Consider the following 115151-nt stretch of genomic DNA (forward strand, 5'->3'; position numbering starts at 1 on the left):
AAAAAATAACATTTATTAATATCACCACTGGTATCAAAGTCCTTAAGTATTGGGAATTATCAAGCTCAGCATGATGGTTCAAGTTGAGTTAAATTCCATTTTTTCATGTAAAAGCTCGGGTTTTATCATTGGCAGCAGATACCGTCAGTTGTTTTCCTTTAAGTGACAAGCTTGCTTTGTTCATTTTTGAGAAAATATCTGCCAGTTACCCAAGACTAAGTAACTGGGCTGTCAGTTCTTTCAAGTAAATATTTTTTCCATGAAAAAAATGGCTGGTTCAGTTTGCATCAAGGGCTTTTCTTTAAAACAAACCCTAAAAAAAATAAATAAATAAATAAATAAATAAAACAAGTCCTGAACTTCAGTACAACAGAGCTGTACCCTACCTCAATTCCATCACATGGAATCTTAAAAAGATATGTACTCAGGATCAAGATTTACTGACATTACTAATTATTGCTGAGTCACTGATGATATTCCTGTGTTCTTTTTAACATGTAGGGCAGTGGAGATTATGATTGATAGTTGATGCCATGAATTTGATTCATACTAAGGGCTTCCCTGGTGGCTCACACAGTAAAGAATCCACCTGCAATGCGGGGGACCTGGGTTTGATTCCTGGGTTGGGAAGATCCCCTGGAGGATGGCATGGCAACTCACTCCAGTATTCTTGCCTGGAGAATCCCCATGGACAAGAAGAGCCTGGTGGGCTACAGTCCACAGGGTCACAAAGAGTCAGACACGACTGAGTGACTAAGCATAGCACACAGCACACCAGGTATCAACAGCTGAACCTAATGTTCTTTTTTCTGCCATCAGTGCAAATGTCAACACGGTGAGATGGGCAATTTCACAAACGGTTTTGATCTCATCTCCCTTCTAAAAGCATCTCAGGGACACTGAGGGGTTTGTGGGCCACACTTTAGGAACCATTGATCTAAGAGAATTGCTGAGGTTTCATGTCATCCATCAACCATTCATCCATCATTTGTTAAGGGCCTGTTCTGACCAAGTATCATACAAAAATGATGAATGACCTCTCCCCCAACAGCACAGTTGAGGGCAAAACACAAACCCATAAAATAATCATAGTCTAGCAGAGGACGTGCACCAGGAGAAAGCCCCAGGGAAGTCATGAAAGACCTTATAGAAACCTTGGCTTAGGGACAGAGCTCAACAGGCTCTGTGAAGAGATCACACCCTTCAACTTTAATTCAGAATTTTTTGATTAGCTCTTGAATTCACAAAGTGGCAACAGACTCTCGCAGTAAATACTTCAATTAAATTTCCTAAATTCTTACTACATTATGTGACCCCAAGAAAGGGATAAAGAAGAAAGGGGCAATGACCAGCCTTTATGAAGATTCTATAGCAGCAATCAAACCCAGAACAACGCAACTGCCTGATTTAGTCAGACTGGTTCCTTTTGTGAGCAGAAGCATAGAAACAGAAGAGCCTCCCTTAGAGGACAGGAGGTTGGGTGAGCACCTTTCAAGGTTTGCCTGTTTTCTCTCTACTCTGATGGTTAGACCATGGGGTAGCTTTTGTTGGTTAAAATTACGACATAATTAAAAAATATGTAGTAAAGTAGCAGTTACTGGGGAGTGGGTGTAGTTGTTTAAGAAACTGATAGAATTAAAGAGCTCAGTCACGTCCAACTCTTTACAGCCCCATGGACTATAGCCTACCAGCTCCTCTGTCCATGGAATTTTCCAGGAAAGAATACTGGAGTGGGTTGCCGTTTCCTACTCCAGGGGATCTTCCTGACCTGAGGACTGAACCCTCCACTCTTGCATCCCCTGCACTGGCAGATGGATTCCTTACCACCAGCACTACCTGGAAACCTGAATTAAAGAGCATTCTTCCTAAAGTCAGAATGGGAGATGAGTTCAGATGAGATTGGTTGTGTTGAGTGTGGTATGACCGTAGATGAGAGGTGAGTTCAGAGGCAGGAAGATGGGGTTTTTATTTTTCTTTCCAAATTGGTATCAAGTAGCAATGTCAACAAATCACTGAGAAATATAGCAATATCTAGCCTCTGTCTTGTCCTGTTTGGGTCAGTGGCTCCTCCTGACCCTCTGTTACACGAGCCCAGCATATGTATTATTAGATTCTTCCTTCTCCCCCATACTTCTTATTCAACTAGTTTACAGAGTCTTAAAAGTTCTTCCTTAACCTTTCTCTGTCTTGAGCCTTCCCATCCCCTTTTGCTACCGCCTTAATTCAAGGCATCATCTCCTTTCAAGAATTCTAAGGCCCCTTCTCATGCCATTGGAGTCATCTTTGTAACACTCAAAACTGAGAACGCAGCCCTGCTTAAAATGGCATGATGCCTCCTAAGCTTGAGAGAAAAGGAGCAAACTCCTTAGCTTGAATAGTTAATCTGGCCCCTGCCTAAATGTTCAGCTTTGAGATACAGTGCCTGCACAAAAACTTTTCTGAACAAGTTTTTCCTCCTTAAGAGTTCCTCTGCTCGTGTGCTTCTGTCAGAAAGGCCATTCCTTCTGTCTACATAGTGAATCTTACTTAACACAACTTAAGTATTCTCGCCAAATTAGAACAGACTGCTGTCTCTTGCCACAACCTGGAGTATAGTTCCATTACAGGAGTTACAGCAAATATCCAACATTCTATTTACAAGTCTCTCTCCCCCTACTGGGCTTCCTTTGTAGCTCGAGCTTCCCTGGTGGCTCAGACAGTAAAATCGTCTGCTTGCAATGCTGGAGACCCGGCTTCAAGCCCTGGGTTGGTGAGATCCCCTGGAGAAGGAAAGGGCAACTCAGTCCAGTACTCTTGCCTGGAAAATTCCATGGATGGAGGAACCTCATAGGCTACAGTCCATGGGGTCACAAAGAATTGGACATGACTTCGCTTTCACTTTTGCTCCCCGTACTAGACGATAAGAGCCTTGGGATAGAAATCATTTCTGAATTATTTGCCCTGCTTCAGCAAATCAAACATCAATTAGGTGTCCCTTTTCCTCCCACTGCTCCCCCACCCCAGAGTTCCTACTGAGCCCTGAAGTACATGTCTCCCTCATGAAAGACACAAGTGACTGGAAAAATTAAGGTCTCTGGACCAAAGCATGGCAGTCCAGATGTACAAGGAACAGAGATGTAATCATAATGAAGACTAGAAGAGTGGCTCTGAGGTGGGGCGCTGGAACAAGGCCCCTGAACTCCTGCTGCTGAGGCCGCCAAGCATCCTGGATCCTGCCCATTTCTTTCAAGACCTGTGATCAGTTCTTCTTGGTTCCACTAATTCATTATACTCTCATTTTCTAGATTAAAAAGCACTTCAGCACTACTATTCTCATCTTTCTAACACACAATATTCCTTGCACTGATTCATGAACTTATAAGACAGTAAGCTCATACTAGGTAGACTCCCACCTTAAATTTCAAAATGAGAAATATTTCATTTTTCTATATATTCACTAGGTATTTAGGTTGTTGTTGTTGTGGTTTTCAGTTACAAGGAAAAATCTAAAATCCTAGCTGCAACAAAGAAGCAAACGAACAACCTGTTCTGAATAACTCGCAACAGTTTCCCACTGGATAAACGAATACGCATCTGGTCGCTCAGCAATCAAATCAGTGTTACAGGGCCATCAGCCACTCTCCTTTTAAAAGCTCTGATTTTTTAAACAATTGGATCTTGTACAAAAGCATTTTCTAGGGAGAGGATTGCTCTGCAGGCTTGAGAAACAGCATTTGGATGCTATGGGATCTTAATACATTAAATCAGAGAATCTGGAGAGAAAAAAACAGGTGTTATTAAATCATTTACTTGTACCTGCGAACTTCTTCCCAAATATTTAATAATAATACCTTACAATTTTATGTGTCAATTTATCTCAGTAAAGCTGAAATTTAAAAATGGAAAGAAATAATTGCCTAAAATCATGAAAACATTCTCCTTTATTCTCTTCTAAATGCTTTATAGATTTAGCTTTCACTTTTAGGCCTAAGATCCAACTCAAATTATTATCTGTGTAGGGTGTGAAGGAGGGATCGTTATCCTTTTTTCCATATGGACCATAATCCATTTAAATTTTACTTTCAGCAGAGTAAATTTTATAATTCTCTTATATAAAATTTTTATTCCTGCTGCTGTGGGTGCTCTTGCGTCCGACTCTTTGGGGCCCCATGGAGTGTAGCCCGCCAGCCTTCTCTGTCCGTGGGATTTTCTTGGCAAGAATGCTGAAGCAGGTTGCTATTTTCTCCTCCAGGTTATCTTTCCCACCCAAGGACCAAACCAGCACTTCTGGCATCTTCTGAATTGGCAGGTGGATTCTTTACCATTGAGTCACCTGGGAAGCCCTTTTATTCCCAAGAACACTTTAAAATACAGTTTTAAATCTTAATCTAAATAACACTCAGTTGATAAATTTCGCAATATAAAGGTATTTGGCTTTAAGATTAATACTTTAAAAATATTATTGAGGACCAGATAAACAGTAAAAATAATCTAGGCAAATGAATTTTATTTTAAACTTAAATGTAGTTCATTTATAAATTCAACTTTTTTTGTGAAAGCTAAGCATGGTCATTTTAGAACATTTATAATGTAAACAATACTTTTTACCATAGTTTTTAAGAGTTATTCTTTGCTACAATTGTTATAATTATGAAATTGCACCTTTTGCTTTTGGCAAACAACCATAGAAAGTGAAGTTTTAGGTGTTATTTGACCAATAGCACCATATTCAGTTGTACTAAAATTTAAAGTAGAATATGATCATTTTCTTTAAGTATTGCACGTGTACAATGTTTCACGTTATATCTCTTACTTTTGTCTATCTACAATGGGTATAATCACACGTAAGTCTAATAAACAGGGACTATCTGTTGAGCACTTGCTATGAGACGAGCGCTGAGCTACATGCTTCCATTTCAAGAATCTCCCTTAATCTTCACAACAACCTTACAAGAGAATCCTCATCCTCCACCCTGGCCCCCGCCCCCATTTTATACAGGAAGGAGTCAAGACTCAATGAGGTTAAATATTTCCTCAAACCCATGGCTAGTAAGGGACAGAGGTGGGGCTGTAAGGGAAGTCTATCTGAATTCAAAACCCAAGCTCTTTTCTCTGCACAGCACTATTTTATTCTCTGGGGGAAATGGTTGATAAAAGACAAATTACATATCTTAGGGCATTCACTGGTAAAGTACTTTTTAATAAATCAAAGAAGCAACACATTTTTCTGAATACCTTGCTCAGGACTATGCCAGATACTGTAAAGACAATTGAGAATGTTCTCTCACCATGAAGGACTCCATAGTCTAGCTAAGGAGACACAACTACAATGGATGACACAATTAGTGAACACTATCGGTTAAAAGTAATCGTTAAAAAAATCTGGAGATTACTGATGATGTAAGCGTTTTTGAAACAAAGCACTGTGCTGAGGACACTGAATTAACTTGCAGAGTGGGACTATAGTAGGAAGGGTATTGAAAGAGTAAAATTCAATGAAGTTGAATTTAAGAAGCCCCTAGAGACTTTTGATTTGGCATAAAGAAAGAGGTGTTTTTAAAGTTTTTTTTTTTTTCAGCAGAATTATCCAGCGTTTCTTTGAGTAATGTGAGGAATGAAGTCATGAGGAAATAATTTTTAAAATTCTAGTAGTAGAACAAGGGCCTGGAACAAGGTGGTGTGGGTGAAAATCTTGAAAAACAAATAATAGATTACCAGGATTAAAATTCTGCTCTCCAATAGTATTTTGCTCACTCTAGATAAGATACTGTGATCAAAACAAAGAATACAAAACAACACATTAATATATGGCTGTCAGGATGCTCTGAGCAATAAGGAAATTCTAGATACATCCTAATTTAATCCTCATTGCTTTCAGTAAATAGACTTGATCTTGTTATAAGAAAACTGCTCAACCCTGTGAAAGTTAAAAACGTTTTTAAAGCCCTCTTTCTCTTCTGTAGTCTCTGAAATAATTAGTTCTCCAGGGAAAAGAAAAGAGGATGGCATATTTTTATGGAATCTCTGTAATGCTAGCACCAACATGTAATTTAGTATCTGTATGACACGTGGATTTTTTCAATTATTTTCAATACACCAAAATATTTTTATTAATGGTTTTAAAGATTCATTTTCCTAAATCATTATTATATGAGGCCCAGTGAAATCTCTTCTTTCCAAATCTCGTAGGTAGGTACAGTATTATAAGGACAGAAGCCTAACAGAGTAAGCCTCAATAAGTATTTTTTGATTGGATGAACTGGAACATAAATCAATCATCATAATTAATTCAGATCAGACAAAGAAGGATTGAAAAAGCAAAACATGAAATAATTTAGCAGAATTTTCATCTTAGAGATTAATTTTGATTCCAATGGCTTGTTTAAATTCATGGTTTTGTGGTTCCAAGATGTCATAGAAAACTCGTTTTTTGTCAAAATGATCTCTAATAAAAAGTAAATCTTCAGTGGAATAGCTATCATTTTTTCCAGTCCAAATGGTCAGGCTGTACCTGCATCAAAACAAAACAGAATTATATAGTTAATAGAGAAAGATAAGAAACAGTGATGAAGAATTCCAACAAGCCTAAACACAGTCACTCTCACTTGTCTCTAACCCAAATTCACATAGAAGAAAAATTAATTAGCACTGGTGGAACTGTATTTTCCTGTTTCATTCCTTCATCAACATCAAAGGGACTAGACAGAATAAAATTCACATCACTATTGCCTAAATTAGGTAACCCTCATATGACTTTAGAAACCCAGAATGGTTAGCTCTGTAAATAGGCCCAATTTTGGACAAAAGAACAGAGGAGACTGTGTTGTTGATCAAGGAATCCGTTCCCTACACAAAACCACAGCTCTAACCTGGTTTCTTCAGTAGCCAGGCCAGAGTCAAAAGCATGACTGGAAGGGACAGTGAAGAGATACAATTGTCACTGACATTCCCAACATTCATGTCCACTTCTAAGTGGCCCTGCTATCCCTTCTGGGGGTTTCTGTAAGAGATATAAGAATGCCAAAGAGAATAAACCTAGATCTATTTCTGGAGTCAAAAAACAATAATAATATATGCAGATTGATTATGGATGTAAGAATATGCTCAGAAGTTCAAATGCTTCTTAAATCATATATTTTCATTTCTTCCGGTGACATTACTATTACACTGTTCTTATTAGAATTTAGAGAAATGCAAATCTCTTTAAGTATTTTCATATTTATTTTCCTCATAAGCATGTCAGAATCCAGGAGAAAATCTCCAAAGCAGCTGTTCTACTAAAGATGGGAAAACTGTCTAACCAATATATATATTCTTGTTATTATACTGACACATTACTCTCCTTAAGGATGATAACACCATTCTGGAAATGTAACAAAGGAAAGTACTTTGGACTTCGCTCCATAAGAGTATTATGTGACAAACCCAGAAGAATTTTAAACTACAGTGGGGAACACAGGAAAAAAATAAGAATTACTCTAAAAACATATTTTTGCTAAAATGGCATTTTTATTACTTTATTCAAGCACCATGGAGACAAACCTTATAAAAAGACAGATATGAATTTAGGTTAAAAGAAGAGCTTTCCAGTGTTGTTTTGCCTCTTTTAAACCTCCCACTATGGTATACAAACTAAAACAGGAAAAATAAAATTGCCTAAGGGTATTTTAAATTGCATTCATTCAAATCACCTCTCAGGTTTCATTTTTAAAGCTCTTTCCACTGTGAAATAACACATATAGGAAAAGATGCATAAAACATAAATGTAAATTTTGACAAATTATTATAAAATGAACTCCAGTGTAACACAACACAAACCAAGAAAAGAACCTTGCCAGCACCTTAGGAGACACCTGTATATCAGAGCCCCATCACAGCCTCGCCTCTCCCCCGGAGTTCTCACAGCCTAGACTTTTCAGTTGCCATCTTCATGCTTTATTTACCACCTGTATATCCATCCTAAACAATACAGCTTAATTTTTGCCTGTTAATAAATTTTATATAAGTGGAATCATATGGGATGTAATATTTTTGGTACTGCTTCTTTTGCTGAATATTTTTTGTGAAATGTATTCAAGTTGAAACGTGTAGCCACAGTTTATTCATTTTCTTTGGAAAATAGCAGTATCCACTAGAATTGAAAATATGAACACCCTATGACCTAGAAATTCTATTTCTAGAAGTTCCTTCCTGATATAGTCTTTAGGCACATTTGCACCAGGATGTATGTGTGTGCTCACATTTATATATATGTACATATATATATATATATGAATGTTCACAACACCAATTTTTGCAATAGACAAAACCATGAAATAATCCAAATATTCAATAATAGACGAACTCTGATGTGCACACAATAGAATACAGAATTCATTATAAATTGATTAGAGCCCTTTTGATATACAAAAATATTCCCCAACTCTGCCTAACCTGTTCATATTCTTCATGGTGTTTTTTGATGGAAAGAATTTCCAAGTTTTAATGTGTTCAAATTACTTAAACATATCCTTTATGGCTAATGATTTTTGTGTCTTGCTTAAGAATTCTTTCCTATCCTTAACAGTCCTGGAAGCACTGACACTCTAGGAGCAATGATTATACTAAAATCCCAGATTTTGCTTTCTAAATACCACCTGCTACTATAATCAAGAAGGGATCCTTGAAGAAGTGACTGATTTGGGAATTGGGACAAGTACATGATTAGCTTGCCAAGAATGCAAGACCTGAGATCTAGTATGAGGAAATATTGAACTGATTGAGACTGAGGATATTTTTCATAATAAAAGGCCTATAGTCTTTAAGACTGTTACGTGTATGAGAGGAAAGGAAAAATTGAGGAAGGATTTTGAAAGAGACTGATGCAAACTAAATGCAATGCATGTTCTTAGAGAGTTTCATAGACCACAAGGAAATAAGGATTGTTGGAATGACTGATAAATTTGAATGGGATCTGGAGACTATAGGGGCAGTTTTGCCTGAATGCTGATTTCCTGGTTGGGAGGCTACATAGTAGAAATACAGAAGTGCATTCTTGTGTGGGTAAGTCTACACTGGAGGACTTCAGGATATGAGACATCATAACAGAAAAAAGAAACAGAAAAAAAGAAAAGGAGATGGGGGAGAGAGAAGGATAGAGGAAGAAAGAATGGATAAACAATTTGGGAACATGGGTAAAGGAGATGTTGCAACTTTTCTGCAGGTTTAAAATTATTTTTATGACAGTAAGTCACCCTTAAAACAGTCGATGAAAAATAAAATAAAAATTATATTTATATTCCTTGGTAGCTCAGACGGTGAAGAATCTGCCTGCAATGCCGGAAACCCAGGTTCGATCCCTGGGTTGGGACGATGCCCTGGAGAAGGGAATGGCAACCCTCTCCAGTATTCTTGCCTGGAGAATTTCATGGACAGAGGAGCCGGGTGGGCTACTATCCATGGGGTCACAAAGAGTCAGACACGACTGAGCCTCTAACACTCAGCATCAGGTTGGTTTCAACGTTGAGTTTATTCAAACTCATGTACAGGCTATTTGAATGTTATTTTTAACATCCTAGGAAATGTAAAAAGAAAGGTCCTTAGTTTTTTCCTAATGAAATGTCCATGATATTGATACCCAAAACTGACAAAGAAAAAACTACAGACCAATCTCACTTTAAAATGCTGAAATTCTAACTAAAATATTAGCAATAAAATTCAGCAGACTTTAAAAGAATGATAAATCTCAATCAAGAGAGTTTATTCTGTAAATGTGTGGAAGATTCAATATATAAAATGCTAATATAATTTATTTTATTAATATATAATGTGAGAAAATAGGGTTATTTTCATAAAAACTGAAAAAAGCATTTAGGTAAAACTCTACCCACAGGAATATGGATATTTCTCTAATATTTGGGTATATGCTTCCCTTATTCTCTAAAATATAGTGAATTATCAAACTGGGTCTTTTTCTGGATGATTTGTGATAAGTACTTGTTTGTTAGAATTGTTTACAACGATGTAACATATGTGTTGAGGACAGTTTTACCAGAATCTTTTCATTTCTATGTATTCAAATGTATCAAACTTTTCTTTTATTGCTTCTGGGTTTTGTGCCTTACCAAGAAGGGTCTTCTCCATTCTGAAACTATATATACAAAAAAAAAATCATCAATTGTGTTTTCTTTATGCATTTATTGTTTGGTGTTCAAGTCTTTAATTCATCTGGAATTTATTTTGGAGGAAGATTAAGGAAGGTCATTTACTTTGTTTTTCCTACAATGTTGCCTGTCCCAATACAAGTTATTGAACTTTTACACCAATGATCTGAAATACCAGCCTTTTCCTATCCTAAGTTCCATGATAGAGCTGAGTTTATTTCTGGGCTTTCCCTGCTGTCCTATTGACTAGCCTATTAAAAAACATAGTATCAAAACTGTTTTACTATCTGTAGCTTTATAATATTTAATACATGGTCCAACATATTTTTTTGACATGATAAAAAAACAAAATTTGGGGAATTCCTTGGCAGTCCAGGACTTGGTACTTTCACTGCCAAGGGTACAGATTCAATCTCTGGCTAGGGAGCTAAGATCTCACAAGCTGCACAGCCAAAAAAAAATTAATTTTTAAAATAACAAAATTTTTAATGGAAAAGACTTAGAATTACGACAGAATTCAAAGGGAAATTATTGTATCCACTTATAACTTTTTGTGAATGTATAGCATATTGAAAAAAATGACAAACATTTACTGGGTACCTATTACATGCAAAAGGTTTCGTGCGGAACGGAGGTGAAAGACCTGATATTAAGATTCATCAAGGAGCTTCATTCTAGTGAGGAGGTCGGAGCACTGCCAGATCAGCGTCCACCTTCTGTCTCTTTCTCTCACACACTGTCTGTATGACCAGTTTTCATCTTTCACACACACTCTCATCTTTCACACACACTCACATGTACACACTACACTGTCAGATTTACACATACCTGTTTGATTGCTTCAACAGCCAGAGTAACTGAGAACAAGACTGCCTGACTAATGCTGCTCTGACAGGAAATGTTACAGGCTGATTTAGTTCGTTACATATATATTCCATCTCTTTCACCATTGTCCAACTGTAACCTGAAGTGAAAAGAAAGAAATGTAACTTTTCTCACCAGAATCCTAAAAAGTCAATTAAGTAAAAATTAAATTATATATGAATATGTAACTTCATAGGTAATTCACTAAAATTTCCATTTGGATTCAGAGAAAGTCCATGGACTGTAACCTATAAGGCTCCTCCGACCATGGGATTTTCCATGCAAGAATACTGGAGTGGGTTGCCATTTCCTTCTCCAGGGGATCTTCCCGACCCAGGGATCAAACCCAGGTCTCCTGCATTGCAGGCAGACACTTTACCATCTGAGCCACCAGGGAAGGATAAAAATTAAATTATATATGAATATGTAAATTCATAGGTAATTCACTAAAATTTCCATTCGGATTCAGAGAAAGTAGTATAACACTTAATGCAGGAAAATATTTTGAGTGGGATGCAGATAAAAAAATTACATCTAAAGTCATGTCACAAGTGAACGAGAGCAAATCAAGCAAAAAAATTGAAACCTTAGAAAAGAATTGATTAATCTATCAAGTACAAAAAAGGAAATGTTGGCACTATATATATATATATAATTTAAAATTCTAAGGCTCTGCATCATTAATATACTCTATAAACTTAGATTTTCCACTTGTGTTAAGCTTTCTTTTCCAGGAAAAAGATGGTTGCTAGGTACTTACGAGCTATTTAAGTAATAATTAACTTCAATTTTTTTTTAAATGTGGGGACTAGTCCAAATTACTTACACATTTTTTTCTAAAATAGAAATAGTATTTGAATTGGCTTTTATATGTGTGTTTTGTGTTTTAAATCAAGTTTAGACATTGTGGAAAATATATCTGCCTATTTATAAACAGCTTCAGAAAAAAAAATGTATATTTTAAAAATAACCCCTAAACTCTATCAAAAGTAGGTTGAAAAAGTATTGGTCTGTAAAGGAACAATTTACTAAAAGCCTATAGTAGCTAAATTCCTCATGAAAGAAGGGAAAGGTCTGCTTTCCTTTAAAATCTGGAAAATTGTACCTTTTTAATTAGAAAAAGGGGCTGCTAACATACGCTATTACTTACATTACTACAAACATAAACTCTCTTTCCTAAAATTTGTAGCATAAGAAGTAAGGGAAGATAAAGCACACGGTGGTAATGACTGTCTGCCAGCAGGGGAAAAGTAGCCTGGAAACATTCAACACCAACATGACTTAAAGACCCAGACATGGTTTAATTCAGTTCAAGCCTGAGATTAAAGTCAGAGTTAGACTAAACTGTGACTAAAAAGAGATCAGAAGCAGGATGGAAGCTATTAAATCATTTCTAGTTTACCTTCTTCAAACACTTTGAATTATAGGCTATATCCTTTACTGACACTAATACAATGATTAGAAAATTAAAATAGAACAAATTTAAAGTATACCGTTTTTCTCTCGATTATATCAATTGCTGGTCCAGGGGTTATAACCTAAATGTCACTACGCAACCAGATAGCAGTTACTCTAATCTCATGTTAGATTTTAAAACTTTACATCTAAAGACAGTAATAGCAAATAAGTAAATTTTAAAATGCTATAAACATAAAATAAAGGCTAACATTTCCATAAACTCTAAATATCTTCTTGGTTAATTATTTTTACCATGTGTTCAGGTGTCCCAGAGCATCTGATTTTACTGGATCCCTGACTTAGATCCCTAATTAGTGATTTTACTGGACAATCACTCAATAGGGATGTATGAAGAAAAAGATGAATCCAAATAGTGTAATAAATTTCATCCAGGAAAAATAAGCCGAATATCAGGTCCATCTAAAAGAGTACATGAAGAGAAAGAAGAAATTTCCCAGAGAGGAAAGTCTCGTGGCCTCCCACACGCTCTGTCTAGCCTGAGGGCATGAGGGCACCAAGCTTCTTTCCTAGCAGTCTACATTTCGAGGACCTTCTAAGATCAAGGGAACAGAATCCGTGCTCTTCAGCCACACACCCCCTACTTCTGGCCTTGCTGTTGCTACTGCTGCTAAGTCACTTCAGTCGTGTCCAACTCTGTGCGACCCCATAGATGGCAGCCCACATCACTTAAAAAGATTTTATTACCACTTCTTTATCTTTCATCCAACAGAGAGAGTTTGCTTCAAAGGAAAAGGAAAAAAAGAGTATAGAATGCTCTACAAGTACAAAGAGACCAACTCAGAATTTGCAGAATGTCAAGAGGCAGCTTTGGTTATTCTAGACCTTGCAAATAAATATTTTCTGTGGGAGCCTGGTGACCAAAATGTCGCCAGTGAACGAGATCTATCTGAAATAGCAGAAGGAAGAGTCATACACACATCTTTAGGGCCAGATCTTTCTCTCCATTAGGCTCTTGGGTTTATAGAACGTGGTTTTGGTTTTGTATTAAAGGTATTATTTTTATATCTGAATGTATAAAAGGAACACATATTTTAAATTATCACCTTCATTGACTTTCTCAGGATGCCATCCTGTTGTCCAACCCAAGGAAAACGTCACATCTGGAGAGAAGGATGTCACAGTGTCTATAAAAGGTTTTGCATCCACTACTCTGCTGTTTCCATTTGGACCAGGAAGAACATCAGCATTAATCCACACTGGACGCTTCAGATGCCTCTTGACATTTTCCAAGAGCATCATGGATGGTTCTACAGCTGCCAAACTAAAAACAATTTGTTGTCAATGAGATACATTCCTAAAGTAAAAGTAAAAAGTTCTTTTAGACTAGTGGCTTTAACATTCTCAAATTCATAATAAGAGTATAATATCATAATGCTTGAATTAAATAAAATCAAAGATTTAGATATCACCAGAGGGGAAAGTTAACATGTGTCGTATCTTAAAATACTGATTTATACTTATTATTCAAGAAAGTACTTAAAAGGTTCTATAAATGTATGAATAATGCCATTACCTGTAGATAGAAGTTTCAAAACCCTGTATTATGATCACTCTGTATAAAAACAATTTAAGAAAAGACACAAACATTCACTCATCAAAGAATGTATAAACAGGATTTAAAATTAAACATACTCACAACCTGCAAATTCCAGTTTATGAAAATACACAAAGTGCACTCAGACACCATGTCTCTAGCACTGGCTAATGACCTTGGGAAAAAGAGCCTCTTTCCCTTTATGTATTCTTGTGAGAGTCTGGATGCACAAACACATTTCTAAAAACAACTGCAAAATGTAAAATTAAAACATTTCCTTAAAGCTTTTATAAACTTCATTTTTCTCCTCTACTGTAAACATCTTTTCTGAAAACTTGAGACAACTATATTTTAGTTACTTTTAAACTAAAAAGCAACTTCACTCCTTTTACTTCCTGACGTCTTCTTGGACGAATACATTTTGAAATAATAAGGCTTTGAGCAGCCAATATAATTTTTACTTTTAAAAAATACAAACTTTATTGGAAAACTACACTACCTGCAATCTTGAATCCCTTCTGAATCTTTGAGGCCTATGCATATTTCTCAGAAAATTAGCTCTTAAGGAACACAATTGTCACGTGAGTGTATGTTCCTCGGTTCTTTGTCTGGTCACAACCAAGATTTGGAGCGACGGACATTAAAGCCCTCGGTGCGTCGCAGCCCTCGGGTCTTGGACAAATCATGTTATAGCTCTTAGGCAAATCAGTGTTACAGCTCTATTTTATTTAGAAGATAGCAGGAGAACCCATCCTCAAAGAGTGAGAGCATGCCAACCCAAAGACTTGAAGAGAAGAGAGTGGAGGAGCGCGCAGGGGAGAGAGAGGGAGAGGGAGAAAGAGTGCACACACGCAGGAGAGAAAGAGAGAGAGAAAGCGCTTTGGCTCCTCCTTTTATATGTTTTTTTCCTCCACCTGGGCCTGCCCTATGCAAATTGGGCTTAGCCAGGAGTGCTGTTTGTTCTACCTGAAGTCTTCACTCTGGTCCTCGGACCTTCCTTTGACCTTCCTTTGTTCTATTTTCTCGGGCTTTTCCCTTCCTTGTCTTTTAGCCACCGCCATTTTGGACTCCTTTTCCCTATTCTATCTACCTAACACAATGATTGGGGGGACTAAGAATCTGGGAGGTGGATATTGGGAGGGAGAACATGCACCACCCCTTGTCAGTCTTCAACTTTTCCTCTTAATGGACTGAAGTCCTTCTGCCTGTGCTTCCACCTCTCTTCCCTCACTCCTTTTGGGCTTCCTACTTTATGAGCAGAAACTGATAATGTCATCATTGTTGTTCGTTGTGTTCAGTCACCAGTCACGTCTGACTCTTTGAAACCCCATGGACTGCAGCACAGCAGGCTTCCCTATCCCTCACCATCTCCCGGAGTTTGCCCAAGTTCATGTCGATTGCATCAGTGATGTCATCCAACCATCTCATCCTCTGTTGCCCTCTTTTCCTGCCTTTTCAGTCTTTCCCAGCGTCAGGGTCTTTTCCAATGAGCCAGCTGTTCACATCAGATGACCAGAGTATTGGAGCTTCAGCATCAGTTCTTCCAAAGAGTATTCAGGGTTGATTTCCTTTAAAATTGACTGGCTTGATCTCCTTGCTTTCCAAGGGATTCTTAAAAGTCTTCTCCAGCACCACAGTTCGAAAGCATCAATTCTTCGGTGTTCTGCCTTCTTTATAGTTCAGCTCTCAGATCTGTACATGACTACCAGAAAGATCATAGCCTTGACTATATGGACCTTTGTCAGCAAAGTGATGTCTTTGCTTTTTTTTTTGGTCTTTGCTTTTTAACACACTGTTTAGGTTTGTCATAGCTTTCCTGCCAAGAAGCAATCATCTTCTAATTTCATGGCTGTAGTTATCATTAGCAGTGATTTTAGAGCCCGAGAAGAAAAAATCTGTCACTGCTTCCACCTTTTCCCTTCCATTTGCCATGAAGTGAAAGGACCAGATGCCAGGATCTTTGTTTTTTTAATATTTAGTTTTAAGTTGGCTTTTTCACTGTCCTCCTTCACCCTCATCAGGAGACTCTTTTAAGAATTCCTCTTCACTCTCTGCCATTAGAGTGGTATCATCAGCATATCTGAGGTTGTTGATATTTCTCCCAGCAATCTTGATTCCAGCTTGTAACTCATCCAGCCTGGCATTTTGCATGATGTGCTCTGTGTATAAGTTAAACAAACAGGGAGACAATAAACAGCCTTTTCGTACTCTTTTCTCAATCCCGAACCACTCAGTTGTTCCATACAGGGTTCTAACTTCTGCTTCTTGACCCAAATATGGGTTTCCCAGGAGACAAGTAAGATGGTCTGGTATTCCCATCTCTCTAAGAGTTTTTCACAGTTTGTTATGATACACACAGTCAAAGACTTTAGAGATGGATATTTTTCTGGAATCCCCTTGCTTTCTCTGTGATCCAGCGAATGTTTGCAATTTGATCTCTGGTTCCTCTGTCTTTTCTAAACCCAGTTTGGACATCGGAAGCTCTCAGTTCACGTAATGCTGAAGCCTAGCTTGGAGGACTTTGAGCATAACCTTACTAGCATGGGAGATGAGTGCAACTGTCTGGTGGTTTGAACATTCTTTAGTACTACCCTTCTTTGAAATTGGGATGAGGACTGACCTTTTCCAGCCACTGCTGGGTTTTCCAAATTTGCTGACATACTGAGTGCAGCACTTTCATAGCATCATCTTTTAGGATTTTAAATAGCTCTGCAAGGATTCCATCATCTCCACTGACTTTATTGGTAGCAGCACTTTCTAAGGCCCACTTGATTTTATACTCCACAGTGTTCGGCTCTGAGTGAGAGATTACACCATCGTCATTAGCTGGGTCATTAAACTCTTTTTTTGTACAGTTCTATGTATTCTTTCCATCTCTTCTTGATCTCTTCTGCTTCTATAGGGTCATATTTATTAATGAGCAAGGATACTGTTCACTAAAACCAGAGGAAATCAGCCTCTCTTGAACTCTGCTCCCATGTAATAAGCTGCTTTTTTTCTCATTCTTATACCCCTGAAATGCAGGCCCTAGATTATAGTGGGTTAAAAAACTCTAATGCAGGACCTAACAGATTCTAATATAGATGCTGTCATTTCTCTGTCTCAAATGCTTTCTGCCTTGAATGGTATCAATGCTGTGTTAAAAACCACAATTCTGAGATCTGGCCAACTGTACTACCTACAAAATTCCCTCATTTTTAGTACCTTGTACCTATTACAAGGTACTTAAGCAACTTGTACTATTACTCCGAAGCTTGCTTACCTATTACCTGTACCTATTACAAGGTACTTAAGCAACTTATACCTATTACTCCAAAGCTTGCTTGTCTGAAAGTCCCACAGCAGCAGCTAAGTGCCGGTGGGGTTCTGCTCTTCAGAAGTGGAGCAGAAGGAAACCTTAAACTAATCCACACATGTCTTACAGCTGACCTCCTCTCCTTTTCTAGAAATGATTCTGCTTTCTTAAGAAATCTGGTGTCTGTGCAGTTGGGTTAATCACTAACTTCCCGTTTATATTCAACAGGAAGCTTCTTAGCCTTTCTCAATTCAGTAAACTGACATTAGACTGTTTAATGATGGCTCGCCATCTGATAATATATAGTCTCAGCATATTCTCCCCCAAACTGATATTGCAACAGCATATATTAGGTGTCTACCATGTGCAAAGCACTGCACAGTCAAACATAAAGAGCTAAGACACAGAACATAATGATAAGATTTTAATATACTTTTAAATATTTTTATTTTAATATTTAACTATTTAATATTTTAATTATTAACTATTAATGAAATAGTATAACTATTAATATTTAACTATTTAATATTTTAATATTCTTTTACAAGTAAATGTTTTAATTATCACTAATGCAAAAGACTATAGTACCGCCACTTTCCCTTTCCAATACGAAAAACAAAACCTATATTAAGAAAAAAATTTCTGGAACTTTACAAAATAATTACAAAATTCTTCTGGAAGAGTAAATGTGGTTGCTGCCAAGTCGCTTCAGTCATGTCCAACTCTGTGTGACCCCATGGACTGCAGCCTACCAGGCTTCTCTGTCCATGGGATTCTCCAGGCAAGAACACTGGAGTGGGTTGCCATTTCCTTCTCCAATGCATGAAAGTGGAAAGTGAAAGTGAAGTCGCTCAGTCATGTCCGACCCTCAGCGACTCCATGGACTGCAGCTCACCAGGCTCCTCCATCCATGGGATTTTCCAGGCAACAGTACTGGAGTGGGGTGCCATTGCCTTCTCCGTAAATGTGGAGGAAACGCCATATTTGGGTAGGAAAAAAAAAAGACTGAGGATAAACTTTTGCCCAACAGCAAAATACAATGTTTACTACAAAGAATAATATACTATATTCCTAGCCTGGAAGACTCAATGTGTAAATATTTTAAAATAACAATTCTCTCCCAATTAATCTATATATTCCTTTGTTCCTATATCTGGAGGATGAGAATAGGAAGAACCTACGTCTCAGGATTGTTATAAAGATTAAACGAATTAACACTGAATGCTCTTAGACCACGGAGGAGGAAATGGCAACCACTCCAGTGTTCTCACCTGGAAAAATCCCATGGACAGAGGAGCCTGGCAGACGACAGTCCCTAGGGTCACAACGAATCAGACAGAACTGAGCGACTGAGCACCCTCTTACTCTTAGAACTGTGTCTGACACACAGTATGTGTTTACGTAATTGTTAGTTAAATTCATTCCCCTTCAAGTATGTATGATCAGAAAACATGCAAAATCTTTCTCTAGTGGCACAGCCTTTTACTGGTGACTGTTAGCATTTAGGAATGAATGAGCTGATCTGACTGGTGAGGAGTCAAAGTATATATTACATACAGAACAAGTCTACGGGCAATGGTAAACATTAAAAAAAAGGAAACTGAGCATGTGAGAAGACAAGGAGATCTAAAGTTTTGTTCGCCAAGCATTAAGGATTAAATACTTTATTTCATGGTCCCTGGTGGCTCAGTCGGCAAAGAATACACTTGTAATGTAGGAGACCACCTGCAATGCAGGAGATGCTGGTTCAATCCCTGGGTTGGGAAGATCCCCTAGAGAAGGAAATGGCAACCCACTCCAGTATTCTTGCCTGGGAAATTCCATGGGCAGAGGAGCCTGGTGGGCTATAGTTCATGGGGTTGCGAAGAGTCAGACACAGCTGAGTGACTAAACCAGCATCACAGAGAACACTGGACTGGCTCTAGAAAACCTGGAATCTGGTCCTAGCTCAGCTCTCAAGTTTAGCTGTTGTTACGTAACCTTTTCAGGACTAAGTTCCTTTGTCAATAAAGTGGAGTTGGACTATTCACCATTCTAAAAGCTTTAAGATTTTACAATAGCTTTCACTCACAGTATAAAGAGGTTTACTAGTATATTTAGCCCCACAACAAATGAAAAGGCAAGGAGATCTAAAGTTTTGCTCACCGAGTATTAATGATTAAATACTTATTAGGTTTTTTAAAACCCTATGAATAAGATTTCCAATCCTTATTCATTTCTTGAGATGATTCAATTTTAAAATACTGTTCAAAGATAAAGTAATTTTACCACACATCCTAGATTCTCATAGCAGTTGCCTTCATGGGTCTCATGAAGAGCTTTTACGGTGTCACAATAAATCCCTGGCTCTACCTATAATTTTTACACTGCCAAAATACCACAAAAGTAAAACTTTCCATGATGGTCACAGAGAAGGAAATGATACTTAATCTTGCTCTCTTCATTATCAGTGTTTCTAAAACATTATTTTTAAGAAACTCTTCAGTAATTAAAGAATTCTAAATAATTTCCCAAATATAATAACACAAATCAAGTAGGAAATGCATTAACTAACCCAACTACTGCCAACTCTCTCTCAGACTACTTCTTAATGAAAGTAGCATCTTAAATGTATTGTTCTATGGACTTGTGGACTTGTATTGCTCTATGACTTCCCTGGTGGCTCAGACAGTAAAGCGTCTGCCTATAAAGCAGGAGACCTGGGATCAATCCCTGGGTCAGGACGCTCCTCTGGAGAAGGAAATGGCAACCCACTCCAGTACTCTTGGCTGGAAAATCCCATGGACGGAGGAACCTGGTGAGCTACAGTCCATGGGGTCGAAAAGAGTCGGACACGACTGAGTGACTTCACTTTCTTTCTAATGGATTTGTGGACATAGTGGGGGAAGGAGAGGGTGAGACAAATTGAGAGAGTAACACTGAAATATATACACTGCTATGTGCAAAACAGATAGTAATGGGAAGCTGCTATGTAACACAGGGAGCTCAGCTCGGTGGCCTGTGATGACCTAGAAGAGTGGGACGGTGGGGGACAGGAAAGTTCAAGAGAACTTATATATATATACACATACACATACAGCTTATTCATTTCATTGTACAGCGGAAACTAACACAACATTGTAAAGGAATTATCCTCCAATTAAAATTTTTAAAAGTTATTGGGAGTTATTCACATAGAAAAAAAAATTTACCATTCTATTATTACAATGGTCAGTTATGATAAATTCCTTTATAAAAATTAACTTAAGTTTAGCCTCAAAACGTTCCCAAGAAACAATATTAGCAGACAACTCTGTGGATCTTTGGTCCATTCCTGAAAAATAAAATTTGCAATTCTATTTTCAATTTAGATAAAGTATAAAGTTACTTAGGTACAGATATATGAAGTTACTGATTTTTTTCCCTTATTGTTATTCTATAACAACCAGGAGACTGAACATGTTTGTACAAATACCTCTTAAAATCCAGCTTTATGCCTTTATTGGTTTTAATAACTTCAGCCAGCCATTCCTGTAAAGTATTATCACTGTTTATTTCTGGAGGATGGGCCATGATTGGCTGGCCATGTTCTGATCCATCACTTGGAAGAATGACATCGGCCTCTATCATATGAGCAGTACCTGTCCACATAAAAGAATCTATGTTAGTGTTAATAGAGACTACAGCAGATGGCACGTCCAGTATCCTTTGGAGGAAGATAAAAAGGAGGAAAGAAAATAATATTTACTGAGAAATAACTAAGTGCCAGGTACTATGTCAGGCCTTGCACGTTGCCCTTGTTTGTTAGTCATGAGCAAACAGGTGGTTAGGAGTTAAATATCTTTGCCTAGGTCACACTCAAACTGTTGTCCTAATGAATTTCTTCCCAGTACACAGCAAAGTGAGGTGTGTACTCACCTTCATAAGTGAGTTCATAAGTATTTGTTGAAGCTTCTGAGAACACAAATAGTACTTTTATCTTCTCATTCCTGAAATTAGAAACTATAGGTGTTTATTGTTTATGTTTGAAACTCTATGCTATAGATTCAATTCTTTGACCCAAAGCTTAGCTACTATGTAGAAGCGCACATCCCCGGAATGGGTAAGAAGCTTCACTAGTCACTGAGGGTGACTGAGCGTGACTGAGCGTGACTGAGCAGGCTTTAGTGGACTACCTTCAAAGATGTCTGACAACAATCCTGCTATCTTCTCATCTCTTTTTCCTCCCCTTGCGTCTGGGTTGGTTTTGTGACTTGCTTTGACCAACAAAAGACAGTTGAAGCAAAACTGTCAGTTCTAGGCTTAGCTCTTAAAAGGTCTGGCAGCTTCTGCTTCTGTCCTCTGGAAAGCCAGTTACCACATAAAGAAGTTCAGGTAAGAATTCTGAAGACTCAGAAACCACATAGAGAGAGAGAAGTCACACAGAAAAAAACTAAGGCTTCATGCCTGACAGACAGCATTAGGTCTCTGACACGGGAGTGAGGCCATTGCAAAATTTCCAGGCCTAGCTGAGCAACTAGCCAAGTGCAGCAACATGTCCTCATCCTATTCCACATGGAAGAGAAGAACCACTATCTGACCCACAAAATCAGCAAAGATAATAAATCCCTGTTATTTGAAGCCACTAAGTTTGGGAGGTAATTTATTACACAGTATTAGAAAACAAGCAGAAATAGTTATCTGGAAGCGGGGCACTGGCATAAGAAAAACCTGAAATGTGTGACACGGGCTTTGGAATCCAGTAGATTCTAGAAAGGCACTGTTAACAGAGGTTGGAAGAGCAGTGAGAAAATTATTTTTACATCATGGTGAAACTTCTGGCAACACTGGCATGTGTAGCAACTGGTGGAAGATAGATAGGATACCTAATGGATTTGTGGATTTAGCTAAGGAGGTTTCCAGGCAGAATGTTGAAAGCGTTAATTGGCTTCTTTTAGTTCCTATGATAAAAGATGGGAAGAAAGAGCTGAGTTAAATAATTAGCTGTTTAGATTTTAAGCAACATAAAGAGGAAATATTTCCAGATCAGAACTCGTGTGAGTTAGAAAATAAAACCACTCTCTCCATCTGGCGAAAGATTCTCAAAGGAAGAGAAAGCCTCAGTCCAAAAGTCAAGTCCAGGATGCTGCTAGTAAACTATAGCCTCAGGATCAAGGCCAAATCAAGGATACAACTACAGGACACTTTATTAAGACCTGAGAAATATGGAGCCTTGGGTACCAATACAGCTAGATAAAAGAATTTATAGAATCTTAAAGGTGTTATCCCATAGCACCCTAACTAGCAAACCAAAGCAGACAGAGACCTGCCTCAAAGAGATTTGGCAGTAAGGCTTTTGACTAAAGGGATGGTTTATAACTTGATATATAAAAATCCCAGTACATTTTTAATAGAGCTGTTATAGACTTGGACCTGAAAAAAGAGAGAGAGTTAAAATGAAAAGAGGTCTGTTGTTGCTGTTGCTTTTGCTAAGCCATGTCCGACTCTTTGAAACCCCATCAACTGCAGCATGCCAACCTCCTCTGTCCTCCACTATCTCCTGCAGTTTGCTCAAATTCATGTTCATTGAGTCAGTGATGCTATCTAACCATCTCATCCTCTGCCACTCCCTTCTTTGGCCTTCAACCTTTCCCAGCATAAGAGTCTTTTCTAATGAGTCAGCTCTTCACATCAGGTGGCCAAAGTATTGGAGCTTCAGCTTCAGCATCAGTCCTTCCAATGAATATTCAGGACTGATTTCCTTTAAGATTGACTGGTTTGATCTCCTTGCAGTCCAAGGGACTCTCAAGAGTCTTCTCCAACACCACAATTTGAAAGAATCAATTCTTTAGCACTCAGTCTTCTTTATGGTGCAACTCTCACATCCATACATGACTACTGGAAAAACCATAGCTTTGACTAGATGGACTTTTGTCAGCAAAGTGATGTCTCTGCTTTTTAATACACTGTCTAGGCTTGGCACAGCTTTCCTTTCAAGAAGTAAGCATCTTTTAATTTCATCACTGTGATCACCATCTGCAGTGATTTTGGATTCCAAGAAAATAAAATCTGTCACTGCTTCCACTTTTCCCTCTTCTATTTACCATGAAGTGATGGGACTGGTTGCCATGATTTTAGTTTTTCAAATGTTGAGTTTTAAACCAGCTTTTTCACTCTCCTCTTTTACCCTCATCAACAGGTTTTCTCATTCCTCTTTGTTTTCTGCAATTAGAGTCGTATGAGTTGCATATCTGAGGTTGTTGTTATTTCTGCTGGCAATCTTGATTCCAACTTGTGATTTATCCAGCCTGGCATTTCACATGATGTACTCTGCATAGAAGTTAAATAAGCAGGGTGACAATATACAGCCTTGACATACTCCTTTCCCAACGTGGAACCAGTCCATTGTTCCATGACAGGTTCTAACTGTTGCTTCTTGACCCGCATACAGGTTTCTCAGGAGGCAGGTAAGGTGGTCTGGTATTCCCATCTCTTTAAGAATTTTCCAAAGTTTGTTGTGATCTACACCATCAAAGGCTTTAATGTAGTCAATGAAGCAGAAGTAGATGTTTTTTCTGGAAATCCTTTGCTTTCTCTATGATCCAAGGAATGTTGGCAATCTGATCTCTGGTTCCTCTGCCTTTTCTAAATCCAGCTGGTACACCTGGAAGTTCTCAGTTTATATACTGCTTAAGCCCAGCTTGAAGGATTTTTAAAAGAAGTCTATGAACTCTCCAATTTCTACAGGCAGGAAATAGGCTGAAAAAGCTACTCAGCTGCACATACAGGTGATTTTCCAATAAGTGCATGAAGAGATGCTCAACATCATTAATCTTCAGGGAAATGCAAATCTAAACTACAATGAGATACCAACTCACAAATGCTAGGATGACTATAATGAAAAAGACAGACAATAACTAATGCTGACAAGGACATGGGGAAATTGGAAACATCATTCACTTTGCTGGTGAGAATATAAGAACCCACTCAGCTGCTTCAGAAAAGCTTGGCAGTTTCTCAAAAAAAGTTAAACAGAGCTATATCTAAGATGAAATAGGTCAAGCTTCTGTCTAATTTTATAAGTCACACAAACATGATTTCTCAGTAAAGTGGTATTTAGTATAACATATGTAGGCATTCCATCTTGTCTATCAGTGCAGTTGTAAAGGAACACATAGGCTTTCAAATTCCTTAAAAGTAATAGTCAGTTTCTCCATTTATTAACTCCATTCATTTCCCATGAGTAGAAAAAAAAATCACTAAATGGCAGTGGCAAGAGTCTCAGGCTCCATATAAATTATGTTCCTGATGGTTTCTTTTAAGAATAAGAATGGAAGCCATGTAGTAAGGGCAACAGATCATGGTGGCTTGGACTAGGGTGAAGACAACAGAGATAGAGAGATGTGGACTAATTCAAAATGTATTTGGGAATAGAATTATAATGTCCAATAGAGTAGATACAACAACAACAACAAAAAAGACAAAGAATAGATGACTCCCAGATTTCTGGCTTAAGAATATATGCAGATTATGGTGCCACTTACTGAGAGAGGAATGATCATAGGAAATACAGGTTAGCAGACACAATTAAGAATGTGATGGACATTCAGTTCAGTTCAGTCACTCAGTTGGGTCTGACTCTTTGCGACCCCATGGACTGCCGCACACCAGATCTCCCTGTCCATCACCAACTCCCTGAGCTTATTCAAACTCATGTCCATCAGGTCAGTGATACCATCCAACCATCGATCCTCTGTCGTTCCCTTCTCCTCCTGCCTTCAATCTTTCCCAGTATCAGCATCTTTTCTAGTGAGTTATCCGCATCAGGTGGCCAAAGTACTGGAGCTTCAGCTTCAGCATCAGTCCTTCCAATGAATATTCAGGACAGATTTCCTTTAGGATTGACTGGTTTGATCTCCTTGCAGTCCAAGGGACTCTCAAGAGTCTTCTCCAACACCACAGTTCAAAAGCATCAATTCTATGGTGCTCAGTTCTCTTTACAGTCCAACTCTCATATCCATACATGACTACTGGAAAAACCAAAGCTTTGACTAGACAGACCTCTGTTGGCAAAGTAATGTCTCTGCTTTTTAATATGCTGTCTAGGTTGGTCATAACTTTTCTTTCAAGGAGCAACCGTCTTTTAATTTCATGGCTGCAATCACCATCTGCTCTGATTTTGGAGCCCTAAAACATAAAGTCTCTCACTGTTTCCCTTGTTTCCCCATCTATTTGCCATGAAGTGATTGGACCTGATGCCATGATCTTAGTTTTCTGAATGTTGAGTTTTAAGCCAACTTCTTCACCCTTCTCTTTCACTTTCATCAAGAGGCTCTTTAGTTTTTCTTCACTTTCTGTCATAAGGGTGGCGTCATCTGTATATCTGAGGTTGTTGATATTTCTCCCGGCAATCTTGATTCCATTTTGTGCTTCATCCAGCCTGGCATTTCTTGTGATGTACTCTGCATATAAGTTAAGTAAGCAGGGTGACAATATACAGCCTTGACATACTCCTTTCCTGACTTGGAACCAGTCTGTTGTTCCATGTCCAGTTCTAACTGTTGCTTCTTGACCTGCAAACAGATTTCTCAGGAGGCAGGTCAGGTGGTCTGGTATTCCCATCTCTTTCAGAATTTTCCACAGTTTGTTGTGATCCACACAGTCAAAGGCTTTGGCATAATCAATAAAGCAGATGTTTTTTTGGAACTCTCTTGATTTTTTGATGATCCAACAAATGTTGGCTATCTGATCTCTAGTTCCTCTGCCTTTTCTAAATCCAGCTTGAACATCTGGAAGTTCACGGTTCACATCCTGTTGAAGCTTGGCTTGGAGAATTTTGAGCATTACTTTACTAGCATGTGAGATGAGTGCAATTGTACAGTAGTTTGAGCATTCTTTAGGATTGTCTTTCTTTGGGATTGGAATGAAAACTGACCTTTTCCAGTCGTGTGGCCACTGCCAAGTTTTCCAAATTTGCTGGCATATGGAGTGTAGCACTTTCACAGCATCATCCTTTAGGATTTGAAATAGCTCAACTGGAATTCCATCACCTCCACTAGCTTTGTTCTTAGTGATGCTTCCTAAGGCCCATTTGACTTCGCATTCCAGGATGTCTGGCTCTAGGTCAGTGATCACACCATCGTGATTATCTAAGTCATGAAGCTCTTTTTTGTACAGTTCTTCTGTGTATTCTTGCCACCTCTTCTTATATATCTTCTGCTTCTGTTAGGTCCATACCATATCTGTCCTTTATTGTGCCCATCTTTGCATGAAATGTTCCTTTGGTATCTCTAATTTTCTAGTCTCTAGTGTTTCTCATTCTATTGTTTTCCTCTATTTCTTTGCATTGATCACTGAGGAAGGCTTTCTTATCTCTCCTTGCTATTCTTTGGAACTCTGCATTCAGATGCTTATATCTTTCCTTTTCTCCTTTGCCTTTCGCTGCTCTTCTTTTCACAGCTATTTGTAAGGCCTCCTCAGACAACCATTTGGCCTTTTTGCACTTCTTTTTCTTGGGAATGGTCTTGATCCCTGCCTCCTGTACGATGTCGTGAACCTCCGTCCATAGTTCTTCAGGCTATCTATCAGATCTAATCCCTTGAATCTATTTGTCACTTCTACTGTATAATCATAAGGGATTTGATTTAGGTCATACCTGAATGGTCTCATGGTTTTCCCTACTTTCTTCAATTTAAGTCTGAATTTGGCAATAAGGAGTTCATGATCTGAGCCACAGTCAGCTCCTGGTCTTGTTTCTGCTGACTGTATAGAGCTTTTCCATCTTTGGCTGCAAAGAATATCATCAATCTGATTTCAGTGTTGACCATCTGGTGATGTCCATGTGTAAAGTCGTCTCTTGTGTTGTTGGAAGAGGGTGTTTGCTATGACCAGTGCATTCTCTTGGCAAAACTCTTAGTCTTTGCCCTGCTTCATTCTGTACTCCAAGGCCAAATTTGCCTGTTACTCCAGTTATCTCTTGAATTCACACTTTTGCATTCCAGTCCCCTTTAATGAAAAGGACATCTTATTTGGGTTTTAGTTCTAAAAGGTAGTGTAGGTCTTCATAGAACTGTTCAACTTCAGCTTTTTCAGCATTACTGGTTGGGGCACAGACTTGGATTATTGTGATATTGAATGGTTTACCTTGGAAACAAACAGAGATCACCCTGTCATTTTTGAAACTGCATCCAACCACTGCATTTCAGACTCTTTTGTCAACTGTGAGGGCTACTCCATTTTTTCTAAGGAATTCTTGCCCACAGTAGTAGATATAATGGTCATTTGAGTTAAATTCACACATTCCGGTCCATTTTAGTTCACTGATTCCTAAATTGTTGATGTTCACTCTTGCAATCTCCTGTCTGACCACTTCTGCCTTGATTCATGGACCTAACATTCCACGTTCCTATGCAATATTGTTCCTTACATCAGACTTTGCTTCCATAACCAGTCACATCCACAACTGGGTGTTGTTTTTAAATGCTTTGACTCCATCTCTTCATTCATTCTGGAACTATTTCTCCACTGTTCTCCAGTAGCATATTGGGCACGTACCAACATGGGGAGTTCATCTTTCACTGTCCTATCTTTTTGCCTTTTCATACTGTTCATGGGGTTCTCAAGGCAAGAACTGAAGTGGTTTGCCATTCCCTTCACCAGTGGACCACGTTTTGTCAGAACTCTCCACCATGACCCATCTGTCTTGGGTGGCCGACAGGGCATGGCTCACAGTTTTATTGAGTTTAGACAAGGCTGTTGTCCATGTGATCAGTTTGATTAGTTTTCTGTGATTGTGGTATCCATTCTGTCTGCCCTCTGATGGATGAGAATAAGAGACTTATGGAAGTTTCCTGATGGAGACTGACTGAGCGGGAAACTGGGTCTTGTTCTAATGAGTGGGGCCACACTCAGTAAATCTTTAATCCAATTTTCTGTTGATGCACAGTTCAGTTCAGTTCAGTCACTCAGTCGTGTCCGACTCTTTGCGACCCCATGAATCGCAGCGCGCCAGGCCTCCCTGTCCATCACCAACTCCCAGAGTTCACCTAGACTCACGTCCATCCAGTCAGTGATGCCATCCAGCCATCTCACCCTCTGTCGTCCCCGTCTCCTCCTGCCCCCAATCCCTCCCAGCATCAGAGTCTTTTCCAATGAGTCAACTCTTCGCATGAGGTGGCCAAAGTATTGGAGTTTCAGCTTTAGCATCATTCCTTCCAAAGAAATCCCAGGGCTGATCTCCTTCAGAATGGACTGATTGGATCTTCTTGAAGTCCAAGGGACTCTCAAGAGTCTTCTCCAACACCACAGTTCAAAAGCATCAATTCTTCAGCACTCAGCCTTCTTCACAGTCCAACTCTCACATGCATACATGACCACAGGAAAAACCATAGCTTTGACTAGACGGACCTTTGTTGGCAAAGTAATGTCTCTGCTTTTGAATATGCTATCTAGGTTGGTCATAACTTTCCTTCCAAGGAGTAAGCGTGAAGAAAAGAGCAAATAAAAAGTTGTATAGACTAGTGCTCAGAAGAGAGGGAAGCCTGGCCTGGAGACATGTATGTGAGATGCCCAGCCTCTCTCGCTATTCTCCCACCAATTGCTGTTGGGTAGAAGGCTTTTGAAGGTCAGGGTATGCCTCTGCTTTGGGAGACTGCCTGGTCACCATGTTTCTCATCTCAGGGAGAGTCACAGGAAGAAGTCTGCACATCAAGATTAACACTCCAACCACAGGAGCCCCAACTTTTGACAAGAGCCATACAGTAGAAAACAGCTTTGGGTTTTTTGTGATTTTCTACACAAGAAAATCCCAAACTGACGCTACTTACACTAAAACAAAACTCAAAGAAATATGTTTATAGAAATGAAGTTAAAATTATCTATCTTGCTTATACTGTTTACATCACTAATGCAGCAATTTACTATATTTTTATTAATACATTTAGTTGATGACTATAGTCACACTTTTCCTAAATGTTACAAAGGTTTTTTAAAAATACTACATTTTTTATTCTCAAAGAGATTTAATAATTTCTATTTTTAACCAGCATTTCTTTTAATATACATTTTAAAAATCTACATGCAGAAATGTTATAACAAAAAATAACATCATAGGTAATAACTTTTGTAAACAATTTTGCCTATTCCGAGATCAGCTGTGCTGACGATGCAACTCTTACGTCCACAAATGGCACTCCTACATTGTTCCTCCTGTACTTTGCTTTAAATCACAGACATTGTTGAAAATCCAATATCACATATTAATGAAAACAGAAACAGCTTCATTAATAACAGTTGTACTAAATTTAAATATTCTGGAAGAAATGAGATTAAGCAGTGTAATACATGTCTCCAAGAACCTGTTTTTTTCCCTTTGTGTTTGAAAGAAATTGCTAGATTAGCCAGGACTGAAAAAAGGGACTTGATAAAAAGTACACCCCAGATTATAAAACTTGGGGTTCTGGTTGACTAGGAGAAAGTAAAGAGGATATTATCTGAAAACTAAGTAACCTATGAAAAATTCCCAGATCAACAGCAGACTGCAGCAATTGGAAATGACTTCCATTGATTATTTTTAAAACAAGGCTAGAAGTAGTCATATTTAATTAAATTATTTCTAGGTCTGAGACTTCTACATTTACTATTACAAACCATAAAATTTAAAGATTGCTTCCAAATTTTTACCTGTTACATAGAAATCCAATTTATTTTCTGCTTTGATTTTTATATTGTCAAAAGGTTGAGATTGTCTATATCAACCTATGAATAACAATCATTTAGCTGTAGAATCTTTTTGATTTTCTAAATATAAAACTATATTGTCTGCAAATAATAGATACATTTCTTCCTATTCTTTTATTTTTAAAAATTGATATATAATTCACAAGCTATAAAATTACTCTTTTAAAGCATACCATTTACTGGTTTTCAGAATATTCAGAAGGTTGTGTAATGATCATGCGTGTGTGTGTGCTCAGTCACTTCGGTCATGTCTGACTCTTTGCAACGTTATGGACTGTAGTATGCCAGGCTCCTCTTTCCATGGGATTCTCCAGGCAAGAACACTGGAGTGCGTTGCCATGCCCTCCTCCAAGGATCTTCCAGATTCAGGGATTGAGTCCGTTTCTCTAACATCTCCTGCACTGGCAGTGCCGTTCTTTACCACTAGTTCAGTTCAGTCGCTCAGTCGTGTCCGATTCTTTGCGACCCCATGAATCGCAGCACGCCAGGCCTCCCTGTCCATCACCAACTCCCAGAGTTCACCCAGACTCACGTCCATCGAGTCAGTGATGCCATCCAGCCATCTCATCCTGTCTTCCCCTTCTCCTCCTGCCCCCAACCCCTCCCAGCATCAGAGTCTTTTCCAATGAGTCAACTCTTTGCATGAGGTGGCCAAAGTACTGGAGTTTCAGCTTTAGCATCAGTCTTTGCAATGAACATCCAGGACTGATCTCCTTCAGGATGGACTGGTTGGACCTCCTTGCAGTCCAAGGGACTCTCAGGAGTCTTCTCCAACACCACAGTTCAAAAGCGTCAATTCTTTGGCGCTCAGCTTTCTTCACAGTCCAACTCTCACATCTATACATGACCACTGGAAAAACCATAGCCTTGACTAGACAGACCTTTGTTGGCAAAGTAATATCTCTGCTTTTGAATATGCTATCTAGGTTGGTCATAACTTTCCTTCCCAGGAGTAAGCGTCTTTTAATTTCATGGCTGAAATCACCATCTGCAGTGATTTTGGAGCCCCCCAAAAATAAAGTCTGACACTGTTTCCACTGTTTCCCTATCTATTTCCCATGAAGTGATGGGACCGGATGCCATGATCTTCGTTTTCTGAATGTTGAGCTTTAAGCCAACTTTTTCACTCTCCTTTTTCACTTTCATCAAGAGGCTTTTTAGCTCCTCTTCACTTTCTGCCATAAGGGTGGTGTCATCTGCATATCTGAGGTTATTGATATTTCTCCTGGCAATCTTGATTCCAGCTTGTGCTTCTTCCAGCCCAGCGTTTCTCATGACGTACTCTGCGTATAAGTTAAATAAGCAGGGTGACAATATACAACCTTGATGTACTCCTTTTCCTATTTGGAACCAGTCTGTTGTTCCATGTCCAGTTCTAACCGTTGCTTCCTGACCTGCATACAAGTTTCTCAAGAGGCAGGTCAGGTGGTCTGGTATTCCCATCTCTTAAAGAATTTTCCACAGTTTATTGTGATCCATACAGTTAAAGGCTTTGGCATAGTCAATAAAGCAGAAATAGATGTTTTTCTGGAACTCTCTTGCTTTATCGATGATCCAGCAGATATTGGCAATTTGATCTCTGGTTCCTCTGCCTTTTCTAAGACCACTAGAGCCATCTGGAAAGCCCTGTGCAACCATCATCACCATCTAATTCCAGAAAATTTTATCATTCCAAAATGAAACCTGTACCCAATAGCATTTACTCCCCAGCCCCTATTCATTTCAGCTTCAGGAAGCCATTAATCAATGTTTTCCTTAAGCATTGCTTCTGCTAAAATTTATTTATTAAAAAACCAGTGTTAGGTATTATGTGCTAGACACTGTTTTAATTATAAGGCATTAAATATTAGTAGACAAATTTCTTCCCTTTGAAAAGCAACTGAAAATAATAGCTTTTTAATAAAAGAAACTATTCAGATACATTATCCAGATACACAATTGAGTTGGATGTGTAAATTGTGTAAATTTATAAATTTTTACAATAAAATATGAGATTACAAGGAAATCTTTCTGTTGGAACAGGGCACTTCAAGCTATGCCCCATACCTCTGATGATACACCTTCATTCTCTTGCACTGCTGTAGCCAAAATGGGGTACTTCACAGGAAAAGGCTAACTCAACTGCTATAGTGTTCATCTATATAAGATTACAGATGGAGTTAGCAAACCCAAAGGCTTGGTTTCTAGCCCAGGCATAAATACTGCCCAAGGCATTATAAATTAGCATTCAATGGCTTCATTCATCCATTCAACAAATATTTTTGAGCCTCTCCTGAGTAAGCTGTGAAAGACACAGAAATACGTACAACATACAATCTTGATCTTAAACATTTTACTTAAATCACTACTATATATAAGCAAATGTAATAATACATGAGAACTTTAAATAAGGCATAGTAAAGGTAAATCATTTCTGGAAAATGAGAAAATTCTTCCATTAGGAAAATTTGTTCATTTTGTAAATAAAATGAGATCTTTTATAAGAATGTTTATGTTAGCCAAGAATTTACACTTGAATCACCTAAGACTCTGGTACCTGAAAATATGACCAGATTAAAAAAAAAAAAATTGAATTCATCTAAGTACAAGGAATACTGACTTACTTCTCAGTGCCTCGTTCACTTGCACCTTGTGGTTAGCTGCATGGTACCAGACGATTTGGGCGCCATCTTCTGTTGTGATCTGGTTATTTCTCAGAAAATATTCCAGTATATTTTCACTCCAAGATCCTAAAATGACAGCATTCATATTAAAAATAATTTTATAGGGTATTTTTAAATAAAAAGGGCACAGCATACGTTGATGGAGAAAAACAAAGCAATAAAACTGAGAAAAGATTAAAAAAAATTAAGAACCAGTATCAAGATGGGCTTCCCAGGTGGCGCTAGTGGTCAAGAATCTGCTTGCCAATGCAAGAGACGCAAGAGATGAGGGTTCAATCCCTGGGTAGGGAAGATCCCCTAGAGGAGGGCATGGCCATCCACTCCAGTATTCTTGCCTGGAGAATCCTATGGACAGTAAAGCCTGGTGGCTACAGTCTGTAGGGTCACAAAGAGTCGGACATGACTGAAGTGACTCAGCACACATTAAGATGTGACAAGTATAAAGAGATATATATATATATCAGATCAGATCAGTCGCTCAGTCGTGTCCGACTCTTTGCAACCCCATGAATCGCAGCACGCCAGGCCTCCCTGTCCATCACCAACTCCCAGAGTTCACCCAGACTCACGTCCATCGAGTCAGTGATGCCATCCAGCCATCTCATCCTCTGTCGTCCCCTTCTCCTCCTGCCCCCAATCCCTCCCAGCATCAGAGTCTTTTCCAATGAGTCAACTCTTCGCATGAGGTGGCCAAAGTCCTGGAGTTTCAGCTTTAGCATCATTCCTTCCAAAGAAATCCCAGGGCTGATCTCCTTCAGAATGGACTGGTTGGATCTCCTTGCAGTCCAAGGGACTCTCAAGAGTCTTCTCCAACACCACGGTTCAAAAGCATCAATTGTTCGGCGCTCAGCCTTCTTCACAGTCCAACTCTCACATCCATACATGACCACTGGAAAAACCATAGCCTTGATAGATGAACCTTTGTTGGCAAAGTAATGTCTCTGCTTTTGAATATGCTATCTAGGTTAAATATGCTATAAATGTGGAATAGGAAATGGCAACCCACTCCAGTATTCTTGCTTGTAGGATCCCATGGACAGAGGAGCCTGGCGGGCTAGAGTCCATGGGCTCACAAAGAGTCGGACACGACTGAGTATACATGCACGCATGCTATATATGATGTAAGTAATAATTGGTAAACATTTAGGATAGTCTGAGCCTGAGACATGTAAAGAAAAATGCAGGAATAAAAAAAAACTGTTAAGAAGCAGATATTTTAAAGCAGGAATTTTCACATGGTATCTTCTCCAATTCTAGCCCCATAATTAAGTAAAATGTATGTAAAGCCAAAGCTATATTTAAAACATCAAAATTTTGTAGAACTTAAACTCTCCACCTGAGGCTCCATTCTATATTTATAATAACCATTAGAATTTTAAACTATACATTAAGTATGCGTGCATGCTAAATCACGTCCGTTGTGTCTGACTCTTTTCGACCCTATGGACTGTAGTCCATTAGGCTCCTCTGTCCATGAGATTCTCCAGGCAAGAATACTGGAGTGGGTTGCCATGCTCTCCTCCAGGAGATCTTTCCCACCCAAGGATCAAACCCACTGTCTCTTACGTCTCCTGCATTGACAGGTAGGTTCTTTACCACTAGCGCCACCTGGGAAGCCCAACATTTAAGCATGCTGCTGCTGCTGTTGCCAAGTCGCTGCAGTCGTGTCCGACTCTGTGCGACCCCATAGACGGCCGCCCATCAGGCTCCCCTGTCCCAAATTATGAGTGTCAGCAACACTTATGAGTGACTAAGTAAATTCTGAGTTAGTATTTTTAGATTTCTCTAGCATGTACAAATATACATAATTCCTGTATCTTTCGACTACTTTTTGGCAGACCAGATTTTTTTTTAATTAGGCATTAAAATGTGTGAGTTAATTTAGTTAAGACTAAAATACTTGAATCAGTTCTACTCCATATAATGCCATATCCCACTGAAAGTGAAAAGTGTTAATCACTCAGTCGTGTCTGACTCTTTGCAACCCCTTGGACTGTAGGCCACTAGGCTCTTCTGTCCGTGGGATTCTCCAGGCAAGAATACTGGAGTGGGTTGCCATTTCCTTCTCCAAGGGACGTTCCCAACCCAGGGATAGAACCCTGGTCTCCTGCATTGCAGGCAGATTGTTTACTGTCTGAGCCACCGGGGAAGCCCCCATAACAAGGAGAAAAGGCTGAAAAACAGTAAGAGTTATCTATAACCTTACCTCCCCAATTTTTGTTCATTGTTTTGAACATTTAAGTACCTACCAAGTAACTACAGATTCCCTATGCATGACTGTGTGTCTTACATTAATTATTAATTCTATATAACAACAGTTTAAAAACTTAATGATGGCCATTATAAACTGCTGACAAGACATTGAAAGAAAATAAAATTTGATAAGAGAATGGAGGGGTGTATATAAAAATAACTTCTAAGTAATATTCATGGAACTTAGTGACCACTCTGTGTATTGGGTTACAGAATAAAGAAAGGGGAGAGTTAATTGTGGTATCCACTATCCCTCAAGCAGTCTCTTACAGAAACACACATGTCCCTTTATAGCATATGCAATAGTCACAGACCTTTCAGACTCAGATGAAAGAAAATATATGGTCATCATTTTAAAAATGTTTAACTTATAGATCTTAAAAAGGCACAGTAATTATTGGCTAAAACAGAAATGTCCAACAATGGGAAGTAATTAAATCACAGTTTATCCTCATGATAAAATATATAATTGATGTGGCTGTTAAAAATGAAGTTTTTGAGATATGTGACTTCTCTGGCAGTCCAGTGGTTAAGCCTCTGCACTTCCAACGCAGAGGACATGGGTTTGATCTTTGGTTGGGGAACTAAAGATCCCACTAAAGATGTTGTGTGGTGTAGAAAACAAACAAACAAAGAAACAAAAATAAAAAAAAATTCACTCCTATGTTCATAGCAGCACTAGTCACAATTGCCAGATTATGGAAATAATCTAAATGTCCATGGACAGATGAATGGACAAAGAAAATGTGGCACATATATACAATGGAATACTACTCAGCCATAAAAAGAACAAAATGCCATTTGCAGCAACATGGATGCAACCAGAATGTTACTTAAGAGTTATTTTTATATGCCTGCGTGTCATAATGAAGACCTAGTGCAGACCCCCCTCCCCCAAAAAAAGTCAACTGTTTTCCTATTTACACAGCAATGAGTAAGTGGAAGTTGAAAACACAATAGAATTTACATTAAACCACAAAACCAAAACACTTTGGTATAAAGCTAACAAAATATGTAAAGATCTACATGAGGATAACTGATGAATGAAATCAAAGAAGAATTAAATAAATGGATTGATATTCCATGTTTATGGATAGGAAGACTCACTACTGTCAAGATGTCAGTTCTTCCCAACTTAATCTATAGATTCAAGCAATTCCAATCAAAATCCCACCAAATTATTTTGTGGCTATTAACTAACTGGTCCGAAAGTGTATGTGGAGGGCAAAAACTCAGAATTGTCAATATAATATTGAAGGAGAACAAAGTGATAACTCTATCCAACATCAAGGCTTACTATAAAGCTATAGCAATTAAGACAGTGTTGTTTTGGTGAAAGAATAAATAAATAGGTCAAAGGACCAAAACAGAGAGGCCCCCCATATAGACCCTCATAAATAGAGGTAACTGATCTTCGATGAAGGCACATAGGCAATACAATGGGGAAAAGACAGCCTTTTCAACAAATTTTTTCTTTTTGCAAAAAAAAAAAAAAAAAAACTAGACACAGAACTCATACCTTCACAAAAATTAACTCAATACAGATCATAGATCTAAGTGTAAAATTCAAAACTATAAAACTCTTACAAGATAACATAGAAGAAAATATAGATGACCTTCAGTACAGCAAAGACTTTTTAGATATAGCACTAAAGGCACCATCTATGAAAGAAATAATGGATAAGCTGGACTTCATTAACATGAGAAACTTGTGCTCTGCAAAAGATAACATCAAGAGAATGAAAAGACAAGCCACAGACTGGGAGAAATCATTTGCAAAAAACATATATGATAAAAGACTATTAACCTAAATATATAAAGAACTCTTAAAACTCAACAATAAGAAAACAACCCCATTAAAAAAAAAAAAAAAAAGGCCAAAGACCTTAACAGACATTTTAACAAAGAAGATAGATGGCAACCATATAAAAAGGTGCTCCACATCACTTTTCATCAAACACAAATTAAAACAACAGGGTATAACTACACACTTATTAAAATGGCCAAAATCCAGAACACTAGTATATCAAATGCTGGTGAGGATATGGAGTAACAGGAATCTTCACTCATTGTGTGGGAATGCAAAACGGTATGGTGCTGCTGCTAAGTCGCTTCAGTCGTGTCCGACTCTGTGCGACCCCACAGACGGCAGTCCACCAGGCTCCGCCGTCCCTGGGATTCTCCAGGCAAGAATACTGGAATGGGTTGCCGTTTCCTCCTCCAATGCATGAAAGTGAAAAGTGAAAGTGAAGTTGCTCAGTCGTGTCCGACTCTTTGCGACCCCATGGACTGCAGCCTACCAGGCTCCTCTGTCCACGAGATTTTCCAGGCAAGAGCACCAGAGTGGGGTGCCATTGTCTTCTCCGGCAAAACGGTATAGCCACTTTAAAATAAAGCTTGCTGGTTTCTTACTAAGCTAAGTATATTCCAATCATACAATCCAGAAATCACCCCCTTGATACCTACCCAAAGGAGTTGAAAACTTATATCCATACAATAACCTGCACACTAATGTTTTTAGTAGTTTTATTTACAGCACACTTAGGTTTATAGCAGTTTTATTTACAACTGCTGAAACTTGGAAGCAACCAAGATCTCTCTCAGAATATGAACGGATAAACTGTGGTTCACTCACACAACAGAATTATTACTGTTGGCTCTCAAGCTATAAAAGACATGGGGAAAGCTTAAACACACATTACTAAGTGAAAAAAAGCCAATGTGGAGAGCCGATGTACTCTGATTCCAACCACATGACATTCTGGAAAAGACAAAAAAAAAATCTATGGATACAACAGAAAGATCACTGATTTTCAGGGGTTGGGGGGAAGAAGATAAGTAGGTAAAGCACAAAGGATTTTTAGGACAGTGAAACTATTTTGTATGATACTCTACCATGGACCATGTCATTCATTATATATTTGTCTAAACTCACAGATCTGCATCACCAAGAGTGAACAATGTAAATTATGAACTTTGAGTGATTGTGATACATCAAGGCAGGCTCAGAGTTATAACAAAAGTACCACTCTGAAGAGGAAGGCTGATAATGGGAAGCTATGTATTTGTCCCTAGAGTAGGAAATGGCAAACCACTCCGGTATTTTTGCCTGCAAGATCCCAGGTCACGGGTTCGCAGAGTCCAACACGACTGAGCACGCATGCCTATGTCAGGTAGGGCTGAATGGAGAACCTCCAGGTCTGTCACTTAGTATTCCTAAGAAACTAAAACTGCTCTTTTGAAAAAAAGAAATCCTTTACAAAAAGACACAATATTCTTGCCATTCTTGAACACCCCAAAAGCTTTTCGCTTAACGCTCACACTGAGAACCAAGACTCTAGGCCAGCTGATTACGGGCACACGTGGAGAACGCGAACCACGAAGATCCAAACTAGGAAGGAGTGCCACCAGAGGAGACTCTCAAAGGGCCCCCAACTACGGCACCGGGCCGGAGAAAATGTCCACTCACTGCAAGCTAACAGTGTGGAGCACGGTCTCAGACTCCGAACCTGGGGAACCCCGCTTACCAGGGCCCCCGGCGGTCGCTGTCATGGTGACAGTGAGCCTCAGTCTGCGCAGGCGCCGAGGGTGGGCACCGCTGATGACCCGTCACCTGCGGCGAGAAAACCCGACTCGACAGACTAAGAGGAGTGGCCTGAGAGACGGAGGCGGAAGAGGCCGAGGAGCAATGCGCACGCGCAGAGGCTGCAGCTCGAGTTTCGCGGGTGCGCCGTCTTGCTGGCTGTAGTTCGCGTCCAATTGTCGCGCGACTTGCTCTTCTGCAAAGTAGTCACAGTAGTTCTAGAACGTCTCGTCAGGGAAGACGGAGGCTGGGTTGAGACGCTAAGTTGCTGCACTGGGGTACGAATTTCCAAAGTTCGATATATTTTTTCTTTTTAATTTGATAACATCCTAAAAAATGACATGAAATCATAGCTTCATAAAAATGAGTGTTTCTGCATGAGGAGGCTGAAATGCTAAGTCAAAATTTTTGTTTCCCTCTTCTCACTGACGGTTTTCATTAGGAACACTATGAGTCTCCCACCCAGCGCCTTTTTTGCCCTCCTTAACTCCTTTCCACAACCAAACTGGGATTGGAAAAAGCGCCAGTGGAATCAGACTGATGAGAATTAGCAACGTATCGCTGCCATATTCTAGTACTGTAACTAATTCTACTCTGTCAATTGTAAAATTAGGATAACAAATAGCACACGTTATACAAAGGACACAGGCAGTCCTTCTCGCCCAACTCTTCAGATTTTAACATACGTTAAGTCCAGACGAGTTGTAATTATCTCACTGGGTCTTCAATTAGGCTGGATTTTCTCAAGATAAAAAGATTTCTTGAGTTTCAGGAAACACTAAACTTCAACGACTTCACTTAAAGAAAAATCTTTCTGGAGACATAATTGATTGGCTTGTATTTGATCTGCATTTCCTAATGATAGAAAATGTTACACATTTAAAGGGTACAATTTACAATTCACTGTAGTCATAGCATTCTGCAGCCAGCACCACAATTTTAGAACGTTTTCATCATCCAAAGCAATCATTCCCCATTTTTTCCTAACTTTGAGTTCAGTTCAGTTGCTCAGTCGTGTCTGACTCTTTTCGACCCAATGAATCGCAGCACGCCAGGCCTCCCTGTCCATCACCAACTCCTGGAGTTCACTCAAACTCACGTCCATTGACTTGGTGATGCGATCCAGCCATCTCATCCTCTGTCTTCCCCTTCTCCTCCTGCCCCCAACCCCTCCAGCATCAGGGTCTTTTCCAATGAATCAACTCTTCGCATGAGGTGACCAAAGTATTGGAGTTTCAGCTTAAGCATCAGTCCTTCCAATGAACACCCTGGACTGATCTTTAGGATGGACTGGTTGGACCTCCTTGCAGTCCAAGGGACTCTCAAGAGTCTTCTCCAACACCACAGTTCAAAAGCATCAATTCTTCGGCACTCAGCTTTCTTCACAGTCCAACTCTCACATCCATACATGACCACTGGAAAAACCATAGCCTTGACTAGACGGACCTTTGTTAGCAAAGTAATGTCTCTGCTTCTCAATATGCTATCTAGGTTGGTTATAACTTTCCTTCCAAGGAGTAAGCGTCTTTTAATTTCATGGCTGCAATCACCATCTGCAGTGATTTTGGACCCCCCAAAAATAAAGTCTGACACTGTTTCCACTGTTTCCCCATCTATTTCCCATGAAGTGATGGGACCGGATGCCATGATCTTCGTTTTCTGAATGTTGAGCTTTAAGCCAACCTTTTCACTCTCCTCTTGCACTTTCATCAAGAGGGTTTTTAGTTCCTCTTCACTCTCTGCCATAAGGGTGGTGTCATCTGCATATCTGAGGTTATTGATATTTCTCCTGGCAATCTTGATTCCAGCTTGTGCTTCTTCCAGCCCAGCGTTTCTCATGATGTACTCTGCATATAAGTTAAATAAGCAGGGTGACAATATACAGCCTTGACGTACTCCTTTTCCTATTTGGAACCCACTAATCCACTTTCTGGCTCTATGCATTTGCCCATTCTGGACATTTCATTTAAATAAGCTCATACAGTATTTTGTGACTGGCTTCTTTCACTTAGCAGGTTTTCAAGGTTCATCACTATGGTAGCATGTATCAGTACTTTTTATTGTTTTTTGTGGCCAAATAAATTTTCATTGTTAGCATATTCCACATTTATTTGTCCATTCATGAATTAATGGATGGGCCATTGCGTTGTTTCCATTTTTTGACTACTAGCGAATTTTGACTGCTATAGACACTCTTGTACAAAATTCTGGGTGGAAGTATAATATGTGGATGTATTTCTCTTGGGTATATACATAGGAGTGGAATTGCTGGTTCATATGGTAACTCTCACTTCCACTGTATAATCATATGGGATTTGATTTAGGTCATACCTGAATGGTCTAGTGGTTTTCCCTACTTTCTTCAATTTAAGTCTGAATTTGGCAATAAGGAGTTCATGATCTGAGCCACAGTCAGCTCCTGGTCTTGTTTTTGCTGACTGTATAGAGCTTTTCCATCTTTGGCTGCAAAGAATATAATCAATCTGATTTCAGTGTTGACCATCTGGTGATGTCCATGTATTGTCTTCTCTTGTGTTGTTGGAAGAGAGTGTTTGCTATGACCAGTGCATTTTCTTGGCAAAACTCTATTAGTCTTTGCCCTGCTTCATTCCGTATTCCAAGGCCAAATTTGCCTGTTACTCCAGGTGTTTCTTCACTTCCTACTTTTGCATTCCAGTCCCTTATAATGAAAAGGACATCTTTTTTGGGTGTTAGTTCCAAAAGGTCTGGTAGGTCTTCATAGAACCGTTCAACTTCAGCTTCTTCAGCATTACTGGTTGGGGCATAGACTTGGATTACTGTGATATTGAATGGTTTGCCTTGGAAATGAACAGAGATCATTCTGTCATTTTTGAGATTGCATCCAAGTACCGCATTTCAGACTCTTTTGTTGACCATGATGGCTACTCCATTTCTTCTGAGGGATTCCTGCCCTCAGTAGTAGATAATAATGGTCATCTGAGTTAAATTCACCCATTCCAGTCCATTTCGGTTCGCTGATTCCTAGAATGTCGACATTCACTCTTGCCATCTCCTGTTTGACCATTTCCAATTTGCCTTGATTCATGGACCTGACATTCCAGGTTCCTATGCAATATTGCTCTTTACAGCATCAGACCTTGCTTCTATCACCAGTCACATCCACAACTGGGTATTGTTTTTGCTTTGGCTCCATCCCTTCATTCTTTCTGGAGTTATTTCTCCACTGATCTCCAGTAGCATATTGGGCACCTACTGACCTGGGGAGTTTCTCTTTAAGTATCCTATCATTTTGCCTTTTCATACTCTTCATGGGGTTCTCAAGGCAAGAATACTGAAGTGGTTTGCCATTCCCTTCTCCAGTGGACCACATTCTGTCAGATCTCTCCACCATGACCCACCCATCTTGGGTTGCTCACGGGCATGGCTTAGTTTCATTGAGTTAGACAAGGCTATGGTCCTAGTGTGATTAGATTGACTAGTTTTCTGTGAGTACGGTTTCAGTGTGTCTGCTCTCTGATGCCCTCTTGCAACACCTACCGTCTTACTTGGGTTTCTCTTACCTTGGGCGTGGGGTATCTCTTCACAGCTGCTCCAGCAAAGCGCAGCCAATGCTCCTTACCTTGGACTTCAGGTATGACCTAAATCAAATCCCTTATGATTATACAGTGTAAGTTAGAAATAGATTTAAGGGACTAGATCTGATAGATAGAGTGCCTGATGAGCTATGGAATGAGGTTCATGACATTGTACAGGAGACAGGGATCAAGACCATCCCCATGGAAAAGAAATACAAAAAAGCAAAATGGCTGTCTGGGGAGGCCTTACAAATAGCTGTGAAAAGAAGAGAAGCGAAAAGCAAAGGAGAAAAGGAAAGATATAAGCATCTGAATGCAGAGTTCCAAAGAATAGCAAGAAGAGATAAGAAAGCCTTCTTCAGCAATCAATGCAAAGAAATAGAGGAAAACAACAGAATGGGAACGACTAGAGATCTCTTCAAGAAAATCAGAGATATCAAAGGAATATTTCATGCAAAGATGGGCTCAATAAAGGCCAAAAATGGTATGGACCTAACAGAAGCAGAAGATATTAAGAAGAGGTGGCAAGAATACACAGAAGAACTGTACAAAAAAGATCTTCATGACCCAGATAATCACGATGGTGTGATCACTGACATCCTGGAATATGAAGTCAAGTGGGCCTTAGAAAGCATCACTACGAACAAAGCTAGTGGAGGTGATAGAATTCCAGTTGAGCTATTCCAAATCCTGAAAGATGATGCTGTGAAAGTACTGCACTCAATATGCCAGCAAATTTGCAAAACTCAGCAGTGGCCACAGGACTGGAAAAGGTCAGTTTTCATTCCAATCCCAAAGAAAGGCAATGCCAAAGAATGCTCAAACTACCACACAATTGCACACATCTCACATGCTAGTAAAGTAATGCTTAAAATTCTCCAAGCCAGGCTTCAGCAATATGTGAACCGTGAACTTCCAGATGTTCAAGCTGATTTTAGAAAAGGCAGAGGAACCAGAGATCAAATTGCCAACATCCGCTGGAGCTGGATCATGGAAAAAGCAAGAGAGTTCCAGAAAAACATCTATTTCTGCTTTATTGACTATGCCAAAGCCTTTGACTGTGTGGATCACAATAAACTGTGGAAAATTCTGAAAGAGATGGGAATACCAGACCACCTGACCTGCCTCTTGAGAAATTTGTATGCAGGTCAGGAAGCAACAGTTAGAACTGGACATGGAACAACAGACTGGTTCCAAATAGGAAAAGGAGTACGTCAAGGCTGTATATTGTCACCCTGTTTATTCAACTTCTATGCAGAGTACATCATGAGAAACGCTGGACTGGAAGAAACACAAGCTGGAATCAAGATTGCCAGGAGAAATATCAATAACCTCAGATATGCAGATGACACCACCCTTATGGCAGAAAGTGAAGAGGAAACTCAAAAGCCTCTTGATGAAAGTGAAAGAGGAGAGTGAAAAAGTTGACTTAAAGCTCAACATTCAGAAAACGAAGATCATGGCATCCAGTCCCATCACTTCACGGGAAATAGATGGGGAAACAGTGGAAACAGTGTCAAACTTTATTTTTCTGGGCCCCAAAATCACTGCAGATGGTGATTTCAGCCATGAAATTAAAAGATGCTTACTCCTTGGAAGGAGAGTTATGACCAATCTAGATAGCATATTCAAAAGCAGAGACATTACTTTGCCAACAAAGGTTCATCTAGTCAAGGCTATGGTTTTTCCAGTGGTCATGTATGGATGTGAGAGTTGGACTGTGAAGAAGGCTGAGCGCTGAAAAATTGATGCTTTTGAACTGTGGTGTTGGACAAGACTCTTGAGAGTCCCTTGGACTGCAAGGAGATCCAACCAGTCCATTCTGAAGGAGATCAGCCCTGGAATTTCTTTGGAAGGAATGATGCTAAAGCTGAAACTCCATTACTTTGGCCACCTCATTGGAAGAGTTGACTCATTGGAAAAGACTGATGCTGGGAGGGATTGGGGGCAAGAGGAGAAGGGGACGACAGAGGATGAGATGGCTGGATGGCATCACTGACTCGATGGACGTGAGTCTGAGTGAACTCCTGGAGTTCACTCAGGAGTGATGGACAGGGGGGCCTGGTGTGCTGCGATTCATGGGGTCGCAAAGAGTTGGACACGACTGAGCGACTGATCTGATCTGATGGTAACTCTTATGTTTATCTTTTTGAGGAATTGCCAGTTTTGCAAAGCAGCTACATAAGACATTTTACATTCCCACCAGCAATGTATGAGGGTTCCAGTTTATCCACATCCTTGCCAATACTTAGAATAATTTTAATTATAGTCATCGAAATGAATATGAAGTAACATCTCATTGTGATCTTTGTGTATTGCTAGTGACTAATAATGCTGAACTATTTTTAAGTGCTTATTGGCTTTTTATATATCGTCTATGCATTGGAGAAGGAAATGGCAACCCACTCCAGTGTTCTTGCCTGGAGAATCCCAGGGAGCTGGTGGGCTGCCATCTATGGGGTTGCAGAGAGTCGGACACGACTGAAGCGACTTAGCAGCAGTAGCAGCAGCATGAAGTGTCTATTCAAATTATTCGCACATTTAAAAAATTAGGTTATTTGTGGAGATTTTGTTGAATTGTAAAAATTCTTTGCAAGGATTTACAAATACTTTCATTTTACAGGCTTTTATATAATTTATTTTTGGCTGTGCTGGGTCTTTGCTGCACGTGGGCTTTCTCTAGTTGCGAAGAGTGGGGGCTACTGTAGTTGTGGTGTGCAGGCTTCTCACTGCAGTGGCCTCTCTTATTGTGGAGCATAGGCTCTAGGCGCGCTGGCTTCAGTTGTAGCTCAAGGGCTCTAGAGCTCAAGCTCAGCAGTTGTGGTACACAGGCTTGCTTACTCCACAGCACATGGAATCTTCTCAACCCAGGGATGAAACCTGTGTCCCCTGTGTTGGCAGGCCGGTTCTCATCCACTGTACCAGCAGCGAAGTCCCGCAGGTTGTCTTTTCACTTTCTAGATACCAGTTGCAGTACAAAAGTTTTTATGGCCTGTTGATCACCATATTGGGGCAATATTTTTATAGATTTTTATAGTAACTGGGTCAAATTTACTCTTCACTGTCCACTTCTTAGAACTATATAGTGGAATATGTAAAGAATCTGCCTGCAATGCTGGAGACCTAGGTTTGACCCCTGGGTTGGGAAGATCCCCTGGAGGAGGGCATGGCAACCCACTCCAGTATTCTTACCTGGAGAATCCCCATGGACAGAGGAGCCTAGTGGGCTACAGTCCATGGCGTCACAAAAAGTCGGACATGACTAAGCACAGCACAGCAAGTGGACTAAGTGGCATGAGATAATGATGTCCTAGATTATCTTGAAAATACTCCAGCAAAGAAATCAAAAGGTAAATGAAGCAAAAGTGGAAAATCTTGATTAACTTTTGAATCTGAGGATTGTTATAGGAAGAGTACATGAAATTTCATATTATTAAGATTTTCTCTACTTTTAAGTGTTTGGAAAATTTTATAGTAAATATGTGATTACTTTTTGTTTTGTTTTTTTAGACCATGAACTTTATTTTTTTTTATTTTAAACTTTACAATATTGTATTGGTTTCGCCAAATATCGAAATGAATCCGCCACAGGTATACATGTGTTCCCCATCCTGAACCCTCCTCCCTCCTCCCTCCCCATACCATCCCTCTGGGTCGTCCCAGTGCACCAGCCCCAAGCATCCAGTATTGTGCATCGAACCTGGACTGGCAACTCGTTCCATATATGATATTATACGTTATTTCAATGCCATTCTCCCAAATCATCCCACCCTCTCCCTCTCCCACAGAGTCCAAAAGACTGTTCTATACATCAGTGTCTCTTTTGCTGTCTCGTATACAGGGTTATTGTTACCATCTTTCTAAATTCCACATATATGCGTTAGTATACTGTATTGGTGTTTTTCTTTCTGGCTTACTTCACTCTGTATAATAGGCTCCAGTTTCATCCACCTCATTAGAACTGATTCAAATGTATTCTTTTTAATGGCTGAGTAATACTCCATTGTGTATATGTACCACAGCTTTCTTATCCATCCATCTGCTGATGGACATCTAGGTTGCTTCCATGTCCTGGCTATTATAAACAGTGCTGTGATGAACATTGGGGTACACGTGTCTCTTTCAATTCTGGTTTCCTCAGTGTGTATGCCCAGCAGTGGGGTTGCTGGATCATAAGGCTGTTCTATTTTCAGTTTTTTAAGGAATCTCCAGACTGTTCTCCATAGTGGCTGTACTAGCTTGCATTCCCACCAACAGTGTAAGAGGGTTCCCTTTTCTCCACACCCTCTCCAGCATTTATTGCTTGTAGACTTTTGGATCGCAGCCATTCTGACTGGCATGAAATGGTACCTCATAGTGGTTTTGATTTGCATTTCTCTGATAATGAGTGATGTTGAGCATCTTTTCATGTGTTTGTTAGCCATCTGTATGTCTTCTTTGGAGAAATGTCTATTTAGTTCTTTGGCCCATTTTTTGATTGGGTCATTTATTTTTCTGGAATTGAGCTGTAGGAGTTGCTTGTATATTTTTGAGATTAGTTGTTTGTCGGTTGCTTCATTTGCTATTATTTTCTCCCATTCTGAAGGCTGTCTTTTCACCTTGCTTATAGTTTCCTTTGTTGTGCAGAAGCTTTTAAGTTTAATTAGGTCCCATTTGTTTATTTTTGCTTTTATTTCCAATATTCTGGGAGGTGGGTCATAGAGGATCCTGTTGTGATGTATGTCGGAGAGTGTTTTGCCTACGTTCTCCTCTAAGAGTTTCATAGTTTCTGGTCTTACGTTTAGATCTTTAATCCATTTTGAGTTTATTTTTGTGTATGGTGTTAGAAAGTGCTCTAGTTTCATTTACAAGTGGTTGACCAGTTTTACCAGCACCACTTGTTAAAGAGATTGTCTTTAATCCATTGTATATTCTTGCCTCCTTTGTCAAAGATAAGGTGTCCATATGTGCATGGATTTATCTCTGGGCTTTCTATTTTGTTCCATTGATCTATATTTCTGTCTTTGTGCCAGTACCATACTGTCTTGATGACTGTGGCTTTGTAGTAGAGCCTGAAGTCAGGTAGGTTGATTCCTCCAGTTCCATTCTTCTTTCTCAAGATAGCTTTGGCTATTCGAGGTTTTTTGGATTTCCATACAAATTGTGAAATTATTTGTTCTAGCTCCGTGAATAATACTGTTGGTAGCTTGATAGGGATTGCACTGAATCTATAAATTGCTTTGGGTAGTATACTCATTTTCACTATATTGATTCTTCCAATCCAAGAACATGGTATATTTCTCCATCTATTAGTGTCCTCTTTGATTTCTTTCACCAGTGTTTTATAGTTTTCTATATATAGGTCTTTAGTTTCTTTAGGTAGATATATTAAGTATTTTTTTCTTTCCATTGCAATGGTGAATGGAATTGTTTCCTTAATTTCTCTGTTTTCTCATTATTAGTGTATAGGAATGCAAGGGATTTCTGTGTGTTGATTTTATATCCTGCATACTTTTTGTTTTTTTCCCACAAAGGAAGGGTTTCATGTGTTAAGGGTACATGATACATTGAAGAAAGATGATGTACAGGGCTTTATGAAGATTAGACTGTGAAAAATGGGCACTGACCTGATAGTTTGGAGCTGCTTTTGATGACATATTTAAATATTTAAATAGCAATAAATGGTATAAAGATAAGTTCTAATTAACCCAATTTGGGTAGAGGTGGTGAGATTTATATGTATTCCTCCTCCAGGTGTGGAATGAGATGAGTTGTCTGTGGAAGTATGACCTGTGATTCTGATTAATTTCTCCTGATTTTTTTTTCAAGTTTCAAATATTTTATTTTCTTATTCGTACAGTATGAAGTTTCCTAAAGATCCCACAACATGATGTTTCGTGCAGAAGAAAAACTAAGCATTCAACATAAACCATCCCGTACCCACCCACCCACACACACTACAAAAAAAAGAAAAAACCCTCATTCTCCAGTAAGGAAATAATGTTTACACTATTTTTTCTGTAACACCAGCCAAGATATGCACAAGCAAGAGAAAGAGAAAGCATTTGCTAAAATATCTGTAACAAATAGTTATGTACAGAAAATTCACAAAAGACGTGCTGCCCTCTTGAAGCAGGGCACATGGCAGTTGACATCAAAACTGATCAAACCACTGGCTGGGATTATGAGCCACCTACTGATTTACACTCCAGACTATACAGCCTTCCAATTGGCTGTATTCCATTCTGCCATTAAACCTATTTACTAATTTTTATATATTCTTGCAACATTTGTATTTCCCAAATTAGCTCCATCACTTTTTAGTTTCCCATTGTCTACAGGTACTTGACACTTTGTTTCTTTAAACACAGAAAGCATAAATTTAATATCTAAGATGATACGAATTTACCTGTTTCTACTAATTGCTGCTTCTGGAATCTGGTTCCCTCATGTGCCTTTTCAGTTGTGTGTGTGTGTGTGTATGTGTGTGTGTTTACTGTGTGCTAATAGATACTATATTTGAAAATTAATTTGAGACCTACAATTACTTTCTATGGAGAGACTTTACAGTTCTGTTCCACCTAGCACCTGAAGGAGGCATCACCAGTGGGCGACCACCTTAAAGCAAGTTGAATGCTTAAGAATCTTTGGGTGATGTAGGCAATTCTAAACTTGGCTGTAGTTTTACATAATTTATATTTCTGGTTCATCTTCATCCAAAGGCCAAAACCCTTCGAGGGAATCTCAGATTACTGTAGGGAAGTTCTTCTGTTAGGTTCACAATTCCTGTTAGATTCATCATCTTGTGTGGGTCTTGAACTTTGATATCTTTCCCCCTTACCCCATTAGGCTATCATATTAGGGCCCTATGCTCACTTCTGTTTTTTGACTGGATGTTCCATACTGTCTTAAAATCTCTTTTTAAGATTAAGAGATTTTAAGATTCTTAAAACCTTAAGAGGTTTTAAGATTCTTTTTGTATTTTAATCATCTTTGGTTGTTTTTAGCAAAGATATAGATAGATAGTGAAGTCACTCAGTCATGTCCGACTCTTTGTCACCCCATGGACAGTAGCCAACCAGGCTCCTCTGTCCATGGGATTTTCCAGGCAAGAATACTGGAGTGGGTTGCCATTTCCTTCTCCAGGGGATATTCCCGACCCAGGGATCGATCCCAGGTCTCCCACATTGTAGGCAGATGCTTTACCATCTGAGCCACCAGGGAAGTCAGGCATACTCTAAATATCCTGACAAGCAATTTGGAGAAAGAGAAAGTTTCCCACAGTTCCATCTTTGTTCCTACATGGCCACACCTACTCTTTCTCGTGGTATTCTCTGCACTTAGCACATACTCCTTGTGGCATGCAATCCGTAAATGATAAGAATTATGCTTAATTTTGTCAGAGCAATTTTTTTTTTAGAAATTTTTATTTAGAGCTGCTGTAAGATATCAGTATTTTGTTTCAGTTACCTAATATTAGTTGCTTTATGTAATTAACCAATAGAAAAAGTAGCAGCTTAAAACAACAGACATTTTGGACTCAGTGGGAGAAGGAAAGGGTGGGATGATTTGACAGAATAGTACTCAAACATATAATTACCATACGTAAAACAGATAACCAGTGTTGAGTTTGATGCATAAAGCAGGGCACCCAAAGCCGGTGCTCTGTGACAACCTAGGGGGATAGGGTGGGGAGGGAGGGGGGAGGTGGGGCTCAGGATGGAAGGACACATGTATACCTATGGCTGATTCATACTGATGTATAGCAAAAACCATCACAATATTGTAAAATAATTGTCCTCCAATTAAAATAAAAACACAACAAACAACAGACATTTATATCTGAGATTCAGAAATCTAAGAACTGCTTAGTTGGGTGGTCCTTGGGAGGGTGCAGTCAAATTGTGGTTGGGGCTGCAATTTGAAGTCTTGACTAGGGTTGGAGGGATCCCCTTCCACTTTCCTGGCAGCTGACTTCCCCAAGAATGAGTGACTCAATAGAGGAGAAAGAGAAAGGGACAGACAGGGAGGGAGAGGTGGGGAGAAATGCACCAAAGGTGGCAGCCACAGAACCCTTATAATACTGGAAATGACATCCCATCCCTTCTTCCATGTTCTATTAGTCACAAACACCAACAGTGGTACAAGCTGGGAAGTGACTACACAAGGGTGTGAATACCAACAGGCAGGGATCATTGTGGGCTATTTTGGAGGCTGGCTAGCATCTTATTTTACCACAAGGAGGGGAAAAAAACAACTTTATATTCAGAGGTTCATAATAAAGCACTTGATTTAGACCTATTTCTTCATTTGTAAAAACATGAAAATATGGCTTTAATTTTCTCAATGCGAATGCAGATGTTTTCCAAACGGTGTTAAATATTGTGTATCATTCCAAGCTAAGCTAAATCCAAAATAAAGAGAAGATTTAAACATACTAAAAATCTGATGTAAAAAACAAAAAACAATGTGTCAATTAAGTGGTAAAAGATAAATTTAGATGGTGAGGCTTAGTGTTGAGTAGAAAAAAAAAAAAAATAAAGGTTTTAAATATAGCTCAAATAAAAAATAACCCTGCAAGTATTTTTGTAAAAATTTGTTATGAGAAAAATAGTCCTCCTAACTGAAACATATGGTCATAATCCCAATAATGGATATTCTTCTTGCCTTTCTGCAATTAAGATTGCTCATATCAATCAAATAGTGGTTTGAGAAGCAATGAAACTTTTAAGATTCTAAGTAGAAGCCACATAAATCAAAAGTAATTAAGGAGATGACATTGTAAACAGCACACTATATTTTGTATAAAAAATGAGGGGAAAAAATAAAAATATATATTCCTATTTGCTTCTACTGTACCTAAACCTTGGAAAGATACACAATAATAAAAATCACTTCTTATTGAGGTTGCAGAGTGAGAAGATAGATGCATACAAGGTCGGCAGGAAAACTTACATTGATAAGTTTTTAACATTTCTGACTTTTTAATGTTTATACATTATATATGAACCATTATTTTAACCACAAAAGAATAAATTAAAACCTAGGATTGTTCAGAGGTTTCTGGTTTATTTCAAGATATTTTCTTTTAATGTTTGAGTCAAGTTATCAAAGTTATGCTTGCTATTAAAAAAAAAGTTGTATTCTTATAAAACAATATTTAAATCTAGGCTGTTGAAACACCATAGTCAGGCTACTTCTTTTATGATTAAATTATAAGATAAGATATTCACACAACACAGAAGACTCTTTAAATTGCCTTAAGAGGGAAAATTCAATGTTTTGACATATTATCTACTCTTCAGATGTTCAACTCTTGCCAAGGCAAGTTTAATGCCCATGCCTTCTCATTTTTTGGTACAGCTATCCTCCTGGATTGTTTTCCAACCAGCTACTCAAAAGTCGTATTGCTATTTTAGCAAATTACTTTTTCTTTGTTAATTATCTGCTTTATACATTCATCTCCAAGAGGGAAAGAACTAGTTTATTCATCTTTCAATCAATGAAGCTTAATAAAGTGCTCTGTGTATAGCAAGCATATAGACACAGAAAATCTGCCAGATGGCTGCAAAAAACAAATGGGCTAAATTTTACTTCGTGTATTTCAAAATTCAGAGAAAAACAGTACTCTTAAAAGGCATAGACCAAAAATAGATCATTGCAGATTGAGTACAAAGAACCATTCTATTTCTTCATCTTTAAAAAAATTAAAAATTTAAATTAAGTATCAATGAAGAACATGACAAATGCATTCAGAAACATTTATCTACAAAGAATAGTGCCTCCAAAGATACAGTAACTCCAATTTTTATTACATGTAAAGACTTAATGGAAACAATTCCAAAGCTATCCCATCATGGGAAGAGCCCTCTACCTTCTGGTTATTTTAAAGTAAATTCAGTATTCATAGACTGTACAGTTAACTTATACTGTAAAATAAACAATATATAAAGAAAACATTGAGTTTGATATGCATTTGATTTTATCTTATATGATATCAACAAATTTCACAAATTACATGTTGCTATTTTATTTAATATCTGCAACATTTTACATTGTTTATGAAGTAGTTACTTCCAGAAGACTGATATTTTCCTTCATGCCATGTCTTTGGCTAGTACTACAGATGTGATTTAGTAGGAACCATATGACCAAACTGATTCAAATTCTGTCTTTCCTAGCCTGACACCTAAGATCCTGAGTTATTACAACCCTGACTTTGTCTTCAAGTTGAGATGCTTCATAGATACTTTTCTTAAAACAGGGCTAATATTTAGTGTAGTTTTTTTTTTCATGAGACACAGGAGTGTTTTTGATACAAAAACATATATATTCCACATAAGAATTTTTTTAAAAAACATTAATGATTATATTTTATATAACTTAAATGACAGGATTAACTAAAATATGATTTTTTTTAACACAATGAACTTAAAAATTTTTTTGCTATTTGAAGTAAAGAAGAAAGTTCTGTAACAGTTTCAAATACAGACTTTAACTTATGTTAGTATCCTGTTATAAAAAATAATTACCATAGAAAGAATTTAAAGTATGCAAAAGTAAGTAGTTCCATTTAAATTTATATTTAATACATTGGTGTCAATGAAAATATGCAGACTTGCCAAGAAACTTCTAAGGTTTCAAGGATAAGTTAAAAAACACCTGTTTCAGGCTTCATTTATTGCTACATAATGACTACTTCAAGGGTCATCTGGCCTGTCGTCAATCACTCTCAGAAGTGGTATATACAGTGGTATACTTTGGGAGGAAAGGAGGAAAAATAATGCACTGCAATACAAAAATATCACCTATTTATAAATTATTAAAGATTTATAAAACACATACCAAATCACGTTCTCGCTATAAAAACAATATACTTAAATATAGAAGCACAAAAATCCTGAAGCACCCACAATTATTTTAAGAATACCCATTTAATCAACAGAAAGTCATATATATATATATATAAAATAATAATTTGAAAAGAAAAAAGGCAAAATTCTGATTTTAATGCAAATAATCTTTATCTAATCATGGAGGTAGGTCTCCACTCCAATTAAACAAATAAGCTAATCTGCTTTATTCAAAGAATTATCATATAAGTGTAAGATCTGAAAACTGGTCTGTGCCATTGAAATACATTTTTAACAGACTTTAGAAACCAGTAATTTAACTGGCATATAAACAAAACAGGTATTTCCCTCATAAGGTTACATCTGAAAGGAGCCTTCACTAAAATCGTTCTTGGCATAAAAGTGCAGATACTTTGGCTTTAGCATTTAAACACCACAGTAAATGCTACAAATTTCTTAAGGACAAAAGAAATCCTTGTCTTTTCCAGTACTTGTGAAGTGTAAAGCTTCAAAAACTGTGGATCTCTTCCATTTTTTTGAGATTTAAATATTGTGCTAATGATTTTTAAAAGATCATTCCTGCCTAAAAAGCAAAGCTTCCAAGTTTCAAACATCAAACATATTTTCTTTTAGTGTTTGTGGCATTTCGGCCTTAGTGCTGGAGTTAGTTTTAACAGGTCAATTTGTAATATATAATACAACTCAGTTCTTTCACTCAAAAAGATTTTCTATAATAAAAAATACTAATTCTATTTCTAATGGTAAACTAGTAGAGTTGGAGGTCCCACCATGTATCACAGGGATTAGAGCACTATCAAGATCATTTAGATAATGCTGAGGAAGAAGTCGGCCTTCAGATCCTGCCTGAAATTCAACCTGAAAAAAAAAAAAAAAAATCTTGGTAAGTCAACCCTACAAAGTGAGCAATCTTGTTTTAGTTCAGCAAATGAATATAAAATAAACTATTTAAGAGTATCATTCTATTTAAGCATGTTAATACTTCATATTTCCCCATATACTACATAAATTAAATTGTCCCTCCCACAGATATTACGAAAATAAAATTGCTACTACTTTACTTTAGGTCTCTTCTCTCTGAACATGTAAAACACATGTGGACCAAAGTTCTGAGTAATTATCAATATGACTTAAGTAAAAACCCCATGGTATTTTTAAAAAGATCTCCTTAAAAATATTTTTAATTTATTGTAAAATAATATTTGAATTGAATTTTGCTGGTGAAAATTACATTTTAATACATGACTAAAAAAATTAACAGTAATTACTCAAATAATTATCAGATGCTTCCTTGAAAAAGGAACTTTTAATAGATAAAAATATAAGTTCTTTTTTCCAATAAGAACTGTAACACATCCTGCCTGAAGAAAAGCAAACCTTTAGCAAATGAAATTATTCCTGTTAAGACTGACCATTCTTGGACTTCCCTGGCAGTTCAGTGGTTAAGATTCCACTCTTGCACTGCAAGGGACATGGGCTGTATTGTGGGTTGGGGAACTAAGATACCACATGCTGCACAGCACAGCCAAAAAAAAAAGAAAAAGATTGACTGTTCTAATGAAAAACCTGGAGTGAAATCTATTATACTGGATGTTGGAAGCAGCTAAAAATGCACGTTAAAATACTACTGGAGTACCATTTTTTAACCTAGTAAATTGGTAAAGTTCAAAAGTTTGATTATATGCTGCCTTGATAAGAATGTGAGAGAAAGAATACTATCATAAATTGTGGCAGAAGTATAAACTGTCATAACCTCTATTTGAGACAATATGGTAATATCTACTGAGTACATACTTGGACCTGGGAGTTCCAGGAATGTTATATACTCACAGTTAAGCAAAAGCAAAATATTGTGGATACCTTAAATATCAAGCAGTACATACTAAACATGCATAAGAACTAAATAAATTATGGTACATTTATATAGTCAACTACTACTATGCAACTTTTAAAAAGAATATGTTAAAATAAATAAATAAATAAAAAGAGTATGTTATTAATATGAAGTCTCCCTAAGATATATTAAGTTAAAGAAGCATTGCTTTTTTAAAAAAAGTGAAAAAAGTACAACAAAAAGGACATACAAACTTACTTGCTCATACATGTAAATTACAAAGAATACATAGAAATGGATAACATTTGACTGCCTGATTAGGAAGGGAGGATGAAGCAGAGTATGGAAGTGGACTAAAGTGTTAGGAGTCAAGGGCAGGAAGGAGGTCTTTTCAGGGCTATTATCTCAGCAACTCTACTGAAACCATTTACATTGTAGCCTGGAGTTAGTACCTCTAGAGGTCACCAATTAAATAGAGAATTGTGTGAATGCTGCTCTCTGAAAATGTTTAATGAGGTGGCCCTGATATATATATACACATTTGTGAGATAATACCCCTGGAAACTCCTGCTCAGGATCCTACCAGACCTTGCCCTATGTATGTCTTCATGTGCGTATCCTTTAATGAATTTACAAACACAAGAAAATGTTTCCCTGAGTTCTGTGAGCCACTCTAGCAAATTAATTAAACACAAGGAGGACGGAGGTGTCATTGGAATTTCCAATCCATAACTGGTTGGTCAAAAACACAGGTGACAGCTGTGACTCACATATGAAGTAGGGGAGGAGGCAGTCTGGTAAGACCTGGAGGTTCTGATGCTATCTCTGGGTGAAAAAAGTGACACTCAGTCATGTCAGACTCTTTGCGACCCCATGGACCACAGCCCGCTAGGCTCCTCTGTCCATGATCCGGATTTCCCAGGCAAGAATACTGGAGTGGGTAGCCATTCCCTTCTCCAGCGGGGGTCTTCTCAACCCAGGGATCAAACCCGTCTCCTGCTTTGCAGGCAGATTCTTTACCATCTGGGCCACCAGGGAAGTCCCTCTCTGTGTAGATCAGTCAAAATCAAGTTGAATTCTTAAGATAACCTGCTTGTGTCTGAGAATTGCTTACTGGTGTGGGGGAAAGCCTCTACACATCTGGTGACCAAGTGTCTTCTGTGACTAGTTAAAAGAGACACACTGGAAAGAAATAGTAGGGAAGAAATGGTTTTTCCCTACACAGGAGGAAAAAACTGAAATTTCCCCCTTTTTAACACTTCAGACTTTCATGATTTTAAACCACATAAATATAGAATCTAGCCAGCATAATTTAAAAACCTACTTATCAAGCAGGAATGTTGTAGTGTAGGGATCAGTAAGCTATGTATGGCCTGTGAGTCGATGTGGCCCACCCACTGTTTTCGAAAACAAAGTTTCACTGAACACAGCTAAGTTTGTTTATATACTGTCTATAGCTGCTTTCACACTACAATGGCAGAGTAAGTAGCTGTGAAAGAAAATGGATAGCCCACAATGCCTCAATTATTTATTGTCTGGCCTTTTACCAAAAAAAAAAATTCATGGGCCCCTGCTGTGGACAGTAAAGGAGAAGATGTACATGAAGTACATACCAAATATTAATGTTCAACAAATTTTAGTTCTCTCCAGTCATCCCAAAGTAAAAGGTTAAAAAACTTTTGATTATTTTAATATAAGATATATTCAGTTCAGAAGTACATCAGAAAAACATGTCTCACCATATCAGTGTCAATGGAAACTCTGAGGCCAATTTTATTCATTCCATTACTCTTTAGAATTTTCAAGTGAGGGCACAGTGCAGCACTACAAGCCATGGCGATTTCTTTTGCAAACTGGTAACGAGTTGCTGAAATAGATAAATCCTGGTCCTTTAGAAAGTAGAATACCTGAAATATATTCAATTAGGAAACAAGTCATGATTAAGACTAAAAGTAACTTTAAAAATGCAATTGCTAATTTCAATTGAACTTTATGAATAAAATTCCAAGGTTGGTGCCATGAAATTTACTAATTAAGAACATTCTTGATATTTGGGCTGATCTATAAGTAAAAACTTAAAACCAAAGGTTAGGAGATACAGGAATGACTTAGCTGTTTTTGCCTAAAGTTAACTTGTAGCAACAAAAGCTTTGTTAACTCAGTTTAAAGAAGAGTATTAGTGAGTCCATCTTACAATATACCCATCTTATAAAGACATCTTAATGAAGTTAAGATCAAACAAAGAAATAATGTTCTGTAATTTCAGTATCCTCTATAGTTTCTGTATCTTGTACGTACCTAAAATCACAAATACCTAAGAAATTAGTAACATTGATTGACCCAAGAGGTAGAATGAGGGGGAATATGCAGGTAGACTAAGGGGCTGGGAGGGTATAGTTTCATATTACCTTTAATCATATTTTAAAAAATTGGAACAAGTAAAAATGACTTCCATATGTGAATTCTGATTATAAACTAATATCTATAAAATATTTTATTTTTTGTAAAATAAGAGAAAAATGAAAACACTATGGTCAGATAACATGTTATTGCATAAACAAAGATGGCAGTGCTGCCAAAACCTTAACTCTGAGCTGACAGGCAGTACCACCATATAATAAACTGAAATAATCCTATGGGGATCCAGATCTGGTGGATAAAAGGCAGTCTGGGGTGGAGATATGTGTGTCTCAAGATATAATGTAAAGTGTAATAAGCTGCACTGAAACATTCAGAGGTTGAATACTGTGAAATCTCCAAGTTAACAAAGATATATCCAAACACAGCATGTAAACAGAAGGGATCATTTTTCTATGATACCTCAGTACACTTTACAATCTTCTCATCAGTTTCAAAATCTGCTTCCAGTTTTATTTTTTCACTTGGAAATCCTTGTAATGACATTCCATCCACTGAACTAATAACACTGCAGAAAAAATGTAATAGAATTATTAACCAAAGTGCTTTCTATGAAGTGTATTATAAGACTTGAAGAAATGGAATAAGGATAAAAATCATGAAAGCTATTAATTTAAAGCAGCAGTTAAGACATCTCAATTACATAAAAAATAATTAAAACTGTAGTTCACATTCATTTACCAAGATTTTTTAAATTGTGTAGCAAATTATATCTACTTTTTCAAATCCCCAATTCAGACCTAAGGTTTAAACTACCTTAAATAGTCTCCTAACAGAAAAACTATCTCATGTATTTCAAAAACTCTATTTTGGAATCCTTCAGCATTAGCCCTCTTCTTCCTTTTTTGTTCCAGATCCCTTAGGCAGTCTCCAAAAAAAAGAAAGAAAATGGGTAAGAGGGAATGGCAGTAATACTCTATAAGGCCTCTAATTTAAACATATCTTATTGAATTCAGTTGTATTTACAATGGATCAATGTAATACAGAATAAACATCCAAAGGATTCCATTACTTACAAAAAATGATTGTGGGAGTAAAACCACCATATGACCCAGCAATCCCACTCCTAAGCATACACCCTGAGTAAACCAAAACTGAAAAAGACACGTGTATCCCACTGTTCATTACAGAACTATTTACAATAGCTAGAACATGGAAGCAACCTAGATGTCCACTGACAGGTGAATGGATGAAAAAGATGTGATACATATACACAATGGAATATTACTCAGCCATAAAAAGGAACGCATTTGAGTCAGTCCTAATGAGGCGGAGGAACCTAGAACCTATTATACAGATTGAACTATGTCAGAAAGAGAAAAATAAATATTATATTCTAATGCATGTATACAAAATCTAGAAAAATGGTACTGAAGAATTTATTTAAAGGGCAGCAATGGAGAAACATAGAGAATAGACTTATGGACACGGGGAGAGGGGAGGAGAGGGTGAGATGTATGGAAACAATAACATGGAAACGTACATTACCATATGTAAAATAGATAGCCAATAGGAATTTGCTGTTTGGCTCTGGAAACTCAAACAGGGGCTCTGTATCAACCTAGAGGGGTGGATGGGGAGGGAGATGGGAGGGAAGTTGAAAGCGGAGGGGATATATGTATACCTATGGCTGATTCATGTTGAGGTTTGACAGAAAACAACAAAATTCTATAAAGTAATTATCCCTCGATAAAAAATTAATTTAAAAAATTGTGAAATAATTTCACAGAAATACATATCTGGTATATAAAAGGTAGTTTGGGGTGAAATATGTATGTCTCAAGGTACCATACAGCAGTCAAAGTCGCTTGTCTTTCATAGACCTGGCATCAAGCCTAAAGTGCTCCACAATGCACACTGTATCACTGGCCCCCTCCCAAACTGACCACCCTTTAATAACTTACAGCATCCTAGATAAAGAAATACACGTGATGCTGGTTAGGTACATTTCTGGAAAAAATACTGCACTTAGTAATTAAAGTATATGCATTAAAATTAATGGTATAATTCTATATTTATAAAATATTTGATTTTCTTAACAGCATACTTTTATCCTTTCTCCTCCATCACATCAGTTACATTTTGATAACAAAAAATTCCTACCCTTTGTTTCCTTTTTCTTCAGAATCTACCCAGCAGATGTCCACATATTCTCTCATGTCTACAGCATCAACTTTCCCACATGTAATTTTAAAGTCTTTTTGTTCTCGTAGAGCTAGCCGCAAGCCATCCATAGTCTCTGGAGTTATTTGTACCATTAAGCCATCTAAAAATAAAGAGTTATATTTCACATTTCTTTTACTAATATAAATTTATATGTCTATGCCATAAATTTTGCCATCAAAATATGTTCCACACAAGTTTTAAATCATATTTTAAATCACTTTGATGATTGTTTTCTGTCAGAAAACATCTCTGGACAACAGGAAGTACAATACCATGGTTCCTACAGGAATATTCAATAGGTTAAGCCCACAACTGTCCAAGCTCTCTGAGGACAACTTCTGCTTGGTTACCATTAAAACTACAATGGCCCTTCTGGGCTAAGAAGTGAAAGATAAGGGTTTAGGGAAGACTGAAATCTGTGGTCAAGACACTAAAAAGAGAAGCACCTGGAGATTGTGTTCAAGGGTCTCTTTGAGTCCGTGGACTGGAACTCAGGACACAATAGTGACCTTAGATGAGGCCCAACAGAAAACAGCTATTATACACTTGGAACAGAACAGAGATACTAGAATTCAAGCAATGTTGGGAGATATTGGTAGTCCCAGTTCAGTTCAGTTCAGTCCAGTCACTCAGTCGGATCCGACTCTTTGTGACCCCATGAACTGCAGCACGCCAGGCTTCCCTGTCCATCATCAACTCCCAGAATTTACTCAAACTCATGTCCATTGAGTCTGTGATGCCATCCAACCATCTCATCCTCTGTCATCCCCTTCTCCTCCTGCCCTCAATCTTTCCCAGCATCAGGGTCTTTTCAAATGAGTCAGCTCTTCACAACAGGTGGCCAAAGTACTGGAGTTTCAGCTTCAACATCAGTCCTTCCAATGAACACCCAGGACTGATCTCCTTTAGGATGGACTGGTTGGATCTCCTTGCAGTCCAAGGGACTCTCAAGAGTCTTCTCCAACACCACAGTTCAAAAGCATCAATTCTTCAGCACTCAGCTTTCTTTACAGTCCAACTCTCACATCCATACATGACCACTGGAAAAGCCATAGCCTTGACTAGACAGATCTTTGTTGGCAAAGTAATATCTGTGCTTTTCAATATGCTATCTAGGTTGGTCATAACTTTCCTTCCAAGGAGTAAGTGTCTTTTAATTTCATGGCTGCAGTCACCAACTGCAGTGATTTTGGAGCCCAGAAAAATAAAGTCGGACACTGTTTCCACTGTTTCCCCATCTATTTCCCATGAAGTGGTGGGACCGGATGCCATGATCTTCGTTTTCTGAATGTTGAGCTTTAAGCCAACTTTTTCACTCTCCTCTTTCATCAAGAGGCTTTTTAGTTCCTCTTCACTGTCTGCCATAAGGGTGGTGTCATCTGCATATCTGAGGTGATTGATATTTCTCCCGGCAACCTTGATTCCAGCTTGTGCTTCTTCCAGCCCAGTGTTTCTCATCATGTACTCTGCATAGAAGTTAAATAAGCACGGTGACAATATACAGCCTTGACGTACTCCTTTTCCTATCTGGAACCAGTCTGTTCAAAATTTCATTACTGGAGAACTGTCATTTTTTTGACTGGTCAGGTGGTTTCTGGAAGACTCCTCCCTAGGAGACTCTGTATACAATGTCTTTATTTGACTGGACTCTTAAGCTTGCCCAGTGAAAAATAAGTCTTTTCTCAGGGAACATCTGTCAAAAAAAATTAGCGGCCAGTGATCAACATCATAGCTGCCTGTGGCAGCAGATAATAGTAGAGGCAAACAATAGGCCAAGCAAATACTTACAGGAAAATCTGGGGAATGAGATGTCCATAAGTACTCTGAAAGGCTCTAACATATATCTGGGAGTTCAGGAGGCCTCATGCATGTGCAATACTGAGTGCACGCCCAGGGTGTGTGTATGCTAAGACCAGACCTGAGAAGACCCTAAGCTCTCACCTCAGACTGACCTTCAGGCTATAAACAAACAAGAAATGCAGGTTAAGGCAGAGTTGTCAGGCTTGAGGTAGACCCAAATATTAGTCATGTTCTAGTTCTTGGCTGAGTGATGATTCAGGTAAGTTTGAGGTATTATGCTTTGTAACTTACATATATTCTTTTGTAAGTATCAAATACATTTTTAAAAGAAGATAGAAAACATATTTACATTAAAGCAATCTTAAAGAAGAAACTCATACCTTCAACTATGCTGGACTTAGCAAGAAATCCTGAAGATGCTTTTAGAGCTCCATTGAATACCACAAAACTTGCACCTGTCACTGATTAAAAAAAAAAACAACAATAATAATTATGTTTTAAACTGCTCTTTTTATGGTATATGATATTTGTTAAATGCATGGTCAGAGAAGTTCCGCCATGCCACATAGTGCACCCAATGGAAAAAAAAGTGGAAGAAAGGTGTGTGTATGGAGGGGTATTGCTTAAATATACACACAAGCAAGAAGTCTCCAAAAGGATATACCAAAAATTGATAATGTTGGTTTTGTTGCCTGTAGGGAGTGGAAAAGGGTAGTTTTATAAATCATTCTTACACTTATCTACCCTGTGCTTCCTGCTAATAGGCATTGCAGCAGAGCTTGCAAAACACTCTGGCAAAAACACTCCAGAGAACCCACTATATGAGACACACTAAACCTGAAGATATCAAAATAAATACTGTACTCCAAGTCTTTAAACCTAATGTTGCCCAAGATAAAACACACACATGCACACACACACAAATTAGAAGCAATTTTTTTCCGTTTCTATAGCTAAATATTTAAAGCATACTGTTTCATCATCATCAATTCAGCAAATAAGTAAAACATCTATATATATATTCCCTCTTTGAAAGGAATTCTATTTTTTGAGATGGTTTTATGGATCAACACTAGGAACCAATACTCACCTTTTCTAGGATGGCCAGTAGCACTGTTGGCCTGTGTCTGATAAACTCCATCATTCTGTATACAGACTAGATGAGAATCTGCTTCTGTACTGAAACTGGCTCCAATGCTAATGACATGCTCATTAGAAGAATTTATTACTTTCATTACCTAGGGAAAAAATACTCATTTAGAAACAGTTTTAACATTTTATGCCTTTATTAGTTACAATAATTCAAAGAGTCATATTTCTGACCACCTTTATCAAGCTTTTAGTCTGGACAACTCCCTGAGAATGAGTCAGAAACAAATGCTTTAAGATAAAATTGCCTCAATTAAAAAACAGATAAAAATAGTAAGAAAAAGAAAAAATAGGATTAAACATATCCTCTACTAGGCAACAAATCTTAAATTTCAACAATAACTTTTTCCTGCCATTATATATTAGTCCAATTCAGAACAAGAAATTTAACACACTTCTAAAGAAATCTAATGTTCAATATTTTCAAAACTTGAATAAATTAATTACACTTACATCACTGTATTTTTTCCGAGGTATTTTTATGCAGCTCTTCCCCATTTCCATATGAATCAACAGCTGATCTATATTATGCAAGGTATACTGGTAATTTCGAAGGTCCTACGTAAAACAATGACATTTCATAAAACTCAAAACTACTATCCATGAACATTTACCCATTCATTAAATCCTTTTTTTAAAGAGTATCTGTCATTTTTAAACTTGTTATACATAACTATCAAAATGCCATCCAGAAAGCAATGCCAACTTCACAAACAAACTAATCCTTCCAACTACTTTATAATAATATAAAAAATATTCTCAGGAAGAACTCTGTAGTATTTGAGGGTGTTCTAATCTTTTCTTTGGGGCTTCCTTGGTGGCTCAGATGGTAAAGAATCTTCCTTCAATGTGGGAGACCTGGGTTCAATCCCTGGGTTGGGAAGATCCCATGGAGAAGGAACTGGATACCCAGTATTCTTGCCTGGAGAATTCCATGGAAAGAGGAGCCTGGCAGGCTACAGTCCATGGGGTCACAGAGTCAGACATGACTGAGTGACTAACACTTGCACTCCTCTTTCCAGTTACAGATCTTCCAAAATAGGTCTTCTAACTGAACATTTATAAATAAAAGCAAGTCCACTGAAATACTTTTCTATAATAAAAGGTAAACACAAAATTAGAGAAATTAGAGGTACAAGGGAACCAGAAATCATCTAATCCAATAGTTTCTAGTAAAAAAGAGATGACTTAGGCCAGTTTGCTCAAAATCACCAAACTGATTGACTATACTTTTACTAAAACTTCAACAACTGTGTAAACCTCACATTACCTAAATATGTAAGCACTGCAGCTGAATGAATGAATCACAGGCAATCTAAATCAGGTATACATGAAGAAATGTGTTCTAAAAGCACTTCATCAAGAAAGCTCATTATGTTAAATAAATTAGGATTTATTATAAATGAACTTTCATTATACCAAATATGCCAAATTAAAATAGAAAAAAATAAATATATAAATTTGCTAAATTAATTTAAGTAACAATATAAGAATACTTAATAAAATAGTTCAATTACTCACAACAAGTAAGTTCATAATAGTGTGTCCTATGTCTCCAAAAAGAGGTTTTCGGCCTCTGATACTTGTTAAAGGAGCAGGATATGCTATATATAAGAATAGAAAACTGGTTACCATCAACAAAAACCAAAAGAAGCCTTGAATTTATTACTGTTAATTCTCATTTTTCAAAATTTATGAATAAATACCACTTATTCGGATCTTTGGGGAGAGTAAGAGGTGACATTAACACATACTGGGTATGTACTAGATGCTACATTGAACTGGGACCTCTATATACAGTTTCCTCTTTAAATCGCATTAACAACCCAATTAGGCAAGTGTATCTACTTACTTTACAAATGGGAAGTAGACAGAGGTTAATAACCCTGTGGTTTCTAAGCTAATAACTAGTAAAAGAGATATGTAACCAGGATTGCTCAATTCCAAAGCACTTAATCTTTTCATCATACATGTTGTTTACAAACATTATAATGTCTGGGAAATCACCATAACTGGCTGGACCTCTATAAAATTCTTATAATTTAAAAAGAAACATTCTGAAAATTTAAAACAAAGTATGAAGAATTCAAGATTTTTAAGGCAATTATAAATAATGTTCAATTGTGTTAATTTATGGATGATATAGTTCTTGGATCAGCATGATAAAAGGAACATGCAGGAAGATAGTGCAAAGAAGTGACGTGGAATCTGTCGGCTAACTACTCTTCTCTTTCTCTAGGACACTATAAACACTGCACACCAACAGAGAAAAGTACCTCGGTGGCAATGCAGCAGGACTTCTGGCAGAAAAGGAAAGTAAGAACAGGAAGATAAGACTATTTCTATGATGGTAAAAATCAGACATGTTAAACTGGGAATTTCAGTCCTCAGCTTAGATTAAATAAACCTCTTTGATACCTATTATATAAATGTACTTTTTTAAGATTCTAAGAAAACACACCTGACATTATCTACTTAAAAAAAATTAAGGGTAACTCACATCTTTGCTATATACAAACATATTTTTTTAGTTTTAAAAAATGACAACTAAGCTATTTGGATGACAAAGAATACAGAAAAAATGTAAGTTAGTGGTAAAACACATTAAAATGGGAAACAATATGATTAAGGTAAAGGCTGACTTTTTTACTTCATTTTATATGAATAGGGAGCATCCATTGCAACTTGATTGAGGTAATTTTACCTAAAAAATTAATCTTCAAAAGGTTATGACTTAGAATGACATTCTGTCAGTTACAAAGGGACTTCATAAATCATCTAATTCAACATTTAATGATATTCCAAATAGTCTCAACATAAAAGTACAGGAAATTCCTATTGGAAAATCACTAATTTCAGACAGTTTTCAGTCTTTAATCTTGGGACTCTCAACTTTTGCAATGAACTTCTCCATAGGTATATTATCTTTACAACAAAATAATCACACACATACACACACATCCCACAATTTCAAATTCTAGTCTAAAGTGGCATGAACACCAGTTACATCAAAATGCTGGTCTATCTAAAATCCAGCAAAACACAAAGAACTCAGAAAACAGAGACTAATTAACTTCTGTGTATAACTGGTAATTTTTCTCATTACCACTAAACAGCTATCATAGCTTTCCACCTCCAACCTGATATTTTGAGAAGTCTTTCAAAATATTACTCTGTAATTTTCCTATTTTCAGTATAAGAAAAACAGATTTAGTATATAGAAGTGATACTGGCAAAAATACTGGCCAAATTTATAGATTATTATGTTCCATAATGATTTAAGATTAGCCAGTATTTTGACCTAACTTTCCTAAAGTAACATTCAAATATTAGTATCAGAGACAAAACATGAGCCTGAATGGATGAAACACGTGGCTCAGAATGCTATCTCTTAAGCTCTTTGGTTCACAGTACAAAGCCTGAGATGAAAGTTAATTTTTCACTTCTTACAACACAATTTAATAGTATCACATATTTAAATCTCAAATAGTAAGGACCACCCCCTCAAATTAGAGTTTAATAAATTTGCCAAATAGATTTAAATGTATGTCTCTTTCATGGAATTTGTCCATTTTGAAATAGTAATGGTCACTTTTATAACTTCTCTAAATTTAATTTTCCTCCAAGAAAATATCCATTCAATTAGAAGCAAATGCCTAAATTTTCCTTATATGTGATATACTTTACATGCAATAAATAAATTATTCTTTTCTGTGAGGGATAAAGAAAGGTGTGAATTCAAAAAAGTTTAACACAGAAATTATTTTAGCTTAGAGATAACCTTAGAAATATACATAAGCCTTGACCATTACTTCACAGTCATTTATGTCTGTCATTATAGTATGTACAAATTGGGGTGGGGCACAATGATTTATCTTCTTAATACATAAGCAACATAACAAAATGAACTCCTTAACAGTAACTACTTTCAAGAAAACTTTTCAAGGTTTTCTGTGTTTTGTTTTGAAGTTCAAAAAAAATTTTAAGGTAAGTTAATAATATAATAATTAGGAACATCTACAAACTCGTAACATATCAAGGTTGTCTAATCTTGTACCAGAGGAGGGCTGTTTTAGAATTTTAAAAGTACATCAAAACAAAAGTAGTCCCATTAATACATTAAAAATTCATTTTAATGATATGTGAAATTCTTATTTACAGTCAGTATATGAACCTATATAATTTATTACTCTAAAACTTACCTTTATATTCTGCACCCAATCTCAACATTAAACGCATAGGAAAAACCTTTGCCCATGGAATCTCTAGCTTCTGGATAAGAATTCCACAAAGAAAAGGATTACTTGGTAATAGGAGATCATCAAGTTTCTGAAAAGTAGGTGTAATAAATAAAAATCCTCCATGATCCTTGCTGCTGAGAAAACTCTCAGTAAAGGTAATACTGTCCAAGTTTTCTATGTATTTTCCTAGAAATAAAATCATTAATAAAAAGACTTTAAATTGTTTTCAAGTGGCATTCTGAGTCTGAATGTCCCAATATAAACTTTCTTAAAGAAAAGCAATATATTTTCCTTACTTTCACTCTTGAAGAAGCATTAAATACCTTGTGTGCACAAAGTTCAGTTATTTCTGAGGACTGGAAATTGTGGACAAAAATTTGTGAATGTTTCTAACCATGGGTGTTTTTAAATTTTTCTCCTTACTTCAAGGTCAAGTGAAAGTCATCATGTTCCCCAAATCTTATACAACCTTTCCATGGTTTTAGTTACCTCTGGTCAACTATGGTCCAAAAATATTAACTGGAAAATTACATAAATCTCTTGCTATCCTGCTCTGCCCCACTGGGATGTGAACCACACCTTGGGTCATCTGTCTAGCATGTTCACACTGTATATGATACAGGCCATCAGTCACTCAGTAGTAGTCTCCGTTATTAGATCAACTGTTACAGTCACTGTGCTTGTGTTCAGGTAAGCCTTTTTTTTTTTTTTTTTAGTTCAGTTGCTCAGTCGTGTCCGACTCTTTTCGACCCCATGGACCACAGCAAGCAAGGCCTCCTTGACCATCATCAGGTAAGCCTTATTTTTCTTAATATTGGCCCCAAGGCACAAGACAAGTGATGTTGGCAATTCAGATGTTCTCTTACTCTGCCTAATTTATAAATTAAGCTTCTTCATAGTTATGTATGAAAAAATAGTATGCGTGTGGTATGTGTGTGGCTTTCCCAGTAGCTCAGCTGGTAAAGAATCCGCCTGCAATGCAGGAGACCCTGGTTCGATTCCTGGGTCGGGAAGCCCTCCTGTGAAGGGATAGGATAGGCTACCCACTCCAGTATTCTTAGATGTCTCTGGTGCCTCAGACAGTAAAAAGTCCGCCTGCAATACAGAAGACCTGAGTTCAATCCCTGGGTTGGGAAGATCCCCTGGAGGAAGGCATCACAACCTACTCTAGTATTCTTGCTTGGACAATCTCCATGGACAGAGGAGCCTGGTAGGCTGCAGTCCATAGGGTCGTAAAGAGTCAGACACAACTGAGCAACTAAGCACAGCACACATATATATATTATATATATATACATATATGCTATTTTTCATATAGTATATATCTACTACAGAAAAATAGTACAATAGGGTTTGGTACCATTTCCAGTTTTAGGCAGCCACTGGGGTCTTGGAACTTATCCCCTGCAGATAAAGGGGGACTACTGTGTAGACACATAAGAAGACCAAGAAAGTAAATATATTTTACCTTTTAAAATAGGAAAAAAAAAAAAAAAAACAATAAAGACAATAGTCATGTAAAATGCTAGATTTAAGGAGACTGAAAATGATAACTAAGCTCTTTTAGGTAATAAGTAATCTCGTCATAAAATAAACCTTTAGTACAGTTAGCACTGCTAAAAGCAAAAATGCCCCTCATTTATCCATCCCCTGGTCTGAACAGTTAAAAATAAAATACTGTACCTTTCAGAGCATCCTTATAAATGGTGATAAACAGTCTGAATATGTCCTTAGGAATAGTATCTTCATTTGGCAAACATAGCAATAGAATAATAATTTCTGCCTGTCCCAAGCCATGCAATCCATTGGTTGAGAAGTACCAGTATTTGTCTGAGGAATCTTAAGTGACAAAAGCATACAACTATAAATGTCAGCTTCTAATCCTTTGCATGAAGCACAACTTTTCAAACTCCTTATTTCCCCAATGTTCTCACAAAACTTAAACTGAATTGTGTAAGATGACTTGTGTAACTATGTAAGATTACTTCAATAGTTTTGGTCTCAAGTCAAATAACAGGGAGGGAACAGAGCCCCACCCATCAATAGAAAATTGGATTAAAGATTTACTGAGCATGGCCCCGCCCTCAGAACAAGATCCAGTTTCCCCCTCAGTCAGTCTCTCCCATCAGGAAGCTGGCATAAGCCTCTTATCCTTCTCCACCAGAGGCAGGCAGAATGAAAACCACAATCACAGAAAATTAACCAATCTGATCACACGGACAAGAGCCTTGTCTAACTCAATGAAACTATGAGCCATGCCCTGTAGTGCTGCCCAAGACGGACGGGTCGTGGTGGAGAGGTCTGACAAAATGTGGTCCACTGGAACTCCCCCAGTCGGTGGGTGCCCAATACGCTACTGGAAATCAGCGGAGACATAACTCCAGAAAGAAAAGAAGAGACGGAGCCAAAGCAAAAGCAATATCCAGTTGTAGATGTGACTGGTGACAGAAGTAAAGTCCTATGCTATAAAGAGCAATATTAAAACCAATACAATATTGTAAAGTAATTAGCCTCTAATTAAAATAAATAAATTAAAAAAAAAAAAAAAAGAGCAATACTGCAAGGAACCTGGAATGTTAAGTCCATGAATCAAGGCAAATTGGAAGTGGTCAAACAGGAGATGGCAAGAGCGAACACTGACATTTTAGTAATCAGTGAACTGAAATGGACTGGAATGGGTGAATTTAACTCAGATGACAATTACATCTACTACTCTGGGCAAGAATCCCTTAGAAGAAATGGAGTAGCCATCATGGTCAACAAAAGAATCCAAAATGCAGTACTTGGATGCAATCTCAGAAACGACAGAATGATCTCTGTTTGTTTTCAAGGCAAACCATTCAATATCCCAGTAATCCAAGTCTATGACTGGAGCAGTAATGCTAACAAAGCTGAAGTTGTACAGTTCTATGAAAACCTACAAGACCTTCTAGAACTAACACCCATAAAAAATGTCCTTTTCATTAGAGGGGACTGGAATGCAAAAGTAGGAAGTCAAGAAATACCTGGAGTACCAGGCAAATTTGGCCTTGGAGGACAGAATGAAGGGCTAATAGAGTTTTGCCAAGAGAATGCACTGGTCATGGCAAACACCCTCTTCCAACAACACAAAAGACGACTTTACACATGGATATCACCAGATGGTCAACTCCAAAATCAGATCGATTATATTCTTTGTAACCAAAGATGGAGAAGCTCTATACAGTCAGCAAAAACAAGACCGGGAGCTGACTGTGGCTCAGATCATGAACTCCTTATTGCCAAATTGAAGAAAGTAGGGAAAACCACTAGACCATTCAGGTATGACCTAAATCAAATCCCTTATGATTATACAGTGGAAGTGACAAAGAGATTCAAGGGATTAGATCTGACAGACAGAGTGCCTGAAGAACTATGGACGGAGGTTTGTGACATTGTACAGGAGGCAGTGATAAAGACCATCCCCAAGAAAAAGAAATGCAAAAAGGCAAAATGGTTGTCTGAAGAGGCCTTACAAATACCTGAGAAAAGAAGAGAAGCAAAAGGCAAAGGAGAAAAGGAAGATATACTCATCTGAATGCAGAATTCCAAAGAACAGCAAGGAGAGATGAGAAAGCCTTCCTCAGTGATCAATGCTAAGAAATACAGGAAAACAATAGAATGGGAAAGACTAGAGATCTCTTCTAGAAAATTAGAAATACCAAGGGAACATTTCATGGCAAGATGGGTTCAATAAAGGACAGAAATAGTATGGACCTAACAGAAGCAGAAGATATTAAGAGGTGGCAAGAATACACAGAAGAACTATACAAAAAAGATCTTCACGACCCAGATAATCATGATGGTGTGATCACTCACCTAGAGCCAGATATCCTGGAATGCGAAGTCAAGTGGGCCTGAGGAAGCATCACTACAAACAAAGCTAGTGGACGTGATGGAATTCCAGTTGAGATATTTCACACCCTAAAAGATGATGCTGTCAAAGTGCTGCATTCAATATGCCAGCAAATTTGGAAAACTCAGCAGTGGCCACAGGACTGGAAAAAGTCAGTTTTCATTCTAACCCCAAAGAAATCCAACGCCGAAGAATGCTTAAACTACCACACAACTGCACTCATTTCACACACTAGCAAAGTAATGCTCAAAATACTCCAAGCCAGGCTTCAACAATACATGAACTGCGAACCTCCAGATGTTCAAGGTGCTTTTAGAAAAGGCAGAGGAACCAGAGATCAAATGGTCAACATCCGCTGGATCATCAAAAAAGCAGGAGAGTTCCAAAAAAACATCTATTTCTGCTTTATTGACTATGCCAAAGCCTTTGACTGTGTGGATCACAACAAACTGTGGAAAATTCTGAAAGAGATGGGAATACCAGACCACCCAACCTGCCTCCTGGGAAATCTGTATGCAGGTCAAGAAGCAACAGTTAGAACTGGACATGGAACAACAGACTGGTTCCAAATAGGGAAAGGAGTACATCAAGGCTGTATATTGTCACCATGCTTATTTAACTTATATGCAGAGTACATCATGCAAAATGCTGGGCTGGATGAAGCACAAGCTGGAAGCAAGATTGCCGGGAGAAATATCAATAACCTCAGATATGCAGATGACACCACCCTTATGGCAGAAAGTGAAGAGGAACTAAAGAGCCTCTTGATGAAAGTGAAAGAGGAGAGTGAAAAAGTTGGCTTAAAGCTCAACATTGAGAAAACTAAGATCATGGCATCTCATCCCATCACTTCATGGCAAACAGATGGGAAAACAATAGAAACAGTGACAGACTTTATTTTGGGGAGCTCCAAAATCACTGCAGACGGTAACTGCAGCCATTAAATTAAAAGATGCTTGCTCCTTGGAAGAAAAGTTATGACCAACCTAGACAGTATACTAAAAAGCAGAGACATTACTTTGCCGACAAATGTCCGTCTAGTCAAAGCTATGGTTTTTCCAGTAGTCATGTATGGATGCAAGAGCTGGAATATAAAGAAAGTTGAGCACCGAAGAATTGATGCTTTTGAACTGTGGTGTTGGAGAAGACTCTTGAAAGTCCCTCAGACAGCAAGGAGATCCAACCAGTCCATCCTAAAGGAAATCAGTCCTGAATATTCATTGGAAGAACTGATGCTGAAGTTGAAATTCCAATACTTTGGCCACCTAATGCGAAGAATTGATTCTTTTGAAAAGACCCTGATGCTGGGAAAGACTAATGGTGGGAGGAGAAGGGGATGACAGAGGATGAGATGGTTGGATGGCGTCACAGACTCAATGGACATGAGTTTGAGTAGGCTCCGGGAGTTGGTGATGGACAGGGAAGCCTGGCATGCTGCAGTCCAAGGGGTCTCAAAGAGTCAGACACGACTGAGCAACTGAACTGAGTAAAAATCTTTAAACTATTACTTCAAAAATCACTGCATGTGAAACTGCAAAATTTATTCATATAATATTTGACTAAAAAAATCAATATCCAATACTGCTTATTTTTTTACAGTTGTCAATCAAAATTTAACCTGACAGTGAAATTAATTATTCAGACATCCTGCTTACCAATTAGGCAAAGAAAAATAAATCGTTACTTACAAAATGCTAACTTGACATTCACAAGTAGATTAGCATTTAAGACAAATGTAACAGGACAAGAACCTTCGCCTTCAAGAAGCAAAATGATCTGTTCATGAGATGGGTGTTCTTCTACTACAGGCACTAAAACATGAAAACAACATATTAATTAGAATAAAGATGTCTCCTGTTAAATATGCCTATCACAAAAAAGCCACATTTATAAATCCACCAATGACTTGATCCCAGTTAAAAAGCAAAAACACATCTCATGAAATCAATCAACAACCAGACAACTGTTATATACTACTAATTTTTACTTTTCAATTTATGTGAATATATTAATATTAGAATACATATAAATTCTGATCAATTATATCATATGTATATATAGTCTATGCACAAACATGTTGATTGAATTTCAGCAGCTTTAAGCTTTTAAGACAGTTTTCTAAAGTGGATTCCAATCTGCCAGCCACTCCAATTACAAATTCTAAAATTTGCAACTATAAAAGTAGTCTAGACCCAAATTGTATATACTGCTTGCTGTGATATGCCTTAGGTCAGTGATAAGTGGCTAAGAAAGAACTTGACAATCAACAGGAAAATATACCAATGGCATGCAAAGAACAGGGCTTACAGTATTTTTTTGCCACCATCACTAGGATCATGAAATAGCTCCTACTTACAGAACAGAGATCCTAGGCTTCATGCTCCTATACTATCAGGCACAGAACGTAATCATTTCACGTGGGATGCAGCATAAGGCCTGGAGTTACATGGATGTATTCTTAGGGAACTATTCCAAGGTGGCAGATAGCCACAGAATCTCCAGCTTAGAAAGGTCCTTGGAGACCACCTAAATTATCTTCTTTTACAAAGGAAGCTGAGGCCCAAAAGATTAAATTATACTTCAAGTCATAGGTATATCATGTAGCAGATGAGGAACTAAAATTTCTATTTCTGTCATCCAATCCAATATTCTTTTCTTTAGGTACTATGCATCTTTAAAAAAAAATGATATGGAGTCAAAACTAATAAAAGACTTAAAGCCTATGAATTTCTCTGTTGTACCGGACTTTAAATTAGGGACCCAGATACATGAATCACATTCAAATCAACTCAAGAGGTCAGATATTTTTAGAATTGTTTGTATACAGTAAGACTTTTTGCAAACTAGTGTTCCATGCCATCATACATATTTCAACCACAGTAAGTTTAAAAAAAATACATTTCATATATCAGAGACCAAATTCATCAATATATTCTTCTTTAAAAAAAAAAAACAACAAAACTCCTTTTTAAATTTAAATAACTGCTATCCTACCTGATCCCTTTTCTCCAGATGTAACCAGAAGAGGGGGCAAGCTGTCCTCATCATCAGGTAGAAGACTCATCTTATTGCAAACATTATCAATACTACACAACAACCTATAGTCTGAAGTACTAGCAACAGGTAAACTGCTGTTAACCAAGACATCAGTAGGACCTGATGGTTCCTCAGTTTCTGCAAAAACATCATCATCTAGTGTAAAAGAAGCAGATGTAGGCAACCCCTCAGTTCCTGTGTTTGTAGGCAATTTTTCCACAGGTGGAACCTGAGAAGTAGGACTTTGAATTATCTCATTTCTTGTATCTTCTGTCTCACTGTTTGGTTTTTCCACTGGAGTAGAATGGGCATGATCCACTGTGTTTACCATCTGTGAAATATGGAGGAAAAAGCCCAAATCAGTTCAGGGTCTCTGCTCAAATGTGAAATATTGATTGTAGACAGTCAAAGATATCTTTTGAAAAAGAATAAATAAAATCAAAATGGGCTCAGAAATTCTTTAGAAGCCAAATTTCCCAAAAAAACAGTACCATCTTGCTTCTAAATTCAAGAACACAGGTTTAGCTTTACTATATGCTCAGGTAAGTATGACTTTAATTTTATAGACTGGAAAAAGGAGGCAAGGACAACTTCAGGATCCTATTCCATACCACAAAGTGAGCATGTTTATTAGTTCAACCCAAGGCACTCCTCCTCCTAATAGACAAAAAAGCCTGGCTGGGAGGTGGCAAGGGAGAGGAAAAGGGGAGAAGGCAGAGAGGGAGAGTGGTTAGGAAGCAAAATGGTAGATATACTCCACAACAGTAGCCGTCTGGAATAAACTATACATCAAATCTGCTTCAATTAAGCCCCCCTCCCCCTTTTTTTTAAGACTGGCCAAACCTGAGTCAATAGAGAACTGTTTATGAACTCAAGTAATACTAGCCTCTGTAAAAATTCCATTTTGTTAAAATACTGATTGAGGGTAGGTGCTAGCTAAGGAACATACTTTTGGTAATTACGGCTCCTTGTAAAACCTAGCTCATGAACTCTTACTGACAAACAACATAAGTTTATATAGTATGGAAACTTGAAGAGAGGATACATGTGCATCTTGTCTAATGTATGTACCCTGGATAAACCAGGTAACTGGCTCAGAGGAGATGCTCAATAAATCTGTTTAATGAATAAATAAGATTTCTACTTCATATGTCCATACTTACTTTTTAAAGTATATTACTATTTTACAATTAAGAGTTCTTAGTGGGTTTGGATTCTGTCTTCTATTTAACACCTAGTACATCTGTATAAATATAAACATATATACTACCATCAGATACTTCACTGAATGTTTGAAAATCATTAAACAAATTAGTCTAAATTGCCTTACTAAATCTCAGTTCTATTTCCCCATACTAGGGGTTCTCAAAATGTGGTCCAGGGATCTCAACACCCTTTCAGGAAGTCAGTGAGGTCCCAGGATTTTCTTCATTTAACTAAAACAACATATCACAACAGACTGAATTTAGAAGTAGATGTAAGAATCTATCTTCTATTAAGCCAGATGTTAAAGAAATTCACACAAAATATAAAACAATGTTATTCCTCTCACTAAACTTTTATTTTGAAAACTTTTCATAAAAATATTATTTCTATTAATGAGTTTATTTTTAATTTAAAATTTTTGTCAGTTTTAATTCAGTAATTATCAATAAACATAACCCACATAACCTGCAGTTCTTTTGAGTTCTCAATAATTTTTAGGAGCATAAAGGGGTCCTGAGATAAAAAAAAAAATTTAAGAATCACTGCCTTAAACTGACATTAAAAAATAAAATCTAAAATATATTCACTACATCATATGTTTCTCATTTAATGAAGCTCAAAGCCTTTTTTAAAAAGTACTCTAGTAATCAGGGGCTTCCCTGGTGCCTCAGTGGTAAAATATCCGTCTACCAACGCAGGAGGTGCAGGTTCAACCCCAGGGTCAGGCACATCCCCTGGAGAAGGAAATGGCAACCCACTCCAGTATTCTTGCTTGGGAAATCCCATGGACTGAGGAATCTGGCAGGCCATAGTCTGCGGGGTCGCCAAAGAGTCAGATATGACTTAGCAACTAAACGACTCTAAGAATCATGCAAGGAATTACCTATAAAATAAAATTTTACTAAATTAACAAGTCATTCTTTAGATTCCTTACCAACGGCATATCAGGTAAGAGAGGACTAAAGTCTTCAGAACATCTTTTACTTCCAGATGATAATTTTGTTGTATCTGCAACTTCACCATTGGGCAATATACCATCTGCAAACCATACTCTCTTTTGTTCTTTGGAGCATAATCCTAGAATCAGTTTAAAAAAGTAAAGCATTTTAATTTGATATTGCAATGATTTAATATTAAATAGGTCAGGAAAAGTTTTCAAAAGCTTTTTCTAACTATTGGCAAGCCCTGCATTTCAGGGTTTCAAGGCCTACAGAAATGGCTTTTTGTGATTCATCTACCCAGAATAGTTTTTTTCCTAATTCCCACAAAGGCAGGGCTGGCCCTAGGAATCCCGAAGTCAGAAAGAGTATTCAGGAGACGTTATACCTTAAGGACATCAGATGCAGATTTAAAGCCTATATCATTAAGGCTAACTTTGTGAGTATGGAGACCAAATGAAATTTAGGGACCAAGACACAGGGAGGGAAAATGGAATAGATCAGAGCATGGTAGATAAGCAAAGGGAAAAAAGTATTAAGAACAGAAGAAAGAAGCATAAAAAATCTAAAAAAAGAAATGGGATCACTTGTGCATCAGAGGTCAATTTCTACTTCTAACAGAAGCACATGTTTTGTTCTTATAATGTTGGATATTTACATTTTTTAATACAATTAATTTACATTTCTTAATAGTAATTAATATTTTTCTCTCAGATTTGGAGGAAATAACTAGATGTCAGCATAAATATCTGTTTTCTTTTGTTAAAAAGCATCTATGGAGGAAGGTTATGAAAATTCCTACCAGATTTTAGCACATATAAACATCAAAAGGACCAACTTTCCATATCATAATACAAATAACACCGAAAAAACTGGACTCATATATAATTTCTGCAACATGGGTGGATATATTTTAAAAGGTATCTTTCTTATATTTGCAATGCTTCATAATTTAATAATTTTAAAGTCAATATAAGAAAATATATAAATATTTTAAAAAGTGGACTCATCATCTTTAGAGTTATAATAACCATACATGCTGAACCTCATTATTTAAGTTACAGTGATAAATAGAAAATAGCTATTAAGTGAGAGAGAAGTGAAACTCAAAATAGTTGACAGAAGTACTTGAATATGTCTGACAATCAGTTATCTTCTAGCATGTTACAGACTAATAGTTTATGTTAAAAAAAATATACACAGTACTGAATAGCACAGGGAACTACACTCAGTATTTTATAATAACCTATAAGGGAAAGAATCTGCAACAGAATATATATACATATGTAACCGAATCACTGCACCATACACCTGAAACTAACACAACACTGTATATCAGCTATACTTTAATTTGAAAATTAAATGAAGGTCTATACAGGTTTTACTCAAGATCCTACAACCTACTACAATAGGTTGTAAAAAAGAACAGAGTGCCCAAAGGTTTTTACATCTTTAAAAGTTTTTTAGAAGATATAAGAAACATTTTTTATTGTAGTGAAATACACATTTAAAAATAGATTTTTAAGGAAAGGGAGACATGCCAATTATTTACCTATTGTCTTTCAAATCCAAGCCCACCCTTCTATATGGTGTTCTGTGATACTCTTTGGACATCTGAAAGGTGCAATTCCCAGCCCCCCGTGCTAGTTGGTTCTGGTCACAGGTACTAATGACAGGCACTGGTTGAAGACTGAAAGGTGGGAAGAGAAGGAATTCTTTCTGTTTCTAGTTTCTGCCAGGATCTCTGCAGCAGCACCACCACCAGATATACCTAACATGTCCCGTGAATTTCAGTACTCCTTACATCAATCAATTAATCAAGCTGGGAACACTCCTTCAGTTATCTTAACACCAATCCTATGAGGCTCCTCAGTGGCCCCAGCATTTGCCACTTGGTGTTCCTCTAGAAGCAACAGCACCAGCCTCATGATGTGGTACCCTAATCCATGAGCACCACATCTGAGAACCAAGCATCTCCTGGTATTCCTGTACTAAGTTCTAGTAACACTGACTCTCCCCTTTCATTCTCCCAACCCTAGGGACAGCAGCTGCTTTCTGCACTTACTAATCTCTGAGTCACTTGTTCAGTCACTCAGTTGTGTCTGACGTTTTGAGACCCCATGGACTGCAGCACACCAGGCCTCCCTGTCCCTCACTATCTCCATGAGTTTGCCCAAACTCATGTCCATTGAGTCTGTGATGCCATCCAACCATCTCATCCTCTGTCGTCCCTTTCTCCTCCCGCCTTCAATCCCTCCCAGTATCAGGGTCTTTTCCAATGAGTTGGCTCTTCACATCAGGTGGCCAAAGTATTGGAGTTTCAGCTTCAGCATCAGTCCTTCCAATGAATATTCAGGACTGATTTCCTTTAGGATTGACCGGTTTGATCTGCTTGCAGTCCAAGGGACTCTCAAGAGTCTTCTCCAACACCACAGTTCCAAAGCATCAGTTCTTCGGTGCTCAGCTTTCTTTATGGTCCAACTCTCACATCCATACATGACTATTGGAAAAACCACAGCTTTGACCAGACGGATCTCTGTTGGCAAAGTAATGTCTCTGCTTTTTAATACGTTGTCTAGGTTTGTCACAGCTTTTTTTCCACCCTTGAGCGTCACTTGAGCATGCCCTTTTTGTTCTTCTACCCTTCTAACATACATACCCTTCTAACCAGTCCCCTGTATTAAGTTCCTTCTGGCAGCTAGTCTAAGGTTCTCTGTTCTCACTAGATTCCTGAATACTAGAAAACTTCTATTTTAATAATTTATCTTTAATATTAGACAGAATTTTCTTCTAGTTACCTTCAACACTTGGTTGTTTAAGTGCTGAGATTGGTAAAGTTGTAGGTGAAGGTATACTTGATGTTTGAGTCTCCTGAAGAGGCTGGACGGTGGCACACTCATCAGAATGATTAGATTTAAGATTAGAACCAGTTGGACTCATCATCCTTTCAAATGCCTGAGCTATAAAGGGAAAAAAATTCATCTCAGATGTTTTTAAACTTCAAAGTAAGTTATGATAAATATTCTATTTTTCAAGTTGTAAGGAGAAAGAAATCAAATGGCTAAACGAGAAGTGGCACGTGGGAAAGATAACATTCTTACTTCCTTATTTTAGTTGGCAGCATTCTACTTCAGTATAAGCTACCAATTAGTTAATTCAATATAATTTTGGCTTATGTTTGGTATCTACTAAAGAAAATCATTGTTATTTAATATGACCATCTGTTTTTGCCATTGTACCCTTAGAGTCTATTTCCAGTATAGTTCCTAGTGATTCTTTTAAGACATAAATCCTTATCGTATCATTCTTCTGCTTAAAATCCTTAGTGGCTTCCCTACTAAAATGAAATTTTAAGTTGTTACAGTGGCCCACAAGACCCCGTCTTAGTCTGCTGCTGCTAAGTCGCTTCAGTCATGTTCGACTCTGTGCAACCCACAGACGACCCATAGACAGCAGCCCACCAGACTTCCCCGCCCCTGGGATTCTCCAGGCAAGAAAGAACACTGGAGTGGGCTGCCATTTCCTTCTCCTAAGAAGGAAAATGTCTTTGTCTACATTTCTATAAATCCCGCCTCTGCTTTCCTAGTCAGCTGATATCATTTCTCACTAAAATCCTACTTACTCATCATGATACAGCCACTGAGGCCTCCTTGTTCTTCAACAGTGAAGCAAGCACTCTTCTAGGTTAGGGTCTTTGCTGTTACTGTTCTCTCTGCCTGGCATGTTCTTCCATATAGCTTTATTCTCTTATCTCCTTCAAGTCTCTGCTTAACATACCATAGTATCATAAGCCCTTATTCTTACCACCTTTTAAAATAACCACCTCTTGCCCCCAAATCTGTTACCATCTATCCCTCTTACACTTTTATTTTTATTTAGAATACTATCACCATCTGATATTCTCTTTGCTATCCTATCCATCACTCCCCACATTCATAAGCTCTATGAGATCAAAACGTCCCATGTTTTGTTTTCAGCTGGACCTCTAAAGCACTGAACAGTGCCTGAGCACTGCTGAATGATGTTTCACCCACACAACATGGAACAGCACTCGCAGCTCTCCCGTAAGCATTTCTCCAAACTGATCTGCTACAAATGCTGCCACTGCTACAGTAACCGTCTTCAAGCGCCACTAAATTAGCACCCTCATGCAATGACTTCCTCTAACTGAACAAAATCCAAACGCAATACCCAGAGTTTCAAAGTAATTTCCAACCTGCCCTAAGTTTATGTAATGGCACTCACATGCATGCTTCTTTAAAACTTACACAGTTTTAGCACAACTTCCTCATTATCCAGTCTATAACGAAACTATCTTTTCTTTTTCCTGGAATTTGTTCTAAAAGAGTCCTCGAGCCATTTTTCTATTAGTAACATTATTTTAAATGATCATGTCTGCTATTTTCAACCCTAACATTGGTGTTAAAGTAACTTATTTATGTTTTCTTGTGGTGTATAAATTAATGATAAACAGAGCTACAAATGAAATTACATGTTATATCAAAACAGAATAAATAAAACAGATATCTAAATAAATCCATTCGAAATATTTTCTTTAATAAACTAATGCTTGATCTCAGTTTCCTAGTTGGTTTCTTTAATGACCGTATCTTCTCTCCTGGATCCTCAGAGTCAGAGTATGTTCTAATGTTCACCTAAAAATCTGACTTGTCAACTCGAAGAATGTTTCAAATCTTCATGGCTGCTTTATTTTTAACCGAGGAGAGATAATTATGTTGGAGCTTGCTCTAAGATTTCTTAATTCTAGCGATTGCTTGGCTAACAGTACCAGCAGTAGTCTTAAAGGCTACTGAAATGGCATAAGCAAAAGATTTAAGTACTTAAATTCTTCATAAAGACTGGTGGTATTGTGGAAATATTAAAAGATTTACACTCTATTATCTTCCAGAGCAGAGGTCAACAGCAGGGAGTAAAGCAGCTTACCTCAGGCTAACAGACTCACATCAGAGCTTTTTGAAGAATTGCTGAAAAAATTTATCTTCATTCAAAAGAGAAAAACAAATTATTATCAGGTATTTATTCTCCTGGCTAACAGGAAGCAGTACCTGAGCTAGTGCACAGGTCTGGTCTTAAAAGTCCCAAGTAATATTTGCTGGGAATTAAACTGTCAACAAATCTTTAAAAATGCCAAGAAGTACTTACTCAAAAGAACAAACGTGTATTTGAAGAAAAAAACAAACATACATATATATAGACACATACACAACTGTGAGAACTAAAGTAAGACCACCAAGATTTTTGCTGATAATAATAGTAAACTAGCTAAACATACAAACAAAATTATAAAACTGAGAAAGGAGAGAAATATGTAAAAGGCGAAACTGTATAAATAGTGTAACAGTCCTATGAATTTATATAAAAATTATAAATATTACTACCTTATCTTTCATTCCCACGGTAGGTTGTAATTTTCCATAAGGTGGGAACTATTATCTTGCCTTATGCTATTAATATATAAGACTGGGTAATATTTACTGGTAGGTATTCTATAAATGTTCAGATTAAGATGATGAGGACGACAATGATGGTGACAAAAACAAACAGGCGGATGAAATGCAGCATTTAGGGACCTGGTACCTGTTAAAAGTTAATGAACTGCCATCCCAGAAACTGAATGCTTCCTTTCCAGACTGGTGGTAATAATTGTGAGAGTGGAACAAAAAGAAGAGAAACCAAGCCTTGGGATGTCCCACCTAAGCCAGATAAGTCAACACTAGGTCCTCGCCTTAAGAAAATAAAGAAGTTTATCTTGGTCCCAATCTAGTTGTTTTTAAGATACATTCAATTACTGGAAGAAGAAATGGCAGGTTCATACTCACCTTTACTAATAGTCTCATAGCAGACTACACATACTCTTGCCTCCTTCTCTAGATACTGCAATTTACACTTCCTATTACAACAGACACCGCAAAATACCTGGAGAGAATAAAATATCAAATTTGATTTTGTTTCAAGCATGGTTATACCTACTGGAGGCAAACACCATTTTTCTGATTACATGACAATCTTTCTAATCATCATAATCATAGGTAATTATTAAAATGATTCTTTTTATTTTTATTGTTTTACTTAAATGAGGTTTCTACAATTTAAAATTATGTTATTGACGAGAATTCCTTTAAATCAATTACGCTAATTAGAAGAGAAAAAAACTTTCTTAATAAGTTCACAATTTTAAAACCTTTCTGTCATCCTTTACAACCCCACTTTTTTTTTTTTAAACTTTTTGGCTGTGCTGCATTGCATGTGAGATCTTCGAATCCCAATCAGGGATCAAACCCAAACTCCATGCAGTGGAAGTACAGTCTTAACCACTGGACTGTCAGGGAAGTCTCCTTCCTTTACAACTTTTAAAAGTAGAATGTTATTCAAAAGAGAAACAGACTCAGATTTATAGAGAACAAACTAGTGGCTACCACTGGGGAAAGTGGGGAAGGGCAAGACAGGGGTAGAGGATTAAAAGGCATAAACTAACAAGTGTAAAATAAACTACTAGGATATGTCGTACAGCACAGGGAATATAGCCAGTATTTTATAATAACTACAAATGGAGTATTATCTTTAAAAATTGGGAATCACTATGTTGTATACTTGAAACTTTCATAATATTGTAAAACTATACTCAATTAAAAACAAACAAACAACACAGACAGAGGGCTTCCCTGGTGGAGAAGGAAATGGCAGCCCACTCCAGTGTTCTCGCCTGGAGAATCCTAGGCACAGAGGAGCCTGGTGGGCTGCTGTCTATGGGGTCGCACAGGGTCGGATGCAACTGAAGCGACTTAGCAGCAGCTGGTTTACATTTGGAGAAGGGAATGGCAGTCCACTCCAGTATTCTTGCCTGGAGAATTCCACAGACAGAAAAGCCTGGGGGGCTACAGTCCATGGAGTCGCAAACAGTCGGACAGGACTGAGCGACTAACACACACACACACACACACACACACACACACACACACACACACAGACACACACACACACAGACACACACACACACACACACACACAGACACACACACACACAGACACACACACACACAGACACACACACACAGACACACACACACACAGACACACACACACACACACACACACACACACACACACACACACACACACACACACACACACACACACACACTGGTGGCTCAGTGGTCAAGAACCTGTTGGCCAATGCAGGAGACACAGGCATCCCTGATCCAGGAGGGTCCCACACGCTGCAGAGCAACTAAGCCCGTGTGCCACAACTCTTAAGCCTGTGCTCTAGAGCCTGGGAATCGAAACTACTGAGCCCATGGGCTCAGTCGAAACTACTGAAGCCTGAGCACCCTGGAGCCCTTAAGCCGCAACAAGAGAAATCACTGCAGTGAGAAGCCCACACGCTGCAACTAAACAGTAGCCCCTACTTGCAGCAACTAAAGAAAAGCTGAAAATGCTGGGGGAAAATGCAACGTTATTTCTATAGGCAAGCCTTAGAATTCACAGACAAGACAGAACACAAATGAAGTCATCTTCAACGTTCTGAACCTCATGCAAGTCAATCTGCTTTTTTTCTCAGTGTTTACCTCAGGTATCAAGCGTAAGACTAGCTTGCATAGTAGTCCTGGAATTAAGTATTCAAGGATAAACTGGAATTAAACTGAATTCCATGCATCTGATGTGTTAATGTCAGGGAGAAAATGACACATATTGTTAGATTTCACAAAAATTAGTGTTCCTCATTTCCCAGTATGTAATACCCATGACTGTGTGATATTTATTCAAACCTCAAGCAATCTATAAAAATGGCAGGGCTTTATATATTTCCACATAAATGAAAAACAATGATTTTAAATTAACTGAATCTTGTAATCATCTATTAATCAGTTCTTCTGTCACATAACGTTTCATTTAAAATGCCTCAAAAGAATAAAAGACAAACATTTTCATAGCTTACTTTTCCGCATGCTCGGCAATGATGTCTCCGTTTCGTAAAAGTAAATTTGACTTGGCAGTTCATACAGTTTGGAGCTTCTGAATCAGGAACCCAAGTAGGTTGTTTCTGGCCCAAAACAAGGCCATCTTTGCAAGTGTTTGTAGGAAGAGATTCTTCATTTGCAGTTACAAAACTGGACCCACCTTCAAAATTACTTTCTATATCAATGTAATTAGAATCGAAGCTAACCTGAGGATCAGTCACAGAATCTGTAGTACAGGTGGTTGCGACAATGGTATTTGCTGTCCTAGGTTTACTTTCAGGCATATTTGGAACATCGAGTTTATTTGGTTCCTTTGAACTCCTTGTTCTTGATGGAACACTAAACAATTGCTTAGGCCTGGCCCCTCCAACATGCACAGATTGACTGTTACTATCAGAGGTTGATAATTCATTTGTAATCTCAGACTTACTGCTAGATAACCCTTGTTCAACTGTAACTGTACTTTTTTCACTTAAAGAAAGGCTACCATTTTCAGCTGTATTTTGTTTATCAATTGTTTCACAAATCATATTAATACCAGGACTTTCCCTAGTAGCTCCTGCTTCAGCATCAAAATATATATTATCAATATTTCCATCATCTAGGCCTTTCATATCTATCTGATTCATTTGAGGTTTTGCATCATTTATATTTTCTTCAAATGATTTTATGTTACTCGTCTGAAGATACTGTTCAGTGAGAAAGGCATCAAGTTCAGCATCACTAATTGGTGCGCCACTTTTCATGCCTTCATCAATGTTAAAGTAATCTAAGTCTTGTCCATCAATATCATTGCTTGAAAAAGTGAGACCTTCACAATGATCAGGAGATTCTGGGGCACTAGCACCAGAAAGCTCTATTTGAGATTCTGCAGCTGTATAAGAACTGCTGTTATCAACGTAATCCATAGATTCAACTCTAATTACCATCTGGTTAGAATCTACCTTTCTATCTCCCATCTTTTCAGTTAATGGCTGATGAAGTATGTTTTTACATTTATCCTGTTTCAAAAGATCAGTCTCCTTAAAAGATTCCCCACCTGAAGTAACTTTCTTCTGTATTTCTTCATGTACAGTCACTGCATCCTGTACATTATCTTTATTTTCATTCTGGGGTAAAAAATCACCATGACCTTTACTGTCAATTAAAGATCCACACAAAGACCCAGGTACTGGAAGACAGGACAATGAGGAGTATGTATTTTCACTTGAAACATGTAAAGCTGAAGCAGAATCTTGGATTACATCTTTATTATCATTAAGATCTACATTTCTTGAGTCTTCTTTTGCAGATTCTTTTATAAATACAGCAGTCCTATCTTCCTCAAAGGAAAAGTCAGGTAACTTGGAATTTTCATCTCTTAAATTTGGATCATTTAAGCATAAACCTCCATCTTTTGGAAGACTGCAAGACAAAGCACTTGTGCTGCCTCCTTCTTTTAAGCATTCTGTGGCAGCTTTAACTGGCACCTCTTCCTCCTCTTTTACCAAACAGCCAACAGCTTTTACTAATTCACATGGCTGGTTCTTGTGCTGTGGGTGGTCTTTGGCATCAAACGCTTTGGAACTTTGTTGAGTCAAAGCAGATGGCATGTTAAAATCAGCAACTGGTTCTGACTGATTAGAGATCTTTTTATCCTCTAAATTTTCTTTTTCATTGTAATTACATGAATCTGAAAGTGCTGTATCTACTTTTACACCAAATTCTGTAGTTCCACTGATTCCTCTGTTTTGTAATTCCAAGCTGACATCGTTCTGTTCCTCTCTGACTGCATTATTACCATGGTCTGCTGAAGACACACAGAAAGTTTCCGACACTGAAGATAAATCCAGTCCAGTCAAGGAATCTGCACTAGACTTCAAATCATCTGGCAATAATTTTTTAATATCTTCTTCACTATTAGCTACATGAACTAAATTACCCATGTCACTTATCAGATCACAGACAGGTTTACTACACCGTCCCATATACAGAGGCTGGATTTCATATGAAGTGCCGCCATCCACAGAAGAAAGGAGATCAAGCCCTGTTACATTTTTTTCATTTTGTAAAGAAGTTAGTCCCCCAAGTCCTTTTTCACTCAGGGCAATCTGATTTGTCTCATAACCTGTTTCTGATGAGACACAACAATTAATGCACTGCTGATCCTTTGGTAGCAATGAAGTTACTTGTGAGGCAGTCAACTCTGAAGAGACTGAATAGTGCTTAGAATCGTATGCCTTTTGTGCATCTTGGAGATAATCTTGTTCATCTAATTAAAACAGGAACATACTGTTAGTGATGAGACCCAAATCAAAATTATTACAAAGATATTATGGTTTCTACAACTTCTAAGCTTGTTTTTTTAGACCAGAGATAGATTACTCTCTTGCAGAATGGTAATAATTCCAGGATTATTTTTATTTGGATTTAAACTATTTGGGGTTTTTACCTTTATTTATGTAGATGTCATAATATGATAGAAACTCTACTTAAAGTAACTCTGTTGCACTATAAAAACCAGACTAAGGAAGAGCTGAAAAACAATCTAACTTCTTTGTGCTGTGCACCAGTTTCCCTGTCTTCATCCTAAGATGTGGAAAACACTGTCTTTCATAGAAATGAAATACCAATTTTATGAAGAACTCACAAGTTGCTTTTAGCTGGTTCATATGCTGGTTTTAAAGGTCTTTTTTTTATCTAAATTTATATCTGGAAAGAAACTTTTAGTTTTCTTATTTCTATGTCTGGCTATTGGTTCTATTCAGTATAAGAATATACTAATTCATTATACAGAGATATGTGAATGTTTTACTGAAGATAACCATGTGACCAAAATTGAAACCGTATTTGCTAAGAGTACTAATTACTGACATTTTAAAATTACATTAATGGTACAAACCTGGATTCTGTTCAAAATCATCGAGAAGTCTGTCCAAGTCACTGACTGCTGCTTTAAAGTAACTGTCCATTCTACTTGTAGACTTATTCAGAATTTAATTCTTGTGTGGCTAAAAAATACAAAGTATGATAGTTCCTTTAATTCATTATATTCCTTTAATTCCATGTATTGCATGCCAAGAAACACAGTCAGGGAACAGACACAAATAAAATTTAAGAGTATTGCTTTGAAGAATCTGTGATATATCTGGGGAAATTCCTCTATACATACAAAAATGACATGAAAACAAACTCTTTAGCAATATAACATGTATATATAAACTACTGTCAAATTTAAAACACTCATCTAAATAACTCATGGGTCCAAGAATTCATAGTTGAAAACTAAAAACAGTTTAAGTACCATGTATCAAATAATATAAAATATACTACATATAAATAATACTGCACGTAAAAACTTGTGAGAATCAGTAAAAGTGGCACTTCAACAGATATGTAGAGACTTAGATGCTTAAACTAGGAAAGAAAGAATGGAAACAAGCTAAGAGCAGAAATTAAAGAAACAGAAAATAAGCATACAAGAGAGGTACAAGAAAGCTAAAATTAACTTTATGAATAGTGTAGATGAACCTTTGATTTGTGGCAGGAACTCCACCAAATAAGCCTAAGAGACCTTAAAGGAATCTATCAATGACTAATGGGACAATATAAAAGAACACAGGGACTAAGCTAAACGCGATCCCACTGGCTTAAATGGGACAAAGTGGAAGTGAAGTCGCCCAGTCGTGTCCAACTCTTTGCAACCCCGTGGACTGTAGCCTACCAGGCTCCTCCGTCCACAGGATTCTCCAGGCGAGAGTACTGGAGTGGGTAGCCATTTCCTTCTCCAGGGGAATCTTCCCAACCCAGGGATCGAACCCAGGTCTCCCGCATTGCAGGCAGACGCTTTAACCTCTGAGCCACCACGGAAGCCCTAAATGGGACTAGTGAACATCAAATAAATGAGGCCTGACCACAAATCAAATGGATTAAAACACACACACACACCAAGAGAGCATAATGATACTAAAAACAGAAACAAAAACCATCATTCATTAGAGGATTGTTAGGGCAGTAACTCATTACTCTGAAAATTGATATATTAAGAGAAAAGAACTAAGAATTTATTTTGCCCTTTATTTACAAAACGTACTTTAGGATAACAAAATAGCTGCTAAGGAAGAGTTCTTTAGATAAGAATTCCAGTTGATAAATGCAGAAGGATATTAACATTTAAAAAATCATCTCTTCACAGTCCCTAATGCAATAAATGGACTAGGCAATGGCTATCAATGGATGTTAAAACTGTTGGATGAAAGGCTGGTGGGAAACTTTATAACGTGGGATCAGGCCAATACATATGAATCCAGTGATCAATTTCACCATCAATAAATGTGAAGGAACCAAACATTATGTGCTTCATGTGGAAGACATAGAATCACATACAAAATATTCCTGCCTTAAAAAACAAAAACAGTAACTGACATCAAATCTAATCAAGCTTTTAGCACTAACTGCATGTTTACAGGAAATTCAAGCATAGAGGGACAAGTTAAAGGACATCATAAGAAAGCAACTAAGACTAAGTGCAGAAGGGGGAACACTTCCAGCAATGTTCCTCAAACAGCTGATAGTGAATGACTTTTTAAGCTTTCAGTCTGTTACAAACTGTTTCTTTTGTAATACAATACAAATTTTGCAATAATATACAAACAAAAAGATATATATTATTAAACACATGTGAATGGTGGCCTGAAGTATGGAAAAGGAGAGGGAAATGAAAGACAAAAGACAATAAACAAATGAGAGCGCTTTACTAGAGCCACCGATGATAGTCACCACAAACTGGGGACACAAAGCTCAAAAAAATGATACTTTAAAGACGTAATTAAAAAGGTTAGACAGAGCTTAATACAGAATCAAAGAACTGAAGACCTATCTGAAGAAATACCCTCAAATGCAGCCCAGAGAAATAGGGAAGAAGAACATATGAAAAAGAAGTTAACAAACATGGATGACAGAATGAGAATGGAGCCCTACAAGGAGACTAGAGAGCATGGAACAAGAATGCTTGTAAAGATAATGCCAGGAGTTCCAGAACTGATTAAAGACACAACAGATACAGGTAACCCATTACCAAGCAACATAAATACAGCTGACCCTTGAACCACATGGGTCTGAACTGCACAGTTCACTGACATGCAGATTTTTTCGATAGTAAATACTGCAATACTGCACAATCAGGGTTGGTGGAACCATGGATATGGAAGAATCATGGGCACGGAGGACTGACTGTAGTTATGGAAGAATTTGTGACAGCAGAGAAGGTCAGCATCCCTAACCCTCACATGGTTCAACAGACTGCAAAGAGGAATCCACAGTTACTCTATAGTGAAACTTTGAATCCTGAAGACAGAAGAGACAGAAAGAAAGGGTCATTTTCAAAGGAACAATTAATTATGCTAGCACAAGGTAAACTTCAGAACAATTCTCAATAACAATGGTATGTCATCCTAATTCATTTAACTGTATTACTTCTATTTCCATTTTTAAATTGTGGTTATACCATACATATACAAAAGTACATGAAAACACACAGACACCAAAAGAAATAAAAGGAACCTGGAGGAAGGGATAATATAGGAAGAAGAAAACATCAAAGAAACTTACATTCTCAGAAAAAAAGCAACACAACTATGAAACAGCAATAGGAAGCCATACATAAGGAAGATATGAAGAAAAAAGTAATCATGGAAATTGATAGCAGAAATCTAAAAATTCAAGTGAGGATTATGGGATGTAGTAAAAGCAGTGCTTCGAGGGGTTTTTAATAGTATTAAGTGCATATATTAAAAAAGGAGAATGATCTAAAAATCCATACGCTAAGCTTCCATCTTGGGAAATCAGAAAAAGAGCAATTTAAGGCCAAAGTAGGTAGCAGAAAAGATAAATAAAATACATTAGAGCAGAAATCAGTAAGTTAAAAACAAGAAAACAGTAAGAGAAATGAAGAAAATCACTGAAAACAAAAACTCTTTACAAAACTAAAGTTGATAAACTAGGCTAGTTTTAAAAAGAGAGATATACAAATTACCAATATCAGAAATGAAAGAGGGGTCATAACTACTGATATCATGGACACTTAAAGAAAAATAGAGGAATATTATGAACAACTCTATATCCCCCAACTTGATCATTTCAATGAAATGGATCAATTTCTTGAAAAACACAAACTACCAAAATTCACACAAGGAGAAACAGGATAACCTAAAGTCCTACATATATTAATGAAACTGAATTAATAATTAATAACCTTCCACAAAATAAGTCACCAAATCTAGATAGCTTCACTTGTGAATTTTACCAAACATTTAATGAAGAAATGATCCCAATTCTCCAAAGTCTCCTCCAGAAAACTGAGACCAGCATGACTCATAACACCAAACCATAAAGACATTACAGGAAAGGAAACTGCAGACCAATGTAGCTTATGAACACAGAAGTAAAAATCTACAAGGTATTACCAAACTGAACCCAACAATGCATGAACAGAATTATACACAACCACCAAATGGGATTTATCCAGGTATAAAGGTGGGTTCAACATCTGAAGATTAATCAATGTAATGTACCACATCAACAGACTAAAGAAGAGTTATCAAACAATCATACTGACTGATGCAAAAGAAAAACCATTTGACAAAACCCAACACTCATGATAAAAACTCAGGAAATTATGATTAGAGGGGAACTTCTTCAGTTTGGTAAAGAATATCTACAAAATATCTATAGCTCCTTCCATGGACACATCAAAACTACTATTTATCTTTTAAATATTTATTTACTGTGGCTGCGCCAGGTCTCAGCTGCGGTATGCGGTTATCTTCATCTGTTGTGGCATGCAGGATCTTTTAGCTGTCGCAGGCAAACGTAGTTGCAGCATGCGGGATCTAGTTCCCTGACCAAGGATCAAACCCAGGCTCCCTGCTTTGGAAATGCAGAGTCTTAGCCACTGGACCACCAAGAAAGTCCCAAGATTACTATTTAAAGAGCAACCACTGATGAGAACTTGCAGAAAAAATCTTCTATAACCTAATATAAAGAAGGAACCACAACAAGATGGGCAGGAAAGGTGGAGACATGGTACAGTCAAGGCACATACCCCTGGGTGGGTGACCCATAAACAGCATAAATGATTGCAGAGGTTCTGCCCAAGGAATGAGAAGCCTGAGCCCCACAGCAAGTTTCCCAGCCTGGAGGTCCTGCAACAGGAGGACAAGCCCTCTAAACATTAGGCTCTGGCTTATACTCAGGAGAGCCAGAGGGCTGGTAGAAACTTAAGTGTTCACACAAAATCACACATGCTCTGAGATCCAGGGCAGAAGCAGTAATTTGAAAGGAGGCTGTTCAGACTCACTTGCTGATTTCAGGAGACAACTGGGACTTACCCTGGGGACACAGATGCTGGCACCAGTGATTTTGAGGAGCTCATTCTACCATGTGGACACTTGTGATGACAAGCATCCTTCTGGCTTATTAGCCACAAGATCTGGACCCAAGCAACAACAGGCCAGCATCAGCTCCAGGACATCCCAGACCTCAAAGCCACCCATGTCATGAAATAGCCCCACCTACCAGCAGGCCAACACCAGCCTCAGAACCCAGCTTCACCCACTAATGGGCCAGTACTAGTTCTGGGCCAATCAGCTCATGACCGAGCCCTGTCCACCAGCAGCCCAGCATCAGGACTGGAACACCCCAAGCCATACAGCCAGCCATGCCAGGACCTGCCCCTGCCACCAGCAGCTGGCAGCCTTCACACTACTTAGAGCTTGGCAACCAAACCAAAGAAGAGGTCAGCCACACCTACCAGGATGCCCACAGCAGTCATCCCACCACAAAGGAAGGGCCCCTGCAGTCCACCCAGAGTGCACTCTCTAGAGCACATAGGTCTGGGGATGAGAGGGCAGTGGGTGCAGGACACCACAGGACATCTTCTACATAAGGTTTCACTAGTCCAAGATCAGGAAGTGTAACCAACCTACCAAATACAAAGAATAAGGCAACAGAGGAGTATGTCCCAAATGAAGGAATAAAAGAAAACCCCAGAAGAAGAACTAAGTGGAGATAAGCAACCCACTTGATAAAGAGTTCATGGTAATGATCATGAAAATGCTCAAAGCACTTGGTAAAAGAACAAATGAACACAGTGAGAAATTAGTTTCTAGCAAAGAATTAGAAAATATAAAGACCCAAACAGAGTTGAAGAATATAATAACTGAGAGAAAAAAATACACTGGAAGGAATCAGCAGTAGGATGATACAGAAGAACAGATCCGTGAACTGGAAGACAGAGTAGTAGACATCACTCAAGCTGAACAGGAAAAAAAAAAATTAAGGAAAAAAAAAAAAAGACAACTTAAGAGACCTCTGAGATGACATTAAATGTACTAACTTTACATTAAAGGAGTTTCAGGAGAGAAAGGAGCAGAGAGAACATATTTGAAGACATAATAGCTGAAAACTTCCCAAACCCTGGGTTTGGTGATGACCAATGACATGAGAAGGCAATGGCACCCCACTCCAGTACTCTTGCCTGGAAAATCCCATGGATGGAGGAGCCTGGTGGGCTGCAGTCCATGGCGTCGCTAAGAGTCGGACACGACTGAGCGACTTCCCTTTCACTTTTCACTTTCATGCATTGGAGAAGGAAATGGCAACCCACTCCAGTGTTCTTGCCTGGAGAATACCAGGGACGGGATTCTCCGTCCTGGAGAATACCTGGTGGGCTTCCGTCTATGGGGTCGCACAGAGTCGGACACGACTGAAGTGACTTAGCAGTAACAGTAATGACATGAGACATGAAAGAAAAATTGGTAAGTTGGACCTTATAAAGTTAAAAATATCTGCTCTGAAAAAGACACTGTTAAAAAAATGAGAAGACAAGCCACAGAGTGGATGACAAGAGTTGCAAAACACATAAGTGATAAAGGACTTGTATCTAAAATCCTCAAAAAACTCTTAAAATTCAATAATTATTGGGTTGGCCAAAAAGTTCGTTTGGATTTTTCCATAGCCTGAACTTTCTAGCTTCCCCAGTAGATAACAATCCAATTTAAAAACGGGCAAGAGTTCTGAACAAATATGTCTCCAAATAAGAAAGGAAATCAATCCTGAATATTCATTGGAAGGAATGATGCTGAAGCTCCAATACTTCAGCCACCTGATGCAAAGAGCCATTGGAAAACACCCTGATAGTGGGAAAGACTGAGGGCAAGAGGAGAAGGAGGCAACATGGGGTAGATGGCATCACTAACTCAATGGACATAAGTATGAGCAAGCTCCGGGAGATGGTGAAAGACAAGCAGGCCTGGTGTGCTGCAGTCCATGGGGTCACAAAGAGTCAGACACAACTGAGTGACTGAACAACAACATAAAGCACAGGGAACTCTGCTCAATTCTCTGTAATAACCTAAATAGGAAAAGATTTTTAAAAAGAATGGATACATGTATATGTATAACTGAATCACTCTACTGTACAACCAAAATAAACACAATTATTGTTAATCAATTGTTCAGTTCAGTTCAGTCACTCAGTCGTGTCCGACTCTTTGCAACCCCATGAATAGCAGCACGCCAGGCCTCCCTGTCCATCACCATCTCCCAGAGTTCACTCAGACTCACGTCCATTCAGTCGGTGATGCCATCCAGCCATCTCATCCTCTGTCGTCCCCTTCTCCTCCTGCCCCCAATCCCTCCCAGCATCAGATCTTTTCCAATGAGTCAACTCTTCACATGAGGTGGCCAAAGTACTGGACTTTCAGCTTCAGCATCATTCCTTCCAAAGAACACCCAGGGCTGATCTCCTTTGAAATGGACTGGTTGGATCTCCTTGCAGTTCCAGGGACTCTCAAGAGTCTTCTCCAACACCACAGTTCAAAAGCATCAATTCTTCAGTGCTCAGCTTTCTTCACAGTCCAACTCTCACATCCATACATGACCACTGGAAAAACCATAGCCTTGACTAGATGGACCTTTGTTGGTAAAGTGATGTCTCTGCTTTTCAATATGCTATCTAGGTTGGTCATAACTTTCCTTCCAAGGAGTAAGCATCTTTTAATTTCATGGCTGCAGACACCATCTGCAGTGATTTTGGAGCCCAAAAAAATAAAGTCTAACACTGTTTCCACTGTTTCCCCATCTATTTCCCAGATGCCATGATCTTCGTTTTCTGCATGTTGAGCTTTAAGCCAACTTTTTCACTCTCCTCTTTCACTCTCATCAAGAGGCTTTTTAGTTCTTCTTCACTTTCTGCATAAGGGTGGTGTCATCTGCATATCTGAGGTTATTGATATTTCTCCTGGCAATCTTGATTCCAGCTTGTGCTTCTTCCAGCCCAGCGTTTCTCATGATGTACTCTGCATAGAAGTTAAATAAGCAGGGTGACATTATACAGCCTTGATGTACTCCTTTTCCTATTTGGAACCAGTCTGTTCCATGTCCAGTTCTAACTGTTGCTTCCTGACCTGCATACAAATTTCTCAAGAGACAGGTGAGGTGGTCTGGTATTCCCATCTCTTTCAGAATTTTCCACAGTTTATTGTGATCCACACAGTCAAAGGCTTTGGCATAGTCAATAAAGCAGAAATAGATGTTTTTCTGGAACTCTCTTGCTTTTTCCATGATCCAGCGGATGTTGGCAATTTGATCTCTGGTTCCTCTGCCTTTTCCAAAACTAGCTTGAACATCTTGAAGTTCACGATTCACGTCCTGTTGAAGCCTAGCTTGGAGAATTTTGAGCATTACTTTACTAGCGTGTGAGATGAGTGCAATTGTGCAGTAGTTTTGAGCTTTCTTTGGCGTTGCCTTTTTTGGGGATTGGAATGAAAACTGACCTTTTCCAGTGCTGTGGCCACTGCTGAGTTTTCCAAATTTGCTGGCATATTGAGTGTAGCACTTTCACAGCACCATCTTTCAGGATTTGAAATAGCTCAACTGGAATTCCATCACCTCCACTAGCTTTTGTTCGTAGTGATGCTTTCTAAGGCCCACCTGACTAATCAACTGTACTCCAATATAAAATAAAAGTTAAAAGGCTTCTCTGGAGGCTCAGTGGTAAAGAATCTACCTGCCAGTGCAGAAGACACACGTTTGACCCCTGGTCTGGGAAGACCTACATGCCATGGAGCAACTAAGTTTGTGCTACAACCATGGAGTGTATGTTCTGGAGCCCAGGAACCACAAATACTGAGCCCACACACCACAACTACTGAAGCCCACACGCCCTGGGGGCCGTACTTTGAAATAAGAGAAGCCACTGCAACGAGAAGCCCATGCGCCACAAAAAAGAGCCCCTGCTCACTGTAAGTAGAGAAAAGCCTGCACGGCAGTGAAGACCCAGCACAGGCAAAGTAGAAATGACGTTAGTTTTTAATTTAAAAAAAGATATAAAATTTTGAAACAAAGATATGATAAAACGCTGAACATCATTTATCTTTAGAGAACTACAGATTAAAATAATACGATATCATTTTGTATCTCTCACAATGGCTGAAATTCAAAAAAAACCTGACAATACCAAATGCCCCAAGGATGCCAAGCAGCAAGAACTTTCATTTAGGAATGCAACATGTGCAGTCACCTTGGAAGACACCTTGGCGGTCTCTTCTAAAACTAAATATGGTCTTAGCATATGGTCCAGCAGTGGTAATACTAGGTATTTACCCAACTGATTTAAAGGTTTATGTCCACACAAGCACTTAGATGTGAAAGTTTATAGCAATGTTATTCATAACCGCCAAAATGTGGAAGCATCCACGATGTCCCTCAATGAGTGGATAAATAAACCTTGGTACGTCCCTGTAATGGAATATTATTCAGTGATATGAAGAAACATACTATCAATACACAAAAAGATGGATGAATTTTAAATGGGTATTGGTAAGTAAAAGAAGTCAGTCTAAAAAACATCTATGTACTACTATAGGTTTCTAATTTTATGATATACTGGAAAGGGTAAAACTAGAAAGACAGTAAATACATCAGTGATAACCAGTGCTTTGGACTAGGGGAGGACTGAACAGGTAAAGCAAAGTGGATTTTTTAGAGTGGTGAAATTATTCTCTATAATACTATAATAGTGAATACAAAACATTAAGTGTTTAATACCCATACAACTTCGTAATACAAAGAACAATCTCAATGTATGCAAATTTAAAAAATATTTAGAAGGCTCGAGAACTCAGATGGAATGCAGAATTTGGAAAAAAAAAAAAAAAAGGTCTAAATGCATTATGAATATATAAAACAACTATGCTGAAAAGGGTGGAAAAATAAAAGTTCTACCTTGGGAAATGAGTGGAGTCTAAAAGCAACACAAGCATTATACTCTAGTTCAGGGATTCCCAACCTCCAGGATCTAATGTCTCTGGGGTAGAGCTGATATAATAATAATAAAACACAGAATAAATGTAATGCACTCGAATCATCCTGAAAGCACCCTCCCCAGCCCGGTCCATGGAAAACTTGTCTTCCATAAAACTGGTCCCTGGGGCAAACCACCCAGAGGTTGGGAACCGCTGCTCTAGTTGATAAAACTGTTTCTCATGGGGGTATGGGTTAATTCTGAAACCACCATACACATAGGCTAGAAATGAATTAAATAAATGGATGGCTGATGGTGGGAGCAAGGTCTCCCACTTTTAGAAGGAAAGGTTATAGATAAGTTAAGGGGAAGAGCTAGAATATGATCCATATGATAACAAATTTGAGTTGGAGACATCAGAATAAATTCATGTTCACCTTAATATGGACACAGGTGGTTACACATTTGTAATAATTTTTTACTTGAAATATTTATAGATACTATCATAAACCCATTTATCTCTTGCTCCATCAGCTAAAAGGGCCTAAAAGCAAGACAATCCTAGTGGCAACAAACACACTAGTGCCTGTGTGTTTCTTCAACAAAAGGAACCAAGGTTCCTTGCAGAAATGGCTGACGCTAAGACTGGGACAGGAAATATACAAGAGCATGGAGTATCTTATAATGCCAGAAAGTAAGGAAATGCATGTGCACATATGGTGCACACACACAATGAAGGAGGTATGTCAAAATGTGCTTCCCACTCGGTCTTTTTCAGCAACTACTAGAAAATGTACTTCGCCAACATGAAGGTAATAGACACCAAGGAAGAAAGACCTGACATCCTGGAAATAAGCTGTCCACCACAGGGGAGAGACAAAAGAAATTCACAAATGACCATAAAAGGTCACTTCAGGAAGACAGCTGTGCAACAGGCCTAGAGAGCTACCCATCAAGATGGAGGCAGGGTGACAGGAGAGATGCTGTAAACAAACATATTATCCGACATGTGTGAATCTACCAAAGATTTACATCTTGTCTGAAAGTTTGTTAACATATTAAAGATAAAAAAAGATATATTTAAAAACCAAGTAATTTTAACTATAGGAAAACCACAAAATTATATAAGAACATATCATTATAATACACTACCTAGCTCAGCTGTACAAAATATTTACATGGCTAAGTGATGTGTGCTGTGTGCTCAGTCGTGTCCAACTCTTTGGGACCCTTTGGATTGTAGCCCGCTAGGCTCCTCCCTGGTGGGCTGCCATCTCTGGGGTCGCACAGAGTCGGACACGACTGAAGCGACTTAGCAGCAGCAGCAGGAGGCTCCTCTGTCCACTGGATTTTTCAGGCAAGAATACTGGAGTGGGTTGCCATGTCCTCCTCCAAGGGATCATCCCAACCCAGGGATGGAACCTGCAACTCCTTGTCTCCTGCATTGCCAGGCAGATTCTTTACCATTGAGCCACCTGGGAAGCCCCTAAAAATTAACATATAATATGCAAACATAAAGGAGAGAAGTGCGGTGTTTAAATGTGGAGGTTGGTATAACAAAACTAAACTCCCATCTTCTGTAATAGGAAGTTGGTAAATAATATCTAAAACTTATTTGTTTGTTTACTTTGTGGTAGGATGGGAGTAGGGGAGAGAGAGAGCTGTATAAGAAAGCACGTTATTTAAAAACCTAGAGGTGAAAAGAGTTGAATTGCTGACTGTGGGGCAACATTTCTCGATAAAGGTTCTGTGAGATAATTATTCCTTAATGCCTGAGGCATCCACTCTATGTAATGAATTAACATCTCTCCTATGCATCTGAAGTGTTACTGCAGTTGACCCTTTAACAGTGGGCTACAGGAGCTGACTCTTCATGAAGTTGTGTATAACTTACAGTTGGCCCTCCATATCCACAGTTCCTCAGTGTCTGAAATTCCTCTGTATCCATGGATTCAACCAAGCAGGATCATGTAGTATGCAGTATTTATTTACTACTGAAAAAACTCAAGGTCCATGAATAAGTGGACCTGCAGTTCAAACTTGGGTTGTTCAAGGGTCAACTGTAGTTATAAATCACCCTTGGGGGAACTGAGAAAACAGTCAAATTATTTTCTGTGTTTGTGATTCCGCTGAGGAACACTTAGAAAAGGTGCTTCTGCTTTTGCTTCTGCAGAGTAGGATTTACGGGAGAGGATGAGGGCAGAGGGCTGCTTTTCATTATAAGTCTTGTAGTATTATTTGACTTTTTAAATTATGTACAGGTAGCCTTTTGATAAATATTACATTAAAAATAAACATAGCAAAAAGTAATGAAGGAACTCTGAATACAAAATGTATTAAAAAAAATAAAGTGCAGAACTGAAAGAAACAATTCTCATTAGAAAAGGCCAGATAATTTTTCTTAAAGAATACAGAATTTATTAAGTAATACTTAATAAGGAATTTCTACTTACAAAGTATTTCTAAGTAGCAATACTACTAAGCACTATGTTCTTTAAGGCACCTAAAAGATACCCAAAAAGTAGGATAATTAAATCATAATCTAATAATTTATAAAAGGTATGATGGGTGTGTGCTTAGTTGCTCAGTCATGTCCAACTCTTTGCCACTCCATGGACTGTATCCCACCAGGCTCCTCGGTCCATAGACTTCTCCAGACAAAATACCAGAGTGGGTTGTCATTCCCTTCTCCAGGGGATCTTCCCGACCCAGGGATCAAACCCTGGTCTCCTGCACTGCAGGCAGATTCTTTACCATTTGAGCCACGAAGGAAGTGTGATACTGAAATCTTTTGACATGAAATCTTATTAAACTGCACATACTTCCCATTTCAATCAAATTTATTGTGCCAGTAATCCACCTTGTAGAGAAGACACAAAAGAAATACAAGATATACTGCCTATTCTAAGGAATTTTATTTACATGTGCATAATAACCTGTTGTAAGTAGGATCTTTACTCACTTGGTTATTTACGTACACATAGTTTTACAAACAAGTACTTACAGTATTTAGTTTTACAAAAATGATTTTTAAAAATCTCTTCATGAGTGAAACCAAATTGGCAACAACGTGGAAGATTTGTCAGAAAACAAAAAAACAACAGTAAGGAGGCTCCTGAAATGGTTCAAGTGAGAGATGATGAGAGTCTGAACTGAGACAGATTAGACAGAAAGGAAACAGATATACAAGTGGCTAAAGAATGGTGACTTTTGGAGAGTGAAAATAAGGGAGAAAGCTAGGATTAGCTAGGTTGCCATCACAATGAGTAGGTGGCCCGCAGTGAAGTGAAGTGCTCAGTCATGTCTGACTCTTTGTGAGCCCATGGACTGTAGCCCACCAGGCTCCTCCATCCATGGGATTCTCCAGGCAAGAATACTGGAGTGGGTTGCCATTTCCTTCTCCAGGGGATCTTTGCAACCCAGGGATCAAACCCAGGTCTCCCACATTGCAGGCAGACGCTTTAACCTCTGAACTGTAAGATCAGTTAGGTGGCCGGCAGTACCACTGACCATAACGGGCAATACAAAGAGGAACGGGACTAAAGGAAAACAAGAGTTTACGTTTAGACTGGTGTTTGAAGTACCTTGAGACTGTCCTGGGGGAGATGTCCAATGGGTAGTTGAATGTAAGGATCTGGAATGCAGGAGAGAGGTCTGAGATAAAGATTTGGAAATTGGCAGCACATAGCTGTTAACAGATGAAATCACCTAGGAAGAGAATACAGAAGACGACAGGAGCCTGACATCAGATAACTAAAGGTCACAGCTGGTGTTCCTAAAGCCACTCTGAAAGAACTTTGCCCAGAGTTCTATGTACTTCTATAGAAAAATATCCAATATATAATGTTAAAAGACAAAAAAAAGAAAAAACCAAATTATAAAACCTCATGCATAGTACAAACTCATTTTTACAAATAAGTTGTAAAAAAAAAAAAATGATAGTATTAGCAAAGGCACAACGAAAAAAAAATACAGAGGAGCAAAGACCAAACTATTAATAATGGTGTCTGAGATTATGTAAGCTTTTCATATCTATATGTCCTTATAGTATTTTTTAACAAAAATATACTACTATAAATAGGAAAAAAGTTAATTTTGTTCCTTTCCTTCAAAAAATGATAGCATGTATCCTTATAATATAAAAAGATATTACAAATCTTTTAGAAAAACACTTGGACACTGGACCATAAACAGGCAAAAAATATGAACAACTAGTAAAATTATGAAAAAAAATTCAGTGTACAGTCCACACTATCAAAGTAACACGAATTAAAATACATACCTTTGGCTGCCTACTAAATCAGAATACAATCTTTCTATTAATAAAAGCACACATGGTTGGTAAGGGTCTGATAAAAAGAGCATCACAGACCCTGATGATAAGAAGTAAACCGGTATACTCAGTCAGGGGAACATACCAAAAGACTTAAGAAAGATTCCTAAGATTTGATCTAATAATTCTCATTCCATAAATTCAAGAAAATAATTCAAAATGACTAAAACTATGCAAAGATATTATGCCAGATCATTAATTAAAACAATCTAGACACCAACATTAGGACATAAAAAGTTATGTAGACATCAAAAGTGATGTTTATGTCTGTCAAGACTTTTTAGGTACATACTCTATGACCTAGCAATTCTATGTCTAGAGAAACACTAGTACTATGCTCAAGAATACATCACAAAGAACTTTCAATGTTGCAGTGTTTGTAATAGTGAAAACTGCAAAGAACCTAACAGCTCATCGATATGAGAACGATTAAATCAGCTTTTTCAAACTGTGGTCTGAGGGCCCCTAAAAACCAAATCTTTTGTCAGGGTGAGGGCTTTCCTGTCCAAATATTTATCTGTGCAAGGATGGATTTTCTTAATACGCTTCAGCTTAAATAAGGTAGCACACCAAATGAGATTCTACTTGTCTCCTATAATACCAGATGTTAAAGTGATTTACAAAAAATGTAAAAAAAAAAAAAACCCACCAATATTAAAAAAAATACTTTAGCTATTTTAAACATATATTATTAATATATAGTTAACTGGTTTCTTGTTAATTTTAAATGAATAAATAAAAAAATTAATTTTCAGTTTCAATTTCTAAAGTAGTATATATTCTTCATTAGAAAAACAAAAACTCTATTACTCCTCAATAATTTTTAAGAGTAGAAAGGGAACCTGAGACCCATTGGATTAAATAAATTGTGATACTTTCATATTATCTAGCATACTAGGGGATGATAGTTAACAGGGAATTCAGTTTTACCTGTAATATAACTATTTCAAAAGACAGTTGGTTCATGTTATCAGTTATGATTTTGTAATCAAAATCATAAAGTTATATTTATGAAGTTTTTTTTAAATATGGGGAAATGCTCAAAATATAATTTTAAGCAGGAAAAGTGGGTAATCCAACTGTATAGAAAATCTCATCATCTTCATTAAGAAAATGCCATGGGGAAAAGACTCAAGTAAAAAGTCAAAATTAACTATTGTTGATTACCTTTAACTGTGGAATCATAGTTGATTATTTCCCCTTTTCCTTTATTTTAATATTAAAAAAAAATTTTACACCAAACATGCAGTTTAATATCCGGGGGAGAAAAAAAGGAAAGAAATTAGGTGAAAAATTAGTTCTACTAAATCAAACCACTGAACTTCTGCCAATTCAAAAGACAAGCTCAAAACAATAAATTAAGGAACCTAATTCGATCAACAAGCTGCCTATTTTGTCAAAGAAAAAAATAGTTACCAAATGTGGGGGCTAGAGGGTGCAAAAACACCCTCAGTCTGGAATATAATAATAGGCAATCACAGTAGTACAAATGAAGTTAACACTTTAAAAGTTAGATCACCTTTTATAAATTTTCAAAGGTACAAAAGAAAACGTAGACGGGAGGAACACCACCGCGTCCTTCGGGTCTAAACGACGAGAAAAATGCCTGGGTGCGGGAACAGGCTTCGCTAGAGCTCGGGCGGCGATGACAGATCGGTCTGCGGGGGCCGAGTCCTTTCGGCGTAGAGGCTGCCACTCTCTTCCGGGGAGCGGCAGCCCCTCCGGGATGCGCTGTACCCCAGCCCCGGCCGGACAGGCGGCCCAGGGGTACGGGGGGCGCTTCTCCCTCCACCCGCCGCGGCCCCAGGGGGTCGCTCACCGGGCAGCGCCGAGCACTCCGGGCGGCCCAAGTGGGTGGGACCCGGCAAACATTCGCCGTGATTGCCACCCTAGCCTGGTCCGGCCCTCCAGGCTTTACTGAGGGGGCCGCTGGGTTTGAGAGTGCTGATTTCCCAGCCAGTTTCAGGGGGCTCGGAAAAGGAATGGTTCCTGGGGCCCCAAGGCTCGGCCCCTGGAGGCGCAGAAGGGCCAGACCCAGCGCCTAGCGCAGCGCGACCAGCGGCCACCCCGCCCCCTCCGTGAGGGCAACGCGGGTGAGGAGAAGCCAAGAGGCCTGTAACAGGGAACTCTTACCTCCCCACACCCCTGCGGAGCTCTCTGATGACCTACGGAGACGCCGCGCGGAGGAGTGAAGGGCGACCCCGGCCGGGAGTCCAGGGAGTACTAGACGTCGGCTCAAGGTTTGTTTCCAAACCCTATCCTCCGCGACCGGGGAAAAACACAAAGCGCAGGCGCAGAAGAGGCTTTCCTCTGACTCGCACGCCCCCTCCTTCGGCGTCCGCGGCCTCCAGTATCGCAAGGCGCCTGCGCTCTGCGATGCAGGGGTCTAAGCCCCGGGCCCCGGGCTTCTTACCGGAAATGCCTGAGGAGGCTCTGGGGTCTCGCGAATGCCGGGAAAATCGGCCGTAGGTTGGGAGCCGGTTTCTCACTAGAGGCCTTCGAGCCGGGATCTGGTAGTGACCGGCGTCATTGTCCGGCTTCTTTTGTCCTTCGCTGACCTGGACGCAGCTCCCCCCGCCCCCCGCCCCCAGCCTCCTGCGTCCTCCGGCCTGTACTGGACACACCCGCCTGCTGGGCAGCCAACCCGGCCTGCTCCCCCGGCCCCCGGCGCTGCTGTTATCCCGGAAAACCTCACTTTTTTTTTTTTGCTTCAGACTAGTTTTGCAACCACCCCACCCCGCCTCCTCCTGGCAGCAACAGAAATGCTCCTAACCCACTGCCAAGCCTTAAGCCCTCCAGCTGACTGGCCATTTCCAAGGGCTCTCAGTTGCTTTAGTTCTGCTTTTCTGTCAGTGGCCACGAGAGCAGCTGCCTCTTCTGTCTGAAAACAAAAGCTAACTAATCTGGAGAAGTAAACGTCAATCATGTGATGTATATTTGGGCTTCTTTGAGCTTTACTATTTTCACCACCAATTTCCTATAAATTTAAGTGAGGGAAGAAAAGACATCTATTTGGGTGCAGAGTACTACAGACTAGGGGAAATAATCCATCGGTGGCCAAAAGGTTTTAATTTCGCAATTCATACTCGTCTTTCAGAAGTTTCAAGAACTTTAGTATCTCAGTATTTCCGTCTGATGTAAATTTGTGGTGAAAGATTTAAGAATCAAGATTCAAATCTACAACTTGGACGTATGGTTTGTGATCTTTCAAAGATACTGCATCTTGATTTTTCTAAACTCTGAAGTGAAATTGTGTAGGTTTAGCTCAACAGTGAAACGTATTGATTTCTTAAAATAATTTAGTGAGCATCTGCTATGTGACAGACACTGCTTTAAGTGCTTTGCTTAGATTATCTCATTTAATCCTAAGAATAATTCTGCGAAGTGTGGTGTGCATTTTCTCTACTGTGTGTATGCTGTTGCTCCCAGATAAATAAAAAGAAGTCACTAACCATTATAGAAACAGTCTTACAGCAGAGATGCATGTATACAAGTGCCTATTTGAGACAGAAGTATTTATATTGCACAATGTGAGGACAAAGACTAGAAATAGAAAACACTAAGACCTTAAACAGATAAATGGGAGAAGTGTGGACATCAACAGTCAATTCACAAAATAAGAAATGCGTACTGCATATTTTACTAATGTTCAAACTCATTAATAATGAGAAGACAAAAGAGACATGTCCCGTGGATCTAATTAGTTTGTTTACTTTGTGAGTAAACTCCATTGGTGAGCATAGAATGAAATGAGCACTCATGCACTGTTGGGGATATAAATGAGGACAAAAATTTTGTAAAGGTACTTGTCAACTCATTTCAAGAAATGTTCACATGACCTAATTAAGTAGCTTTTCTTTTGGAAATTATAAGGATATATTTCAGAATACAAAGATTTAGATGAGTAACACTAAGGAAAATATATCAAAAACTCAAATACCTTTCATATACAGATTGCATTTTGTATCACATTTATTTGTTTATGGGTGTTTCCTCTATAAAGTGCATTTTGCTAGGAGTTGTAAGGATTATAAAGATGGATAATTTATGATTTTTTCCCTGAAGAAGTTCACAATCCATTGTGTTATTCTTTCATTTATTAACATAAACAGCTGAAAGATTGCTGCAGTATAGTAAAATTACAAGAGCTCTGTGTAGATGTTTGGCCGACTTTTCTTTGTTGGTTGAAATAAAGAAATCTACACATCAAATGCAATGCCAGAAAAAAATATTAAGGAAAAACAGTCCCTGGAAAAAGTTGAGTAATAATTACTGAAATATTTTCACCTAAAGAGTCTAGTTTATAACTAAATGGACTCCGGAAAAGCCATCATCCTAGTTCTAACATATTTGGTTAATTTATTCCTTAGACTAGTCATTACTTGGCTCATCACCAGTTTTTATTATTTTGAAACATAACTAGAATCTTGATTATTTTAAGTGGCTTAAATTTCATTCTAATTTGAACTTCCAAAGGCTGTTCCCTTTTCATAAGTAAACTGGGTGGAGAAAATACCAGAAACATATAAAAATAACTACTATAATTATTCATTTGTTTTAAGGCTGGTCTGAGACTAACCAGCAATTTTTAAACTAGGGATTCATTGCTCCAAAATACAGAATGTGACCTGCAACAGTTAGTTACTGATTAGCATTTAAGTGCTATATTGCCATGCTAAAATACCAATGTTACAAGGAAACGAGCTGAAACATCTTAAAAAAAAATTGTTGGCTAGTTAGGGCCAGTTAGATCAGCTATTCCGAACAAGGGCACCAATGAAGAAATAGTTATTGTTTTGGTGATCATGACAGCTAGTTTTTAAACATACATAGAAAACATTTGGAAGGAATTCCACTAAAATATTAACTCTATTTTTGGAAGGTGAAATTATGGGTGATTTCTCCCTCTTCTTTGGAGTATTCCATTATTTTCCAAGTTTTTTTTTTTAAATAATGAGGACGTATTACTTTAATAATCCAAGAGGAAAAATGGAATAGTTCCTTTTAAAAAGAATTGCTGAATTCATAACTGAGCCAACCAATTACTTTATATTCATTATGCAATCTCTGCATATAATATATTGTATGACTATGAATCATCAGAGAGAAATATACCCAAAATGATTGATGAGCACTTGTATCTGGATACTGTCTTAGAGGTGATATATCATGGTACAGTCCTGCCCAGAGCTCAAGTCAGATACAGCTTCAACATCATGACACAAGCTTTCTTGTTGAGGGGGTCAGAAATCTTTACCAAATATTTCTAGTTCTTATCTCTTCTGGACATGTGATGGCAGAGTACCTTCTGGTTCCCTTGTGGTTGAATAGGTCCAGGTGAATGATTCAGGCTGATGAACTGTGTGAAGTGACATGTGTCTTCCTAGACTGGATATTTTAATCACCAATGTGTGGTCAAACAGGTGATGGCAAGACTGAATATCGACATTTTAGTAATCAGTGAACTGAAATGGACTGGAATGGGTGCATTTAACTCAGATGACCATTATATCAACTACTGTGGGCAAGGAAACGGAGAAGGAAATAGCAACCCACTCCAGTATTCTTGCCTAGAAAATCCTGTGGACAGAGGAGCCTGTTGGGCTGCTGTCCATAGGGTTGCACAGAGTCAGACAGGACTGAAGCGACTTAGCGTGCATGCATGCATTGGAGAAGAAAATGGCAACCCACACCAATGTTCTTGTCTGGAGAATCCCAGGGACAGAGGAGCCTGGTGGGCTGCCATCTATGGGGCTGCACAGAGTCGGACATGACTGAAGTGACTTAGCAGTAGCAGCAATGGGCAAGAATCACTTAGAAGAAATGGAGTAGTCATCATAGTCAGCAGAGTCAGAAATGCAGTACTTGGATGCAATCTCAAAAACGACACAGTGACCTCTGTTCGTTTCTAAGGCAAACCATTCAATATAACAGTAATCCAAGTCTATGCCTGAACAGTAATGCTGAAGAAGCTGAAGTTGAACAGTTCTATGAAGACCTACAAGACCTTCTTGGACTAACACCCAAAAAAGATGTGCTTTTCATTAGAGGGGACTGGAATGCAAAAGTAGGAAGTCAAGAAACACCTGGAGTAACAGGCAAATTTGGCCTTGGAATACAATTAGAGCAAAGGCTAATAGAGTTCTGCCAAGAGAACACACTGGTCATAGCAAACACCCTCCTCCAACAACACAAGAGATGACTCTACATATGGACATCACTAGATGGTCAACACCAAAATCAGATTGATTATATTCTTTGCAGCCAAAGATGGAGAAGTGCTATACAGTCAGCAAAAACAAGACCGGGAGCTGACTGTAGCTCAGATCATGAACCCTTATTGCTAAATTCAGACTTAAGTTGAAGAAAGTAGGGAAAACCACTAGACCATTCAGTGACATAAATCAAATCCCTTACAACTATACAGTGGAAGTGACAAATAGATTCAAGGGGTTAGATCTGATAGAGAGCCTGAAGAACTGTGGATGGAGGTTCGTGACATCATACAGGAGGCAGGGATCAAGACCATTCCCAAGAAAAAAAAAGTGCAAAAAGGCCAAATGGTTGTCTGAGGAGGCCTTACAAATAGCTGTGAAAAGAAGAGCAGCGAAAGGCAAAGGAGAAAAGGAAAGATATAAGCATCTGAATGCAGAGTTCCAAAGAATAGCATGGAGAGATAAGAAAGCCTTCCTCAGTGATCAATGCAAAGAAATAGAGGAAAACAATAGAGTGGGAAAGACTAGAGAGGTCTTCAAAAAAATTTGAGATACCAAAGGAATATTTCATGCAAAGATGGGCACAATAAAGGATAGATATGGTATGGACCTAACAGAAGCAGAAGATATTAAGAAGAGGTGGCAAGAATACACATAAGAAGTATACAAAAAAGATCTTCATGACCCAGATAATCATGACAGTGTGATCACTCACCTAGAACCAGACATCCTGGAATGCGAAGTCAAGCGGGCCTTAGGAAGCATCACTAAGAACAAAACTAGTGGAAGTGATGGAATTCCAGTTGAGTTATTTCACATCCTAAAAGATGATGCTGTGAAAGTGCTACACTCGGTATGCCAGCAAATTTGGAAAACTGAGCAGTGGCCACAGCATTGGAAAAGGTCACTTTTCATTCCAATCTCAAAGAAAGGCAATGCCAAAGAAGCCTCAAACTACCGCACAATTGCACTCATCTCACACACTAGCAAAGTAATGCTCAAAATTCTCCAAGCCAGGCTTCTCCAAGCCAGTGAACTCATGTCCATTGAGTCAGTGATGCCATCCAACCATCTCATCCTCTGTCGTCCTCTTCTCCTCTTGCCTTCAATCTTTCCCAGCATCAGGGTCTTTTCCAGTGATTCAGTTATTTGCATCAGGTGGCGAAAGTATTGGAGTTTTAGCATCAGTCCTTCCAATGAACATTCAGGACTGACTTCCTTTAGGATGGACTGGTTGGATCTCCTTGCAGTCCAAGGGACTCTCAGGAGTCTTCTCAAACACCTCAGTTCAAAAGCATCAATTCTTCTGTGCTCTGCTTCCTTTACAGTCCAACTCTCACATCCATACGTGACTACTGGAAAAAACATAGCCTTGACTAGATGGACCTTTGTCAGCAAAGTAACATCTCTGCTCTTTAACATGCTGTCTAGGCTGGTCATAACTTTTCTTCCAAGAAGCAAGCGTCTTTTTATTCATGGCTGCAGTCACCATATGCAATGATTTTGGAGCCCAAGAAAATAAAGTCTGCCACTGTTTCTCCATCTATTTGCCATGAAGTGATGGGACTGGATGCCATGATCTTAGTTTTCTGAATGTTGAGCTTTAAGCCAGCTTTTTCATTCTCCTCTTTCACTTTCATCAAGAAGCTCTTTAGTTCTTCTTCACTGTCTGCCATAAGGATGGTGTCATCTGCATATCTGAGGTTATTGATATTTCTCCTGGCAATCTTGATTCCAGCTTGTGCTTCCTCCAGCCCAGTGTTTCTCATGATGTACTCTGCATATGTTAAATAAGCAGGGTGACAATATAGAGCCTTGACATACTCCTTTTCCTATTTGGAACCAATCTGTTTTTCCATGTCCAGTTCTAACTGTTGCTTCCTGACCTGCATACAGATATCTCAAGAGGCAAGTCAGGTGGTCTGGTATTCCCATCTCTTTCAGAATTTTCCACAGTTTGTTTGTGATCCACACAGTCAAAGGCTTTGTCATAGTCAATAAAGCAGAAGTAGATGTTTTTTTTGGAACTCTCTTTTTTGATGATCCAGTGAATGTGGGCAATTTGATCTCTGGTTCCCATGCCTTTTCTAAAACCATCTTGAACATGTGGAAGTTCACGGTTCACATATTGTTCTTTGCTAGTGTGTGAGATAAGTGCAATTGTGTGGTAGATTGAGCATTCTTTGGTATTGCCTTTCTTTGGGATTCGAATGAAAACTGACCTTTTCCAGGGGCTCTGGATGTGGGTATGGTATAAGTCCTCTTGTTGGAGGTCGCCATTAACCCCACCATAGAGCTGCCAGAACTTACATAGGACTGGGAAATAGACTTTTGGAGGGCACAACAGAACCTTGTGCACCAGGACCCAGGAGAAAGGAATAGTGACCCCACAGCGGACTTTCCTGTGGGTGTCCAAAACTCTCTGGCGAAGGCGTGGGTCGGTGGTGGCCTGCTACAGGTGTGGGGCATGGACTGTGGCAGTACATGCCTGGGATCTTTTGAGGGAGGTTACCATTATCTTCATTACCTCTACCATAGTTTGGCCCCAGGTAAACAGCAGCGAGGGAACACAGCTCTACCCATCAACAGAAAATTGGATTAAAGATTTACTGAGCATGGCCCTGCCCATCAGAACAAGACCCAGTATCCCCCTCGGTCAATCTGTCCCATCAGGAAGCTTTCATAAGCCTCTTATCCTTCTCCATCAGAGGGCAGACAGACTGGAAACCACCATCACAGAAAACTAACCAATCTAATCACATGGACCACAGCCTTGTCTAACTCAATGAAACTATGAGCCATGCTGTGTAGGGCTACTACTTAGGGCCACCTAAGACGGACGGGTCATGGTGGAGAGTTCTGACAAAATGTGGTCCGCTGGAGAAGGGAATAGCAAACCACTTCAGTATTCCTGCCTTGAGAACCCCATGAACAGTAGGAAAAGGCAAGAAGATAGGACACTGAAAGATGAACTCTCCAGGTCACTAGGTGCCCAGTATGCTACTGGAGATCAGTGGAGAAATAACTCCAGAAAGAATGAAGGGATGGAGCCAAAGGAAAAACAACACCCAGTTGTGGATGTGACTGGTGATGGAAGCAAGTACCGATACTGTAAAGAGCAATATTGCATAGGAACCTGGAATGTTAGGTCCATGAGTCAAGGCAAATTGGAAGTGATCAAAGAGGAGATGGCAAGAGTGAACATCAACATTTTAGGAATCAGCGAACTAAAATGGACTGGAATGGGTGAATTTAACTCAGATGACCATTATACCTACTACTGTGGGCAAGAATCCCTTAGAAAAAATTCAGTAGCCATCATAATCAACAGAGTCAGAAATGCAGTACTTGGATGCAGTCTCAAAAACAACAGAATGATCTCCGTTCGTCTCGAAGCCAAACCATTCAGTATCACGGTAATCCAAGTCTATGCCCCTACCAGTAATGCTGAAGAAGCTGAAGTTGAACAGTTCTATGAAGACCTACAAAACCTTCTAGAACTAATACCTAAAAAGGATGTCCTTTTAATAATAGGGGAATGGAATGCAAAAGTAGGAAGTAAAGAAACACCTGGAGTAACAGGCAAATTTGGCCTTGGAATACGGAATGAAGCAGGGCAAAGACTAATAGAGTTTTGCCAAGAAAAGGCACTGGACATAGCAAACACCCTCTTCCAAGAACATAAGAGAAGACTCTACACATGGACATCACCAGATGATCAACACCGAAATCAGATTGATTATATTCTTTGCAGCCAAAGGTGAAGAAGCTCTATACAGTCAACAAAAACAAGACCAGGAGCTGACTGCGGCTCAGATCATGAACTCCTTATTGCCAAATTCAGACTGAAATTGAAGAAAGTAGGGAAAACCACTAGACCGTTCAGGTATGACCTAAATCAAATCCCTTATGATTATACACTGGAAGTAAGAAATAGATTTAAGGGACTAGATGTATTAGACAGAGTGCTTATGAACTATGGATGGAGGTTTGTGACATTGTACAGGAGACAGGAAGCAAGATCATCTCCAAGAAAAAGAAATGCAAAAAAGCAAAATGACTGTCTGCGGAGGCCTTACAAATAGCTGTGAAAAGAAGAGAAGCCAAAAGTGAAGGATAAAAGGAAAGATATACCCATCTGAATGCAGAGTTCCAAAGAATAGCAAGGAGAGATAAGAAAGCCTTCCTCAGTGATCAATGCAAAGAAATAGAGGAAAACAATAGAATGGGAAAGACTAGAGAGGTCTTCAAGAAAATTAGAGATACCAAGGGAACATTTCATACAAAGATGGGCTCGATAAAGGACAGAAATGATGTGGACCTAACAGAAGCAGAAGATATTAAGAAGAGGTGGCAAGAATATACAGAAGAACTGTACAAAAAAGATCTTCACGACCCAGATAATCACGATGGTATGATCACTCACCTAGAGCCAGACATCCTGGAATGCGAAGTCAAGCGGGCCTTAGGAAGCATCACTATGAACAAAGCTAGTGGAGATGATGGAATTCCAGTTGAGCTATTTCAAATCCTAAAAGATGATGCTGTGAAAGTGCTGCACTCAATATGCCAGCAAATTTGGAAAACTGGATAATATCAGACCACATTTCCTCATGTGACATTTTCTTCCTTTCATGGTCATTTCCCGTTTCCTTCTCATTTTCTTTTTTATTTATCCTCTCTCCTTTCCCCGCTGATAACCATAAATTTGTTTTCCTTGTCTGTGAGTCAATTTCTGTTTTGTAAATAAGTTCATTTGTATCATTTTTTTTTAGAATCCACATATAAATGATATCATATGATGTTTGAGTTTGACTACTTAGTATGAAATCTCTGGGTCCATCCATGTTGCTACAAATGGCAGTATTTCATTCTTTTTAATGGCTGAGCAATATCCCATTGTATATATATACTACATCCTCTTTATCCATTCATCTGTTGACAGTCATTTAGGTTGCTTCCATATCTTGACTATTGTAAATAGTACTGGTATAAACATCAGGATGTATGTATCTCTTTGAATTAGTGTTTTTGTCTTTTCCAGATATATGCCCAGGAATGGGATTGCTGGTTCATATAGTAACTCTATTTCTAGACTATTAAGGAAGCTCCATACTGTTCTCCATAGTGATTTCAACAATTTACATTCCAGTCAACAGGGTAAGAGAGTTCCATTTTCTCCACATCCTCTCCTGCATTTGTTATTTGTAGACTCTTTAATGATGTTCATTCTGACTGATGTGAAGGAGTAACTCATTGTAGTTTTGATTTGCATTTCTCTAATAGTGATGTTGATTCCAGCTTGTGCTTCTTCCAGCCCAGCATTTCTCATGATGTACTCTGCATATGTTAAATAAGCAGGGTGACAACATACAGCCTTGATGTACTCCTTTTCCTATTTGGAACCAGTCTGTTGTTCCATGTCCAGTTCTAACTGTTGCTTCCTGACCTGCGCACAGATATCTCAAGAGGCAAGTCAGGTGGTCGGGTATTCCCATCTCTTTCAGAATTTTCCACAGTTTATTGTGATCCACACAGTCAAAGGCTTTGTCATAGTCAATAAAGCAAAAATAGATGTTTTTCTGGAAATCTCTTGCTTTTTCGATGATCCAGCAGATGTTGGCAATTTGGTCTCTGGTTCCACTGCCTTTTCTAAAACCAGCTTGAACAACTGGAAGTTCACGGTTCACGTATTGCTGAAGCCTAGCTTGGAGAATTTTGAGCATTACTTTACTAGCGTGTGATGAATGAGGTTTGTGACATTGTACAGGAGACAGGGATCAAGACCATCCCCATGGAAAAGAAATGCAAAAAAGCAAAATGGCTGTCTGGGGAGGCCTTACAAATAGCTATGAAAAGAAGAGAAGTGAAAAGCAAAGGAGAAAAGGAAAGATATAAGCATCTGAATGCAGAGTTCCAAAGAATAGCAAGAAGAGATAAGAAAGCCTCCCTCAGCAATCAATGCAAAGAAATGGAGGAAAACAACAGAATGGGAAAGACTAGAGATCTCTTCAAGAAAATTAGAGATACCAAGGGAACATTTCATACAAAGATGGGCTCGGTAAAGGACAGAAATGATATGGACCTAACAGAAGCAGAAGATATTAAGAAGAGGTGGCAAGAATACACAGAAGAACTGTACAAAAAAGATCTTCACGACCCAGGTAATCACAATGGTGTGATCACTGACCTAGAGCCAGACATTCTGGAATGTGAAGTCAAATGGGCCTTAGAAAGCATCACTATGAACAAAGTTAGTGGAGGTGATGGAATTCCAGTTGAGCTATTTCAAATCCTGAAAGATGATGCTGTGAAAGTGCTGCACTCAATATGCCAGCAAATTTGGAAAACTCAGCAGTGGCCACAGGACTGGAAAAGGTCAGTTTTCATTCCAATCCCAAAGAAAGGCAATGCAAAAGAATGCTCAAACTACCGCACAATTGCACTCATCTCACATGCTAGTAAAGTAATGCTCAAAATTCTCCAAGCCAGGATTCAGCAATATGTGAACCGTGAACTTCCTGATGTTCAAGCTGGTTTTAGAAAAGGCAGAGGATCCAGAGATCAGATTGCCAACCTCCGCTGGATCATCGAAAAAGCAAGAGAGTTCCAGAAAAACATCTATTTTTGCTTTATTGACTATGTCAAAGCCTTTGACTGTGTGGATCATAATAAGCTGTGGAAAATTCTGAAAGATATGGGAATACCAGACCACCTGACCTGCCTCTTGAGAAATCTGTATGCAGGTCAAGAAGCAACAGTTAGAACTGGACATGGAACAACAGACTGGTTCCAAATAGGAAAAGGAGTACATCAAGGCTGTATGTTGTCACCCTGCTTATTTGACTTCTATGCAGAGTACATCATGAGAAACGCTGGACTGGAAGAAGCACAAGCTGGAATCAAGATTGCCAGGAGAAATATCAATAACCTCAGATATGCAGATCACACCACCCTTATGGCAGAGAGTGAAGAGGAACTAAAAAGCCTCTTGATGAAAGTGAAAGAGGAGAGTGAAAAAGTTGGCTTAAAGCTCAACATTCAGAAAACGAAGATCATGGCATCCGGTCCCACCACTTCATGGGAAATAGATGGGGAAACAGTGGAAACAGTGTCAGACTTTATTTTTTGGGGCTCCAAAATCACTGCAGATGGTGACTGCAGCCATGACATTAAAAGACCCTTACTCCTTGGAAGGAAAGTTATGACCAATCTAGATAGCATATTCAAAAGCAGAGACATTACTTTACCAACAAAGGTCCGTCTAGTCAAGGCTATGGTTTTTCCTGTGGTCATGTATGGATGTGAGAGTTGGACTGTGAAGAAAGCTGAGCACTGAAGAATTGATGCTTTTGAACTGTGGTGTTGGAGAAGACTCTTGAGAGTCCCTTGGACTGCAAGGAGATCCAACCAGTCCATTCTGAAGGAGATCAGCCCTGGGATTTCTTTGGAAGGAATGATGCTAAAGCTGAAAGTCCAGTACTTTGGCCACCTCATGCGAAGAGTTGACTCACTGGAAAGACTCTGATGCTGGGAGGGATTGGGAGCAGGAGGAAAAGGGGACGACAGAGGATGAGATGGCTGGATGGCATCACTGACTTAATGGACATGAGTCTGAGTAAACTCCGGGAGTTGGTGACGGACAGGGAGGCCTGGCGTGCTGTAATTCATGGGATCGCAGAGTTGGACAGGACTGAGCGACTGAACTGAACTGAACTTACTGCAATTGTGCAGTAGTTTGAGCATTCTTTGGCATTGCCTTTCTTTGGAATTGGAATAAAAACTGACCTTTTCCAGTCCTGTGGCCACTGCTGAGTTTTCCAAATTTGCTGGCATATTGAGTGCAGCACTTTCACAGCATCATCTTTCAGGATTTGAAATAGCTCAACTGGAATTCCATCACCTCCACTAGCTTTGTTCGTAGTGATGCTTTCTAAGGCCCACTTGACTTCACATTCCAGAATGTCTGGCTCTAGGTCAGTGATCACACCATCATGATTATCTGGATGAATCAAGATTTCTGGGAGAAATATCAATAACCTCAGATATGCAGATCACGCCACCCTTATGACAGAGAGTGAAGAGGAACTAAAAACCCTCTTGATGAAAGTGAAAGAGGAGAGTGAAAAAGTTGGCTTAAAACTCAACATTCAGAAAATGAAGATCATGGCATCTGGTGCCATCACTTCATGGCAAGTAGATGGGTAAACAGTGTCAGACTTTATTTTGGGGGGCTCCAAAATCACTGCAGATGGTGACTGCAGCCATGAAATTAAAAAACGCTTACTCCTTGGAAGAAAAGTTATGACCAACCTAGATAGCACATTGAAAAGCAGAGACATTACTTTGCCAACAAAGGTCCGTCTAGTCAAGGCTATGGTTTTTTCAGTGGTCATGTATGGATGTGAGAGTTGGACTGTGAAGAAGGCTGAGCGCTGAACAATTGATGCTTTTGAACTGTGGTGTTGGAGAAGACTCTTGAGAGTCCCTTGGACTGCAAGGAGATCCAACCAGTCCATTCTGAAGGAGATCAGCCCTGGGATTTCTTTGGAAGGAATGATGCTAAAGCTGAAAGTCCAGTACTTTGGCCACCTCATACGAAGAGTTGACTCATTGGAAAAGACTCTGATGCTGGGAGGGATTGGGGGCAGGAGGAGAAAGAGATGACAGAGGATGAGATGGCTGGATGGCATCACTGAATCGATGAACATGAGTTTGAGTGAACTCTGGGAGTTGGTGATGGACAGGGAGGCCTGGCATGCTGCAATTCATGGGGTCGTGAAG

At 38.4% G+C, this 115151-nt stretch overlaps 2 protein-coding genes across 6 annotated transcripts; both read right to left on the reverse strand.

Moving 5' to 3' along the window:
• Positions 1–4466: 4466 nt before the first annotated feature.
• FAM151B (family with sequence similarity 151 member B) lies at positions 4467–38556 on the reverse strand. Of its 2 annotated transcripts, none has more exons than XM_027545719.1 (6): positions 38433–38556; positions 32593–32718; positions 20748–20913; positions 13508–13725; positions 10950–11085; positions 4467–6490 (listed from the first exon to the last, which is right to left on the reverse strand). In XM_027545719.1, exons 1-6 carry the CDS (start codon positions 38455–38457, stop codon positions 6331–6333), a joined length of 831 nt encoding a protein of 276 aa, XP_027401520.1. In that variant the 5' UTR covers positions 38458–38556; the 3' UTR covers positions 4467–6330. The 2 variants fall into 2 exon arrangements, with proteins under 2 accessions (XP_027401520.1, XP_027401521.1); XM_027545720.1 differs by having other exon boundaries at positions 4470–6490; positions 38375–38463.
• Positions 38557–51073: 12517 nt separating this feature from the next.
• ZFYVE16 (zinc finger FYVE-type containing 16) lies at positions 51074–102722 on the reverse strand. Of its 4 annotated transcripts, none has more exons than XM_027545718.1 (19): positions 102286–102473; positions 99404–99453; positions 86418–86526; positions 83515–85787; positions 81398–81494; positions 78356–78517; positions 75554–75696; positions 73372–73744; positions 72066–72188; positions 68187–68342; positions 66465–66689; positions 63784–63866; positions 62716–62820; positions 62204–62351; positions 61494–61574; positions 59251–59413; positions 57550–57655; positions 56469–56636; positions 51074–53753 (listed from the first exon to the last, which is right to left on the reverse strand). In XM_027545718.1, exons 3-19 carry the CDS (start codon positions 86485–86487, stop codon positions 53589–53591), a joined length of 4641 nt encoding a protein of 1546 aa, XP_027401519.1. In that variant the 5' UTR covers positions 86488–86526; positions 99404–99453; positions 102286–102473; the 3' UTR covers positions 51074–53588. The 4 variants fall into 4 exon arrangements, with proteins under 4 accessions (XP_027401519.1, XP_027401517.1, XP_027401518.1 ...); XM_027545716.1 differs by having other exon boundaries at positions 99404–99527; positions 102286–102422; XM_027545717.1 differs by lacking the exons at positions 99404–99453; positions 102286–102473 and adding an exon at positions 102566–102722.
• Positions 102723–115151: the final 12429 nt, after the last annotated feature.

This window comes from Bos indicus x Bos taurus, chromosome 7 (genome assembly GCF_003369695.1).
Source record: "Bos indicus x Bos taurus breed Angus x Brahman F1 hybrid chromosome 7, Bos_hybrid_MaternalHap_v2.0, whole genome shotgun sequence".
NCBI lineage: Eukaryota > Metazoa > Chordata > Mammalia > Artiodactyla > Bovidae > Bos > Bos indicus x Bos taurus.

What these genes read in the sequence shown, in the direction of transcription:
- FAM151B (XM_027545719.1), bottom strand. Translation starts at nt 38,457, where the DNA reads ATGACAGCGACCGCCGGGGGCCCTG. An exon ending in AGTGAACGAGGCACTGAGAA is followed by an intron (nt 20,914 to 32,592) that starts GTAAGTCAGTAT and finishes TTATGTGGACAG; the next exon opens with GTACTGCTCATATGATAGAG. An exon ending in ATAAAGCTGGATTTTAAGAG is followed by an intron (nt 13,726 to 20,747) that starts GTATTTGTACAA and finishes AATTGTTTTTAG; the next exon opens with TTTGGCAGCTGTAGAACCAT.
- ZFYVE16 (XM_027545717.1), bottom strand. Translation starts at nt 86,487, where the DNA reads ATGGACAGTTACTTTAAAGCAGCAGTCAGTGACTTGGACAGACTTCTC. An exon ending in ATCTGGAGAAAAGGGATCAG is followed by an intron (nt 72,189 to 73,371) that starts GTAGGATAGCAG and finishes TTCATGTTTTAG; the next exon opens with TGCCTGTAGTAGAAGAACAC. An exon ending in TTATAAGGATGCTCTGAAAG is followed by an intron (nt 66,690 to 68,186) that starts GTACAGTATTTT and finishes TTTTATTTCTAG; the next exon opens with GAAAATACATAGAAAACTTG.